Source organism: Carya illinoinensis, chromosome 8 (genome assembly GCF_018687715.1).
Source record: "Carya illinoinensis cultivar Pawnee chromosome 8, C.illinoinensisPawnee_v1, whole genome shotgun sequence".
NCBI lineage: Eukaryota > Viridiplantae > Streptophyta > Magnoliopsida > Fagales > Juglandaceae > Carya > Carya illinoinensis.
In genome coordinates, this window is record NC_056759.1 from 7,845,275 (window position 1) to 7,989,453 (window position 144,179).

Sequence of the window (144,179 nt, forward strand, 5' to 3'; positions counted from 1 at the left end):
TCTACTTTAAGTAATTCTCTATATTTATATAGTCACTATTCACCCTCCATTGAATAATTTATATTAATTTCTTTCTCGTTTTGTTGCTACATAATAGTTGCACCACCAATTATTATTTTATATATATATATATAAATTATTTGTACAAGCTCCAAATAGACAAGTCCTTATAAAAAAAAAAAGTAAATTCTACCTAAAAAAAGGTGTTAAAAAACTATTATTTATTAGTGGGATCTATTTTTTTACAAAGAATTTGTATGAAATTTATCTATTTGAAACTTTACCTAGCATTAATTTATATATATATATATATATAGGTGATTGGATTCATACAATTTACAATAGACTTGAATTGTCAAATACGAGAAAAATAGATTAGATAAAAAAAATTATATTAATATATTTTATTATTAGTTTAGCGAATAGATAGATAATCTAATATGACAATCTCTTTTAAATAAAATGGAAAAAAAAAAAAAAGCAAAATATATGATTTTAGTTTTGCCTATACCTAAACCAATAAAAATGATCTTAAAGTGTTGAGTAAATTACGAAAAGACAATTTGAAATTTGGAATTTATAAGTCACCCAGCTTCAAAGAGAAAAATAGGTGAGTGAACAAAGCACATAGATAAGAGAATCTCATCGATTATGGGTGCTATAGCTATTTTGAAAGTTATGAAATGTTGATAAGTAGAACATGACGTGAAGAACCACCAAGGTGGTAGCTCAGTTGGTTTGAGATGGTATTTCATGATTTTGAGGTCAAGATTTCGAGTCATGATATAAGTTAAAACCATTTGTGATAGTAAAGCCTGACGTTTGGGACATAAGATGTACTTTGAACCATCTTGATACTTTGGAGGTGCTGTAGTAATAGTCTCGAACCAGACATTCCATAGCGGGATGAGGCTCATATGATTAAGCCTAGGGATGATTGTTACGTTGGTTACCTCCATCTAAAAAAATAATAATGCGAAGAGGGAAGGGAATCGGTTTCAAATGACAAACAGGCTGGCTGAGGAAGCTTTATGTTCATTGTTCGTTGGAAAAGAAAAATGGTTGCTATGCTGTCCATGCTTATACACTATCTAATTATGCCAAAACTTCATGATATTAACGATGTGAGAAATTTAAAGTGGTCTGTGTAATAAGGGTGGAGGAACTCTGATCATTAATTAGATGCATTATTAAAGGCTTTAACTCATATGCACTAAGTTAATCAGGCTGATTATATGAAAGAGTGGTTTTACATGTATTTAAAATTTCCATTACACTTTTATTTACAATACTTATTTTGTTAGTTTTCTTTTAAATTTTTATGATTTTCAGCATATCAATAATTGACACGTGTAAATATAAATTTTTTTTAACTACATTTAACGTTTTGTTTTATAAAATGACTGTTGCTAGGGTGCCGCCTAGTAGTGACTGCTGGGCATGCCTCTAGACAAAATTCATCTTTTCAATTTTTTTTATTTTTTATTTATAATTTTTTAACACTTTTAAATATTTTTAAAAAATATGAAAAACAAATCAATACACTAATAGTCATTTTCTTAATCAGTAAATAAAAGAAAAAATTATAAAAATTTAAATACATGTGTGATCAAAATAAATGGACAAAATAGAGGGATAAAGTAGTATCATTCTTCTAAAATTATCGGGAAGGTGCAGTCACAGGTGGAAACTATAGAGACATAATTAATATGTAGCTTTTATATAATTATTTATTAAAATAGTATTATATTCAAATTAAAGTTTAAACACAATTAAAATAAAATCTACATAAATATTATTATTTTTATTGAATAGTTGCGTGAACGTTATAAACTAATTATCTGTATCATTTTTCTATGACTCAAACATGTCTTGGCTTTTCGTGTCCGATTTGTAGCAAAATACTGAAAATAGTACCGTTATAGTCATGTTTATGCAGGAAGATCACCTCTCCAATTGTCTTATCTTACTCTTTCAGCCCATAAAAAAATGGTAGTTACAAACATTTTCATTATTATACTAAATCACTCACGTAATTCTCATTATTATAGATAACACTCGCAACGTTATTAAAATAAATTAAAATATAAATATTATTACCAATGGTCGATACGGCATATACTGACCGTATCAAAAAGTTTGAGACACAAACTAATAATAATAATAATAAATAAGAAAACTAAACTAGGGTTTCTGTTTTGGGCCCCTAAACCTGTCCTCTAGACCAATGGTTGATACTTTGATAATGAGCTCTAGCCATGTCCAATAAACCCCACTTTTGATTAAAAATTATATTCATTCTTCTTGCCTTTTTATGGTTGGAAAATTTAAAGAATAATACTTAAAATCCAAATAGATAAATTTCATGTAAGTTATTTATAAAATAATGAATCATATTAAAGATATAAATTTTTTAAATATTTTTTTGAGATAAATTATTTTTAATCAATATTTGTGCAAAACTAATCCTTCTATGCTTTTTTTTTTTTTGGCCAAAAGGAGGGTGGCACCTCGGCACTTTATTAAAATTCCTCACTTATAGCGAAGGGAAACCTTGTATACAAAAACAATAGAACTCAAAATAAATCCAAAAAACTCAACCCCACCAAGAATCCTATACAATTACCAACTACATCTAACATATGCCGTGCCCATCTTATCCAATCTATACAACCCCCTAATTTCCTGAGGAAATTGTAACCAATCTGTGAACAATTTATTCTCTCCCAAAGCACCACCCCTCGATAAAGCATCAACAACTTGATTCCATTCTCTTAAAAAAATGCTTAATAGAGTAATCAAAACCCGCCAAAAGCTCCATTAATTCATCCCAATAGTCCCAAAGATATTAGACTGTGCAATTTCTAGCCAATATCCACGAGACAATCACCAAAGAATCACATTCTATGTCTATGCACATATGTCCCATCTGAGAACAAATTTTTATTCCTTCTATAACTGCTTGAAACTCAGCCTCATTATTAGAAAATAAACCAAAAAATTTTGAAAAGCCAAAAACCAACTTACCTTCACAATCCCGAAGCAGCCCACCACCCCCAGCTGGATCGGGGTTCCCACAGCTACTACCATCCAAATTTAACTTCCAACAATAAGGCTTGGTTTAATCCACCGCACCACCTTCGCCTTCATGGTAGTCTTCGCTATTATCGGTACTATTAATGACGTGTTTCATACACCTTTGGGCAGGACTCTTTGAGAGGTCAGGCCTTCTCTTACCTGTAAACACAAAATCACTCCTAGTTCCAGCAGCCGGGCAGGTCGCCAGGTGGAGCCTCCGATGCTTAAGTCAGTCTTATCACAAGGAAAACGATCAGGAGATTCTTTTTACCTTTTTATGGTGCTCGAGAGGAATACTTATACTAGTCTCAAGGGTAGGGAGCTCCATGCCCTGCCTCCTCAAGCACCCCCCACTAGAGCCTAATTAATGCTGTCTAGCTTGAGGAGGGCGTTAGTTTGTGCTGTCCCATCGAGGTAGCGTGCTGCTTCTCCCATGACGGTGAGGGTGTTGAGTGCCATCTGGATCATGGTTCACCCAGCTTGTCGGGTCGACCCGCGTCCTCTTGGACTAGGGTACCCGCAGTTATGTGGCCTAGAGCCGGATGGGCTTAGCTTTGGCCTTGGACCGGCTTGGGTTGGGCTGAGCTTCTGGAGGAAAATTTTCCCCCTAACAGGTACATTTAAGTTCCTCAGAATACCTTTATAAAAAACAGACAGCCGCTGCACCTTGACCATCCGTGTAGCCATGATTTGCACCCTGTATTTAATTGAGCTCCACACCTCCAAGGCCGACTCAGCCCTCCCTTCCATTCTCATCGTGCACCTTCTACTCCACAAACGCCACACCACTATGCTAGGTAGTAATCCCAACAATATACCCACTTGTGATTACTGAGATGCTTAAACCACACTTGTATCATTTCCTTCCAACTTTGCTGAAGAATAAACGGAATTCCCAATTCTGCTAATGCCTTTTTCCAGACAGCCCTTGAAACTCTCCCTTGCCAAGAACATGCTCCAAAGTCTCAACCTGTCGACTCTAACAACAATTACAGCAAGATGCTAAAGAAATCTCAAGATGCTGAATTTGTTCATTTACACTTAAACAGCTAAAAATTATCTTCCACATACACAAAAATATCTTTTTTGGCAAGAAATTATGCCACGCCCATTTCGCCCAATCAAACTTTCGCCCCTTTACACTAATTACCTCGCACGGCGATTTAGTAGAGAAACATCAATTCTTCTCACGTAACCATAACAAGGTATCCTTTTAATTTTTCAAAGTACCCATCGACTCCACTAGCTCCCACACCTTCTGGCTTCCATTAACTCCTGAATCCGTTGCATGTCCGAGCTATTATTCACAACCAAACCCTAAATTTGTAGAGTGGGTTCCATGCTCCCACTAGTTCCGAGGATCAACAGCTCAGGTTCCAAAAATTTATCATACCACAAAGACAATTTTCTCTCCCCCACCTTCCATTTTGTATTATCCAACAACATTGGTATCACCTTCATAATCTTTTTCCAAAGAATAATTCTTTATCCAATCCCCAACAGGAGATTGCTCGTGCATGCCTAACGTGGAAATATAGAGATCAAATGGTTCGTTTGATTTAAGTTAGAAATTCTCATATATAGAAACGGTGTGTGTTGAATGAAACCATCGTCCCCTTCCTTAGCCTCTTTCTCTCTTGGGTTTGCAGACTATATTCAACACTCCCACAATTTTATCGCTCCTTGTTCTTTCTTATGGTCATCTTCATTGCCATTATTTCCCTTCCCAAATGAATCTTCAAAACAGTGAGAAAGTCAAGTGGCAGTTACTGGTCTTAGTTATTCTTGAACAAATATCAGATAACCAAAAGAAAATTTGCTGAAAAGAAGCTGCTTTCACTCTATTCAGCTCTTTTTTTTTTTAGCTTCGTTATCTACTCAAGGTCAGAACAAGCCGCTTTTAGATAACCAAATCTAAAACCTGCACTTGATATATGCAACTCTTGAAGCACTTTTCTAGTCTTACAAGAGTTTTTTCCACACTCTCCAATGCCAGACAACGTCAATTTCACCTTATCACAAAAAGAATATTACGAATTGGGACAATAATGAAATTTACAAATGCTTTTATTAGGCTCATGAATAGAAAGGTGAACGCTAAGAGTGAGATTAACAAAATGTATTTTGATGGTGCAGGTTGTACAAGCCGACTAAAACAATAACAGCTTTGCATAGGAAACTGCAAAAGCCAACAATGATGGTGGAGTGCCATAGAGGAACTCGACTGGTAGAGGGAGATTTTGGTGGTGTGGGCTGGGTGGCACTTGGTTGCTGCAAAGCTTTGCACAAGAAGCTGCACAAGTCGACAATGGTGGTGGAGGAGGAGCTGCATAGACCGATTGTTATGCAAGAGCTGAGCAAGTTGACGTCGGTGGATGAAAATACATAAGGAACCTAAATGGTAGAGAGCACATTCTGTTTGGGCAGAAAACGAATTGTAAAGATTATCGCTCGTAAGAAGGGGGAAGATGAAGTCAGGGCTATTTTTGATATTTGAACCAAATCATAGGAAAATGATCTATAAACCATTTTCGTGTGCATGCAAGCCTTGAAGGGGACTGTATCATGTAGTACGATTTTTTTCCAAAATAGGGAGCACGAACTACTCTCACCACAAAGCATTATATGCCCATTCTTTACATACTTGGCCCCAAAAAAAGTCACCCAAAGAGAATTTTGAGTCAACAAGTTCCAACCAAATTTAAGAAAGAGAGATTTTGCACATCTTCTAGACCTCTCACACCTATACCTCCATCCTCCACCGGCACACACAACATCTTCCAAACCCTCAACTTCTACCTACTTTTACCATTCAAATTTTACTAAATTTTAAAATTAAAAACAAAAAAATTCAAAATTTTCAATCTTAAAACAAAAATAATATTATAATATTATATTATAACAATGCTTTAATTTTATAATTTTTTTATTAATTTTTTTCTTATTTTTTAAAATCTAATAAATGTTTAATTTAAATTATTTCAGTACTATTCACAAATCACCAAACTTTATTTGATCACATTAATGAAAATATCTCATCTTATATAATTATTATAACTTTTTTAAATTTTAATACAAAATATAATAAATAATTTAAGTTTTTCAAATTTTAAAATAAAAATAATATTAAAAAAATAATATTTTAATAAAATTTTATTTTATCTTTTTATATATATATATAATCAAACGAAATTATTATTAACAAAACCATCCTCTCTTTACATTACACAATTATATGCATATCCGAAGTCTTTTCGTTTATAATTTTATCTTTAAAAAAAAAAATAAATAAGTCTTTTATAATTTTCTTTTATAAAAAAGAAGCGTCAAGGACCAAATCGAATTAAATAAATTTTTTTTTAATGTCGAGAACTTCTTCAAGGTAGGTTCTTTGGACTCGAATTAAATAATTAATGAATAATGATATATCGATAATTTATTTATAACTTATACATAATTTTAAATATAATAATATTTTTATATTATATTTAAACACATTAAATATAAAAAGTCAAAATAATATTTAAAATAATATTATTTTATTACATAATTATATATATAATTATTAATTATTAATTAGAGATAAGTTCATCATTTTCCATTTCGATAGAAGTGGGGTCAGTGGCGTGGCAACAAATTAAGTACGAAATACCACGTGTTCGAATCGGAACACACCACAGGGGCCTTAACAGCTGGCTTTCTCAGATCACGGACTCCAATCAAATTTTTTTTTTTTTTTTAAAGAAAGTGAGCACCTTTCTGCTTTTGCAAACTTCGATACGGAACCTTGTTGGACACGTGGCCATTAAACGCTTAAGCTGCGAGCCTTTTGCGGTGGGCACCAGTTTTGTTGTAATTATTGACGTTTCAAATCAGTCCCAACACTAGGTGGCACTGCCACTTGTCCTCATTTTCTCACCACGTGTCTACTCCCATTTACTTTATCTCTCCGATCTGAATTGGATAAGCTTTATTTTTGACCTTTTTATTTTTTTCATTTTTGTTTGGATTGTTTTAAATTTAAGAAATATTTATCCAAATTTTATATCGTCTTATAAAAGAGTCGGACGTTACGGGGTTAAAAAAAAAAAAAAAAAGTTAATGTGCACGTCAACATTGAATCACTTGGCAGATCAAGTCTGCGACATCATTAAAAATGTAAATTATATATATTTGAATCCAACCCTTCGTTTCTGTGATTTTAGTGAGATTAAATACAGTTACAGACCTCGTACGGTCGTACGCAAAGACCCGATATTTTCCGGGAAAAAAAGAAAGATGGTAAAGAAAAAGAAAGAAAGCGACAGACAGGTGTCCCTCTATCTATCCTCTTTCCCCTTCGTCTGCAGTTAACTTTTTCGGAACATGAAATTCAATGTCTTTTATGAGAATACAGACCTTTGCGGTGCTAGGTTAATTTATCAATCAATAATAGACAGCCAGTTCGGTGGGTCGATTCCGGTGTCCAAGGAAATTACTGCTCGTTGCATCAGCTACCGTTCACGTGGCACGATCTTGTTTATTGGGCTTGAGGGTCAAGCATGCGTGGTCAGTTTAGATTAATTTTAATTTATTTTTATTTTTATATAGTTTAGGAAATCCTGGCACTGTCAATATACACCAACGGATTGATAGGTTGCACTCTTCGTGAACGACACGTGTTGGGTGTATTATGGGGGGAGTGATGAATAGGATGTAATGATGTAGAAAGAATATGGTTCTTAGGAATTTAAGGGTCGGAAGAATGGTGTTGGGGCCGTTTTTTTTTTTCCCATTTTGAGAGAGTAAGAAGAGAGAAGAGAGAAGAGAGATATGAAGGAGGTGAGAGAGATGAACGTCGACGACTTTCAAGCCATGTTAAACGGTGACTCTGATCAGCAGGCCGTCTCAAGTAGCTCCAGAATCTCATCTCTTTTGGCTTCCAAAGATCGTGATTATCTTCTCTCTCCAACCGGAGCTCAGGTTCTCTCTCTCTCTCTCTCTCTCTCCATAGTAATTTGTTTTCAGAGCTAAAATTCTTTTTTTTTTTAATGTTAAATTTATTTTATTGATTGATCTTATTTCTTCTTCAATTACTGTGTAACATAATGGGAGGCCGTCTGATGAAGCATATAAACACTTTTTTGCCTAACTTACTAACAAATCATTGACGTTGGACGGAAAAAACAAGGAAGGGGGAAAGAAAGAAGAAGACTACATACAAGACATGAGCTAGAAAGAGAGAGAAGGAGGCGAGGGAGTAGTCGGGGTGAGAGTAATAACTCTGATAACTTTGATTCTTTTCTTTGCTTTTGTTCTTTTTAATTCCTTGATAATCCTAGTCAAGTTTTCTTAATTTCCTAAACATTTTTTACATATTATTTTGAATTTTATATATAAATATGTCAAAAAATAATAATTAGGTTCTACAAAAAGAACTAATTGTTGATAGTATTTTGTAAGATAATTGAACGTTTCCGAGGCTAAAATAATAATTTTGAATATTTGTTATCTCTTTTTTTTTAATAAATCCCAATTAACTCATATATATATAGAGCAAAAGAGATCAAACTTTAACCGGGTCTATCAGAACTTCCTACGTTTTTCATGGCCATGGACTATTAATTTATGTGTCAATAAGTCCCACATATATATCATTTAAATTGTTATATATATATATATATATATAGAGTTCTGAAATATGGAAATAACAAATATTATAAGAAAATTGATCAGTGGTTAGTTATTTTATGTGAAAATATTATTTTTTGTTAAAATTAGTCTATTTTTATCGAGTTATTTTCGTTGTATATAATCCGTCATAATTCATCCTTTCATGTTTATAGTTGAATATTATGTTTATGGTTAAAGCAAAGATATCCAGATTAGCTTGTTTCGATAATCGTATTTTTCAATGGGGTGAGGGGTTTGAGCTGATCATCAGCCCAAAAGAAGGGGAGAAAGAGAGAAAATTAAGGATAATCCTGAGAGTGTTAGTACTGGAGATCATGCACATTTTCACGAGGAATGTAGGCCAAAATTTTCTGTCCTAATCAAGGAGCGCACCCACCCCCGGCCAGGCAGTGGTTGTCGTGGACAGCCAACCAGAAAGCACAGGTGTCTCATATTAATCTCCTTTAGCCTCACCTCGACGCTGTTGTAACAACACGTGGTCCGTAGTGTTTTAACCTGTACACAGGAAGATCGGTGGGATATCGTTTTCAAATTTTTTGGGTACCGGACCGAACCTTCTTGCCGGGGCAATGAATTCTGTGCTGTCCACTGGAGTTGCCCTTGTACATACGTCAGAGCGTGCTGTTTTAGGAAAATTGGATCTATACTGTATACTATATATGTATATTGTATCGTTGTCTTTCGTAAACGATCCTGTAGTATCCTATCCTTGATCCATGCATTAACGTACATTGAATTGGATAATTAACGCAACTTCTCTCTCTCTCTCTCTCTCTCTCTCTCTCTCTGGGGTTTTGGTTTTCAAGTAAATATAATGCAAATAATTGTACAGTTTCTTCAATTTGTTTACTGGGTGTTTCTCAGGTGAAATTGTTGGATCTTGAGAGCAAGGTCATAGGCCTTTACTTCTCGGCCAACTGGTATCCGCCGTGCTGGAACTTCACCCAAGTTCTGGTTGGAATCTACGAGGAACTTAAGACCTCTGGATCTAATTTCGAAGTTGTGTATGTGTCGTCCGATGAAGACTTGGATGCCTTTAACAACTACCATTCATGCATGCCATGGCTGGCTATTCCATTTTCTGATCTCGAGACGAAGAAAGCATTGAGCCGGAAGTTTGACATCGAGGGTATTCCTTGCCTAGTTGTTTTGCAACCTAACGATCATAAAGACATTGCAACTTTGCATGATGGGGTGGAACTCATTTACCGGTATGGTATTCAAGCCTTTCCATTTACTAAAGAGAGGTTGGACAAACTGCATGAGGAAGAGAGGCAGAAGCATGAGAACCAGACCCTAACGAATTTACTAACAAATCATGACAGAGACTATCTTTTGGGTCATCCGAGAACTGAACAGGTCAGTCACTACGTTACCTAATGATATGCAGTAAGCGGTCTTTATAAGATTAATTAACGATAAATCTATGTATATATAAGAGAATACATAAAAATAAATTTACAAACTATAATAACATGTAATCAATTTGATTATTTGACAATAAAAATATTACGTATTACGTCAAATCATGTATTTTTATAAATTTATTTTTATGTATTCTAGTTATGATTAAATTTATTAGGATCATATTTTAATATATCTATCTTAAATAATATATTTTAACTCGGATCATATTTTCCTATAAAAAAATTTCATTAGGGAAAGCATTTACGTACCATTACATTAATTGATATGAGTATATTCGAAATTGACAAACTCTCGACAAGTCTAGTAGAGGTTTCGTATTTTTTATTCAAATTAAATTAAAAAAAAAAAAAAAAAAAGATAGATATTTATATATAATTTATATACAATTTATCTATTCACAATTTATATATAATTTTAAATATAATAATACTTTTTTTTATATTTAAACACATCAAATCAAATAAAATTTAAAATAATATAATTAATTGTAAACAAGTTGACAAGTAGTGAATTTATTGTTATACGAATTCTATGATTTCTCTTGATTTAATGCCCACCCACGGCCTTGTCCCTTGGCACAGTAGCAGTACTGTAGTCCCCAACCGCATGGCACAGATGCTTTGAAGTGGTGCACTATTAAAATAAAAAGCAATCATATACAAGCAATACCGGCTTATGGATGTTTCCCACTTGCGCAGGTGCCTGTTGCTTCACTGATTGGGAAAACAGTAGGACTATATTTCTCTGCCCAGTGGTGCATTCCATGTGTTAAATTTGCTCCCAAATTAGCCTCCATCTACCACAAGATCAAGCAAACGCCGATAGAAAAGGGAGATGATTTTGAGGAAGACTTTGAAATAGTGTTTGTGTCAAACGATCGTGACCAAGAGGCATTTGACTCCTACTTCGATACCATGCCTTGGCTAGCCTTGCCTTTTGGAGACCCAGCTGTGAAGGAACTTGCTAAGCATTTTGACGTGCGTGATATCCCTTGTTTGGTAATCTTAGGCCCTGATGGTAAGACTGTTACCAAACAAGGAAGGAACTTGATAAACTTGTACAAAGAAAATGCCTACCCTTTCACTGAGGCCAGAGTGGAGTTGCTGGAAAAACAGATGGATGAAGAGGCTAAGAGCCTTCCTCGAACGGTTGTCCATCCTGGGCATCGCCACGAGCTCACTTTGGTCTCCGAAGGCAACGGCGGAGGACCTTTTATTTGTTGCGGCTGTGATGAGCAAGGTTCTGGTTGGGCTTACCAGTGTCTGGAATGTGGGTACGAGGTGCACCCCAAGTGTGTCATCACTTCTGCAAATCCTGCCTCTACAGGCAATAAGGATGGTTGATTCATGTCGGTGCTGCTCGTGCTGATGCTAATAACTCGGATGCTACTTGTTTGGGCCTTGGAATTTGGATTACGTCTTTCTGTTTGCTGATTTAGAATTGGGATAATCTGCTTCTAATATGAGTTTCAAAATGTGTCTTTTATTGTTGTTTGCTGCTATGAACAAAACTGTAAACTGTATTTATTACCGGAAGAAATGCGCTAAAACTAGCAAAAGTTCTTCCCAGTTTCCCAAATCTTTTGTTATCATATAATATGTTGTAAAATCCAAAAGGATTCCATTAAATAGGTACCAATTACCACGCTCCAAGGACCAAAACACAACAAAAGTCCGCTTAGGATGACCCACAAAAGGGGCTCAAGAAAAAACAAAAATCTTAATGGAATTTGATGGATCAACCAGACTGTAAGCATCACAGCAGCCAGTGAAATTAGTAGCTCAAAGCAAATGATTGAGTTCTGATCTTTCTTCTCTCTCTCTCTCTCTGAAACTTGGACTGCAAATTTACAATGTAGTGAGAAACATAATCTCAAGTTTAGGGAAGCTAGGTAGTATGGTAACCTTGAATATTCTCGTGAGATATAAAAGACTCTTTAGACGATGGGGGTGGCTCTGACTCTGAGTGCTTCTTGTGCCTAATTAAACTTACAAAAGCTTCTATAATGTAATAGAGTCGAGGTGTTAATGCGAACATTTCACTTCATTTGCTATACAGATAAATCATTTAGAATTTTTTTTCTGCCCCAAAACTCATATGTGGGTTTGAATTTGCAGCGTATAGACCGTCTCCGGTCTTGCGGGGCGGCCACTAGTCATTCTTAAGGTGATTTTTCTTTTAGGCTTTGCTAACTATCGCAAAACTTTCAGGGCCCCAAAATACAAGGACATTGTCTGGAAGAATCAGACTTCACGGAATTCTAGAAGTTGATGGAGAGAGCTTTTGTGCAGGTTCTTCTGTTGGAACTCTTATGTGCCTGGGGAGGCCGTTTAGTGATAGGGATTAGAATTTTGAATTTGAGATAAGAGTTTAAAATATTATTTTTAGTATTATTATTGTTTTGAGATTTGAAAAATTGAATTGTTTATTATATTTTATGTGAAAATTTAAAAAAATTGTTATAATGAGATAAAAATTTTAAATTTGAAATCAGAGATGAGAGTTTGAGTTTGTGTAAGGAATCAACAGTTCTGTGATTCTCATAGCATAGGGCATGGAGTTTATATTCAATGAATCTCTGATGAGAGTGGTCTTTCACTACCTTAAACAAACAGAAATAAAATACATTGGAAGAAAAGATGACCGTAGGTTATCCTTTCATTTCATTATTTTTATTATAACGGCTGTTCAACAACGTGCCGACTAATCCCGAGCTTATACTTGCATTTCTTAACCACAGCTCTTGGTGTGAGGCTGTGAGCAGATGGCCATTATATATAAACGTCCTACAAAGGCATGGGATCAACATGGGTCTTGAGTATATATCGGCCAGAAATCATTTTTCAAGACATCATTTGGAATATGATAAAAATAGAATGAAGAAATATTTCTGAAAGCAAAATTCATGGAAACAAATGGCCTGACTACTAGTCAGTGACTAGGCATTTGGTTTCACATTACTCTAAAAACTCCGCCGCCTCTGTTGTAAAACAAACCTATGAGAGCTTTTGGAAGACCATTAACATAGACTTGGAGACTTTCCCAACTCAAAACCATTGACTCCTTTCGTCCAGAAGCTCTAATACATCATGTAGAATTGATATGCACAATCTATCATGCAAATGTCCCAATTCTACATTGGTCCAGCAACGAATTCAAAACACAACAGACATTTCGATTGTAAATCAACATCGGAATCAAAATTACCCCCGAATCATCAGTCACCCCGTCGATCTCCACCGCCGCGTTCTTTCTCAATTTGCTGCTTCTGTTTCTCCACGAGCTGATCGAGAGCCGATTGCACGGCATCATGACCACCAATAAGCAACCGGGTTACGACTTCCGGGTCGGTCTCGAATCGGGCCTCCTCGAACTCCTTACGGGCGTTCTCCCTGAGAACATCACGCCAGAGGACGCCCCGTGAGTCTGGCCACATGAAGAACCGGGTTGCGCGGAGGATGTCTCGGTAAAGACTCAGCGCCTCTCGCCTAGCGCTAGTGAGTCGGCGCCGAGTTTCCAACTCGGCCAGGTCGTCGTCGAGAGGTTTCTCTTTCTTGACCAAGTGACGGTCCAAGAGTTCTTCCACGGTGTCGGGGCCGTTATGTAAGATACGGCGGAAGCAAAAGATGTCGTGACGCGTCATGAGCTTCAGAGGAATCCCCCATTTTTGCATCCTTGTGGTCATCTCTCTCTCTCTGTTACTTCGGCCGGGTGGGGACTTTGGATGAACGAAGAGGGCCTGTAGAAAAATGGTGGTTTTTGGGTTTTCGGGGCTACCTCAGCGATGTAAACCGTGCGAGGTAGTCACTGGTTCATGACCCACTAAAAACAACTATGGGCCAGACCCAAAAGGAAAATGAGCAGACAAGTTCACCTCTATTTCAGCCCTCCAAGAGAACCAAATTTTCCTTATTAACTCTAACCCAATCAGCATTAGAAAGAACATGCCCACCCGCGGGGGGGTGGGGTGGTTGACAGGCTGTATAAATTTATAATTTATTAATTTTAAGCAACTGAACTGGGATTTTATTAAAAAAATAATTTCAACTTAGTCCACCAACCCCCCCCCCCCCCGGGTTGAGAATTTTGTCTGAAGGACCCAAGATATCCTTAAGAGTATCAAAATTTAGTTTCGAAGACCTAGAGTGAAAACGAAAATAAGGAAAATCCTATGTTTACCGCTGGTTATACCGCTGGAGTCTACCGTCGTGTTTATTATTATTATTATTATTTTACTTAATGATTAAGTAAGTGTTGTTTAATAATATTGTGAATTTTTTTTATTTTTTAAAAAATATTTAAATGTATTAACAAATACATGAAAAAAAATACAAAAAAAAAAAAAAATTCTCAAATGCACAAGCGGGAGCTCCAGCGGTGGGATTGTCGCCCAAATGAAATAAATATATGAAATAGAACTTAGGACATTTAGGCTCCCTTTGGATTAAGAAATTTCTTTAATTTATCTTATTTATTCATTACAACTTTATTAAATTTTCACATATCTCAATTTATTTCGTCTTTAACTTATTATCCAAACCTTCGTTTAATATTTACGGAGTAAAGTTTTGAACAGTACAAGTGCAGTTTTGTTGCATACGTCATATATACGTAGTAGTGCGTATACCCTCCTCTTGACTAAGTAAATTGAAAATATTAAATTCCATATCTTCATGTTGCTTCTGAAATGCCGCTAATTAACCAAGTGGTCGTTTAATTAGCAGTTAGCACCTCCTACATCCAAACAAAAAGATAGGGTTTGAAGAAAACTTTCTACTTCATTATTTTCTTCCCGAATATTCGATCTTAGCTAGGGAGGGGAATTAAGTTTTGAGATCAGGACTATTTCCACACTATCATAAGGTTTGAGAGTGCTTTCAAATTACGTGATTATTAAATGCACTTGTCACGTTGTAAGATAAATATAAATAATTAAATCTATTTTTTTTATCAAATTTTTTGAATAAATAGTAGTATCATGACCATTTGAATTATTTTGATTTTTTTTTTTAAATTCTATACACTATACTACCATCTTAATTTCATCCCATTAAGTATGATATAGCACATTTATCATTATCAAATGATCATTTATTACATGCTTCTTTATCATCTAATAGTAATAAATGAGTCATATTTTATTTAATAAGATAAAAATAAGATAAAAATGTGGTATATAAGATTACTAGACTCTTAAGAATTTTGCTCTGTTTTTCTTTTTTGCCCTTTCATGGTAGTTTCTCTGCTGGCTGCATATCTACTACTGATCATAGCACAATTTTCATGCCGGATTTAAACCGCTTATATATATATAATATATAGAGATGTGCCTCATGTGGTATGCCTGACTCGTTTGACTTCATCGAAAATCAAATTTGAGCAGTCCAAAACGTATTCAGTAAGAGAAATACAGCTAGCTAGCCGTATGATGATTCATATTACATATCAACAAGTCCAAAACATTGACCGTTTATAATTTCCAAGGCTGTATATGAACACAGATTCCGACAATTAATGGTGAGAACGAGATGATGATGAATACTATTGGTCCAAAAACTCATGTCAAGAGATATACACGGTGGACTTATTGATTATTATCTTAATTAGCTGGGAAAGGAATTCATGCGGTTGGTGTGATCATGAATGGCGATCTTAATTATGACAAGTCAAAAAAACAAACTAGCAGCTGTACTAATATATTAATTATATATATGCATGGAAGAATGATAATTACAGTCCATTTTGAATGAAAAATAAATAAAATATTTTTAATGATAATTTTTTTTTAAATGATTATATGATATTTACACATTTATTGACTATACATAACATTATTCGCATGCATGCTTCCGAGTCTTTCATATGATATATATGATCACCTATATATCCTCTTTATGTCACAATGGCATCCAGTATTAGTAAGGCGGTAATTACTCTGTAATTTCTTTATGTTTATCAATTTGTGTAGAAAAAAGATGGGTCACCAAGAAACATTGACACATCAGCGTGCATTTGGATAAATTAGAACTCAACTTCCAACCTGCAGGTTTATGAAGCTTTATTTACGCGTCATTTCATTTAAAGTCAGCATAGAGAAAATCCTTCACATGATTCCTTTATCTTAAAAAGTGAACTTTAATAGATAAGAAGAAGAGAGAAATTTAATTGCTAAAAAAATTAATTATGAGGTTTTTAATTAATATCTCATATTTTCTTCAACAAATAATTAAAGGTCTTCATTGAATGGCCAGGTCTGAGCCTATTGGCATATTAAAAAAGGATAGCAATATACCATTTTAAAACGATATGTATTAATATATATACCTCGCAAAAAGGAAAAAGGTGAAAGAAATTAAGGAAGGTTTCTACAGCCAGTCGATATTCCTTAGCCTGTGGGTTAAAACACTGGATGCGGACAGAATTGAATTTGGTCGTGTGCAAGAAGCGTACGTATATTATACATGCATGCATCAACATGAGCGAGCTGTGTTATTTAATACTGGTGGGCGGAGAAAGTTTGCTCAGTCAGCCACATCTTATTTGACGCCTGCATCTCTCTTCTCCTCTCTTTCTGATCATCTTATTGACAACGTCAACATAGAACGTCCTCAAATCACCCTTATTGCATATATAAATTAGAACTTATCATTGAGGAAGAAATTGATCAAGTTCTACCATGGAGAAACAGGCTAAACCAAAGAACAAGATCTTGAAGTTTCTACCGAGAGCAGCTTCGGCAGTAGTAGTCTCCTTCCAAAACCCTCCATTCAGCCCAAATACAGATAAGAGATTGGAGATATATACAAGCAAGCTTAAAGCTCATCATCATGCCGGCAGAGGATTCTCGGGTCCTATCATATCAATAATTCCTCATGAAGCTCGAAGGAAGCCCAAGAATGGAGAAACGTCGACGTTCGAAACACAAGAACCCACTTCCCCGAAAGTCTCGTGCATGGGCCAAATCAAGCACAAGAAAACCATCAAGAAAGCTAAGCCAATTGCCACCTCGCACCCTCGAGATCATCAACTGAAGGCGGCCGTGTCGTCGTCTTCTCCTCGTGACCTAAAGAAACATCCCTCGGTGATTCGGAGGATCTTTACCGGTGCAAAAACCGGTAGAAACTCAGATGCTTCTGCTGCAGATCATGAGAAGCCTGCTCACGATAGAGCGCCTTCTCTGAGTCAAATGAAGAGGTTCTCGAGTAGACGTGATTCGTTACCTGATTTTGAATGGACGGCTCAGATTATGCCGATAGACAAGGACCATCGGGATTATTACTCGGATGAAGAAAGAGATCAAGAAGAAGAAGAGGAGGAAGAAGAAGGGATCATAATTCCTTTCTCTGCACCTATAATGATGGTAGGTGGAGGAGTGCCTTTGCAGCCGAGAAAAGAAATCAACCTGTGGAAGAGAAGAACAATGGCTCCACCTATACCTCTTGAATTAAACTTGGTCAGGGCAAATTGATGTAATTTTCTCCGGTTTATTTTTTTCTTGTTTTTACATAGATTCATGGTAATTCAAATATGTGACTGAGATTTGTAGAAAACAGTCGTTGCTTGGGGAGAAGAAAATGTCATGAAATCTGAAGGAAACTGTAATGGGCTTGATGTGCATCTACAATTCATGCGCATGTATAGACGAATGTTCAAACAAATTTACTTTTAATTTGTCCTCCGCTGGCCGTTATTCTTTACTTTTTGCTTCTGGGACTTGCTTTGATAAAAGTAAAAAAAATGAAAAAAAGAGAGAGAAGAAGCTAACCATGATTAAGCCACTAAAAGAAAAATTGATATTTATGATCACTTATTTACCCCAAAAACAGTTATTTATGACGAGAATATACATCTTTTATGTGTTACACGTAGGTGTATATCTTGATCTAACAATAAAACTTCGTATTATATAATATACTTTGAACATTTTACAGAGGGAAACTAGAGAAAATATGATCAGTCTAACCTCCGTAGTGAGCCGTTGCATATATAATTTTCAATTATAGGGATGATTTTTAATTGGTGGTCTTCTTCTCCATTTTTCCTTTTGACAGCATCTATGATCCAGATCATGTGGTGTAAATTATAGTTTTAGACTTTTAGTTTTACACTTTCGAACAAATTGAAATTTGACTCATCAATCTCATTATATATTTTTACTTAGAATATATTTTAAATGCTAAAAAATAAAGAAAAATAATTGAAAAATTATATAGTCACTAACATAGAGTGGTGATCAGAACCACTCCTAAAGGTGGCCGGTCACACCACAGAATGACCGGGATGGTCGATCGGGCACCCTTGGAGGTTTTGCAGTACTGGTCGGGCTACCTCTGCAACTACTCCTCTATGGGATGCTGCTGGACCATTCAACGGCAGGTCTGGGAGGCATCCTTTACGGTGTTTTCTCTGTTTAGATTTTTTAATTCTTTTTTATTTTTCATATTTTTGATAAAAAATGTTAAATGTATTTATGAAAAAATATATAAAAAATATTTTATTTTTCTACATATCAATTATTAATATGTTAAAAATTATGATATTTAAAAATTAATAAAATAAATATCATAAATAAAATTATAAGTACGTAATACTACTTATTTTATTTATTATTCTATATAATTTATGTATCAGTTTCTTTATTAAAGAATAAAAAACTCCTGATGTCTACTTCGACAAAGGTTCTTTTTTTATAATTTCCTCGGATCTTTTTGTGAAGTCCCAGGTATTTGCTTTTGCACAGGGAACTTAATTGCCAGCAAACGGGACAACACTCTTGAATCTGTCTACGATGCCAGTTAGAAGACAAATTGGATAAAAAAACAAAAAAGAAATAAAGAAATGTTTATTGAAAGCTAATGCTTGAAAAGGTTTTGTGCAGCGGCAATGCCAATGTTGAGTAATTACAACTTCAATACAATAGAGTATACTAAAATAATGAAAACTAACACTGGCCGTTGGATTATGGGAATTGAAATTGATATGAAAGGCTTTTGGATACATTGCGTGAGAATCTAATTTGTTTTGCTCAAATACATGCCCACAATTGATTTATTCTTTTCATGTTTGTATAAATCGATAATCTTATTCCCAATCGTGACATTAACAATTCCCCCCAATCTTAAACTACTATCCGATAAGGACTGAAAAATGATTCATGATCATTTGCATTAATTAAGATTAAAACCAAGGGATTAAGCATGGAGACCACTCGAAATAATTAAAAAGAAATAAAAACGTGGGACAAAACAAATTGCTATTTCTCTTTTCTCCTTCGAATGCTCTAAGAAATTGGCAATTTGGCATAAGACTTCGTTCGATTATTCTTAATGGAGAAGTCTTATAATTATAAAGAGATTATATAAAAATAAACTTAAATTGACAAAATTTTATATAATAAATTAGATCTACTTTATCAATAAAAATAACTTTGTAATCTGACGAACCACATTAATCCACATCAGTGTTTAAATTTACTTAATTAAATTTTTTTATGGTTAAAACATTTCTATTCCCAATATTTTTAAAACCATTCCAAATGCTCTAACATTTGAACTCCAGAATTAAACTAAATTCTCATTATATCTCAATATATGTGAATTGTAGTAAATAGTTTGAATTAAAATATTTTATTGAATTTCAAAAAATGAGAGAGAAAGTTGAATAAAAATATTATAAAGTTAAAATATTATTTGAATATAATTTTTTAATATAAATTTTTATTTGAAATTTTAAAAAATAGTATTATTTTTTGTGTTTTATTTTAGAGTTTGAAAAGCCTGTAATAATTAGGTAATAATTAGATAAAAAAAATAAAAGATTTGAAATTGCAAATATTTTATACTTGAGTGAAATTTAAAAATAAAATATCTAAGACTACTTGAAAACAAGTATATTGCCAAACGGACCTTAACAAGGAAAAATCTTCTTGTCATTCTTGCACTTCACATACCACATTTATATTAATTTTTTTTTTCATTTTTTCTATAATAAATATGTAATATGTGGATGATAAATAGAATAATTTAATTAGTTTAATAAGAGTAAAAAAATAAAAAATAAAAAATAATATTTTAATATATAAAATGTGTGATGTAGAATGATGTATAACATCCCACCATTGACAAAATCGGTTGAACCACAAGCGTGAATTTTGTAACCTAGATAGTCTGGCCTACTTTTTGCAAACCAAGTTTAAAACTATACACCACAAAGTGGCCTTAATACTCAAGAGTTGTAGTGTAGCTAAATTCTTCTATTAGCTCGCTCTGAGGAGAGCATAAAGTGGGATTCTCGACTTGCTGGTAGAGTAAGGGTGGGGGAGTCATTCTTAGTCCGATTGCAGGACTGGGGATGGTAGAGATGGAGGACCTGGAGGAAAGGTGAGATCAATTAAGCCTTACAAAGGAGGAGAATGCTCCAATTGAACTGGGTGTAGAGCATATGAAGAAAGTGAAAGCAGAGGACAGAACTTTAGTAGGGAAACTATTTTCTAACCGCAAAATTAGTAAGGAAGTAACCAGATCGACCTTGGCTAAAGATATGGAGGTTGGAGGGATCATTTGTTTTTCATGTAATAATTCCAAATCTATTTGTGGGAACTTTTGATAATCAGAAGGATAAACGGAAAGTAATGGGGGAAAGCCTTGATGGCGTGTATGACTCGAGAAACTGGGATTCGGATTGTTGCAACCATCAGGACTGTTATAGAAGTGGATGTTCGTGAGGATGGAATCGGATGGGGAAGTTTTTTTTTAGAGCTAAAATTGAAATAGACTTGAGGAAGATGATAGCAAGAGGTAGAACTGTCGATCTACTGGGAAACAGAATTTGGGTTCCTCTAAGCTATGAGAAGCTTCCAAAGCTATGCTTCAGATGTGGAAGAATAATCCATGGTACAGGGGGTTGTGACAGTCTGCAGGGAAATGATGGCAGATCCCAGTATGGAACATGGTTTCATGCTCAATACAACTCTCGCGGAAGAAATATGGAGAAACAATGGAGTTCTTACAGGGAGCAAATGGAAGGAAATGAAAGGGAGAGTAGTAAGGAAAATGTGGAGAAGGAGGATCAAACTCTAATTCCCCACCAACACATACTGATGTAGAGGAGGAGGGGGCGAGGGTCTTGGCTGAGGTGAAGGGAAGACCAGAGAGCGGGGTGGATGGAATTGTGAATAAGGTATTTGATAAAAAAATGTGAACGAGGGGGTGAAGGCAGATAACCTGTTGAAGTACTCTAACAAAAAGATGGAAGAGAAGGGCACGAGCTGCCGGCAGAACTAGTGAATCTGGGCTATCATCTTGGAGTACTGACAGAGGAGCGGTAAAATGGGAAAAGCCTACTGAGTTGGTAATGAAAGGAAACTGGGATGCAGCCGTGGATGTTCAACATAAAAGGGTGGGTATCGGGGTGGTCATTAGAGATTCAGAGGGGGAGATGTTGACATGTCTGTGCCCAACAGTTGATTACATACAGAAACCGATTGTCGCTGAAGCATTGGTTTTGAGAAAAGCAACTATTCTGTGCAAAGTTGGCCCTCACGGATGTCGTATTGGAGTGAGATTCTCAACTAGTAGTGAAAGCTCTCAATTGTAGGGAAGAGATATGGGCAGAACATGGAAACATTATTGAAGATGTAGGATGGTATTGGCTGATAGATTAAATTGGGAGGTAAGGTTTGTGTATAGGGAAGCAAACAATATAGCACACAAGTCAGCAAAACTAGCTTTTTCTTTCTCTGACGAGAGGGTGTGGATGGATGATGACCCTATAGAGATTACAAATGACTTACTAAAGGAGATATACTGTAATGACTTATTTGTATTGAAATTTCAATTAAGATATTACATTTGAACTTCAAAAAAAAGGTTTAAAACTATACAAATTACTTACTAAAATGAAAAACAAAAGCTATATATATGCATACCATTATATCGTTATACACATATCTTTCATGAGTTTTTCATTTTAATCTTAGTCATATCCAATTTCATTTATAAAGTAATACAATCATGAAAATTTACACAACCAAATCCAGTTTGCCTCACTTGGTTTTAAGTGATTATAGATATATATCCTAAAGAAAAAAGAGTAGGAAGAGATAACTTCGCTATTCATCGTGACAGGATTAATTGATTCTATGTTACACGAACTCCTTGGTATCGAAGGATCTCACCAATAAGCTCCCCCTTACCCGAACCCACGTACCTTCCACAAATCTCACCGTCTCTGATGAACAAAAATGTGGGCACCTGCACCACGTCCATCTTCCTCAAGAACTGCATGCAGCTCTCGTTTTCATCGCCATTCATGCGTGCAAAAACCACCGTTTCCGACATTTGCCTCGACAGCTTAACCACCGTCGGATACACCTTCACGCATGGCCCGCAATGCTTCAACCCCACGTCAAGCACTATCAGCTTGTGATCAAGCTTGTGATCTTCAATCAATTTCTCCACATCCTCCCTGCTGTGCAGTTGCTCCACTGCAGAATGGTTATCTCCATAGTATAACACATCTCCCATGAGCACATCTGGGCGAATACCGTCCTCCTCGTGGATTTTCACCATGTTCTTGTAAAAGCTAAAGTGCGGAACTTTTTCAATTTTTTCTCTCTTGCAAAGTTCCCTAGTTTCCCCCGATTCATCACCCATTACCAGAAGGAATTCAACGTCGCTGCATGTCCGGCTGAGGTCCACCATGAATGGGTAGATTTTACTGTCGCGGTAACTGTCGCTGCCCTCGTACTCTACCACTACGAGCTTGTTTTTGGCCATTCTGAGGGCTTCATCGAATTCTTCTATGCTGTGTACTTGCTTTACTCTATCTTTAGCTTTAACCTGTTCAGTACCAGATGCGGCTGCTGCCTTCGTGACAAAGTGAGTTCGGCTTGTTAAAAGTTTTCTTGGCAGAGGCTTGGGACCAGAGACCAAGGGCAGAAAGGAACTATGGAAGCAGAGAGAGTTAATTTTAGGGATAGTGGCTAACGAAGAGAGCGGTTTGAATAAGAAGCTTGTAATTGCAGCCATGAAAAACAGAGAGGTGCTAGAGGAAGGTCTGTTTGGAGATTGGATTTCAGAGATTGCGAGTGATCAAAAGGGAATGTGTGTTGGGAGATGGTACTGATGATCCAGAGGTTGAGATGCAGAGCGAGAGGGTGGAAAAGGGACATGGATTTGGCACGGAGTCTCGTTGAGCAAAAACCATATCCACCTGATCGGTTTGTGTGGTTCATGGTAGTCCACGTGTACGAGTCCACTGGGGACATTAGTAGATATTATCAGGTCACTGGGGTCTACAATAAGAAGAGAGCGTGTTCTGTTTCATTTCCTAGAGGTGAAAACCGATCAATCGGTTTTGGTTTTGGACCAAAATTAAAATCGAACTAATATCATTAAAAGATGATAAATTTTGACCGAAATTGACCGTTTAAAGAGGAGAAAACCGTTTACATCAGTCTTAGCGTCACTCCAGTCGATTCGTCGGCATCTTCGGTAGCGACGAAGTCTATTTTCAGGCGATAACGCCGCAATGACTGTCGACTAGCTAAGACCGTGAGAGACGAGAGCCGAGAGGTGCGACACTGCGATTTGAGAGAGAGAGAGAGAGAGAGAGAGAGAGAGAGAGAGAGAGAGAGAGAGAGAGAGAGAGGGGGGGCGGTGGCGTCTAATGAAGAGAGAAGAAAATCGATGAAGAAGAAGAGTACCTGAGGGACTTTAAACCCTAGAATGAAACAGCACTGTTTGGCTAAATGGCACCGTTTCATTAAGTTTTTTTTTTTAAACTTCAGATATTAAACGACGCCGTTTCACTTATTTAAGTGAAACGGCGTCGTTTAAATAAGGTATAAATCACAAATTATATACCTTATTAAGTCGGCCGGTTCAACGGTTTGAACCAGGGTCAAACCGCTGCCGAACTGACGTCGATCGGTTTTTAGGAAATCTATCGTCAGCCGACCAGTTCACAGGCGGTTCCGGCCAGTTCCTGACACGGCCGGTCAGTTCCGGTCAAAGGCGGCTGGTGGCGTCGTTTTCTGTACACCCCTTATTTCCTATAGCATATCCCTCTCCGTCCAAAAACATCATATTTAATGGCGTTACAAAAGGCCTGTTACCTGTAGATTTTGTTCAACAATTAAAGCCCAGGAAACTACCTATCACGTTCACGGAACTGAAACAACACATTCATAATACTTACCATATTCTTTTATTTCTTAGGGGAGCCCTTCTATCTTGGGTTGCATGTTCAAATGTTTTGCGGAGGGAGCCCAATAAGGCAAGACCGAAAAGATCAAATCAATAAGGTAAAAATAATTCTGAAGGCCCACCAATTCCTCCAATTTCACCAACGGACCCTTTGTTAATGTCCATAGAACATTGGGTTCTGGTGGAAGCTCAAGCTGTGCATTTCCTCAATGACCAAAAAGGGAAAAATAACTAATAAAAAGGCAATTAAGAAGTTTCCAGCAAAATTTTAGTTGGAGAAAAGCAAAGGACAGAGAACACCAAACACAAAAGATTCCAAGAAAGATTTAGGAATAACAGCTCTTTTAAACCAAAGCATTACTTTCTTTTTTCTTGTTACCCATGAGCTCTATGGGGAATGTTGTTTTACGGTTCATATTCATGTGTTCAAAAGGCAGTTGTACTTGTCCTGATTCTACTTGCCAAACATCGTCAAGATACAAAGCAAAGTTTTTAAAACAGATCCACGATTGACATTTATCGTGCCGGAACAATAACAATACTGGACACCTTGATATTAAATTTTAGGTTAAATTTCGGCCGATTCCGGCCTATTTTGGGGTGTTTTGGCTGATTTCCGGTATTTGCGGCCGAAATAGACCCGGTATACTTAGTAAATGGCAGATACTGTATTGGTTTTTTTTTTTTTTCAAAACAAGCACATGCATCTGGATAAATTATCGTACATGGTTAAAAATCCCTTCTTTCTCTTTTTCTAATTTCACGGACATCTTCACAGCTCTGGCCACACTTCCAGCTTCCTTATCGCTGCACGTCTCGGTCAAATCAAGGTAAAAGCGAACCAGAGGCTTAACTACCGAAGATAAGAACTGGAACGGAATCAAAGCCACGTGTAGCTTTATTCCTGCTATTACACCTCTTTGTCTCTTTCCGTGTCTCTGAATCTCTCTCTTTGTTAACTCTGCTGCTACCTACAGCTGTAATGGTATGTAGTCCTAGTAATGATTCCTAAAAGGCCAGCCTGCTTTCATTTCCTTAGCATCTAACGGTGGCTAATGATGGATCTATGAACTCACCGTCCTGGCTGCGAAGGACATGCCACTACCGAGCGTGACCAGTTAATTGCAAGTCGTACATGGATTGTAAATTATGTTTATTTAATGATTAATTTTTTATAAGTATAATATATATAATGTAAAGTTGTATAATCTCGAAACTATTTCTGAAAGAGAATTCAAAATTTTTGTTACCCAATACATATAAAACGATTTTTACAACCAGGGATTCAGATGAAGAATGAGTTTGTCCATTCAAACTCGTGTTAACTAATTGGAAGAACAAAGACAGCAAAAGTTTGGAAGGAAACATTGCCCCCCATATGTCCTCTACTTTCTGGTTCTTCCGTAGTAGCTAAAAAGATCGAAACAAGACAGAAAAGTGAAGCAGAACTGGTCCGGATTCTGACAATTAATAATACAAAACAGAACAGCCAAAAGAGGTGCAAGAGTCAAGCCCATTGCAGGACACCAAAAACATTACTCAAAACGCAAATGACAAGTGTCTCCTATCTCTATCCATGTGCGCTCCACGCCACTCCCCGACACTACATTATCTGAGGAAAGTCCGCCTCCTCTCACGCAGTCACGCACATTGGCATTTGGCAACATGAATTTCATTAATGAATGACTCTGAAAGCATAAAGTCCTCCTTGACAGACGCTCTTTTTACTCCATATTATTATTATTAATTAACCAGCAAAAGCAAACAAGAAAAGGAAAATATATATATATATCTCCTATATATAAAAAGTGTGTATGAAACGGAAAATCTTGTTTTAACAGTTTTTCTTATTTTTCCGTTAAAGTTAACACCATTTGTTTTAACTGTTTGGCACATAAAATGAAGACATAAATATTGAGAGAGATAGCATTCAATGTTGTTATATGATTTATTAATCTCAATAATTATAATACTTAATAGTTTATATAATAATAAGTAATTAAAGATTAATTATTATATTTTTCTCTTTCTCCTTAACATATACACGTGTATTAGGTGCATAAGACGTGAATCTCTAAGTATAATATACATGTATTATACGTTTCATTAACTCAGATTATTGAGTATTCTAAATTTAAAAATCTCATATAATATATAATATAAGTGTGTTTAATCAAAGTGTTTTTTTTTTCCCATGGTAGTAGGACGTAGCTTCCGCTAAGTCATATTCCATACGTGAGCTTGCTATGATAGGCACGTGACAAAGGCCACGATCCTTGAGCTAATCAAGAAAGAGTAAATTCGCCAAACAATTTCAAAATATATTTTATGATTTATATATATGCTATATATAGAAAATATTATATCACAAATTTTATAAAAAGATTATATTTTAACTTTATGTTATCCCTGATCGACTCAACCAACAGCAAAATAAGAATTTCAATATTCTCTCTATTGATTGTCTACAGGATGACATAAATTGATGAATTATAATACAAACATCAAATGACACATATTTTGAACTACCTTTTGTGTTAGACTTTTATTAAATTTTTCGTATACATCTTTGCTAAAATTATAGATGTTATAAACATGTATTGGATTATATGATACTTTGAACTAATTTTTTTATTTTCTCCAATATGCCTTAAATTATTAAGTGACATCAATAATTTTTATAAAATATATATTATTTTTTACAAATAATCATTTTATAAAATTAGACAAACGTGCTTTGTACGTTACTCCCACCTAATATATATATATATATCCTAAAGATACTTGTGATTTCCATATAACGTGGCGGACAATCCGAGGAAGAGATTCCTCACACTTTTGAGTAGAAAAATGCTAGTTGAATCGTGACTATTTTTACATTTTACTATCATCGGTTCACCTCTTATATCTATTCATGTAGCACTGTCCTTTGAGTGGAAAGATAATCAGGGGCGTCCATTTTACACTTTCATAGGCTAAAACCTAAACTCTTCGGAAAAAGCTACGGCCACCTATAAAAAGTCCCGAGACTCCATCCCGACTGGCATGGGCTATGTGGCATATTTTAATATTAAAAAATAAGTCTGCTCAAATTAAAAAAATAAAAATAAAAAGAAATTTATGTTAAAAAAATAAAAAGACCCCCTCCCAAATCGAGAATACCCTGACTAGGTGATAATGAGAAGGATGAAGCCAGTGACCAATACGAGAAATGCTTGTTCTAAAAGCATGGTGTAAACGTTATGGAACAGGCACATGACCTTCTCCTCATAACTATTTTCGCTCTCTCTCACTATTAGAAGAAAAGCAAAGAGGTGTGGGTTTGAATTTCACAGTCCGGAGACCCAAACACTCAAATCGGTATTACAAATCTCTTTAGCTCTTCTCTAACACAAGAGGCGAGATAGCCTTTCGGGACTCCATTAATGGTGGAGGCTTCTCGAGTAGAACTGTTATCTGACAAAGAAAGTGTTCTTTTGAGAAACTTTATGCTCTTGCTTTTGACGTGTTGCGAAGCTTTCTCCACTTCTTGAGGATCTGCCGAAGCTTAACAATCTCTCTGATTTAGTTAGGCTTGGATAAAAAAAGATATATAAATAAATATATATATGTTGTAAAATAACATTGTAAAATTGTATGACCACCTTGAGCTAGAAGTCAAATGCACAGTGCATAGTGCCAGTATAGTACTGCATAGTAACTGGCATAATAAATGACCGACATCGCACAGTGTGCATAGTGCCAGCATAGTACTGCATAGTAACTGGCATAGTAAATGGCTGACATCGCACAGTGCGCATAGTGCCAACATAGTACTGCATAGTAACTGGCATAGTAAATGGCCGACATTGCACAGTGCATAGTGCCAGCATAGTACTGCATAGTAACTGGCATAGTACATATGCATAGTACTGCATAGTAACTGGCATAGTTCCCTTTGTACGCCTATATATATCGTTGAATTTTTTAAGAAATTCATAAGTTTCATAACTTCTCTGAGTTCTATCTCACTCTCTCTCTCTCTCTCTCTCTCTCTCTCTCTCCTTTCGATAATTTTATAACACGTTATCAGCACGATAGTTCTGACAATCTTGAAGCTAATAGTCCTCTACTTCAAGTAAGTTTTTCAATATATTTTTATATTCTTGATTTATATATGTAAAAAATGTCAAATCTTACAAAATTAGAATTCGTTGCTCTTGACATTTCTGGAAAAAATTATTTATCTTGGATCCTTGATGCTGAGATCCATCTGGATGCGATGAACCTGGGAGATACAATTAAAGAAGGAAATCAAGGGTCCCTGCAGGATCGTGCTAAGGCAATAATTTTCCTTCGGCACCATCTTCATGAAGAATTAAAAACTGAGTATTTAACGGTGAAAGATCCACTTATTTTGTGGAATGATTTAAGGGAGAGATATGAACACCAGAAAACTGTAATCCTCCCAAAAGCTCGTCATGATTGGATGCACCTGAGGTTGCAAGACTTCAAGAGTGTTAGTGAGTATAACTCTGCACTTTTTAAAATTAGCTCGCTATTGAAATTATGTGGTGAAAAAGTCACTGATGATGACTTGTTAGAGAAGACATATACTACTTTTAATGCCTCGAATGTGCTCCTGCAGCAGCCGTATCGAGAGCGAAAGTTCAAGAAATATTCTGAACTTATATCTTGTCTTCTATTAGCTGAGCAAAATAATGAGCTTTTATTAAGAAATCACCAGTCACGTCCTACTGGTTCTATATCATTTCCTGAAGTGAATGGTATTAGATTTACATCATTCCCAGAAGCAAATGGTGCATCTTTTCAAAGAAAAGGAGGACGTGGACGTGGTAAGAAAAACTATAGAAGTGGAGGTCCTAAAAGTGACCACACTAAAAGGGATAATAATAGATATACACCGTACCACCAGAAGTGGTTCAACTCAGAGAAGGGCAAAGGTCCTCAAAACAAATTTTTAAAGAAAGATGAAGATGGATGCCATAGATGTGGTATGAATGGACATTGGGCTCGTACCTGTCGTACAGCCAAGCACTTGGTTGACTTATACCAATCTTCTATAAAAGAAAAAACAAAGAAATTTGAAACAAATTTTGTTGAACCATCATATGCTTTAAATTCTATAAATGGAGAAGATATTACAAGTCTTGATATTTCTGATTTCTTTGAGGATTCTAGTGGTAGAGTTGATCATGAAAGTGTTCCTTTTTAATTAATGTATTTCCTTTATCTTATTATAAAATATTTTTATATTCTGCAATGTTTTGTAGTAATGAAAGTTTTATTTATTCTTTTATACTTGTTATAAATTATTGATGATATGATTTATCTGAGAATGGAAATGGAGCATCCCTGAAGGATCGCCCTAAATCAATAATTTTATTGAGTATCTCATATGAGTGATACTTGTACCAAAAACTCATTATGATTTATGCACCTGAAGTTGCATAATTGAAATTGTGGAAAGAATATATATTTGAATGAACATCTCGAATGTGCTCCTGAAGTAGCAATATCGAGTATGCTCCTGAAGTAGTAATATGAAATGCAAATGTTCACAATATATTCTAAATTTGTGTCAGGTATTTCAGTGACTGAGCAAAATAATGAGTTTTTGATAAGAATCATTAATCACGTCTTACTAGATCTATATCATTCTCTGAAGTGAATGATAATGAATTTATATCATTCTATTCCCTGAAGTAAAAAGAATGATGCGTTTCATTCAAAGAAACTAAGAGATTGGACGTGATAATGAATATCTTTTTGGGCCAGAAGCTCGTATTGGAAAAGCTGTAAGCTTTCTCTTTGAGATGATATTATACAAATTATTGAATCAAATATTATGATGCATCAAAAGATGATATGATTCAAAATATTTGTATCTGTTCATGGTTATCTTGATCATCCAAAATCAATTATGATAAGTCGAATGATTTTCATATGGACGTCCATAAAAGAACCAGAAGATTCTTTTACTATAAAGTCTTACCACCAGAAGTGAAAAGAAAAATTTGCTTGAAGCAAATAAGATGAAATTATTCAACGTTATCTTGATTATCATATGTGAACCAGAAGTTCAGATGATAATTAAATTTTGGATGCAATAAGATAAAAATGTCTCATATTCTAACTGCTAAAATCCCAGCGAGGATTGAAATCCCTGTAGGACAATTAAGAAATTCAGCAGTCTAAAAACATGTATAAAGGCATGTGAGACTTATCGATACAAAAGATAGAGTATCTCAAAAGAGAAAGGCACAAATAATTTGGTGCTCCTGAAGAGGCCATACCCACAAAACAAGCAATAAAGTCCATCCAAATTCTTTGTATAAAATTCTCCTATATAAACTCTTGAAGAGTGCCTCCTGAAGAGGTTTTTCATGAAAACGTCTTCCCTTGAAGAGGGACAGGTACCTGAAAATAACGAGATCTCGAATAATGGAGAAATTATGGATAGAAATAAAATCGTTGTCGACAACGTATTTCCATATGAGATGGCAATTGACATTACCAGAAATAATGGAGAAAGCGAATCAAGAACCGTCGAAGAAGACCGACGTAAAATATTGGCCAATATTTGAAAGAAACAATTCCTGCAGAATTGATTCACTAGTAAAATATGATGCATCGGGACTTATAGTCCAAACACCTAAAGAGGTGATGCTTATTGAATGTCAGTGGGTATTTATGGAAAGGAAATAAAAATGTGATATATAAATCACGAGTCAGTTTCTCAATTCCTGCAGAATTGATATCACTAAGTAAAATGTGATAAATATGGACTTGAAGTCCAAACACAAATGAAACAATAATAATATGATTTTAAAGTGGTTAAATCATATTAAGATTTTTATTAGCTTGAAAGTTATCGAAAGTTTGGATATGCATGATTAACTGCATATTTATATGGATCATTGGATCATGATATATATATGAAAATCCCTGAAGGATAGGAAATGTCTGAAGCTTCTAATATGAATACATCTGGAAATATGTATTTTATCAAGTTTCAAAGATCCTTATATAATCTAAAGCAATCCAAACGCAAATGAAAACAAGCTATTATTGCAGTTTATATATATGATTTAAATGTCATTGAGGCTCCATAAGAGCTCATAAAAACTGCACATATTTGAAATATAAATCTGAAACCCTTGCGGCTTCAAGGGGAAAATCGATGATGTTATTAGTCATGAAATACCATCTTTTAATACAATTAGTATTTCAGATTCATATTATGGGTTTGATATGAAATGTGCATTATTAAAGAAGAAATAAAGCACACAGAACATTTACCAAAAGATAGAAACACAAATATGAATATTTGTGAAATATTATTTTATTATCTTGAAACAAGAATTACAGAAATTTAAGGCACTTTGCCTCATTCTTCAAATGCTCTTGTTCTTCAAGAATCTGCATGGCATCCCTATCTAAAGCGGTGGGCAATCGAAAAGAAGACTTAAGCAAGGATTTTAAATTCCTATTCTCTTGCTTTATTGATTCTATCTTCATGTTGGACTCCAGAAGAAGTCGCTGAAGTATAGCAATATTCTCATGGAGATCGTCAACTCCACAAGTTCTGGATTGCAGTCGCTGAGAAAATACGACAATGGATGATGAGTATCGGGTACCGAGACTCACAAGCTCATAGATAGCTTCATTATCTGCCCTACGAGTCAGATCATTATATTACATGATAGCACCTGTGGTAGAGGCAGGAACAGCTGATGAACGAGGTGCAGAGTACCTCATATATTGGCTATGAGAAGATCGCTGAGCCATTGCAGAGTAAAAATGCAGAAAGAGATTGCAGAGTAAAATTGCAGTATGATTACAGAAAAGTGAAGAAGATGAGATGTGAATGAAAATGAGCTGAATATCTCTTTTATAGAAAAAATTATGATACAACATCTCTCGTGAAGCAAGAGAAAAGAGACGAAATATAGCTTCATAGCTCTGCGGCGCTTGACAGCACGTCTGACAGCTGCGATGCCTGACAGCACGCCTGACACCTACAGAGGAGTTGAAAATCCGCGGTGCTTGTCTGATCTTAAAAGGCTAGCCACCGTTTTTATTAAAAAATGAGGTTAGCGGTTTAATGTTGATGAATTCTCCACTAACTGTGTTATTTACAAGAACTCCAGAAGAGTACAACTCCAGAAGAGTAGTGATGAGCAGAAAGATCCAATTGTGATTATTTTATCAACATGGATCAAGTCCACAGTTAGTTGGATGTACAGATGCGAGTTATCTTTCAGATACACACAAGAAGATCATTGCAATTCATGAGAAGAAAGTTGAAATTGATATCAAGAAGGTACGGTCAAGTGATAATCTGGCAGATTTATTCACAAAAGCATTACCAACTGCAACATTTAAGAAGATTGTACAGAACATTGGAATGCGGAGACTTGAAGACCTTTTATCATGCACTTTTCAGGGGGAGTAACGTCTTGAAGACTTATGCTGATTGTACTCTTTTTCCTTCGCTAAGGTTTTATCCCACTGGGTTTTCCTTCGCAAGGTTTTAATGAGGCAATCTTAAAGCATTTTACGGTACACATGAATATTGTACTCTTTTTCCTTCGCCATTGGTTTTTTCCCACAGGGTTTTTCCTTGGCAAGATTTTAACGAGGCATATTCATTATATGTGGTCATCCAAAGGGGGAGTGTTGTAAAATAACATTGTAAAATTGTATGACCACCTTGAGTTAGAAGTCAAATGCACAGTGCATAGTGCCAGCATAGTACTGCATAGTAACTGGCATAATAAATGGCCGACATCACACAGTGTGCATAGTGCTAGCATAGTACTGCATAGTAACTGGCATAGTAAATGGCTGACATCGCACAGTGCGCATAGTGCCAGCATAGTACTGCATAGTAACTGGCATAGTAAATGGCCGACATTGCACAGTGCATAGTGCCAGCATAGTACTGCATAGTAACTGGCATAGTACATATGCATAGTACTGCATAGTAACTGGCATAGTTCCCTTTGTACGCCTATATATATCGTTGAATTCTTTAAGAAATTCATAAGTTTCATAACTTCTCTGAGTTCTATCTCACTCTCTCTCTCTCTCTCTCTCTCTCTCTCTCTCTCTCCTTTCGATAATTTTATAACAATATATATATATATTTATATAAAACTGTTATAAAATCAATGAAAAATGAGAGAGTTTAGGCTTTTAGACAGAGAGAAAACGGGAAAATGAGAGTATTTCAAAAAATTGAGAGAGAGCGGGAGAAGAGATTCTCTTATTGATCTGTATCTCAAACTTATATATTTCTTAAAGAATTCAACGATATATATAGGCGTACAAAAGGGACTATGCTAGCTCACTATACTAGCACTATGCACTATGCATTTGACGACTAGATAAATATGGTCATACAATTTAAGATAATTTATAACAGGTCATACAATTTAAGATAGTTTATAACACTTTCCCTTTGGATGACCATATTTAAAGAATATGCCTCGTTAAAACCTTGCCAAGGAAAAACCCTGTGGGAAAAAACCAATGGCGAAGGAAAAAGAATACAGTATTCATATGTATCGCCGAGTATTTTAGGATTGTCTCATTAAAACCTTGCAAAGGAAAACCCAGTGGGATAAAACCTTAGCAAAGGAAAAAGAGTACAATCAGCACAAGTCTTCAAGACATTACTTCCCCTGAAAAGTGCATGATAACAGGTCTTCAAACCTCCACATTCCAATGTTCTGCATAATCTTCTTAAATGTTGCAGTTGGTAATGCTTTAGTGAATAAATCTGCCAGATTTTTACTTGATCGTACCTTCTTGATATCAATTTCAACTTTCTTCTCATGAATTGCAATGATCTTCTTGTGTGTATCTGAAAGATAACTCGCATTTGTACATCCAACTAACTGTGGACTTGATCCATGTTGATAAAATAATCACAACTGGATCTTTCTGCTGATCACTACTCTTCTGGAGTTGTACTCTTCTGGAATTCTTGTAAATAACACAGTTAGTGGAGAATTCATCAACATTAAACTGCTAACCTCATTTTTAATAAAAACGATGGCCAGCCTTTTAAGATCAGACAAGCACCACAGATTTTCAACTCCTCTGTAGGTGTTAGGCGTGCTGTCAAGTGCTGCAGCTGTCAGGCGTGCTGTTAGGTGCTGCAGCTGTTAGGCGTGCTGTCAGGCGCCTCAGCTGTCAGGCGCCGCAGAGCTATGAAGCTATATTTCGTCTCTTTTCTCTTGCTTCACGAGAGATGTTGTATCATAATTTTCTCTATAAAAGAGATATTCAGCTCATCTTCATTCACATCTCATCTTCTTCACTTTTCTGTAATCATACTTCATTTTTACTCTGCAATCTCTTTCTGAATTTTTACTCTGCAATGGCTCAGCGATCTTCTCATGGCCAATATATGAGGTACTCTGCACCTCGTTCATCAGCTGTTCCTATTTCTACCACAGGTGCTATCATGCAATGTAATGATCTGACTCATAGGTCAGATAATGAAGCTATCTATGAGCTTGTGAGTCTCGGTACCCGATACTCATCATCCATTGTCGCATTTTCTCAGTGACTGCAATCCAGAACTTGTGGAGTTGACAATCTCCACGAGAATATTGCTATACTTCAGCGACTTCTTCACTACAACATAACCAGTCTTTTGCTGCGGTTTTCTTTCCTGCGGCTATTTTTCGTGGCAAAATTTCATTCACTTTATTAACATCTGTTGAGTTAACTACGATTATATCTACCGCTGGAAAGAAATATTATTTTTGGCATTTTCTATGTGCAGCAAATCTAATCGCCGAAGTGAGAGAGCGTTTAAGTGACTTTTTGGCGTTTGAGAATGGGTTTACTACTGGAGAATTAAACTGTCGCCGTAAATTTATTCAACATGGAGCTATTACCGCGATACCGGGTCGCTGCAATAAAGTTTGGCCAGGGGCATCTGCACTTAGCGCTGCAATAAGGGTCTGGGATGGCTATTACGGCGAAATCTCTAGCGCCGCAACAAACAGGGGTATTTAAATTGCTTGATGCGGCGATCACCCTAGTTGCAGCAGATTTTCCCCAAATTTCTCCCCTGCTACGCCGACGATTCCATCTCCACGAGTAGCCGCGCCGCCGCTCGTCGGGACGTCGCCTTTGCTGCCGGAGTCGTCTCCGATACCTGGTAATGCAATATTCTAAACCTTAATTTCTTCTGTCCAACTGTTCGTCTTCTCTCTCTCTCTCTCTCTCTCTCTAGGTTGCCCCAGTACCTTGATTCGACATGCTCCCCACCGTGTCGCCATAGCAGCCCATCCTATTTTTAGCCAAGGCACCTCCTGATCATCTGGTAATTACCTCTAGGCTTAGAGATCATGAGTATATAAGGTCTGCTGGTTTATGATTTTATAGCTAGCCAAGAGAATGTGATTCCTTTGAGAAGTAGCTTCCACATTCGTGCATATACTGAAACACCAAATTTCTTAGGTAATCCCAACGTTTATATAGGATGTTGGATCAATTTGCCATTTTATGGTATAGATTATGGGTGGGGAAAGCCAATATACGTCGGTCTCGGATTGTTAAATGATGATGGCAAAGCATTCATCATGTCAAGTCCAGCTGCTGATGGATCTCTCGTCATAGCACTCCATTTGCAAACAGAATACATGGATTCTTTTAAGAAGTTCTTCTATGAGGACATATGTTCTCGACGTAATGGGATGTAAAACATCTAGTAACTTATTATCACTCTTTATATATATATATATATAGAATATTCTATATATATATCTGCATATTTATTGCTAGGGTTGGCACTAGATCAAGTTGGTATTATTTGATTAAAATCGTGTTATTTGTAGGATAAATGTGGGAAGCTGCTGTTGGCAGTTATGTTGGTTTTATGTTTGTTTTCATGAATAGCTTGTTATTGAGAATAAGAGAGATCTAAGTGATTGGATATCAACTAGCTAATAGTTTTGAATATATCATGCATGCATGGTTGTAATCTTCTTATTTTTTAGGACTTCATCAGATCTTAATCAGGTGAAATGGGCAAGTTAAAAGAATAAAAGAACTGGTATATTTTTTCCTGTTTCAGATCATGATGTTAGTTGCTCATGAAAATTATGATCCAAGGTTTATAAAGCGTCGAGAATACAGCAGTTACATTGATCTCCCCACGGAATAAGTTTATATATATATATATATATATATTGTGCCTTAACTTCCAAATAAAAACAGAAATTTTATTTGGAAAAAAACAGGGGTCCATTGAAATGAGATCTTCTTGCCTCATACTGCTTAATGGTGGTACTTGACTTATTTTTGTAAGTGTCATAACCCTCCATTTTTGTCTTCAATTACATGGATCATGTGTGGATTTGTTCATCCCACTTATCTATACTTAATGGCACCAATCGATCGTTTGATCTCATGTCAACTCAATTTGTAAGCAGGTAATTTTAATAAAACATCTAGTATAACTGCTTTTAATTTCTTTATTTTTAAAGCAAAACATTTATTATTTGTGAACTCCATATAGAGATGGTTAATTTGTTAAATCTGTTAATTTAAAATCGTGGATGTGAATGATAGCTTCAATGGATTGGTGCAACTTTCTTGCTTGACTCATTCAATGTCTAATTTGTTCAAGGAAAATGCACAAAGAAACAAACAACAAACTGTAGAATTACTGCTCTATTCTAAAAGCTTATGTGCCCTGTTTTTTATTTTAAATGTTAACTGGTTTGTCAATTATCATTTCTTGTAATTAGCATTTGAAGCTTGCTTAAATTACAAGGTAATATAGGAATTATAGAAGATCTCTTGAGTGGGTCTTTGATGCAAGTGGTCATATCTGACTTTTTATTTTGGATTTGTAGATCAATTTGGACGTTCAAATATCTTAATTTTTGAATTAAATTGATATATTTAGTTTTGATGAAAGTGTATTGGTCTTTAGATACTGATCACTGTTTTGATGTAGAAATAGCTTTAGGTATTTAGGTATTTCGGGAATTCCCAAAGCTTTTTGAAAATTTCAAGAACAATACTAAATTATCATATATAGTTATAATAAAAAAGAGACAAATTTAGCACTAGAAAATGAAAAAGTACTAATCAAAACTAGATAGATTGCAAAGAAGGAAACATGTTATCTATGACCCCAACAAATACCCCAAACAAGTTAATAGAGAGTAATAATCTCAGGACCAAACAACTATAAAAAACCAACTCCGCATTTCTAGGCCAACATATATTTGCTGTAAGTTTAAGCATACTGTACGATCTTGTCTAGTTCAACGTAAATACTATTTGAATAATGTAAGATTACTGGCTAGCTTGGACATAACCAGCAAGCTAGCTAGCTTTGGACATAACCAGCAAAATATTGGACAGCAAAATCTAATGCCCGGTTGTGGTGCCTAAATTATCAGTACTTTTGTTTGCTGTCCAATATTGGACAGCAAGCTTGCTAGCTAACTAGACTAACTAGCAAAAGCTTACTGATACATAGACTAACTAGCAAGCTAGCTAGGTTGCTGTCCAATTTCTTCTCGCATGATTCAATTTCGACTAGGACAATCTTCTTTCAGCAATTTTTATTTCCAGCTATTGACTCAATATTGACAGATAATCCAGGCAATGTTTATACTATCTTTTGTGGACTATTTTTGTTGTATCATAGCTCTATATTCTTAGAATGGTCTGATTATATAAATGCTGTGTATATATCCTATATGAACCAGTGACCTAGGATGAGGCATGTAAAGACTTGAGTTATGTGAATGGACCGGTGAATATGAGTGTGAAGTATGTGATTAAAAGAATTACAATCATATTGAGATGAGGATCACTATCTCATATTTGTGTGTTGATGATAGACTTAAATGAAGTCCCAAATATTATTATTTTCATATTGGTCATTTCTTTTGGTCATGGTATATTATAGAAGACTATACCCGCGTAGCGTAAAATGTTAGAGAAAGCGCTGGTCATGATTTTAACATGTGACATATATATCTGATAGAAGGACTTCTCTATTGGAATGTTCTATAGACAGATCTGTCCAGCGTAACAATCCTCTGTCGTGGCATGTCTTATGTGATGTACATATAACTTATGCCTGAATTATCTGCTAAAAATATGTTTTTGGCATGTTTGATTTGAGGCAAAATTGGAATTAGTGACGTGTAAATAGACTTAAATGATGAGTGTTTGAAACCATTAATTTATTTGTTCTTATATTGTTTAATTAATCACTTTTACCTACCTAGCTTAATTATTTCATTGATTTACTTAAGGTTTCATTCATAACCCGTAATCGATTGACACAGAAAAATGGACAAGAATTGGATGCACGTGCCAAATAGGTTTACCTCACGTGAATACGGTGAAGGGATTAACACTCTCCTCACCATGGCAAAGACCCATGCACCTGGACAAACTACCATAAGGTGTCCATGTCGGAGATGCCGTAATAACCTATTCCTACCATTCAATGAAGTTGAAGATCATCTATTCACGATAGGTATTGATCCTACTTATACACATTGGATATTCCATGGGGAGTGTGATAGTTGGAGTGTCCATGAGTCAGACAGTGATGACGATAGTGCTAATGAATCTCATAATTTTATTGATGATATGGATGAGATGATAGAGGACACCCGGGCTGCAACATTCTTTGACCATGCGTATGGTGAACATGCTAGTACTTCAGAGCCCACCATGGGGGAATCACAATCGAAAACTTTTGACCAATTGTTTGATGATGCGAGACGTCCACTTTATCCAAGTTGCAAGAAGTTCTCTAAGCTTTCATTTATAGTCAAGTTGCTCCATATCAAAACTGTTGGTGGGTGGACTATCAAGTCATTTAACATGGTTTTACAATTGTTAAAGGCTGCTTTTCCAGATATTCATATACCTAACTCATACCATGAGGCTCGACACTTAGAACGTGGTTTGGGTTTTAGTTATGTGAAGATAGACGCTTGCCCGAATGACTGCATGCTATTTTGGAAACACGATGCAGATAAAGAAGTTTGCTCTAAATGTGAGGAGCCAAGGTGGGTGTCAACGACAAGGAAAAAAGGGAAGATTCCTCAAAAGGTATTGCGATACTTTCCTCTGAAACCGAGGTTACAAAAATTGTTTATGTCAAAGAATATAGCAAAGTCCATGAAATGGCATAGAGAAGAACGACTTGATGACCATAGTACTTTAAGGCATCCTGCTGATTCAAAGATGTGGAGACAATTTGATAAAGACCACACTTGGTTCGCCCAAGATGCTCGCAATGTCAGACTAGGGCTAGCCAGTGATGGGTTTAATCCGTTCAATAATATGAGCAAACCTTATAGCATATGGCCAGTCATACTCGTGCCATACAACTTGCCCCCTTGGTTATGCATGAAAGAACCGTACTTAATGTTAACCTTGCTCATTCCTGGCCCCAAAGGACCAGGAAACGACATCGATGTTTATCTACAACCATTAGTGAATGAACTAAAAGAGCTATGGGAGGATGGTGTAGATAGCTATGATGCATCAAAGTCTGAACACTTTCGCTTACATGCTGCACTACTGTGGACTATTAATGATTTCCCTGCATATGCCAACCTTTCTGGGTGGAGCACGAAGGGAAAATTGGCTTGCCCATTATGCAATGAGGACACAGATTCCATGTGGTTGAAACACGGTAGGAAACACTGCTACATGGGTCATCGTCGCTTCTTGCCGTCTGCTCACCCTTGGAGAAAGAAAAAGGCTGCATTCAATGGAAAGGATGATCATCGCTTGCCTCCTCCAGAGCTCACTGCTTCTTTTGTCCTTCAGCAACTATTGCAGCTTAGTAATGTGGAATTTGGCAAAACAAGTAATCGAAAGCGAAAACGTACACCTGCTGAACTAAATTGGACTAAAAAAAGTATATTCTTCGAACTGCCTTATTGGTCAACGTTGCCTTTACGACACAATCTCGACGTCATGCACATTGAAAAAAACATTTGCGACAATGTGTTAGGAACGTTGATGGATATTCAAGGTAAAAATAAAGACACTGTTAATGCACGTAAGGACTTGGAAGAACTTGGGTTAAGAAAGGAATTACATCTACAACCTACAACTAGTGGGTACTCCATGGTGCTTGGCTCATACACCCTGGATTTAGATCAGAGGAGACATTTCTGTGCATGGCTCGCAGCTGTTAAATTTCCAGATGGTTTTGCCTCGAACATTTCTAAATGTGTTTCAGTTGGTGATGGAAAGATTTCAGGCATGAAAAGTCATGACTGTCACGTCTTTATGCAAAGACTACTTCCAGTTGCAATTGGTGGGTTTCTCCAACCTAATATACGACTTGCATTGACTGAGTTAAGTTCCTTCTTCAAGGCATTGTGCGCACGAACGTTGACATTGGAAGTATTGAAGCAACTACAATACGACATTGCAATCATCCTCTGCAAGCTTGAGATGATTTTCCCTCCAGGCTTCTTTGATATAATGGTGCACCTCGCTATCCATTTACCCCGTGAGGCTTTTCTTGCGGGACCAGTTCAATATAGGTGGATGTATCCTTTTGAGCGATATTTGGGAAAATTCAAGCGTTATGTTAGAAATAAGGCTCGTCCGGAAGGCTCAATTGCTGAAGCTTATGTTCATGTTGAATGCTTGACCTTCTGCTCCTTGTATATCCATGATGTCGAGACCATATATAATCGGGAGGAACGAAACAGGGATATAGATAAAGATACTGAAGGTGGAAATGACTTCTCTATTTTCTCACAAAAGATACGTCCTCTGGGCTCCCCTACCTCTAATCGATTGGATGAGGCTCTACTCGCAAAGGCAAGGTGGTACGTGCTCAATAATTGTGCAGAGATTAGTCAGTATATCGAGTAAGTACTGGGTTTTTTATTTAAAATACATCTACTTGATAATATAATTGAACTTGATTATGGTCGGACCAACCTAATATTTGTGTTTTGGTTTCCTAGTGAGCACTATACGAAGATCAAAGATGCTTCTCTAGCTAATGTAGAGCGTAGACATCAAAACGAATTCTCAAATTGGTTTCGCACCCGTGTAGGTTTCTTTGAATAATTAAGGTTGTGTTAGTACTTTGAATTAAATTTGTAATTCTTATGAGTACCTTTTATGGCTAACTGGACAGATTCAAGACCTCCGTTCAGCAAATCGTGAAAACGTGTCTGATGACATATATGCACTTGCTTGTGGACCAGACCCATGGGTTGCTTCATTTTCTGCTTGCATCATGAATGGGACCAGATTTCACACACTGCGTCGTGGAGAATATCGCCGAACCCAGAATAGTGGAGTGGTTGTTAAAGGGGAACATAACTCAAAGCCCATTGATTTCTACGGTGTTTTGAATGATATATTGCAATTACGCTATATGGGTTGGCGTCATGTATATCTGTTTAGATGTGAATGGTTTGATGTAGGTGATATGAGAAGAGGAATAGTAGTTGGGGAGCACATAACTAGTGTCAACACTTCTCGAAAATGGTATAGGGATGAGCCATTCGCCCTTGCCTGCCAAGTATGCCAAGTGTTTTACCTTAAAGACAATAGTAAACGTGGTAATTGGTCCGTTGTACAAAGGGTAAACAATAGGAATATGTATGATGTTCCAACTATACCATTGGAAAATGATGATGATGAGAATGATGATCAGAATCTGGATATTGCTGCTTTCCAAGAGAACGAACCCTCATATGTTGAAGTAGAACCTGAATATGATGATAATGGGATGACCGCTCCCTTGCATAGGTCTGACATACAACCAGTCCATGTTGCTTCTGATATAACATTGAATGATCCATTGTCCCTTCCCGATCATGAAGACTTTATTGATGACGGTATAGAGAGAAGCGATGATGACGACACTAGTAGCAGTGAAGCTCTTGAATCTAATTTTGGGACCTCATCTGAGGATGGTATGGATTCATTTTGCCATCAGTTTAAGTCGGCCCCCTCTCATTACCATTTAATTCATTTTGTCTAAAATAGGACCCAAGGAGTTAAACTTGGACCTATATATTCTACTTCCTTTAACCTTCCATTGTTTTTTTCCAATTAATAGGTGACTGAGCATAGCTCATGTGCTGTTCGAGTAGTTACATATTTCCAAAGGCATGGTATCTCTCTTCGCTCCTAATTGCCGATTATATACATCATGGTTCCAATTGTTGTATTCATGCTTGTTGAGAACTTACCTGTGGATATGTATATAGCTAATGTTGTCCTGTTGAATATTACTGCATGTGTAGCCAGAATGTTGTTTGGAATTGCAAAGAACAAATGTGATAGAAATTGTTTAATATGAGTTAATAATTTGTTTAGTAAAAAATAGAGTACCCAACATTGGAATGCCAAAGAAATTGCTTTACTTTCACTCTTGTTCCTGATTTATTGAAGGAATAAATTACAATTAACACTTACGGGCTGGGGGTGTTGCTTTTCTTGATAAATACTTGTGGGCCCAGGGTCGAGTACTCATGAATGATGTGTTGTTGTTTTATTGGTTTTACAGTTTTCAGACTCTGTAAAGATGATATATATTGTGCTGATTCTTTCTACTCTATAAATAGAAAATGTAAAAGGTTTGCTATTTATGTAAAATAGCAAGGTGAGTAACATCATGCTGTTTTTACAGGTGTTATCCTTCATGTGGCCTAAGTGGGAAATGGTATGAATCGATTGCTGAAACTCGCTTCCAGCAAGGTCAACCACAAATTTGTAGTTACATATTTTCACTTCTTGTAGTTGGCTTCACAGTAATGACGTGAGAGCTCAAGGAACTATTGTTGTACTGGGGAGGCTTTATTGTGTTTCCTAGTGTTGTAAACTGCTTGTACGATGAATAAAGGGGTTAATATTAATGTTGAATGCTTCAAATTAGTTAAATATATTGTACTCATGTAGGCAATGGTCTGATTCGAGTACTAGCCAGGATTTTGAACTTCCTTATGGTTCATGAATTATGTATATATGGATTATGCAGGGATGTATTATTACTAAACAGTTTTTATCTCATTTGTATGTGTATATGGAAGTCATGTTATGTTTCTGGATTTAAGGTGAGATGGTGGCAGAGGTTGATCATGTAATTATCATCTGGGTCCGTAATTTAAAGGCCATGACAAATACATGTACCCACAATACAGTACACCTACAGAAAAATGCAACGATTTTTGGCATGATAATTACTACTGGTGATCAAAGATGACAGTAATGACGTGATCTGCTATGTGTGATCACTACTCAGTTGATACAATATTCCTTCAACTACTGTGTGAGATAGTATTAAGTGGGATAGTCTTTGAAATATAACTGTAACATACATGAGTAGTTGAAGAATTGACTATATATGTTAATTAATTAGTTGCAGCCATATATGGTATGTAATTGATGTCCAGATTATGTCTATAAATAGAGGCATTTTAATAATCAATTAAGTGGTGTTTTGAAGAAGAGAATAGTCATATATATCACCATGGCATATTTGAGGAAATATTGAAAGTGTTTTTCTATTATTTTCATGGGTATAATCATTCTTTGAGGTGCACAACAAGTGACCTATAATCCACACCATCCAACATGCCTTTCGTGATCAACTACCATTTTGGTATGTCCTATATATTCTTCTAGAATTTATATTAATACTAATGATTTATCTGCATTTGTAATTTAATTATATAATATATATAAGTGGTCGGATGTTGAGAAACTTTTAGTCGCTGCTCGTATATAGAATAATGATATATTTAGAAATTTGCAGATATTGATAGTTCTTTAGAGCATCCTTCAATGGATTATCTTAAGCTAAAAGACACTTGATAAATGTAACATGAATTTTAAACGTTGACTATTCCATTCACATAAGTTCCTATATTGAATATCTATCAACCACAAAATATTTACTTGTAAAATAATATACGATAAATTCCACTTTGATTATATCATTCAAATCCTTATTTTGGATTATCTATTTATTCATTATATAGTAATAAAACAGTTACACTTTATAATATGCATAAATTTATAGAATGATAAATATCCTAAAAAAATTATTTATGACAACCTGACGGAGATATATGTACTACCTACGCCTAAAAAGTATTATATAATTTTAATAATACTAATGATTATCATGATTGTCCAGCCAATACAACATCAAAGCTCTATTGTTAGAAAATTGTTAGCAAATACACGTGTGATGATATAGATTATCCAATAGATTATTTTAATATAAAGTATGTACATTTATTATATGGAGATACTGAATAATAAATTTTCTTATATTCATACTATCTGATATATTTTACATACATCTCATATTGTGCATGTTATCATTCAGACATGTCTTCCCCACATAACTTGTAAATACAGAGGCTCAACATCACTGCTACTTAGTACAGAAGCTGCTGGCCAGCAAATCATGGCTAACTGCGATTGATGGATGTCGATTTATCTCACCTACTACTGGTACTGGGTCTACTAACTAGAGCCAGGTCGAAGCGCGGGAGATGAGTACAACAACAAGCGGGAAAGCAAATTTTCATTAGCTATACGAGGATCAGTATAGCTATCAAACCAGAGCATATTGGGTATATTTCCTCAAGTTTCTGCTGGGTGCTCCATTTCAATATAGGTGGAGCATAAAGTTGGGTTGCAAAATTCTGCAAGCTTGTACCCTCCATTAATTCTACTTGCATATCTAAGGAGGTACATCACCATTCTGTCCAGCCTCCGTGCTTCATTATCCAGACTCTCTTGCTTTCCATCTTAGGAGTTGTTCTATTTAAGTTGCTTACAGCTTTATCAGGCTGTAGTTGAACGTTTACTTTGTGCATTTCGAGTTGCAATTGCTTCAATCCTTTGGGTCTTTTTACTGTCAACTACAAAACTGTTAGCTGGAGTAGTATACAGTTTACTCATTATATATGCTTACTTGCTTCTCTTTTCTTGACTTCTCATGAGTACCATATATAGTGCCTCCGCAATGAGTCACACGCATAGAGGGAGAGGAGTGTTGCAGCCCATTGGACGAAACCCACATCCAGAACCAGCAGGTTGGACTTTGAGAGACGAAGCTGAAGTGGACTCTGATGATTCCACTCAACCCCCAGATGAGTTACATCCATCATTTTTGCATCCATCTACTACTCCTGCAGAGGTGAATACAGAAGTGAATACAACAGGCAATGGTAAGTATATTGGACATATATTTATTAAGGGATTAATAAATAATACACAACAGAGAAGTATAATATTAACTGATTTATTTTTAACTGCTAACTGTATGTGTTGCTGGTATAGTACCAAACACTAGTAAACGTGGAAGAGGTGTAGCCAAAGGTACAGAGTTTGAGAGGATGCGAAAGTATGGCAAGATACCACTTGAAATCAAAGATGGGAAGACAGGTCCATCATGTAACAATAGGACAGTATACACAACTCGAGTGACATGGATCATTAAGCACTATGCAGAAATGAGGCATGTTAGCTGGAGTGTTGTCGATGCAAAGGAGAAAGAGGAGCTGTTTGAACGTGTTCGAGTATGGCTCTGATATACTTTTTACTGTCATATGCTCTGTTTTTAGTAATACCTTTAGATAATTAGAATTTTCCCATGAAACGGAAGAGAGGCAAAATTGCCAAAATGCTATATGTCTGGGTGAATCTGTCCTCCTCCAGAGTTTTCCTGCTTATTATAACTTATATATCTATAATCTAAACTTTAAAAAGAGGAATTGAAAATAAATGAAGCTTGACTCATTATTGATAGGTTGTCAATAATGAAGCTTGGTGTATGAGTTAAAAAAGTGAATGGGTTATTTGAGTTTTTGGAAGATACTTAGAGAAAATATTGGTCTGCTGGTTTATGATTTATTCAGACAATTGTGCAAATAGTCTCCCAAAAAGTAATATTAATGGGTTATTAATTCAATGACATTAATAGGCTGATTTTGTCCTCGATTGGACAAAAAAAAATCATCAGCGGACTGTCACAAGTCAGCTATCCCGTGCATATAATGCATTTCATTACAAGCTACACCGGAAATACTTGAGTTATGCAACACATGCAGAGGCACTAGCTAATGGAGGTGGGTTGGTAGAGCAGCCAGTCTGGGAGTGGTTATGCAATCGATGGGGGAGTGATTCATTCAAGGTAAGACACCATATATTCATCAAGAAATTCATGTCATTGGGTTCAATATATGTGGCAAGTTGCGAAAATAACGTGTTCGAGTAGGCATTTCATTAAATGAAAAGCTACACTAAAGTACTTTGTGGCATGTACTTACAAATCATGTTTCATTGTAAGACAAAATATCCAAGCTATGATAATGAAAATGATGTATATATATCCTTTTTTTTTTATTTCCTCGATTGTAGGGACGTGGATAATGGTAAATATATCACTGCTACATGTTTGTTTACTTGGATTTTGGTTCAAGGATATGAAAGACTTATCATCCTCATGTGCAAGATAACTTCATAAATTTAAGAAAAATGATTCCTTCATGCTAAGCAAGTAATAAGAACTGTATTGAACTCCTATGGACAGGCCCCTTCGTTGGTTTCTTATGGGAAAGATGGAAGCTAACATAGACTAGTGAGTTGTATGCAAGCTGTGCACAATACATCAGATTCTATTGTTCATGTTTGGCATGTGATCAATTCTGTTTCTAGAAATGTTATAAGTTACTTTATTGTGTTTCCCAAAACAACATAACTATCTTAAATTCAACCTTTTTCCTATTGGCATGCATTCATAACAACTCAAGCAAAGAGGAAATTTATGTATTGTTGCAGAAAATGTCCAGTCAAAACAAAGAAAATAGGAGTAAACAAATGGTCAACCACACAAGCGGAAGGACATCATTTGTTGTACTAATGGAGAGGAAGGTATTGCAATAATTTTAATATCCTATATGTTGTGGCTCAAAGATGTGGGTCAATATTTTGAATACTATACTAATTCCAGGGTGTTTTTATGTTCAAGTAGAAAGACAAGAATTTGATTGATTTCTACAAAGATGTGCATTGGTCAAGCAAAAAAGGCAGATTTATCACACCAACTACAGAAGACAATTATGTGAGCATATATCATATATTTAAGCAACTACCTGCACTAGTATTATCACACCAACTGCACAACAGAATATATTTGCACATAAGCACTTGTGTAACCTTATAAGTTAAGTTGTTAGTGAAATGATGGTAATGGTGGATCTGATTCAATTAACAGAATCAAATGGTTGAAAAGATGAATGCGAAAGAACCCGATGCTCGCACGGATGACACTGCAGCAACCATATTTAGGGAGGTTTTGGGACATAGACCAGGATATTCCAGAGGGCTGGGCCATTCTGTGATGCCAGAATCTCCTAAAGTACCTGGAATACCCAATGAGGAGTATGAACGGCTTGCCAAGGAAAATGAACAAAATAGAAAAAATTCAGAGTATTACCAAAATCGCCTGAAAGAGATTGAAACTGGTCTAATGGCTATGCAGGAGAATATGCGAGAATATGAAACACGTGTAAACATGAGAATGACAGATATGGAGACAGAATTAGAGTCTCAAAGAGAGACTCATGCTGCAGCTCCTTAGGCATCTGCTGCCAGCTAGCAGTACCTACTAATTTTTTTTTTTTTTTTGTCACACTTTTGCTAACCTATTTTGATGAAGTTGTGGTAGGGAGATATTGGTATAGTAGCATTACTTTTGTCTACCATTCTACTCTAGGGAATGTTGTTGGAGAGGATGAAGGAAGTTCATGGAGGTAATGTGGGAACTTGCACAGTTAGAATTTTTTTTTTTCAATATGTTTTCCTGGTTACTTGGCTTTGTGAGTAGTTCATCCCAAAAGTAGTACGTATTTTAAATGTAGTTAGTAAAAGGGAGGGGAACAAGGGTATTTCATTAAATGAATGAAGTAGGAATAGTAAGAATAGGGATATAATTATTTTAGTAAAGGTTTGACAGCTCATTTATACCTTATTCACTGATGATATATATCTCAATATAATCAAAGTGAGCATATATGTTGTTTTAAGTTTCCAATTATTTCATAGAATAAGCATTGTGAGGATAACATGTTATATAATCTCACTTTTATATAGAGAAGCAGCCCCGGAATATTGACTGCATGCGGATAAATTACACTAGTAGGTAGGTAAATTGGCTAGCTTTAAAAGTATACCCTATTGGATACAGATATTTAGTTTAAGTATTTTATGCTTTCATTTACAGCTATGCTTTAATGCAATATTGTCTAGACAAGTGTAACTAAATAATGCCCTTATGTGTGTGCTCTATTAAAATAGTTTGATATATTTAGCTTGAGCAGATTGTGTAAATTAAACCACACTTTAACTAAAATTACTGTGATTATACACAAGATTTTTTGTATAGGCAAGGCATGGAGACAGTTGGAATTTCAGTGAAGGTGGTAGAAAAGAGGTTGGTCATGGCCCTACCAACATCAGGTAAATATGAACTCATGATTATCAAATTATCTCATCATCGCAGCCCCTAATATGGATTAGGAAAAGGCCATTAATTAGCTAGCTTGTATATAAATGACATGCAGACCCTTCATTAACTTATACTCAACATAACTGAACCACAAATAAATCCCAGCTATTGACCAATTTCATCTATTCAATGAGCTAACTTTAGTTTAGACTGTGTTGGGCTGAAGGAATAAAAATTACATTTTTTATGATGTTTGGCCATTGCAAGAAAGGATGATGCATGGTATGAGGATGACCGTAACTTATTCTAGGTTGCTGGTTATATGGAATTGGATACATGCATGATTATATGGTCTTTTTTGTTTTATAGATTTTAAATTTTTTTTTAATGCCTGCAGGATTAGATGGTCTGATTCCATGACATTGATGTGTTTTGTAACAGGTCAATTCACCTTCCAAGGGCAAAGATGATTTTTGGGATATGCTAGCCAATACCCCAAACGACTTCTAAGTGTAGTAATTAGCATGTGGAGTATATGTACATGTAGATGTAGAGTTAGTAGGACTGCTGGCATGTTGACATAGCAACTATGGATGCATTGTTTTAGTACTGCTAAAGTAAGTTATGAAATGTAAACCTTTGAAAGAGTATTTTCTAGCTGATAAGATGATCATCTCATCAGGTAGAAACTGCCCTCCAGTTTCTTTTATATATATATATAACATACTCATGTCTACTGGCTAATTTCTTTTATAGCATGCTGGTATGTTCAATGTGCTAGTTGGACATATTGATGATCAGGGTTAATTTGCCATGTTTTAAAATCAGATGCAGCTTTTGGAAATCATTATTTCAATATATCCTTGCATCTGGTTCAATGAACAGGGTAAAATTGATCAGCTAGGATGTATCATATAGTGACAAGCATTGAAAATCTGAGAATATAATATATGTCTGTGTCATGATCATTATGAATGTTCAAGTAGTTACCATATCATCTCAGACCCAATATTAATTGGAGATAAAAAATAAAGAACAACATGCTCAAATTACCGTACCTTGAATGTTTATGGTGCCAAGAAAAGAAAAAGTAATCCATCCAGCTAGAAATAATGCTCAAACTGTCAAACACCAATACCTTGAATGTCATATGCAAAACAGAACGCAAGATTGGGAGCTCTTTGTACCATTTTTTCCACATTTTGTCATCATGTAATTTGGGGATTTTTATAAAATTTATGAAATTTACTGAATTTTCAAACCCAAATTTGTAGAATTCATGCAAGCAATTAATGGCTATGGGACGTAATACTATTACCTGGTAAAATCATAGTAAAAACCCCATTAATACAGAAAACTGTAGTAAAAGATCATACCTGGGAGCCATTAGAATCGGCGTTTGGGTCAAATGCCATAAATTTGGTTTGTGTCCTTCCCAGCGTTTCTTCGGCAGCCAATTACATCGCAGTTAAATTTCCCGACAGTTTTGTGAAGTGCCGAGATGAAGGTTCTCCAAAACGACGAACTGCAGATCGCAGGATGCATTCTCTCTTCGCGGCGAGGTGCAGATCGCAGAAGTTCTTCTCTCTTTGCGGCGAGAAGACCAGGTTGATGGAGAGTAATAACGGCGTCCAAGTTTATGGCTTTCTCGGCGTGTGAATCGCCGGAGATTCAAGGCACATGCGGCAGTTCCCTTTTCGGCGAAAACTAGAGCACATGTCAGGGTAAAATCGCGGGGGTCTGTCTGCGATGGAAAAAACGTGGATAAAGGGTATTTTCGACAATTTGCTCATCTATTACGGCAGTTTTATGGCGCGGTAAAAACCATACCCGGTTGTAGTGCTTCTGGAGTCCAACATGAAGATAGAATCAATAAAGCAAGAGAATAGGAATTTAAAATTCTTACTTAAATATTCTTTTCGATTGCCCACCGCTTTAGATAGTGATGCCATGCAGATTCTTGAAAAACAAGAGCATTTGAAGAATGAGGCAAAGTGCCTTAAATTTCTGTAATTCTTGTTTCAAGATAATAAAATAATATTTCACAAATATTCATATTTGTGTTTCTATCTTTTGGTAGATATTCTGTGTGCTCCCTTTTATTTCTTCTTTAATAATGCACACTTCATATCAAACCCATAATATGAATCTGAAATACTAATTGTATTAAAAGATGGTATTTTGTGACTAATAACATCATCCATCTTCCCCTTGAAGCTGCAAGGGTTTCATATTTATATTTCAAATATGTGCAGTTTTCATGAGCTCTTCTGGAGCCTCAATGACATTTAAATCATATATATAAACTGTAATAATAGCTTGTTTTCAGGTCCATATTTATCACATTTTACTTAGTGATATCAATTCTGCAGGAATTGAGAAACTGACTCGTGATTTATATATCACATTTTATTTCCTTTCTATAAATACCCACTGACGTTCAACAAGCATCACCTCTTTAGGTGTTTGGACTATAAGTCCCGATGCATCATATTTTACTAGTGAATCAATTCTGCAGGAATTGTTTATTTCAAATTTGGCCAATATTTTACGTCGTATTCTTCGACGATTCTTGATTCACTTTCATCATTACTTCTGGTAATGTCAATTGCTATCTCATATGGAAATACATTGTCGACAACGATTTTATTTCTATCTATAATTTCTCCATTATTCATGAAATGTAACGAGATCTCGTTATTTTCAGGTACCTGTCCCTCTTCAAGGGAAGACATTTTCATGAAAAACCTCTTCAGGAGACACTCTTCAAGAGTTTATATAGGAGAATTTTATACAGAGAATTTGGATGTACTTTATTGCTTGTTTTGTGGGTATGGCCTCTTCAGGAGCACCAAATTATTTGTGTCTTTCTCCTTTGAGATACTCTATCTTTTGTATCGATAAGTCTCACATGTCTTTATACATGTCTTTAAACTGCTGAATTTCTTAATTGTCCTACAGGGACTTCAATCCTCGCTGGGATTTTAGCAGGTAGAATATGAGACATTTTTATCTTATTGTATCCAAAATTTAATTATCATCTGAACTTCTGGTTCACATATGATAATCAAAATAACGTCGAATAATTTCATCTTATTTGCTTCAAGCAAATTTTTCTTTCCACTTCTGGTGGTAAGACTTTATAGTAAAAGAATCTTCCGGTTCTTTTATGGACGTCCATATGAAAATCATTCGACTTATCGTGATTCATTTTGGATGATCAAGATAACTATAAAAAGATACAAATATTTTGAATCATATCACCTTTTTGATGCATCATAATATTTGATTCAATAATTTGTATAATATCATCTCAAAGATAAAACTTACAACTTCTCCAATACGAGCTTCTGGCCCGAAAAGATATTCATTATCACGTTCAATCTCTTAGTTTTTTTTAAATGAAACGCATCATTCTTTTCACTTCAAGGAATATAATGATATAAATTCATTATCATTCACTTCAGGAAATGATATAGATCTAGTAAGACGTGACTAATGATTTTTATCAAAAGCTCATTATTTTGCTCAGTCACTGAAAGACCAGATATAAATTTAGAATATATTGCGAACGTTTGCATTTCATATTGCTACTTCAGGAGCATACTCGATATTGCTACTCCAGGAGCACATTCGAGACGTTCATTCAAATATATATTCTTTCCACAATTTCAATTATGCAACTTCAGGTGCATAAATCATAATGAGCTTTTAGGGCGATCCTTCAGGGATGCTCCATTTCCATTCCAAGATGAATCTTATCATCAATAATTCATGATAAGTATAAATAAATAAAACTTGTATATAAACTATGTGAATAAACATAAAATTTATCAAGTAATAATAATGAATATAATCATTAATATTCACCTCAGCAATTGTAAATACTATATTAAAAACTTACTTGAAGTTGACGATTACTAACTTCATAATTTGTTTTCAACAGAATCTCTTGCAACTGTCTCTAAAAGACTTTATCATGTGAAAGCTTTTTGCGTGTGTTATCAACTCCACCTTTTACTCAAAAGCTTTCACGAAAAGTCTAACTTATTCAGTGCCTCAATAATCATATCTTGAAATAGAAGGCTATTAATGTGATAAAAAAATCACGATAGATTCTGTCAGAAAACAAAAATAAGTAAGTTTCATGTAATGGTGTATAAAGTAAAGCTTCTTTTTCAAACTTTCACGTTTTCTTTAGTGACTTTGTCGCATAAAGCCAAAATGATAAAGGTCCACTCTTGAAAATTGCATGATCTATTGCCAGTAAAGTCAGCCAGTCAAATCTTTGTCTCTTTGTCCCATTGTCACCTTTTGATCATATTTCCTTCTATTGATTAAAGCATGTGCGTCCCTATCCAGCTAGCAAAGTCAAAGTTAGCTGCTGAAATTTGAACAATCAAATAAAAAAAACTTGAAAAGAAAACAAGAAAAACAAGGGCCTGATACAACCAAGAGGAAAACCACTTTTATAGTCTCAAACAGCGATTTTCCTGCAATAAGTTAACTCCAACGCAGAACTATCTTCAAGCCATTCTGTTCCAGATCCGAAGCTGCCGAGAAGACCCATGAAAGAGGAAGCCATGCATCACTTCTCGAGAGCCATCCTGATTGTGGGTCATGGATCTTTAGTAATAATGAAAGAAAATATTTTTCTATATTCTGAAACTAAAGTGGTGTTTGACTGGCAAAAGGGATAATATATATTAAAGAAAAAGGGAAGATCGAAGAGAGCCAGAAGTGGTTTCTGCAAATTGAAGAGGGCTAGAAGTAGTTTTTGCAACTCCAACTCCAGTAAGGACACGGCCTTGCCTCCCGTCTCAGCGATTCCACTCCTTGTGGCTATGCTTCCTCTTGCTTACCAGCTCAGACAGGTCCTTCAACCTGGCTGACATCTGGTCCCTGACTGATTCTGAGTACCAGGCTTTCCTTAAAAGGAAGCTCGATCTTGCTTGCGCTGATCGGCAGCGCTCGGGATGGCGCTGCTCTGGTCCCTAACGTCGATGCCGAAGGTTGAACCCACAATAACCTCCATTTTAATTTCCGGATGGTCCCGATTGAGAATTTCCTGGAGAACTCAGCATGTTGTTGAGGAACATCAAGGAACTGCAGTGGGTGTCTCCACGTTCCAGTCATGGGTCAGAGGCTTAAATGAAAGATATTTACGTGAGCTTGAGGAAGACAGCCGTGAGCTTGGACTAGTTGGTTCTTAGCAGTCTTTAGCGGCGTGAAAAGCTGAACATGGTCTTGAGAGAGATATTTGAGAGAGAGGAAATATGGGCGAGCCCAGAGAACCCTTCTACCGGGTTTCAATCATGAGAGGCCGAGCCATTCACGGCTTAAAACCCAGACCTTGAGCCGCCCGGACGAGGATTTGAACACCTCGCAAAGTGAAAAACGGCAACGCAGCAAAACGGTTCGAACGAGACCAACATGGTGAGAGAAAGATTTGAGGGTAGTGATCTCCGGAAGGAGCTAGAGGTGGAAGAATTTTTTTTTTTTTCTTTTGCATCGTGTTGATAACGTGTTATAAAATCAATAAAAAATGAGAGAGTTTAGGCTTTTAGACAGAGAGAAAACGGGAGAATGAGAGTGTTTCAAGAAATTGAGAGAGAGCGGGAGAGGAGATTCTCTTATTGATCTGTATCTTAAACTTATATATTTCTTAAAGAATTCAACGATATATATAGGCGTACAAAAGGGACTATGCTAGTTCACTATATTAGCACTATGCACTTGACGACTAGATAAATATGATCATACAATTTAAGATAGTTTATAACAGGTCATACAATTTAAGATAGTTTATAACAAAAACATATTTTTTTTCCTTTTGAGCGTTTTTCCTTAAACAAAGCTGAAGAGAGAGGATAAGATTGGGAATTTCACAGTCCCAGCCACCTGTACCACAAACCACTATTTCTTTTGAATTTCACAGTCTCTACCACCTCCCCCACACCCATTTATCTATTTCTTTACTTCTTCTTTTTCTACCTTGGCTGAAAATTAAAAGGGAGAATGACAGATTTACTTCCATCATCAAGAAGGTCAAGTGGGGAAATTAGGTGGATTGTTGTTCGAAAAAGAGGTTTAGGACCAAGTTCACATAGGAGCAAAATGACAAGATGCTGGGGTTGGCCGAGAGTATGTGGTGGAGGATTTAGAAGCATGATAAGGCTGTGGTGCAGCAGTTTTGTAACGAGAATGGGGTCAAGCCAAGGAATTTTGTAGCTAAGCCAATGATTTTTACAAAGAAGCTAAGGATTCATGTCACACGCTTGATAACAAGCCAACAAGAATCGAGGAATAAAAAATCTCTTTTGGACGACATCGAGAGATTCTCTTTTGGACGACATCGAGAGATTCTCCATGAGAACGAGCTCGTGATGAGAGCAAGCATTGAAAAAGGAAGGCTCTTTCTTTCTTAAGACATTATTTTCATGATTTAAATCTTGATCCAAGGGTAAAAATGATTTTTTTTTTCCCTTTCTTAGATAGTTTTGTGAATGATGTTGAAACTTCATTCAAACTTCCTCTAAAGTCTTACAGTAGTAATCCTACAATTCAACCATTTGTAAAATTCTCATGAATTAAATCCAAGGATAGATATGTCCTGTTTGATTCGAATGTTTGTGCAAAGTGAAATTGCTCCCCATCCCACGAAAACGATGATAAAAATCAAAACTGTGTTGTTTTATTTTTTTTAAAAATATATCGACTAACGTGGCATGATATAATGATGTGCGATTATTGGCGGTTCCCCACCGCTGATTGTATGTAAAACTACTGTTTCACCTTAGGTGTCTTGGTCCACAGGTGCTAGACCGCTTAGCAGTTAGCAGTGCATTGGGATTCTCAAGTACCCGTCTAAAATTTGTAGATCAAAACCCTATTCGAATAACAGGAAAAGAAATTTACTGCTCAGATTAGAGGCCGGATGGAGGGGAGTCGGAGGACAGTGCCGGAAATGGATTTTCCTGCCGCACAGACTGGATACCGGTGCAGGACGGAGGTTTGACGGAGGAGCTCAGGTGGGTGGGCGTCGGAATGGTTGGGTGTTTGGCGTCGGTGGGGGATAGTTCAGAGCTTCACAGCCTTCACTTCCATCTAATTGTGTTTTTTGTTTTTTAAATAAATAAATAAAATTACGTGGCATGTCACGTCAATCAGGATCTAGCATCGGGACATTCCCTCCGTGACTGTAGACCTACTCGAACTTTCTACTGAAAAGACACTGATAATGATCAAAGATGCCCAAATATTATAAAAAGTTCAGAACTTCAAACCAAGGAACTATCAGAGAGAAAGAAACCAGAATTCAACCACGAGATTAAACAAAACAAAATTCGGGAAAAAAAAAAATGCAAAGATCGAAAATAATTGAAATCGGGTAAAAAAACTAAAGACGAAGCCGGTAATGGAACTGAGGAATATGAGGTGGTTACATCGTCGACGGTTGACTAAGACGATGAAGGTGACTCGGGCTTTCTGCAGAGAATCATGTGCATCGGAGAAAAAATTCCGGAATCACCCCCTCGGGTCAAATAGTCGGCAGTCACGAACAGCATCTCGTGCACATCGACCGTGCCTTTGGGCGCTATCCCCAAGGCCGAGAGTACAGTGACCAGAATGTGGTTCCTCCAGTAGGCGATCCTTCCCATCTTCAATCTCGTCCACCACGGTTGGGCTGGCGGCTTAGACAGATCACGCTCCTTCACGATCTCAAACCCTACCTTTCTCGCCGTCTCGGCTATGTCCGAGTAGCTTCTGAGCCCCGGCAAGGCGTCCCCTCTCTCAATCCCCTGGACGATCGCCACGTGCTCCGGGTTTTCGGCCCTGAACTTGTCCGTCGTTACCCACTCGTACGACACGTAGAGTGATCCAGGCTTCAAAACCCTAAATATCTCGGTGTACACCTCCTCCAGCTTCGGCGCGTGGCAAGTCGCTTCAATCGAGTACGCACCGTCGAAGCTGTTGTCCGGGAATTGCATCTTAAGAAAGTTACCGCACACGACTTCGCAGAGCGAATCCAAGCCTGCCTTCTTGTTATGCAAACGAGCGCGATTCACTTGGTAATCGTTGATCGTTATACCCACAACCTTGGCCCGGGAGTGGGCGGCGATTGCACGCATGGGCCCGCCGACGCCACAGCCGACGTCCAGAATTCGATCTCCTGGCTTGACATCGATGAGATCGACTGCCATCTCCTCGTGAAGGCGAGTCGCATCGCGGTGGGACTTCCCAGGGATTGAAGGGGAAAAGTGGAAAGACTGACCCCAACCCCACTCGTATATGTCGGTGACCAGGTTGTAGAAAGTGTCGACGAAGTCGGGGACTTTCTCGGTGGTTTCAATCTCTTTGGGCCGGCGGAAGAATGACCAATATTGATTGTAGTTATCTTGCACATTTTCGGCAGAGATGGAACCGCCCGATAGATCGACTGCTCGTTTTCCCTTCTGTTCGGCGGGACCCAGAATGCAAACGAACCAGATGAGGCCACCGGCAAGCAGAGCCCCGGTACAGAAGAGAGCGAGAGAGTCCATTGAATTGAGTTCAGAGATGGGAGCTTCAGGTTTTGATCGCTTTTATTTGAGTTCGAAGCGCGTGGATCAAGCGTCTGAGTTGAACACGTGGTCACGCAATAGATTTGGGCAATGCTATCATTTCTCTTGGGCAAATATCGGATCTTGGCCCTTCTGTTTTGGGTTTTTGCTTTTTCATCGGCTACATTTTTCTTGAGATCAGGGGTGGGAATTGGCTCGGGACAGATACAGTTGGCACCGAGAAACAGGTTTAATTAGTTTCAGGGATTAAAAAAAAAAAAAAAAAAAAAAGGAAAGAGATCAAAGACATATTATTAAATTTACAGTACGAGTTATATTACATGCAATTCATTTTACATATTTTTTTTATATACTTTACTTATATGATTTATTAAAATAATTATTTTATATTAAAAAAAACAACCAATTATATAATTAAAATGTATAAAAAATATAAAAAAATAACTATACATAAAATTTTTATTTATTAAATTGTAAAATATTTGAATCAATAAGTTGTAAAGGGTTTTAGCCCTCGTTTGGAGATTTATTTTAGAATATTTGTGAATAATAATTAAATAGTTTGAATTAGTATATTTTAAAGTTTATAGAAATGAGAGAGAAAAAAAGTTGAATAAAAATATTATAAAATTAAAGAGTTGTTTAAATATTATTTTTGTTTTAAAATTTGAAAAAATTTTATTATTTTTTGTGGTTTGATTAGAAGTTTAGAAAATTGTAATGATTAGTTAATAATTAAATTAAAAATTAAAAATTTGAAATTAAAAAATATTTTTTATTTAAGTGATATTTGGAAAAAGAAATATCTGAAAATATATTGTTACACAAACAATGCATTTTCACAAGAGTCACGTTAGAATCATTATATAGAGCAAAAACTTTTCAATTTTAAGCAATGTACGTATAATCTTATATACCACATATCCTTATCAGTTAACATGGTGTATCACAAAGTGGGCATTACATCTCTATTCTATATTCTTAAATTCATTGAATTTGATAAAATTAACACTGTAATCTTAAGATTTGTATCTCAACTCTACTAACTTTAGAATGCCTTGTGATACGTTCGTAAGTTGTGGAGTTCAGCCTTGCATATTCTTTCGGAGGAGGAAATTTTTCCCTCAAATATAAAAGCTTCCCTAATTGTTAGTCTTTGCATTGTTTTCTAAGAATTAAAATATGTGATATTTGGTTGGCGAGCACGTTGATCATGTGTACATGTATGTTATGGTTTTATATATTTACTTTCCTCATGTGCTCAAACATTTTAATCTCCGGCTTTTGTGGCCTTTTTTTAACTTATCATTGTCTCCCTCTGTTTTTTTATTTTTTTTATTTTTTTTTTCAATTTCTTTTTCGAAGTGCCTCACTTTAGTTGGCAACACATTTAGAGAATGAATAATTACAAAAAACATATATATGCTTTTGTCAGTTAACTATTGCGAGAACTTCAAACGTTATATTGATCTCATGTACTTGTACGTTAATGTTGGTTAGTTTCATGAATGTGTCGGAGACAGCACGCACTCAATTGTTTTGTACAAGGTTCGGACTCAACATTGCGTGATCATTTGATCCAAAGGCCGAAACTTACTCGAGGAACAGAAGTCCAGTATGAACATTGATTATTATTAGAAATTCTATATTAGAGTACCAACTGATCAAGTCATGAAGTTATTTTGAGTGGTAAATCCTGAATCGGTTGTTCCTTCCAAAGTTGTTGTTTGTCCGATTGAGTTCATCATCGTTATTGATGGAGCGTGTCACGTGATAAAAGACAATATTTAAAATTTTTCAACTTCTAAATATTAGGACTAATGAGAACCAACACATTTGAAAAAGATTCTATTTGTGTCAAAGTTTATATGATTAGTATTCAACTCTATGAGGGGAGGGGCTATTTATATGGAAAATTATATACTCTATACTATCATTTTACTTTCATTCTACTAAGTAAGATGTGACACATTTATCACCATTGAATGATCTTATTTAGTAGGATAAAAGTAGAATGAGAGTGTGGTGTATAACATTACTCTATTTATAAAGCCCTTTTACAATGTAACTCTCAGCTAGCATTCAAGACAAGCTATCAAGGCCTATGAACTAACTGTTAAGTGACTTCATAACACTTGATCGAGAGAAGAAAAATGAGTGCCCACTATGAACAAGTTGAGATCAACCCTTTCTTACATTAATTGTCTTCATTCATGCTGCACGATAAGAGTTCAACTCCAAGTAAGTCTATCTTTACCACCTAATTATGATGAAGTTACGCATGTGCAGAAATTGCTTATGCAGATCGTCAATACAACCTGACCCATCTGATAAAAGCGGGTTGAACTAACTTGCAATTCAAACTTGCTAACAATCAGTTTCAATCCGACTAAAGCTCTCTAAATCTCAAACCTTATGCCATCCCTCCCCAAATCTCAAACCCTAGCCACCATCCCTCCCCATTTCTCTCCGTCATCGCCATCAACTCTGTTTATCATCACCATTAACTCCATTTGTTGACTTCATTCGTCATCCCCGTCAACTCCAACAAGCAACAAGCACAGCCTGAAACCTCTAGAAAGAGAGGTAGGCCTCGAAAGATTGTCAATAAGAATAAAGAAAAATCCATTTGCCTCCATGTAAGGAATAAAGAATGAAGAAAAAATGGAGGTGCCAAGTGAAAGCAAACCCACATTTTTCAAGGTCTAGTTTTGCATAGACATTGAGTTCGTGGTTAGGACTAGAAGAGGACGTTGCCCTTTGACATTGGCTTTCTAAATCTTAGAAAAAAGAAGAATCTGTAGAAAGAAAAAGCATGAAGATCTGCTTGTTAATGGTTCTTCTGGTGCTTTTCAACTTCCTTGGAAGAATCTCATCGCTCTCGATAACTGTACACGACGTTGCATGCGTCTATCAATAAATCCTGTACGAGGGCGACAACGTCTTTGGAGTCTTTGTGGTGGTTGATCATGACATCTTCTGAAGCTCTGATCATCCTGAGATAGATTTTACAGTGAACTTTGATAATTTTCTGGAGTCTAGTATTTATCTTCTTTGCTTATTTGTTGATTGATTATTTCATTGTGGTTTATTTCTTAATTGTTTGTTTGAACAAAATATATGCCAATTATTTTATTTATTTTTTGATGGAAATATGCTTCATTGCATTCATTCATAAACAAAATTACAACTGTGACTTATCAATACAGGAGAACCAGACTATAAGTCAACTAACACCACTGTTCAGGAGCTTCCCCGTCAACAAATTTCTTTGTGACGGATATTGTCTAAACTTCTACACCTTCTCTCCTGACAACAGTCAAAAGAGAAAGCACTCTGTCAAAACAGAGGTAAAACAATATGTTGCCCAGATGACTAACACAAGAGGGAGGGTGAATTGAGTTGTATTAAAAAAAATAACAATTATAAATCAAATATATAATATAAAATATAAACAAAATATGAAATAACAATAAATATAAAGAGTAAGGGTAAGAGAGAAGCAAACTCAGTATGTTAACGAGGTTCGGCCCCACTGCCTACGTCCTCGCCTCAAGCTACCCCTTGAGAATTCCCAAATTTACTATTCAGCCTCCTTTAGGTGGAGATAGAAACCTATTACACATTTGAACAATACCGCTACAAAGGATCCATGTAGAACACCCTCTACACTTGCAATCACCTTACACTTGGTGATTCAACTATTTCCCGTGTAGAATACTTTCTACACACACAAGGGTTATACACACTATTTTTCTGATACAAGAGCTGATAGTGGGTAGGTTATCAGAAAACACTCATCAATGAGTAAAATAAGAACAATATAGCGCAAACTATATCTCTTAAAATGAATAAGGATTAAGGCTCAATGCTTAGAGAAGAGAGAATGAAAGTTTTGAATGAATGTTGTATGCTCTTGGTGTTGTGAATGTGAAGCTATCAAATGATCTACTTATAGGCATATGAGACTTCATATTCAAATTTAAAAAGATTCACATGTCAAAGACAACATCATTCACTTTTTCAAAAAAAATCAAACCTAATATTTTACTTTTGACATATGACAAAAGGAGCACACTTTCCTTTTCAAAAAATTCAAACCTAATCTTTTACTCTTTGTATATGACAAAAGGAGCACACTTTACTTTTCAAATTTTTTAAACAAAATCATCTACCTTTTGTATAAGTCTAAAAAAGCATCAATCACTTTTGAAAATATTCAAATAGAACATGCACATGTGAAAAATGACAATCAATCATCTTTAATATTTTCAAAGTTCAACCATTTAATCAAGGCATGCACATGCAAAAGATGACAATCAATCATCTTTCAAAATTTTCAAATTTAATTTTCAAAAATATTCATGCACATGTGGAAAATGTATTTTAATGCTTTATGATAAAATATTAATTTTGAGTATTAATCCTAATTTCGAATTTTAAGAGATTTACAACATTACTCTATTACTTTAATGTGAACTTATTTCCTTCTTGCTCATGCTTGGTTCTTTGATGTACTTGATTCCATTGTGTGAATAACTTGAACTTGAAACTCCTTTATTCTTTGAATTCATTTGTCATCATCAAAATCCATGTGTAAATTTATAATCACATGAAACTTGAAACCTTGGATTCAACAATCTTCTCCTTTTTGATGATGACAAATACTTGCTAGAACTTGAAACATGTATTAATACTTAAACTCCATTGAAAATATGCGTTAGTTTTTCAAGCAAAAATATAAATATAATTCCAAACATATATAACAAGTTTAGCAATTTAAACAATGTTAATGTTTTAGTCTAAAACTTCTCTCCTTTTTGGCATCATTAAAAAGGATCGGCAGCAAGTAAATGGACTGAAGAAAATGATGCGTTTAATAGTCACTGTAGATAGTTGAAAAAGGATCCATCCATGACCCGACAAATGCTGCAAAGTCTCGAGGCCTAACTCTATGAATTTAGTGCGGCTGGAGATTTAAACAATCGTCTGATGTTGTTGACAAACGTGATTGAAGGCTCTGAGTTGTTATAAAAAAATGATCATTTTCATCTATCGGATGTCAAAAAAATAATCGCTTCTTGACCTGAGTTCTGTTTTTCCACAACGATAGAATGGCTGAGCAATTCTCTTCCACTAATGTTCCAGACTTGAATCAGGAACCCTCGACGCATCAATCATCAATCTTCTCTCCTGAGGCCGTCAATACCATGATAGGAACAGTGAACCGTTTTTCTAGTAAGGCTGATTTTGAGATTATTGCAAAATCAAGAATGCTCAGTAGTCAATATGCTGCCTCTGTTACGATCATGTCTCGGAGGTTAATGGGGAGGGTGAGTGAGATTGATCATCTTAACATGCAAATATTTGAGTTACGACAGAAGCTTGCTAATAAGGATAGTGAGAATAAAAGGCTAAAGCAAGAAAATTAAGAGTTGAAAAAATTTACAGATTGGTATGCTCATGATCTGCAACCACGAATAGAGGAGCTGGAATGAGAAAGGGTTCAGATACAAAGTCAACATCGACAGATAACAGCAGAGGTTCATCGTTTACTAGAAAAATAGGGACAATCTACTGTTAATATTGCTGGCTTAGTAAGAAAACTTTTGACAATGTGTGTCCAACATATCTTATATTTCTTTTGACTAAATAAGATTTGAAGAGACAATAGTTTGTCTTATTCTTTATGCTATCTCTATAAAATCAGTCCTGAAGTTCATCCAATCCGCATCAAGTTTTCATCTCATCTCTATAACTCATCTGCATTCCTTCAACATTCTCGTTTTAAGCCTTCTATTCTTTTCTCAATGGCTCATTCTTATAACATTTCTCTAGATCCATCCATGAGGCATTCTGCATCTCAACCTTCTGTCCTTTCTGCAACTGCCATTGGTGCCATATTGCAACAAGAAAATAATAATCTGACTAATAAGTCAGATTCTGATGCTATTTATGACTTGGTGAGTCTTGGGACTCACTACTCTTCCTCTATTGTTACTTTTTCTCAGCGGCCACAAGCCAAAAATCACGAAGTTGAAAAGCTCAAAGAACAAATTGTTGTACTTCAACGAATTGTTCAAGAGTCTCACACAAGGGAAGTAATCATTCGGCAGAAGAATAAACAGTTGAAATCTTTATTAGATTCTTCATTTCGCTTGCCGGTTCCCATGGATAAGAATGACATGATATTGTATGAAGAGAATGAGCGTCTCAAACATGAGGTTAAGAATCTCAAGTTTATGTAAAAGTATTTAAAAAATCTATCTCTATTTTTATTGACTCTGGTCTATCTTTTAAGAGATATTCATAGCATGCATCATACCTATTTCTCTTCTGATCATACATAATCTATCTTCTGGTAAAGGTTTTGTGAAAATATCTGTTGTTGTGAACTCTAATATTATATCGTCTTTCTGCACATGATCTCTAAGAAAATAATTCCTTATTTCAATATGCTTAGTTCTAGAATGTTGTATTGAGTTCTTTGAAAAATTTATAGTACTTGTATTATCACATTTGATTGGAATGTGATTATACATGAGTTTAAAATCTTCAAGTTGTTGCTTCATGTAGAGAACTTGAGCACAACAACTACCCGCAGCAACATATTCTACCTCAGCAGTAGATAGTGCAACAGAATTTTGTTTTTTACTAAACCAGGAAACTAGTGCATGACCTAAGAAATGACATGCTCCACTAGTGCTTTTTCGATCTATTTTACAGCCAACATAATCTGCATCTGTGTAGCTGATTAAATCGAAAGATGTGTACTTAGGGTATTATAACCCTAAGTTAATTGTACCATTAAGATATCTAAGAATGCGCTTAACTGTAATTAAATGTGATTCTTTTAGAGATGATTGAAAGCGTGCACATAAGTATACACTAAACATAATATCTGGTCTACTGGCTGTTAAATATAATAAGCTACAATCATATCTCGATATATTTTCGAGTCAACTAGCTTACCGGATTCATCTTTATCAAGTTTAGTTTATGAGCCTCATTGGTGTTCTAATTTCCTTAGCATTTTCCATCCCAAACTTCTTCAGTAATTCCTTAATATATTTTGATTGATTGATGAATGTCCCACTTTTTGCTTGCTTAATTTGCAATCCGAGAAAGAATGTAAGTTCTCCCATCATGCTCATCTCAAATTCTTCCTGCATAGTCTTCGCAAAAACTTGACACATATTTTCATTAATAGCACCGAATATTATATCATCAACATAAATCTGAATCAAAAGAATATCATCATTTTCATATTTAATGAAAAGAGTTGTGTCGATTTTTCCTCTTGAAAAACTTTTTTCAATCAAGAAACCACTAAGTCTTTCGTACCAAGCTCTAGGAGCTTGTTTAAGTCCATATAGTGCTTTTGTGAGTTTGAAAACATGATTTGGGGAAATATGATTTTCAAAACCTGGAGGTTGCTCAACATATACCTCTTCATTTATAAAACCATTTAAGAAAGCACTTTTAACATCCATTTGAAAAATTTTGAAATCTTTATAACAAGAATATGCAAGTAGCATTCGAATAGCTTCTAATCTTGCGACAGGTGCATATGTCTCATCATAATCGATTCCTTCTTCTTGATTAAAACCTTGGGCAACAAGTCGAGCCTTATTTCTAGTAATGACTCCGGATTCATCTTTCTTGTTTCTAAAAACCCATTTTGTTCTAATAATAGTATGATTTTTAGGTCTAGGAACAAGTATCCAAACATCATTTCTTTCAAATTGATTCAACTCTTCTTGCATAGCTAGAATCCAGATGACTAACACAAGAGGGGGGGTGAATTGAGTTGTATTAAAAAAATAACAATTATAAATCAAATATATAATATAAAATATAAATAAAATATGAAATAACAATAAATATAAAGAGTAAGGGTAAGAGAGAAGCAAACTCAGTATGTTAACGAGGTTCGGCCCCACTGCCTACGTCCTCGCCTCAAGCTACCCATTGAGGATTCCCAAATTCACTATTCAACCTCCTTCAGGTGGAGATAGAAACCTATTACACTTTTGAACAACACCGCTACAAAGGATCCGTGCAGAACACCCTCTACACTTGCAATCACCTTACACATGGTGATTCAACTATTTCTCGTGTAGAATACTTTCTACACGCACAAGGGTTATACACACTATTTTTCTGATACAAAAGCTGATAGTGGGTAGGTTATCAGAAAACACTCCTCAATGAGTAAAATAAGAACAATACAGCACAAACTATATCTCTCAAAATGAACAAGAATTAATGCTCAATGCTTAGAGAAGAAAGAATGAAAGCTTTGAATGAATGTTGTATGCTCTTGGTGTTGTGAATGTGAAGCTCTCAAATGATCTATTTATAGGCATATGAGACTTCATATTCAAATTTAAAAAGATTTACATGTCAAATACAACATCATTCACTTTTTCAAAAAATTCAAATAAAAGGTTCTTCTTTTTCAATTGTCAAAGACAACATCATTCACTTTTTCAAAAAAATCAAACCTAATTTTTTGCTTTTGGCATAAGACAAAATGAGCACACTTTCATTTTCAAAAAATTCAAACCTAATCTTTTACTTTTTGCATATGACAAAATGAGCACACTTTACTTTTCAAAATTTTCAAACAAAATCATCTACCTTTTGTATAAGTCTAGAAAAGCATCAATCACTTTTGAAAATATTCAAATAAAACATGCACATGTGAAAGATGACAATCAATCATCTTTAATATTTTCAAAGTTCAACCCTTTAATCAAGGCATGCACATGCAAAAGATGACAATCAATCATCTTTCAAAAATTTCAAATTTAATTTTCAAAAATATTCATGCACATGTGGAAAATGTATTTTAATGCTTTATGATAAAATATTAATTTTGAGCATTAATCCTAATTTTGAATTTTAAGAGATTTACAACATTACTCTATGACTTTAATGTGAACTTGTTTCCTTCTTGCTCATGCTTGGTTCTTTGATATGCTTGATTCGATTGTGTGAACAACTTGACCTTGAAACTCCTTTATTCTTTGAATTCATTTGTTATCATCAAAATCCATGTGTAAATTTATAATCACATGAAACTTGAAACCTTGGATTCAACAATCTCCCACTTTTTGATGATGACAAATACTTGATAGAACTTGAAACCTGTATTAATACTTAAGCTCCCATTGAAAATATGCGTTAGTTTTTCAAGCAAAAGTATAAATATAATTCCAAGCATATATAACAAGTTTAGCAATTTAAACAACGTTAATGTTCTAGTCTAAAACTTCTCCCCCTTTTGGCATCATTAAAAAGGATCGACAGCAAGTAAATAAACCTGAAGAAAACGGTGCGTTAGTAGACACTGTAGATAGTTAAATAAATAAATAAATAAATAAATTTCATCCGTCCGTGACCCGACAAGTGCGGCTGGAGATTTGAAAAAAAATTACCTGATGTTGTTGACAAACGAGATTGAAGGCTCCGAGTTTCTAAAAATGTCATTTTCACCAATCAGGAAAAAAAATATATTGTACTTTGACTTGGATGATAGCTTATCTTATTCTTTATGCTATCTCTATAAAATCAGTCCTGAAGTTCATCCAATCCGCATCAAGTTTTCTTCTCATCTCTATAACTCATCTGCATTCCTTCAACATTCTCGTTTTAAGCCTTCTATTATTTTCTCAATGGCTCATTCTTCTAACATTTCTCTAGATCCATCCATGAGGCATTTTGCATCTCAACCTCCTGTTCTTTCTGCAGCTTCCATTGGTGCCATGTTGCAGCAAGAAAATAATAATCTGACTAATAAGTCAGATTCTGATGCTATTTATGACTTGGTGAGTCTTGGGACTCACTACTCTTCCTCTATTGTGGCTTTTTCTCAGCGGCTACAAACCAAAAATCACGAAGTTGAAAAGATCAAAGAACAAATTGTTGTACTTCAATGAATTGTTCAAGAGTCTCACACAAGGGAAGTAATCATTCGACAGAAGAATAAACAGTTGAAATTTTTATTAGATTCTTCATTCCGCTTGCCGGTTCCCATGAATAAGAATGACATGATATTGTATGAAGAGAATGAGCGTTTCAAACATGAGGCTAAAAATCTCAAGTTTATGTAAAAGTATTTAAAAAATCTATCTCTATTTTTATTGACTCTGGTCTATCTTTTAAGAGATATTCATAGCATGCATCATACCTATTTCTCTTCTGGTAAAGGTTTTGTGAAAATATCTGCTAACTGATCGTGTGTGTTTGTGAACTCTAATATTATATCCCCTTTTTGCACATGATCTCGAAGAAAATGATACCTTATTTCAATATGCTTAGTTCTAGAATGTTGTATTGGTTTCTTTGAAAGATTTATAACACTTGTATTATCACATTTGATTGAAATGTGATTATACATAAGTTTAAAATCTTCAAGTTGTTGCTTCATGTAGAGAATTTGAGCACAACAACTACCCGCAGCAACATATTCTGCCTCAGCAGTAGATAGTGCAATAGAATTTTATTTTTTACTAAACCAGGAAACTAGTGCATGACCTAAGAAATGACATGTTCCACTAGTGCTTTTTCGATCAATTTTACAGCCAGCATAATCTGCATCTGTGTAACTGATTAGATCGAAGATGTGTGCTTAGGATACCATAACCCTAGGTTAATTGTACCACTAAGATATCTAAAAATGCGCTTAACTGCAATTAAATGTGATTCTTTTGGAGATGATTGAAAGCGTGCACATAAGCACACACTAAACATAATATCTGGTCTACTGGCTGTTAAATATAATAAACTACCAATCATACCTCGATATATTTTCGAATCAACTGGCTTACCAGATTCATCTTTATCAAGTTTAGTTGATGGGCTCATTGGTGTTCCAATTTCCTTAGCATTTTCCATCCCAAACTTCTTCAGTAATTCCTTAATATATTTTGATTGATTGATGAATGTCTCACTTTTTGCTTGCTTAATTTGTAATCCGAGAAAGAATGTAAGTTCTCCCATCATGCTCATATCAAATTCTTCCTGCATAGTCTTAGCAAAAACTTGACACATATTTTCACTAGTAGCACCGAATATTATATCATCAACATAAATCTGAATCAAAAGAATATTATCATTTTGTTGAGAAGTTCGAGGGGCAGAAAAATTATGTACAAAACCGTTTTCATCACAAAATGTTTCAATATTTTTATTAACAAACTCTTTTCCCCTATCATTTCGGATACTTGAAATAGTATAGCCCTTTTCATTTTGAATTCTCTTGCATAACTTGGTAAAGGTATTATGTGCCTCATCTTTATGAGCAAGAAAGATGACCCAAGTATATCTAGAGAAATCATCAACAATAACAAATGCATAATATTTTCCTCCTAGACTTGCAACTCTATTTGGTCCAAAAAGATTCATGTGTATCAGTTGCAATGGTCTAGTAGTGAAAATATGTTTCTTAGTTTTAAAAGAAGTTTTTGTTTGTTTACCAAATTGACATGCATTACAAATTTTGTTTTTAAGAAAATTTATTTTTGGTAAACCTCTCACAAGATCATTTTTTGAAAGTTTGGAAATAAGTTCCATATTGGCATGACCTAATCTTCTATGCCATAGCCAACTAGTTTTATTTTGAGCTGAAAAGTAAATAGCATCTTGTGAGGTAATTTCTTCAAAATCGATTGTATAAACATGATTGTTTCTAAAAGCAATAAAACAAATATTACAATCATGATTATTCAAAATAATGCATTTATCCATTTTGAAAGTAACTGTAAATCCTTTATCACATAATTGACTTATGCTCAAAAGATTATGTTTTAAACCTTCAACAAGTAGAACATCTTCAATTATGAGAGAAGATTCATTACCAATTTTGCCTATTCCCACGATCTTCCCTTTCGAGTTGTCTCCAAATGTCACGTGTCTTTCTTCTTTAGATCTAAAATCAAAAAACTTAGTCTTGTCTCCCGTCATGTGGCTTGAATATCCACTATCTAAAAACCACTTATTTTTGCTTGTGGATGACTTCATGCATACCTATAAAAACAATTAAAATGATTTTTCTTGGTACCCAAGTTCTTTGGATCCTTTATTTATTAGTATTAGAAGAAACAAGATTTTTAGATACCCATATGGCCCTAATAGTCATTATATGATTTCTTCTAATAGGACAAGTATGATAATGATGACCATTTCTATTACAAAAATTACAAATAGCATGTGACATATATGAAAAACTTGAATGATTATAATAATATCATTTTTTGACAAAATTATTTTTATGAAAAGAATTTTGAATATTAGTCTTTGATGTAGAATGATTATCAAAGAAATTTTTATAAGATTTGTATTTTTGTTTTGGCATATATCCCAATCTTGCCTTGTCAAAAACACATCTTTGACTACCAAGAAATTTTTCAAAATTTCTTTTTCCATTCGTAAAGTTTTCAACAATATTTTCTAAATTGGTTTTCTTTTTATTCAATTCAAAATATTCATCTTTCAAAATGATACTTTCTTTTCTTAAAATTTCAATTTCGTTTGTTAAAGAATAATTTTTCTTTTTCAAAGCAGTATACTTGATACCGAATTTTTCAAATTCCTCATAAATCTCTTCTAAAACATTTTGCAATTCTTCATATGAAGGATTTTCAATATTATCAAGATTTGTTACCTCAATGTCATCTTTAGCCGTAAGACAAAGATTTGCTGATTCTTCATTGCTTGCTTCACTATCTGAGCTACTTGAATCATCATCCCATGTAGCTTTCATTGCTTTCTTGCCCTTGTTCCGATCTTTCTTTAGCAGAGGACAATCTGGCTTGATATGACCAGTTAAATTTAAAGTATAAAGTCTATCGTCTTCACGATCAAACTCTTCTTCTTCCTTTTTGACCTTTACTCCATCAACCACTTTTGTTGGAATATAAGGTCCATTTACAATACATTTCCAGATTTCTCTACCTTGAACTTGAAGAAATATTCTCATTCTAACTTTCCAGAATGAGTAATTATCTCCACAAAAGAGTGGAGGCCGACTGCTAGATTGACCTTCACCAAATGAATCTGCAATGTTAGCCATAAGATCTTAACTCAAAAGATAGTTAATTTTATAATAGAGTTTTTAGCTCTAATACCAATTGTTGCCCAGATGACTAACACAAGAGGGGGGGTGAATTGAGTTGTATTAAAAAAATAACAATTATAAATCAAATATATAATATAAAATATAAATAAAATATGAAATAACAATAAATATAAAGAGTAAGAGTAAGAGAGAAGCAAACTCAGTATGTTAACGAGATTCGGCCCCACTACCTACGTCCTCGCCTCAAGCTACCCCTTGAGGATTCCCAAATTCACTATTCAACCTCCTTCAGGTGGAGATAGAAACCTATTACACCTTTGAACAACACCGCTACAAAGGATCCGTGTAGAACACCCTCGACACTTGCAATCACCTTACACGTGGTGATTCAACTATTCCTCGTGTAGAATACTTTCTACACGCACAAGGGTTATACACACCATTTTTCTGATACAAAAGCTGATAGTGGGTAGGTTATCAGAAAACACCCCTCAATGAGTGAAATAAGAACAATACAGCACAAACTATATCTCTCAAAATGAACAAGAATTAATGCTCAATGCTTAGAGAAAAAAGAATGAAAGCTTTGAATGAATGTTGTATGCTCTTAGTGTTGTGAATGTGAAGCTCTCAAATGATCTATTTATAGGCATATGAGACTTCATATTCAAATTTAAAAAGATTTACATGTCAAAGACAACATTATTCACTTTTTCAAAAAATTCAAATAAAAGGTTCTTCTTTTTCAATTGTCAAAGACAACATCATTCACTTTTTCAAAAAAATCAAACCTAATTTTTTACTTTTGGCATATGACAAAATGAGCACACTTTCCTCTTCAAAAAATTCAAACCTAATCTTTTATTTTTTGCATATGACAAAATGAGCACACTTTACTTTTCAAATTTTTCAAACAAAATCATCTACGTTTTGTATAAGTCTAAAAAAGCATCAATCACTTTTGAAAATATTCAAATAAAACATGCACATGTGAAAGATGACAATCAATCATTTTTAATATTTTCAAAGTTCAACCCTTTAATCAAGGCATGCACATGCAAAAGATGACAATCAATCATCTTTCAAAAATTTCAAATTTAATTTTCAAAAATATTCATGCACATGTGGAAAATGTATTTTAATGCTTTATGATAAAATATTAATTTTGAACATTAATCCTAATTTCAAATTTTAAGAGATTTACAACATTACTCTATGACCTTAATGTGAATTTGTTTCCTTCTTGCTCATGCTTGGTTCTTTGATGTGCTTGATTCCATTGTGTGAACAACTTGACCTTGAAACTCCTTTATTCTTTGAATTCATTTGTTATCATCAAAATCCATGTGTAGATTTATAATCACATGAAACTTGAAACCTTTGATTCAACACTTTCTACACGCACAAGGGTTATACACACCCTTTTTCTGATACAAGAGCTAATAGTGGGTAAGTTATCAGAAAACACTCATCAATGAGTAAAATAAGAACAATACAGCGCAAACTATATCTCTCAAAATGAATAAGGATTAAGGCTCAATGCTTAGAGAAGAGATAATAAAAGTTTTGAATAAATGTTGTATGCTCTTAGTGTTGTGAATGTGAAGCTCTCAAATAATCTATTTATAGGCATATGAGACTTCATATTCAAATTTAAAAAGATTCACATGTCAAAAACAACATTATTCACTTTTTTAAAAAAAATCAAACCTAATATTTTACTTTTGATATATGACAAAAGGAGCACACTTTCCTTTTCAAAAAATTCAAACCTAATCTTTTACTTTTTGTATATGCCAAAAGGAGTACACTTTACTTTTCAAATTTTTCAAACAAAATTATCTACCTTTTGTATAAGTCTAAAAAAGCATCAATCACTTTTGAACATATTCAAATAAGACATGTAGGCGTGCTACCCGCACCATATGGTGCGAGGTAGACCCCCCCCCCCGGCGCCCGCATGGGGCAGATGGGTTAAATCTCCCCCGTCCCCCAGGGGCGGGGTACCCCGTCCCGCATGACGGGGCACGGGGTGGGGGGGCAATCCGTCCGGCCCCCGCACCCCCTTCTGGGTCTTGGGCCCAGGAGCATTTTCTGGGCCTTGGGTCCAGGAGCATTTTCTGGGCCGAAAATGGCCCAGAAGCAATTTTTGCTCCTCGAACTCCTCAACAAAAAAAGAGGAAATAAGTTTCATGTTGGCATGACCTAATCTTCTATGTCATAGCCAACTAATTTCATTTTGAGCTGAAAATGGCCTACATGTATTTTTTGGGCAAAAAATACATACTTGTGGGTTAATAATAAAACCCACTAACTGAAACGGCGCCGTTTTGTCCACCACAAAACGGCGCCGTTTCTTTTAGATATCCGGTTATATATATAATATATAATATATTATATATTATATATAAATATATATACGGTGCGGGGCGGGGGAAAAACGGACTGGGGGGGTCCGTTTCCGTCCCCCGCCTCTGCTGGGGGTTGCCATACGGGCCGGGGGCCCCCGCCCCAGCCCTAAAGGTGCTGGGCGCCCCTCCCAGCCCTATGCGGGGGCGGGGCAGCGGGTTCCGGGGCCCCGCTGCCCACCCCTAAAAACATGCACATGTGAAAAATGACAATCAATCATCTTTAATATTTTCAAAGTTCAACCCTTTAATCAAGGCATGCACATGCAAAAGATGACAATCAATCATCTTTCAAAATTTTCAAATTTAATTTTCAAAAATATTCATGCACATGTGGAAAATGTATTTTAATGCTTTATGATAAAATATTAATTTTGAGCATTAATCCTAATTTCAAATTTTAAGAGATTTACAACATTACTCTATGACTTTAATATGAACTTATTTCCTTCTTGCTCATGCTTGATTCTTTAATGTGATTGATTCCATTGTGTGAACAACTTGAGTTTGAAACTCCTTTATTCTTTGAATTCATTTGTCATCATCAAAATCTATGTGTAGATTTATAATTATATGAAACTTGAAATCTTGGATTGAACATAATATTTTTTTCAAATATATGCCAATTATTTAACCCAGTTGTCAGCTATTATTTATTATTATTAATTTAAAAGGGAGGGGGGAGGGGGGGGGGGGACCAGATTAATCGGATTGCAGGCTTCGATGAACTACCAGGTAATGATAAAGCTTCAGCACCAAACCAGTTCAAACAACAACAGAGTTGTTCTTGTAATCTAGGATATATCAATCTGTGATATGTAGTTTTCACATTATACATAAAGAGATTATAAACAAACTACAAACACACACGTTTGGTGTGGTGCAAATTCATGAGAACTTTTGATATTTGGTGGTGATATTTTAATGGGATGATCGTAATCATAATTTTCTTGAGAGTAACGTTAAATATAATCGTAGAGTGCGTAAATTTGTGTAATTTGTTTTTAAAAAAAATGAACTTTATTATTAAAAAAATAATTTTTTTATATAAATCTCATATTTAGTCATATTTTTTAAAAAATTATATAACACATATTCAATCTAAGATTGTAAATATTATTTCTTATTTAATTTCATTTCATTTCATGGCAGTATGTATGGCTCGATGTCTTCAATCTGTTGAATTGAAAAAGAATTAGAGAGTAGACATTCAGGTCTCATTTAATTATACAGTTCAAATGAAATAAGATGAGATATTTTATTAAAAGTTAAATAAAATATTATTATAGTATAATTTTTTAATATTAGTTTATTTTGAGATTTGAAAAAATTAAATTATTTATTTTATTTTATGCAAGAATTTATGAATCAGGTCTATTTGATTACACAGTTTAGATGAAATGAGATAAGATGTTTTGTTAAAAATTAAATAAAATATTGTTATAATATAATTTTTTTAATACTAGTTTATTTTGAAATTAAAAAAAATTAAATTATTTCTTATATTTTATATAATAAAATATGAAAATTATAATAACTATATAATATAAGATGAGATGAGATAATTTGAATTTAAATATCCAAATCAATCCTCAATATATAAAAAACAGCTTTGCTAGGTACAAATGGGGATGTGCAACCGGCAGACAATCGGTTTGTACGTGAGACTTATGTGGAATAAAAAAATGTAAAAAGGATGAAAGCTAATAACCTCTCTCATTCTCTTTCTTCCCTTTTCGTCTTTTATTTTATTTTCCTTGTTTGTTTTCAGTACACCCATTTCTTTCATTTTTCTACACTCATTCTCTTCATCTTTCAAATTTCAGAACACCTATAGCTAGAGCAAACATTTCTGTACACCAATCTTTAGATGGCGAATCATTGGTAGCAAATATTTTGCTAAACAAGACATTCGAGAATCGGTACTCAATTATTTTTACCATTCTTTTGGTCTTTCCTATAATTGCAGGAGCCATTCTCAGAAAAATGTCTTTGATTTAGGAGTTTTTGCTGGAGACTTGACCATCGAGGAGGTCTATTTTGTTGAGAAGAATTGAGCAGCATCAAGATGTTTTTAAAACTTCTAGATATGTAACAATATTGGGAATCGCATGGCCATGAGTTCAACCTTGATGTCAAGGGTGCATATGGAAAAATAACTCTATTGTTTCGTTTGCTTTAGTTAAATTGAAAAACTAAGAGAGAGCTCTAGACTGAGAGATGGGAGAAGACCTAGAAAAATAGGAGAGATGAAAAAAATGCTTTGAAAATATAGAAAAATCTAGTTGCAAGCACAATTGTGTACTAATATGTGTACTAATTTATTATGATTAGTCAAAAAGTAGATTTTATTGAAAATAATGTTAATTTAAATTTAAAGTGTGAAGTAATCAGTATTAATACGTAAACTAGTACGCGATTTTACTTGTATATAGCAAAACTCCAAAAACATATGCTCTTTCTTTACTGTGTTTATTACTTGTATCACATGTTTGTTTTTAAAAAATAAAAATAAAAAGCTGACAATATCGACATATAAAATGGTACAATTTTCATCCATATGTTAAGCATTTAATTCGCGACATTTACACCTTACGCTTGCAACAAGCGTTTTTTCTATAAAAAAAAAATCCCGTCACTTTTTTGTCGAATAAAATAAGAAATATCTGGAATACGTGATCTCCAAATCATCAAGATGCGCGGATGAGCGGACGTCGAATACCATGTTCCACTTCCACCTATAAGCATCGTGGAATACATTCACACTCACGACGTTACACTTTGCACTCTCGAATTAAAATGAAGCGACATATTGAATCATCAAAGTACAACAAACAGATATTTTGCACCCTTCATCAAGATTAATTATTAAAATTATGCCACGTCATTTATTTTTCCTCTTCTTCTCGACAATTATAACTGGATTGGAGTGTAGAGCGTTAGTTATGATAATTTGAGATTGCAATATACATATCAATTTTGATATATTACAGCACAGAGTGTAAAATCCTTAATAGTTGAACTTTGAGAGTGTAAAGTACAACAATTTATGGATAATTTCATATTGACACAAGAAAATACAAATGTAACCAAGATATAGTATATAGAGTTTTTGCCATAAATATTACTAATTATATTGAGATATCGTTTGGTTTTACATGATCTCAATCAATTTTATCATATCTCATCACATTTCATCTCATTTTCATATATAAAATATCATTTAAATAGAAATATTTTTTAATTTTTAATTTTTTTCATCTAATCACTATAATTTTTCTAAACTTTTAAATAAAACAAGTAATTCTACATACAATCGTGAATTGTACAACTGTTATATATTTATTTGAAAAAAAAGATCTATTAAAAAAATTAATTTTTTTATATAAATCTAATATTTTATTTATTTTTTAAAATAATTACGCAACAGCAATTATATAATTTACAACTACAAATATGGTTTTCATTAGTCATTACTGAACGTTGTTTTTGTTCACGCTCAGCTGGATGTGTTTTTCCGTGATCTGGAGCTGGCGTGCTTGCCACGTAGCCCAATACACTGCCCATGAGAATTATTTTTGGGCCCATATTAAAGCCTAGGTCCACAGGCACAATTCACTTGCATTTTAAGCAGGTTTATATTGCTAATATTTTTACAAATTTTTGTTGGGAAGAACGGAAAGTAATTGAAAGTGGGAACGATAAGTCAAAGATCCAAAGAGCCAATTAATGCCCAAAAGAAAAAGAGGTCAAAAGTCTAGCCCAATTTCCCATTAAAGAGAGGGGAAAAACAAAGGTAAAAAGCCTATTCATTATATTTACGAGTATAAACCCAATTTGGAGTTACTGGGCCCAGGCAAAGTATTCCTTCCTTCCTTCCTTCGAGTGCTGCTAAACCTACAAAAGTGATCGTAGATCAAACTTGCACGCGTCGAAGCGTAATTTCATCCTCCACTCCTTGAAAATGGGCCCAAATTTTAACTGAGGCTTTATAGCCTTGCATGAAATAGCAGCTACGCATCTTTCGCCTTCGCGCACTCTACACTTTTAGCCTGAAATTCAGTGCGGCTATAGTACACTTCCTGTAACAAAGATTTTATTGTTAAGCAATACTTAGTAAAATATCTATACGCATATAGATTTTAAAATTTAAATCTCATCAATTAAATTTTACAATTTAAGTTATGTGGACGGTATATTCTATACACTGACTCGATAATTCAATATCTAATGAAAATACATAGGCACTAAATTTTACATGAGCCTGGGGGCTAAAAGCCCCATTGTGAGACTAGACACTCTATGCCTACAGTCTGAGATTATATTTGAATGTTAAGATCATCTTAATCTATCTTAAATCAATTATTAATATGATGACTCTATTTTTTAAACTTCTTACAAAAAGTTAAATTTATCTTAATCTATTTCTTACATTCAAACATATATTTCAATGTAATTACATTAACACATTTCAATATATAGAAATTACAAAATACTATTATTCGTATATCAATTCAAATTATCTAATATGACCTCATAATTCAAACGCACCCTGAATCAACTCTCTAGTGTGACCGTGCTGCCCCAACATACGGGAGGTTAACACATGCAGTTCATGATGCGACATAAAGTAACAGCGAGAGCAACAAATCAAGAAAGTATATATACAACCGCGCTATCTTTTAGATCGAAGCTCCGGTCCTTAGCATGCTTTTAGCGTTTCCTGCAGCTAAATTGTGAAGGGAGATCACTTTTCCTTTAGCTGCTTAATCCCATCTGCCTTTAGGCTTTAGCTGTGGTAGTTCACAGAGAGAGAGAGAGAGAGAGAGAGAGAGAGAGAGAGAGAGAGAGATGGAAAAGTTGTCAGGGCTGAGCCACCTCTTCATGACAATATTTCTGCACAACTTCTCAACTTTCATGGTGAGCCCAGCCATCACAGATGTTACAATGTCTGCACTTTGTCCCGGAAGAGACGAATGCTCACTCGCCATCTACCTGACGGGATTTCAACAAGCAGTAAGTTCTTTCATCTCCCAAATTAGCTTTCTAGTTTATTACTTATATTGATCACCTTTCTTTTTTCATTCCCAGTTTTCCATTAATTCTCTGTTTTCCGGCCAGTTGCTGAAAAAATGTTTCCTTACATTATATATCAAAGTTAGACTGCATGCATTCTCTGTTTCTCCAATATTGGATGCAAGATATGCAACCCAATCCAATCACATTCTTTTTTTTTACCGATCGGTCGGACGGGTGCTTATAAATTTTTCTTTCTTCTTCTTCTTCTTTTTGTTGTATGCTTTTTATTTGATGGTTTAGGTAGACAATTGGACATTAATCAGTGTTTTGATTTTATAATTATTATAAGCTGCCTATTGGACGTTAATTCTTTCTATTAATTACAAATTATCTAAATAAATAAAAGAAATGTTTTAGCCATAAAAAAAAAATTTACCAAAATATATTTACAAATTAAGGTAACTTGATGTGTTTATATGACTGAATAATTGTAGCTAGGATCTTGCTACTTGGACTGAGAGACTCGACTGAGGAAGTCGACCGACAAGTGCATTTGCCCTTTTTTATTTTTTATTTTTCATTTTCTTTCTATCATTTTTATACATCTTTAAACATTTTTAAAAAAATAAAAAAAATCAATTCACTAATAATTACTCTTAATTATTAAGTAAAAAAAATTAAAAATTGAATGGATTATTTTTATCGGTTCAACTATAATTTTCCTTGTAGCTAATCTCTCCTGCAATTTAAATCTCTCTCTCTCTCTCTCTCTCTCTCTCTCTCTCTCTCTCTCTCTCTCTCTCTCTCTCTCCGGTTTAACGAAATTTCCATTCACTTTCACGAGGCTTCCTAGCTTTTTGGCACCTTCGGTTTTTATGCATTTCCACGAACTTCTTCGTGTGACCCACGTTCCCTATTTAATTTACGACAAATCAGCTGTAACAATGTAAAATGCATTTTGTGCAGTGCACCCATATATTGTTTTTCCCACAAAAATCCAGTGTTTCTTTTCTTTCATCGTACACTTTGTCCGCTCATAATAGGAAAATCATACCACTCTTTCTTTCTGGCCCAATGTGGCTCCCATCTACAGTTCCCATCACTGGTCTGTGATCCAATGATTTCAAACAGAAAATATTGTCTATTATTGCTTAGCATTTAATTACAAAACAAGTTATTCCTTGAAACCTAAAGTTATAGAATATTCAAAACGTAAGTATTTCCCTTTATTACCAATTGATGTGATCACTTGGTTTCAATCGTTTTGGATTGGCACAGTCTACAGATTCGTAAATAGGAGTTTGTTTCAAGTAAAATCACAGGCCCACTCGACAATATTGCAGGCCGGGGAAGAAGCAATGCAGTGACGTTTCCCCTTTCTGGGAAGTAACGAACTTTTTTCTTTGTTTTGGTACGCTGACACAAGCACTCGAAGACAGTTCTAACTTCAATTTAATCGACTTCTGATTAACTGATCCCATGTAATTGGAATATTTAATTCAAAATTGAGACAGACAGAATCCTTCAACCTCACGATTCTGAGTATTTATCAAATTGTTAACAAGAACAGTGAAAGATATGCAGATCAACCATTGAAAACTGCTAACTAATGAAAGAACAGAGCTTACTTACTATGTACGACTAAGCTATCTGTCTCCCTCAACTAATGGGAAAGCATGCACACAGTCTTTCTTTTCCTAATTAAGTATACGGGAGACCAGAGCATATTCACCTTAACTTTGTTCTGTCATTCTACCCATTTCACAGCTATACCCCAACGTTTTAAACTGGATACATTTTTCTCTTCTGGGAGGGGGGACTTTATATATATATATATATAATATGTATGTATGTATGTTACTTTTTCTAAAGGTTGTGTTTTATAAATCATCCACAGAACATTTAACTGCTTTAGTGGAATAAATTATATTTTAAGTCCGTCGTTGCTTCTGATGATCATGGCTGGCTAGCTATCGTTCGGCTGCACCCCAACCCTTTTTTGTTTCATTTGATTTCGTTCAAAAGCTTTCGAGGGACAGAGGTGATCATGAAAGAGCTATTAGGGTTGAGCCACCTCTTCATAACAGTGTTTCTCAGTGACATCTCCACGTTTATGGTGGTTCCGGTTATCACAGATGTTACTATGTCGGCGCTTTGTCCTGGAAAAGACAAGTGCTCATTGGCCATTTATCTCAGTGGATTTCAACAGGGGGTATTTTCTTCAATACCCAGGCTTTGCTAATTTACTTCCCAGTTACCTTCATCATCATCTTTGTTTCCCACTACAGAGTTAGAGAGAGAGAGAGAGAGAGAGAGAGAGAGAGAGAGAGAGAGAGAGAGAGAGAGAGAGATAATGTTCTTGTTCCTTACAAATCCCGGTTTGAAGACTTTTTGAGCATTATTCAGGATATGATTTGATTGCTTATTCGGTCTGTATGCTAGTAATTTCAGATACATCAATTTGAAAGTTAAGGCTGTGCATGTAACAGGTGTTTTCGATTTGCCTGAAAGCAAAACTTTCAGCCTTGCAGCATAGAAATCTCTCTCTCTCTCTCTCTCTCTCTCTCTCTCTCTCTCTCTCTCTCGTATTCATAAGGATATATATATATAAACTCATTTATGCAGATTATAGGGCTGGGAACACTGGTGATGATGCCTCTGGTGGGAAATCTCTCTGACAAGTATGGGCGGAAAACTTTGCTTACAGTCCCAATGATTCTCACCATTCTTCCCCTTGGTATGCAATTCCTTTTTTCTTTCAGCTGAAACTCAATATTAATTCATCACTCATTGTCTCATCCTTTTCACTTTCCCTTCACCATTTGTGGTTGAAAAAGAACAAGGAACCAATTTACAAATAAAAAAGTCACTAAAATCCTCCTTGTCAATGCATGATGATGTTAACAAATAATAATTCTCTATTAAATATGAGTGTTGAGTACACCTTAGCACATGATTATTTTCAAAAGGATAAGACTATTAATATTTATAGTTAGGGTAATTACCCATAACACTCTAATGACATCAATTAACAATTGCCCATTGCCCCCTCATTCATTATTTAATAAAAAAAATATACTTTAGCTATAAATAAATTATACAAAAATAAATTTACAAACTGATATCACTTGATATTGTATATCTGATTATAAAGTTATTTTTATTATAAAATAGAACTAACAAATTTAATAAAATCACGTCAATTTATGAGTTTATTTTATATAATCCTCTAGTCTGTAGCAATTCTCATATAAAAAAAAAAAAAAAAAAAAATTGGTTGACGTCACTCCATGCCATGTTAGTTAAGTGATGTTATGTGGAGTAGAGATTTCCAATATTTATACAACTAATTTATATTATTTGAAAATTATATTTCTAACACCACCAATTGGAATATTGCCGAATCAACCAAGACAAATAAGTCTAAAAACAGAAAAAAAGAAGCACTTTACTTTTTTGAAAAATAAGAAGAGAAAAAAGAATATCAGAATAAAGGCTAAAGTACTCTTTATCTTTAATATTATTATTTTTCCACAATCGGAGATATAACGGACTGGGGTCACACTTAACATATGCTGTAATTGCAGGTCCATGTTTATCTATAACAGTACGTGTCGATTGTCCAATTGACATAAAGTTGTCTCCACACACATATGCTAACTTCTAATTTCTAAAGCCATATTCCTGGAGGATGGCCCATATGATTGAAGAAAAAATCACATTTATTTTCTTATTATTTTAAATTAGACACCCACTAGTGTGACCAAAAAATATTATTCGTGATCATCATGATCTTATTTTATTAAATTTTCAATAAAATAATGAACAAGATCCTTTTTATTTGATTCTTTTATGTAAATCAATAAAATAATATTAAAAAATGGATTTTTATTTTATTTTATATATATATATAATTTTTTATGTAATTGATTAAGATTTGTGTAATTTTTTATGATGAAGATTATCGTATCTGAAGCCACCTCTATTAGTGAGTTCCAGGTCACCCAACTCGTACGCCAAGCCGACAACAATGCCACTTCCCAAGCTGAATTGTTGATTTATTGCTATTTGATATTTGATTATTTAAATCCAAAAACAAAAAAAAAAGAAACACGTTGGATTAAAATGACGACAGCATTTGGTGACAATTTTACAGGAGTAATAGCGTACAGCAGAGAGAGGAATTTCTTCTACCTGTACTACGTATTCAAGACCCTCACTGCCATGGTTTGTGAAGGCAGCGTTCACTGCCTTGCCCTTGCTTATGTGGTGATTCTCTCTCCCTCTCTAGACATATGTAGTTTTAAGATATGCAAATTTTCAATAGTAAAAAGTAGATACTTTCAGATGAGTTGTAGGTATGCTCCACTTCATTTAAAATGACAAGGTAATTACATATTAAAATTACTATTCATCATTTCAATTCGTATTATTCTTTCATTATTTTATTATTTTATGATATGTCATTAAATAATTAAAAATTATTTATTATATTTTATTTTTAAACTTCATATTATAATATGACGAGAGGACAATAAAAAAATAGATAATAAATAAATTTTTTCATTAAAATTATACAAATAATTTTTTCTTGCTGTTTTACTGTTAACGCATCTTTTGGGCTTTGGAATGGCCCATTAGGTATGTTATGGGCTTTGGATGGGCTTCAACCATTCACTTCCCATCGGGCTCGATGAGTCGTAGCTTAATATTTTTTTATTATATAATAAGTAGCTTAATCAAGTAGCTTGATGTTAAAACGTTATTTATATAACTTTTACGTGAGTATCGTGTGGTAATGCATTTTGATATTTAAAATTTTAGTACGATCAATTTCATATATTTTTTCAAACAAGTGAATAAATTTAAAATTAATATAAAAATATTATTTTAATAATAAACTCAACTTTTTTATTTTATTTTTTATTTTTTCAAGAAAATAGGCGATACACAATACGCATCACCCGTATACAGCATTACTTCTTTCATTTGCAAAAGGTCCTGTCAAGAAGTACCAAAACCCGGGAATTCATAACCTTTTTCTTTTTCAGGCAGACAATGTTGCGGAGGGCCGGCGAGCGTCGGCGTTCGGGGTTCTATCGGGGATTGGATCCTCTGCATTCGTCTGTGGAACACTTTCCGCTCGTTTTCTGTCCACTTCTTCTACTTTCCAGGTTCTTTTTCTCTCTCTGAATTAATGAACAAGTTTCATTTGAGTTCCCGGTGGTCCTTATCCACTAAACAACATGTCATTAGGTTGCGACCTCCGTGGCAGTCGTAGCAGCGGTGTACATGAGAGTATTCCTCCCTGATTCCGTCGTAGGAGGCGGTCTTACGGCTCCATTTATCTCAAATGAAAAGCCGGAACTTACTAAACCGGATGGAGAATCGACTAGGAATGGTATGCAGCTTTTCAAAAGTATGCCTTCTTTGGAGGACATGGTCTCCTTGCTGAAGACTAGGTCCGTATGTTTTATTTTTGCCTTTCGTCTTTGGTTCTTTGAATGAAAATTTGTAGTCCATTCTCCTCTAAACAGGTTCTTAACGTTTCTTGTTGGGAATAATTATATTTACTCGATTTGCAGCTCGACGTTTTCCCAAGCTGCAATTGTTGCGTTTTTTAGCAACCTTGCAGATTTTGGCCTTCATGGTTCGATGATGGTACTTCTCTATTTCGATGAATTACACATATTTTGTTTTATGAACTTACGTAATTATAGTGGCTCTATACTCACTGTTCCAAAAACTTAAAGCTGTCATAAAGAGTGTAATTTAGGACCGGTTTGAATGCTTAGAATATCTCAATGTATCTGTTAGTAGTAATGAAATGGTTTGAATTATAATGTTTTATTGGGTTTTGGGAGATAAGAGATAAAAAGTTGAATAAAAATATTTTAAAGTTCAAATTTTTTAGTATTATTTTTGTGTCGAAATTTGGAAAAGACTATTGTTTTTTGTGTTTTGTTTGGGAGTTTGGGAAAGTTGTAATAGTTAGGTAATGATTAGATGAAAAAGTTGAAGATTTGAAATTGAAAAATATTTTGTGTTTGATTGATTTATGAGTATAAAATATCTGAGAATACTTGAGAATAGTTGTGTTGCCAAATGGACCTTAATCATCTAATTCAACAATCCCCTAGTGCGTGGCCACACCCTTCTTCTTAATGTAAGTCACTGCACATTTGTTTTGGAAAAATAACTGACACAAGAAATGGTTGCCTGAATATGAGCTGCTGTCTATGCCTCTTATGCTGACAAAAACAGAATGATTTCAATTTTCTTCATGTTTGGTTGAAATGAACTAATTTCTGGTTGCTCTAAAGAACTAGCCCTAAAATCTTCAAATTTAGACATTGTATTTTTAAAAGGTTTTAATTAATGGGTAACTTAAAAGTCATGAATTGGCATTATGCAGGTGGTTTATATACCGAAATATTATGTTATGCAAGTGGACCCTATAATTTTACATAAGGCATTATGGTGTTGAAGTTTGTTATTTCCTTTGCAGTATTATCTAAAGGCCAGGTTTCACTTTAACAAGGACCAGTTCGCTGACTTAATGATCATTTCTGGGATCGCAGGGACCATATCACAGGTATGTTAAGACATTTTTTTTGGGTGCAAGTCACTTGCATTCCCCTTGCGTAGTCACTTTCAATATAGCCATGGTTCCTTTTATTCCATGTTGAAGTCAATGTCAAAAATAAAAATAAAAATTAAAGCAATCATGCAGCTCTTCCTCATGCCTGCATTGGTTCCTGCTCTAGGAGAGGAGAAGCTGCTTTCAGTAGGACTCCTTTTTAGCTGTGCACATGTAAGCACCTCGTCTCTCTGTAATATTTCCCTTAGATGCCACAACAGCTTGAGCATAAGAACTTCTGTCAAGGTTGATTGTCACCTTTTCAAAGCAAAAGTTATATAGCATGTAGATCATGTTCTCATTTAATAACTTATGGCTTGAATGCAGATGTTTCTTTACAGCATTGCGTGGTCTGTCTGGGTACTTCTTTGCAACTTTACTTCAAATCCAAGTTTCTTCCTTTTAATTTTATTCAATTGGTTTGCTCCATTATATTTATTAAGACTACTTTTATTCTTTTTTTAGACTAAATTAGGTATATGCTTTAGCTAACTTCAATTATGTTACAGTCTGACTAACAGTTTGAATGCTGACAGGTTCCTTACATCGCTGCTATGTTCTCCATATTGTTTTATCTCTCACATCCATGTGTGAGTCTTCTTCATTTTGTAGTTTCAATCTTGGCGCATTTACTTTGTTATAGTCTGTTAAATAAATTACTATAAAATGTGCAGATGAGGAGCATTGTTTCTAAACAAGTTGGGTCCTGTGAACAGGTAAGTTTCTTAAAGAGTCCCTTCAATGGCATAATTCTGTTGACAGCTGCTTTTATCCCATTAAATAATATACATGGATTGTTTTTCTTTTAGTGAAGTGAAATTAAATAAAGGAAAAAAAGAGAGATGAAGTTGCAGAAAAATAGTCCTGCAGTCTGTATGGCCTCAAATATGTCCCAATTAGAGCAGATAGTTCGCCCTCCCCCCCCCCCCCCCCCCCCCCCCCCCCCCCCCCTCTCGCCAGCACAGGTTCTCCTTTTTACATCTAAAAATCCCTATTCTTTTGTTTTTGGTTTCTGTTCCCGTCTCTTACAGGGAATGGCTCAAGGGTGCATTTCAGGCATATGTTCCTTTGCTAACGTTGTTTCTCCCTTAGCTTTCTCTCCTCTAACAGGTGATTGGGAATTTAGTTCAGTCTCATATTAAGCTCAAAGCCAATTGATCTTAACAATGTTAAATTGTTCTTTCAGCTTTATTCCTGTCTGATCAGGCACCTTTCAATTTCCCTGGATTCAGTATTATGTGCATTGGATTTGCTTCGGTAAGAGAGTTTATGTTATGTTGAAGATGTGCATTAGAGTCATTATCAACGACAGCACTTGCCTTCTGATAGCAAAACTAAACTCCTCCTTTTTACATTTAGATGGTCTAATTAGTTAAGATTCATGATTGTACACTGCTGCATAGAGTGGCATATCTCTGTTATATATGTTGGTTCAATAGATAAATCCATATGTGATTTATACCACCATGTAGACTGCCATATGTTTATTAGATGTGGCTACCTATCAGTCTAAACCAGGACTTGGTCATTTTGTGGGACAAGAGAATAAAATAAGACAATGTTTAAGGTGGTATATTGTAACAACCCGGCTTAATATTTTTAAGGAAAATTTACTGGGCCGAAATTATGTTTGATGGGCCATATTGAAAAGCCCAATTGCAATTTATTGGATAACCAAGCGAGCCCGCATTTTATGACTGTCTTTTCCCGTTTAGTTGGTTTGGGAAACTATGATTATGTTTTAGCCATGGTTTATTTGATTAACTCTTTCACGAGGGAAACAATTTTTTTATTTAATTGTGCGAGTCTCTTGCCTGGCTTAATTTACACAAGTACGTGACATCCCTAGCCTATGGGAAGGGAGTGTTGCATATATGGTTTATGATTCAAATGACTCCTATATCATTTGGCATTGAATAATTAGATCAATGAACTTGCGTCCAAGGGCATGAAATCCTCCTAGATTCTGGCTAGCAAAGCCTAAATTTCAGAGTCCCAATCATTGTAATCCCAATTCAGACTAGCTTCCCTATGCCTTTTATCTTAAAAAAAAATTCTTGTTCATTTTGAAGTCTTTAGCTTTGTATTTTGCTTTTTATCTAAATGTTTCAATATATAATTACAATTCTTAGTTTCCCTTTTCTACTTTCTGGTTATAGAGACGAATTCTAAGAAAGTTTGTATGTGTAGATGATAGCCTTCATTCAGAGTATGACGATAAGAGCAGCTCCTTCCATGTTATTTCAGAGAGGCAGCGATTGCGACAATGCAGAGGTATAGTTTTTAACAATATGAATGCTCCCAACTGGAAGCATTCTCCCTACTATTCTGAAACCTTTAGTTATTAGATATACGCATGTTGTCAAGGAATATAACTCTCAAGTTGCAACAACCATCTTACTACAGTAATCTTGAGCAGGTGTAAATCACTCCAAACCATTTGCTCACAGTCATATCGGGAGTCTGTTTGACGTCATGGCAACATATTCTGCTATTTATAAAGGTTGCCTTAAAAGTCGATTTGGTGAGGAAACAGCACATTTGAGCCTATTTTTGAAAAGCACTTCAACGGTAAAAATCTCTGTATGTTCAAATTTTCAGAAAATGATACATGCCTTTAACACTTCTTATTATCACAAGTTGGACTTGAATGAATTGTGTAGAAGAGAAAAGGGCATACTCCTTGAGTCATTGATGACTTACCAGCTATATGATAGTGAAAGTCTTATGCCCTATCTGTTCATTGCCACCTTTTGTGTGATTTTACAGTCGACACATGAGTTGCGCAAATAGAGTAATGTTATTTGTAAAACCACGAGCAGAACAACTACCCAACATTACTGATGTGGCAGTCATAAAAAGTCTGAAATTCAAAAAGAACCGCAATGTCCATAACATGCATGCCACTTAAGTGATGTTATGCGGGTGTAACACTAGCAGCATTCCTCGTACAAATAATATAAAGTATATTTAATATATTATATCAATTTATTAGTGTATATATATTTAATATATTATATCAATTTATTAGTGTATATACCTTTGTAAACCTAACACTTATATTTAGATATACGCTTTGATATAAAGAAGGATGAAATGATAGCTTACACATCTTTTTCTTGTTGGTCCTTACAATTTTCGGACTATAATTGGCCTTTATCCTCAGTCCTTTTGATAAGGAAAGTCGTGCCAATGTCCACCGTCGTCAAGGTATAGGTCTCGTGAAAATTTAAATGTGGGATAGATAATTAATGTTGTGACCAGATCCTTTTGAAGGATGCAATTGGATGTGAGTTCTTAAATAAGGCTTCATTCAGTTTCACAAACTTTTAAAACTATCTCACCTTATATCATCTTATCTCATATTATCTCAACATCTAAATATTATTCAAACATAAATATTTTTTAATTTCAAATTCTTAACTTTTTCATATAATCATTACTTGATCTTTACAATTTTTCTAAATTTTCTAACAAAATATAAAAAGTAATTTAACTTTTTTCAATTCCAAATAAAATTAATATTAAAAAAGTATATTCTAACTATCTTTTAACTTTATAATTTTTTATTCAACTTTTTCTCTCGTTTTTCTAAATCTCATAAAAATCTTAATTCAATTCATTTCACTACTGGTCATAATTTTTCATGTCATTTCATTTCATCTATGTAACCAAACGAGACTTAAATCCTCTCAGACCCACCTAATGTGAAGTCTAATTAGCACTATAAGCAGAAGGAGAAGTACTAAAAATGGGAGGATTAGATGAAGGTCGTAAGAATTGTTGTGGGAGAAGTCTAATTTTTAAAGGTTGTAAGACTCTTGAAGTGAGACAGAGATGTAAAATCTACAAACTACAAGTCTTGCATCTTGGGTTTGAAACCAATTGGCTTAAGAATTAATATCCCCTATTATCATTCACATCATACACTTCGTATCACCATTTTTTTGGGCATAATTTAAATCTACTTTGCCTTCTAACTTGACGAAAATCAAAACAAAAGCACCCAAAATGTTCAATTAAGAAGTGCACCAGAAATCTACAAAACTCAAATGGAAGAGAATGATAGATCGTTCACCACATACATTGATTATTAAGCTCTACTACCTTTACAAAAAAAGTAAAAGGGATGGAAACATGATCGTGATATCCTTAGCAGAGCTAGCTTTCAAACTAACTTAATTAACGGTCACTTTTCCCACCATGCCTGCTCCCTGGTGAGGAGAACAGTAGAAGGAGTAACTTCCCTTTTCTGTCAAGGTCACAGCGTACGTCTCTCCTGGGGCATTGAGGAGGTCTTCCTCGCTCATGGAGATCTTCCCGGCGTCGACACCGCTGGGAATTTCGTCTTCATCGAATACAACGTTGTGGGGGAAACCTGCATTGTTCTTGAACACTATCTTCTCTCCGGGGCTGACGCTGAAGCTGTTGGGAATGAAAGCCAAGCCCCCATCATCACCGCCGAGCAAGACCTCTATGGCCATGGCATTGCTTGCAAGCAGTGCACTTGCGGCGGTGGCCGCAACAGCAACGCCCACATCCTTGAGTGAAGCCTTGATGCTGAGCCTTGGGACTGCAGAGGCTGAGACTTTAGCGGTGGCGTTAACTTTGGCTGCACCGGCTGCTTTTAGGCCGGTGAATGATGGGATGGCAACAGCTGCAGAGGTGACAGTGGCCATGGATAAGGATTTTTCCTTTTTCTTTGTGGACTTGTTTTGTGTTGCTAGTTGGAGGGGATCGAAAGGACCAGAGAGGGGGGTTGGATTTTAATAGGGTGAGGCTGATTTTGTGTGGTATGGATTGGAGGAGAGATCTGTGTTAGATAACGAATGGGTGTGGCGTACAACGCATGAGTGGATGAAGGGGTTATCTGCTGGGGATAGTTGCCATTGGCTGCGTTGGATACTATCCAATGACGTGGCTTGGACTTTCCCAACTTAAGGAGGAAATGTTAGAACTAAGAAGTAAACCAAATTAGTGGAGGACGACAGCCACTGAATAAGATTTTGCATCTTTGTTAAGAATTCTTTGATCTTCTAATCATATGGGAAGATATTGCATTTATATGATTCTCATCTCCTTGGGAGCATTCGACAGATGGTAAATGCTATATACTACAAACTCCATCCCACTTCTGGTTGGACGTGGACGCAATATTATCGGTCGATTCTTAAATTTATTACTGTAACAAACAAGAGCTAAATATACCATACTCGCATCTTACTGCTATATTTCTTTATTGGTGTAACTTTATCTATCTATTTTTGAATTTGAATTTGTTATTTTAAAAGAAAGATCGGATCTAATGTGTATGTTGAGGCAATAAACCAGTCACGGAAGTTCTGGTTCTTTCTACACTTTGTAACAAAATATCACAAAGATAATAATTTGTTACGCTGCTTTGAACATGTGTGTCCCTGTCATTTTGAGGACCCATTAGGTACTGGTAAAATCTTGGAAGCATCTTTCCATTCCAACCTTGGAAATATGTGGCCAATGTAACATTCCCGTGCGAGATTTTTTAGGCATGACAAATCCATTTGCAGCTTTGCTTACTCAACCCATCCCATCAAAGTGCTCAAATTCTCAAATTCTGAGATGTGGACTTGCAATTTCCTATTCTTCTTTGCCAGGCATAATTTGTTAGTAGCGTTACATCCCCGAGCGAGAACCCACCGAATAAGGTAAATAAAAATAAATAAATAAATAATCATTCCTATTTTTAAATATTTTTAAAAAAATAAAAAAAATTCACATCACTTAAAAAAACACAGAATAATTAATATATAGATCCTATTGTTAGGAAAGATGAAGAGCATTGTTTCTGAATACAGAATAATTACTTCGAAAATAAGGCTTTGAAAAACTATTCAATATGCTACTAAGGAGAAGGACAATAAACATGATTTCTAACACAACTTCATATGATCATCTAGTAAGTATAGGGACATTTCACCGCATTAGAGCTGTATAATTTTTATTTTTATTTTTTTTTTAATTTTTATAGGTGAGCTGTATAATTACTATTTTGATAACAAACAAACAAAGGTTTACTTGAAGCCTTGCATGGTGTTGCAAAAGCCACAATGGTTTAAAACCTACGTGACAACAGCTTTAAACATGATCCTTGAGCAAAACGGCAAGTCTTATGAAGTTATTCAACAAAATGATTCTTCCAAAGAATGAATTCAAAGACTTGTGACATGAATCCTCCATGCACATTAAGAGCAATTATCTAGTAACGCATACTCTCTAAAGTTATTGCATAGCAACTCTCATACTCAAAGATTCCAATTAGATACAAAGGTCTATTACTTTTAATTAAGTTGACTAGTCAATGTGACAAATGTAACACGAATCACTATAAAACCCAGTTTCACCAAATAAGGTACCAACAACCTGGGACTTTACACTGCACCTCTATCATACTTCTACCCAATGTGGAACTTGGTGAGTGGGGTTAACCACAATTCTCCTATAGTCAAACGTCCAGGCCTCAGGGTATCCACAGTGACTATCACTATACAACTTCCCACCCTATCGTGCATGCATTAACCAAATCAGCGATTAGCATCTCCCATGCAACTCGTACAAATAGAATGGCCAACCTACACTTCCAAAGAAACAATTGGAATATGAACAGTCAATGCAGACTGCTGTTAGACTTCTTTTTCAGCTAGATGGTTTCACAATTGAAGAATACTTCACAGAGAACAAATAAATCTTTTCAAGGAAACCATTTAGACTTTCCTGACTGCTAACATTTGAAATGACCTCATTATTGTTGAGTTGGATTTGCAACAAAATTTGAATCTTCAAATCTATCTAGAGATTGCGTTCTTCCAAAAGTCCTAAAAACAACATATCTAGAGATTGAGTCAATACTTATCGTTTCAATGCTTAACATTCTACCAAATTTCATTGATGAATCCAACTTAGAATCCAGTTACCAATATGAAAAGAATAATAAAAATAACAGAAACATTTACAAACGGGACAGAAAAAGTTGCCAAGAACAAGGAAAGGAATGTACACCACTTATACAATTGATCTTCACCTCATTATATGGGAAATCCATCATTTCTATCATCCTCTGTATCAAGGTACTTGAAGCCAACCTCATCCCATTTCGGGTCTTGATAATTGAAGCTCGGGTTCACATAGCACTTCATCTCGTGAAACAGGTTCAAATTATCCACCAGCTTATGAAATATATGACATCCACAGCACTGGCAACAAGTTTTATTTCTTTCAATCAGTTTATAAAATAAATTTAAACAACAAAAAAAAATTTAAAACTGGTTTAAAAAAAAACCATTCAACAGAGCCTACTTCAACCTTGAAAATAAATTCAAGGTAAAATTCTAAATGGGAAAGAAGCTATATATTTGATTTTCTTTTACTTTCTAGGCAACCAGACAGATTTTAAAAGAGAGAATTAATTACCTGCACAAACACGGTGCCATCAGTGTAAGCATGGGGATTGATAGCACGAGTGGTTCTCTGGCCGCAAACATTGCAGGTGAAGGCAACACGCATACGCCTACGTGGTGACCTGGTGAAGAGGGACCATGGGAAGGTCGAGATCCTTTCTGTACCGGATCCATCCTTGGCTCCGGCGGGGATGGACGGACCCTCCATACCTGATCCGGTCGTCCAACCTCTCACAGAAACCGCGCTCAAGACCAATCCCATCGCCGCATCCTATTCATTTCCCAAAAACAATACGCCAATTTTTACCAAATTCCCATCAAATATAAAAAAGTGAAAAAATCCAATAAATTTAAAGTAATTACTTTGGAAAGAGTGTGATTGCCGAAAAGGGGGACGATACTGGAGTCTTTGGGGTCTGATGGGATATCGAAATCGTTTCCTTCCTCTGAACCGATACGAAACGTTCCAATCAGAAAAAACGAGAGAAACAGAAATTAGCATAATATGGGAAAAGGATGAAGGAAAATCTTACTTTTGGAAGACAAGGGGAACCGTACGAGTCTTGGCGAGTCAGGCCTCATTGGGGAGAAGATAGAAGGTGGAGAAGGCGAGGAGGAGAGGATGGTTGCAAAGGAGCTTAGAGCTTCCATGGCGATCGCTGAAAGTATAGAGGGTTTTGGGTGCTTCGAGGCTTTTTTTGACGAGAACCAACGTGCCATCGATCACAGATGGCTAAGCAACGACTTTTAAACGAAAATTACAAAACTCCCTCGAAACTTACATATAATTTATAATAACCCCTAAACTTTTTCTTTTAACAACATTCTCCCAAACTATCGACCGGGCACCAGCTCCATGGTGATTAGAAGGGAGGTAAATTCTCAAAGTAATTATTAAGGCTGTTTGAAAGTATTTTATGTTATCTTATTTTACTGTTATAATTTTGTTAAATTTATATATAAATTATAATAAAGAATTTATTTTTTTTAAATCTTAATTCAATTTTTAAAATTTTAAAATAATAATATTATTAAAAAATAATATTCTAATAATATTTTATTTAATTTTTATATTTTATCTAAAATCTTTTTATCTCATCTCTGAATTCAAACCCACCCTAAATATAATTTTAGAGCACATAAATTTTGTATAAAAAAATTATAATCTTTTATTAAAAGAATAATTTTTTATATAAATTTTAGAGTTATTTGCTATTTTTTAAAAATATATATAATTTATATATTTTAAAACTAAAAATATCATTTTTCAAATTACTATTAAACATCAATAAACTCAGGATGAGAGTAACAAGGGCAAGAAGTGAGGGGGATATTGAATTTGGAGACCCCATCACAATTGGGAAAACGAAGAGCCACGTCTGTGCACTATGCCTAGAGAGAGAGAGAGAGAGAGAGAGAGAGAGCGAGATAATCATATTTGTTTAGCCACCCACTTTACAGCTTTGCACTTTAAAATCTTCTTTAAATATTTCCTGCCGGTTGGTCCCAAATTTACTCACTCAAGCAAAGGATAAAGTCTTCATTGGATATATGGTCCACATCAAAATACAACTATGAGTACACACAGCAGAGTGGGAGCAAGAAAGCAAGCAAAAACCTAGAACCCGAAGCTCTTTCCAACCAATGGCGACCCCAGTAAAAGTGCACGGACCACCCATGTCCACGGCTGTGTCCAGGGTCTTAGCTTGTCTCCTTGAGAAAAATGTCGACTTTCAGCTCATCTCCGTCAACATGGCCAAGGGCGAGCACAAGAAGCCCGAATTCCTCAAGATCCAGGTACTTCGACATACTCATCTCTCTCTCTCTCTCTCTCGCGCTCTCTCTTTCTCATGTGGTTCTTTTAATGAGACAGCCCTTTGGCCAAGTACCAGCGTTTGAGGACGGGGGCGTCTCCCTCTTCGGTAAATTTAGCCAGACTTCGTCATTTCCATTCATTCTTTTTGGTCATTCGACATAACTCCATTGATTTGTATTTTTTGCTTCTGTTTGTTTGTGTTCGAGTAATTCAGAGTCTCGAGCGATATGCCGGTACATTTGTGAGAAGTACGCGGACAAAGGAAACAAAGGACTGTATGGAACGAACCCGCTGGCAAAAGCATCCATAGAACAGTGGCTAGAGGCGGAAGGGCAGAGCTTCAGCCCTCCAAGCTCCGTTTTGGTGTTTCAGCTCGCGTTCGCGCCGCGAATGAAGATCAAGCAAGACCAAGTGGTGATCAAGCAGAACGAAGAAAAGCTGTCCAGGGTGCTCGACATCTACGATAAAAGGCTTGGGGAGACCCGGTTCTTGGCCGGCGATGAATTTACTCTGGCTGATCTTTCACACTTGCCCAACACCCAGTACTTGGTGGGTGTCTCTGGTAAAGGGGAGCTCTTCACTTCGAGAAAGAACGTGGGAAGATGGTGGAACGAGATATCCAGCCGAGACTCCTGGAAAAAGGTGGTTGATATGCAGAAGAGCAGTGCTTGAAAACTAGGCTGGTGATTTGGATCTCTGTTTCTGAGTTTATATTGATGGCAATTGTTGAATAAATTGCTTCAATCGAACACTAATGCCTTTTTAACTTTGGTTATGCCGAGTCCAGAAGATATCTTTCAGTACGGTCAAATTCAGTTGAATTGTTCGTTTGATTTGAGTTCACGAAGGATTCTTCTGTATGTCTCGATTATCGTATTTTGTTATGAGAATACTATTATTCTCAATTTGCAATATTTTTGTCGAAAACATCAAACACAAGTGTTCCTTCGTTGAAAACCAGGGAAAAATACAGTAGATAATTATTGAAATCCAGGCCTCGAGAATTCCATGTAGCAAGGTCTTGTTTTAATAAAAACATCAACCCTCGATTTCCAGAAAAGCTTTTCATTTTATCAAGCAGAGAAAGAAATTGTACAGATTGCCGCGAAAAGCATTCTCTGCATCCCCTTATCTCAGCCTGCCATTTTATCAAACAGGTAAGGGAAACTAAAAATGTACAGAAATTTAACCACAAAATATTCAGTTAACGGAATGAAGTAGGCTTTATAAGAGAATCGTGGGAAAACTTTTGGGGCTGAAATTTGTAGGGCTTAACCCCAGAGGGGAGCCCTTCCAGAAATTCTCGAAGGCCAGGGGCAAACCCAGGCCTAAGAGGGGGTTTGGAAATAGTTTTCAACCAGCAATAGACGCGCCTCGGTTAGAACCTCACTAGCTGCGTCATTGCCCCAAGCGCAAAGATACCTTCTTACTGCTTAACCCGCCCCTTCTTATAACCATCATTTGCCCCCGCTATTCTGTACGTTTTCGATGCGGGACTATAACAAGTCTCAAAGAAGTTGTTTCTATCGGTCAAAGCTTTATTAGTTAGAAAATGTTAGTTGAAAGCAATTGCATACTAATATATATATATATTAATTTAATATAATTGGTCAAAAAGTATATTTTATTAAAAATATTATTAATTTTAATTTTAAATATGAAATAATCAATATTTATACGCAAATTATATTGAAAATAAGTAATGTTTATTAGTAATGTTTATATTGAAAATGAGATTTTATAAAAATAAATTTATAAATTAAAATAACTTTATGCAATATGTTATTATTTATTTTATAATAAAAATAATTTTATAATTTAATTTATCACATCAAAATATATCAATTCGTGAGTTTAATTTTATAAGAACTCATTTATATAATTAGAACATTTTTCAAATGATAATGGAAACAAGTCTGTCTTTGATTGGTATGGTAATGGACAGATGACTCATAGTGGATGGATTCAATGACTGACTTTCCCAAATAGACCGTTGGATGAACTCTGAGTCTGGACCAAAATCTTGATTAATTTTGGGGTACACTTTGTTAATGAGTTCAAAAATTTTATATGCAGTTATGTTTATGTATTCTTCTGTATAATTTAGTGATATGATTGATTGGATATTAAAAAAATTAATCCAACCAATCATATTAATGAAGTGTGTAGAAAATATGTAAAAATAACTATATGTAGTATTACTCATATTTATGCAAGTGACTTGTCTTTTACATATTCAAATTAGAGAAATTTCTCATTCATGAAGAGATTTTACAAAATAACATTCATGTAACTTATTATGATATATCATATTGTCAAACTCTTTTTTCTATATATATAAAAGAAAAAGAAAAATCTAACTTGGCATTTAACCATGTTGTGAATTTATTTTTTATTTTTTTTAATGAACCCCTCTAGCTAATTTTTTGGACACGTTGAAGTATTTTCTGGGCCATTGCTTAGACTATTGAGTTAAAGAGCTTCGTTTTCAGTCCATTTTCGGCTTCACAGTTCCAAGATTTTCTCAATCTGTGAGACATTTTTTCCGAATTTTGTTAGATACAAGCAAGTAAGTATACTAATTCGTATACCGATAAATTTTTTTATTTAAAAAAAATATAAAAAATTTTTGATAAAAAAAGAAAATATCATATCTTATTAAAATTATTTCTATCTTTAATTCACCTCATTTTATTAAACATAAACCTTACATATTAATATCGGTATGAAAATTGGTAAACAAACTCTACTTACAATAAGATTTTTTCCTTTTTCTCATAGGCTTTAATGAGATTTAAATATTCCCCAACAATATCTATTCCATCTAAGATTCGTGCACAAATCGAAGTTTACTTTGTAAAATTGTATTGAATAGTTCTGTCTTACATAGGTTTTCCAACATAAAAATTAAAAAAAATTAAAAAAAATAATTCCACCTAAGATTCTAATGTTGAGAGTGAAATCCAAAGATCAAAATTCCATCTCTTTTGCTTTGCAATAATACACCAACCCAAAGGCCCCTATTTCACAAGTTTCTGTTTTGAGAGTTTTGTTATATACAAATAAAATCGTGTATTAATTTGCATATCAATACTGATTCTTTCAAACTTAAAATTTAAATTAGTACTATTTTTAATAAAATATATTTTTTGATCAATCATAATAAATTAATATACATATTAATATATAATTATATTTACAACTAAATTTTTTCCTGTTTTGAAACAGGTTGTGACATGTGAATGTTCTCTTTTTTCTTCTTTTTGCCCATTTTTCTTTAGAATCTGGGATTTCTTTTCCCATTCTTACTGGAGAACCCACAAATTCTTACGTGTTTGGCAGGTTCGTCAAAGTGAAGTTGAAACAACCATTCCTTAACAGTAAACCACAACTTTTCTTAGAAAAATTACAACACCAAAAGCTATGAGATCATCATGATTTGGAGACTAAATGTTGTTTCTTCCCACCATCCTATCCATTATTTTAAAATTTTCTTACAAATCAAATCATCTTAAGTCAATATTAATATTTTAATTTTTTTAAATAAACTCCTCTCATATGGTTTAAAATTATATAATTATACAAGCTGTGTCCATATGTAAGGATTATAAAGAACGGACAATAGATAATCCAAGCAACGTGGGACTAATGAACCAAGGGTCATGCTACGGAGACCAGAGGTCTACCGATAGTTGACCATGTTTTTAATTTTTTTTTTTTTTCCAAAACATTAAGAAATATTTTTTAATATTAAAAAAAAAATTAATTCAATACATTTTTTAGTATTTAAAAAAAAAAAAATGCACCTATCATTGCAAATGCTAGGTAAGACCATCTACCTAGCATTTTCCACGAATGTGTATGGAATAACGTCCTCTCCATTTTATCTTTGAAATGTGCAGATCTCAACTATCAAGTCGTAGGTGATATGAATGCTTCTTAATAAAAGAGATAAAAGACCACGAGATACGTCGTACACAATAAGGAATCTCAATTGATCGAATCCACCCAAGACTAGGATTCATCGGGATAAGTCCGGCCGAGATATAAGCATTAGAAGGACGCTACCAATGGCAAAATCGTGCTCCTGAAGGAATTATACCAAACCAAGCACTTAAAATTGTACTCCCAAAAGGACCATGCCATATAGAACACCCCAACCCTTCTACTACTCGGTACGTTTCAGGGCAAACGATTCATTTTTTGGATTGAGAGAAGCTAACATCTCTCTAACTTAACGGAGGCATACCCGCGGGGTTCTCCCCAAGGCTCTCTTTGGTTGCAGGTTGGCTGATAGTGTTACAGACATGGCTGGAAATTGCATCAGCATACCGGTTTGTGTGAGAAGATAATTAGAGAGAAAAAATTTTCTTAGAAAGATATTCGTGATCAACATTGGGCACTCGTACCTTGAATTAAAAGAGAGTAAAAACAAAGATCTTAATATTAAAGCTTTGCTGTGAATACAGAGTCATAATTCATCGTACTCTTCATTTATTCAGTTGCTATTGTGAGGTTTGATTTGTAGTTAGTATTATTGTTTTTACAAAATGAAATAGATAATATCAGAAAACCCAAAGCCATCAACGACATAAATCATTCCCTGCTTGGTCTGTTGTGGTCAGTCCGACATTTTAACAAGCATCTCTTGTGCGGGCAAAGGCACCCAACGGAACTCAAGATTTGTCTGTGTCCACTTCTAACTCAAGTCAAGCTTTTAAACCCTTCTTTACTTTCACAAACATTTAATTTCATCTCATTTTACTTAATTTTTATAAATTTTTAAAATTTTCATACAAAATAAAACAAACAATTCAACTTTTTGAAATTCCAATACAAAAATAATATAATATAATAATATTTTATTTAATTTTTAATTTTAATTTTTATTCATCTCATTTCATCTTATCTTTAAAAATAAAAAAGGCAAGTCGTGCCTTGTTAGAAATCCATTGATATTTACAAATCCAACAAAGCTCTAGGATCATATATCATAAATAAAAATTATATATGTAGTCATTTTTACATATTTTTTTGTGTATTCTACTGATATAATTGAATATGCATTAAAAAAAATTGATGCAATCAATTATATTAATAAAATGTACAGATAATATGCAAATTTGACCGTGCCTAATGTTACTCTATGATAAATGATCAGAGGACCTAACTATCTAAAATAATTGAAAAAAAACTTAATTGTACTTCTTCTTTTTTATAAATATTTTCTAAACATCTTTAAATATTTTTTAAAAATATAAAAAAATATTAGTTACTTACTTAATTATTAAGATTAAAAAAATACATAAACCGTCGATTTACGAGAATAAATTTAGAAGGTCTAATATTACTTTCCAATAAAAAAAATTCTAAAATCCCCGATAGAAATTGCTCATCAGACTCGTAGTTCTTCCGAAGCCTTAACTGAAAAAACTTAAAAATCTGCTTCAAGCATAAAACACAAAAGTCAAAAGTGTTATGTGACAGCATTTGCTACAGACTCCTCATGCAACATATGATATGTCGTTTTTACGTCACCAAAAACACAAAGAAATCTACCCGTAACATTCAAGACGAAACATCAGCAAGGATTCGGTGTTACCCAAATTGGAGGCCCGTGTACCTGAGAGTGCGGATTTCGCTGATAACAGGGTAAAGGTTCGATGCTTCCATCACATATCTTGAAGATGCCCAAATCATACTCACCAAAATCACTATCAAGATTGAATTCACAATCATCGTCGGTGAAATATATACAGTTCCCTAAACATCCCGGAAAATCAGAAGCCGGCAACGAGAAGGATGAATTTTGTCCGATAAACAACATCCGGTCACCCAAGCTTGTAACCTTCTCCCACTGTGGCCCGCTCCAAACCATTCTGAATACCTCAAACCGCACCGTTTTGTAGAACGCGTTCAGCGAGTATGGGGAGATGTCATCGTAATGAAGTTCTACGTACCGCGTTACCATCAACAATTCGTCCTCCGAGTTCACCAAATATCTCATGTCGCTGCGGGATTCGATTGGCATTCTGGTAATTGAGACGCTCGGCGACCCGCTGTGTAAATCGCACACCGCGATAGCGCCTTGCTTGTCCACCGCGTAGAATAAGTCCTTATGATATATAACGTCCTCACAGAAAAACGTCGCGCTGTGTAACAGTGTCCAGGATTGGTCGCCGTTCTTGCAGTACGCTAAAATATCTGGTTGAAGGAGAATTGCCAGCGCGATGTAGTTTTTATTATTGTTGTTATCACTCTGCGGGCTTGAGGAGAGAACCACTTTCTTGATAAAAGAGTCGCGCATTTCCCTCAAACCAAGCCGGTGGATTGCCCCGAAGGTGCCTCGAAGCTCGTATTCTTTACCGACTTCGGAGTAATTGAAGCTCAGGACGTAGGGGAAGGTGGAGAGCGGAGGAAGGTGAATCTTGGATCGAGTGAGAGGGTTGAGGAGAAGGACTTCTGGGGTTTCGCCGAGGATCACGAGCCAACCGTGGGAGGATCCACAGCGGCGCTTGCGGTGAGAGGCGGCTTCAGGAAGCTCGAGGAGGTGGAGTGACTGGGCAGAGAAGTCAAAAAACGCGAGGTGGGATTGGAGAGATTGGGTGTAGGGAAGCATGAGCCAAGGCAGCTGAGGAGGTAGGTGGCGCGGGATGTTTGAGACGGAGGATCTCCAGCTGTGACAGACGGCTCGGAATCGGAGGTAATCGGCGTAAATGGTGAGGCACTTTGAGATTGACTCGAAGAGTTCTTGCGGGAGTTGAGTCCAGTCGACGGCCATTTCTACGATTTTCCAAATTAAATGGAGGAATTCAAATTCTCGTGGGTTAGAAACACAGCTAGACTTTGGGAACGGGCGGAACTTAGGAGCGTCTCGTTCGATGCTTACCATGGCAGTCTTCGTCGGACTCCCAAGTCCTCCTTTATAGTTTATAAGGCTAACATACGGCACGGATTGCGTATCTCAAATGGCAACTTTTTTTTATTTATTTTTATATGAATTTTGCTATATATACACAAAGTTACGTACTAATTTATATATTAATATTGATTTATTTATACTTAAAATTTAAATTAATACTATTTTTAATAAAATTTACTTTTTAACCAATCACATCACATTAGTGTATAAATTAATACACAACTATACTTATAACTATATTTTTCTATTTTTTATTATTTTTTTCGCATTATGTTCCTTATATGTTTCTACTTTACGTAGTGGATGAATGACACTCGCAATTGACAACTCGATGGAAATGACAGGTTTTGTTCCTTCCCTGTCCCAATTAAGGACTGGTTTTGCCTTAAGAATAATAATGGTCAGAACTGCTACATACCCAAGAATAATAATAGTCAGAACTGCTACATACCCAAGAATAATAATGGTCAGAACTGCTACACACCCGGAGAATAATCCCGCTGCGGCCCCGATGCTGATGTGGTAATTAAAATATTAATAAAAAAATAATAATTAAAAAAAAATCAGAAATTTTTTAATTTCTCACTGCCTCTATCTCTCCAGCCATACAATTTCTATGCTCCTCATCTCCTCAAGCGATTTTCGGGCATATGACAAAAGAGATCACTCATATTCATTTATTCGCCTAAATATACAGCGAAAAAAAAGGTTCTGAGGTTTATAAATATGGATAAAAATTCCAGAGGTTGATGCTCCCTTTTTTGATTCAAACAAGCACCCACTCTTCCTCTTCCAACTACCGTTCAAAACCCATAATCGAAGTAATTAATTTTTCAAGATAATGGTTTTCATTATTATTGTCCTTTATGGCTTTGGAGAAAGAACAAGCAAAGCCTTCATAGGACTCCAAGCCTTTGGCTGAAACGCAGATGGCGCAGGCAACTCCTACCAATGCTCCCAACCCTTCATGGTTCATGCCAAAAAGGTACTCTTTTGTTTTTTTTCCCCTTTTCTCCGGGGTGCCTATTTGGTCCGTGAGAAAATTGGGAGAAGAAAATAAATAAAATTTAGAACGTTTCGTTTGCCCCAAAACCGAAACCAACCAACTGCAACGACCAACCAAGTAATCGGTACAACCTTCGAAGCTACAGAAGCAAAATCAGGAACATATTTTGGATTCTCAGAGGCAACACAAACAGAACCGAAACCATGTTACCAAAAATTTTTTAAAACAAAATTTGAAGAAATGTGTAAAGAATGTCAAACTAGGAGAACAACAGGAAGGGAAAAAAAAAAAGGCACTCCTTGAAAAACCGAATCACAGTGGACCTCTCATGGTGACCGTAGACCTCTTTCTTACCAACGACAACAACCGCGACTCAGATATCTACTAGCCATAGATGCGCAGGCTGAAGCGACCGTCTGGCAGGGGCACGGCCCCGACGGCTTGGAGGTTTGGGAGAGAGGGAGAACGACAAGGATGGAGTTTCGCGAGTTTCATGGAGAAGAGAGAAGAAGACGGGCTTCGCAGATTTGAGGGATGAGAGGAATGATGAGAAAGGAGAGATTAGAGGGAGATGAGAGGGTTAGGGTTCGGTTCGTGTGAGATGAGAGGGTTGAGAGAAGAGAGAGATGAGAGGGACGAGAGAGAAGAGAGAGATGAGAGAAAACACATCCAAGAAGGGAAAGCCAAAGTTCGACCGATGGGATTCTAAAATGTAAACGACATCGTTTACATTATCAAGCCACGTAGGCAACGGGGACGCACCCCGGGGATGTTTAGACTTTTCCAATAACGATAGCGTCTTGGCATAAAGGACTGAGGTTAATTGGTAAGGCCTAATTCGCTCAACTTTATACTCCAAATGGGTTTCGACTTTAAAACAATATTACATACAGTCGTAGAATATATAAATACCACATAATTATTTTAAAAAAAAGTGAGATTTATAATTAAATTTTTTTTTTATGTAAGTCTCATATTAATTTATTTTTTTCAAAAAGACTGCACAGCACTTAGACAACCACGACTACAAATATCATTTTTTTTAACAAACAGTGAAAATTCAAACAAAGTTTTAAATTTTATTTTTCAAGCATATATCGGCTCCCTTTAAGGAATATATACATGTATATATAATTCATTATTTTATGAGCATAATTATAAAATATTATAAAAATATTGTTATTTTATATAAGTATAATTGATTAGAGTTGTATGTGATCAGCCAAATAGTCGTACAGTCTTCTGGACATTTAATTCTATTTTGTAAAATATTGTTACTGCAATTAAAAATATATTTATATATATTTATCTAACTGTACAATTGCCAGTAAAATATTATAATATATTATTTTATTTTTCCTTATTTTTATTTATTAAACACTTTTTATAAAAATGATAAACTAGTCCCTTCTAATGCTAGCTACATTTAATTTTTAATCGGTCTCTTGTTGAGTTTAAACATGAAAATATCTTATTCAAGTTGAGCTTGAACATCTAAAAAAACTTTATTTGATTTCAAGTTGAGTTTGAATTTGAATTTTTAATAATCGAGTCAAGTTTGGTTAGGCACTACTCAACTCGAACTTGATTTGATTACAATATTATTTATTATTCTTAGAAATTTGAGACAGTAGTACAAACTTGAGATATTGTTAATGAAATTTATAATTTAATTTCTCCTTTAAAAGGAATGATCATAACCTTATATTTAAAATGAAAATTCGTGTTAGTATATAATTTTAATAATTGGAAATATCATGTCAAATTCTTAAAATATTATAAAAAAAATTCTTAAAATATCAATATTTTTATAATATTTTTACAATTATGCTCATAAAATAGTGAGTTATATATATACACACACATATTCCTTCTTTGGAGTAATCTTGCCGGTGGGATTTTTGCGATTTATTTGTAATCTGCCATAGATATTTTGTTCAGCTTGTTTGTCAAAACAAAAGTTATGGCAGATGCTTTAAAAATAGAGTTTTAAAACCCATGAATTTGTAATGAATTATATATATACATGTATATATTCCTTAAGGGAGCCTATGCTTGAAAAATAAAATTTAAAATTGAATTTGAATCTCCACCGTTCGTTGAAGAAGAATATGTGTGTCAATGTTGAGTTATTAGAATAGGAGATTTCCTATTAATGATAAGCTGGAGGTAAGCCAAATCCCTCGAAATGTGCGTTGTACGATGCCCAAAACATTTTTGACATAAAACTTTTGAGCCTCGTTTGTTTTTATAAAATTCTTATCTGATTTTGTTGAACTCAAGGTTTTAAGTTTCATGTGATTATAAATCTACACATGGATTTTGATGATAACAAATGAATTCAAAGAATAAAGAAGTCTCAAGCTCAAGTTGTCTACACAATGGAGTCAAGCACATCAAGGAAACAAGCATGAGCAAGAAGGGAACAAATTCACATTAAAATTCTAGAGTAATGTTGTAAATCTCTTCAAAATTCGAAATTAGGATTAATGCTCAAAATTAATATTTTATCATAAAGCATTAAAATACATTTTCCACATGTGCATGAATATTTTTGAAAATTAAATTTGAAAATTTTGAAAGATGATTGATTGTTATCTTTTGCATGTGCATGCCTTGATTAAATGGTTGAACTTTGAAAATATTAAAGATGATTGATTGTCATCTTTCACATGTGCATGTTTTATTTGAATATTTTCAAAAGTGATTGATGCTTTTTTAGACTTATACAAAAAGTAAAAGATTAGGTTTGAATTTTTTGAAAATGAAAGTGTGCTCATTTTGTCATATGCCAAAAGTAAAAGATTAGGTTTGATTTTTTTAAAAAGTGAATGATGTTGTCTTTGACAATTGAAAAAGAAGAACCTTTTATTTGAATTCTTTGAAAAAGTGAATGATGTTGTCTTTGACAATTGAAAAAGAAGAACCTTTTATTTGAATTTTTTGAAAAAGTGAATGATGTTGTCTTTGACATGTGAATCTTTTTAAATTTGAATATGAAGTCTCATATGCCTATAAATAGATCATTTGAGAGCTTCACATTTACAACACTAAGAGCATACAACATTCATTCAAAGCTTTCATTCTCTCTTCTTTAAGCATTGAGCCTTAATCCTTGTTCATTTTGAGAGATATAGTTTGCGCTGTATTGTTCTTATTTCACTCATTGAGGAGTGTTTTCTGATAACCTACCCACTATCAGCTCTTGTATCAGAAAAAGGGTGTGTATAATCCTTGTGTGTGTAGAAAGTATTCTACACGGGGAATAGTTGAATCACCACGTGTAAGGTGATTGCAAGTGTAGAGGGTGTTCTACACGGATCCTTTGTAGCGGTATTGTTCAAAGGTGTAATAAGTTTCTATCTCCACCTGAAGGAGGTTGCATAGTGAATTTGGGAATCCTCAAGGGGTAGCTTGAGGCGAGGACGTAGGCAGTGGGGCCGAACCTCGTTAACATACTGAGTTTGCTTCTCTTTTACCCTTACTCTTTATATTTATTGTTATTTTATATTTTGTTTATATTTTATATTATATATTTGATTTATAATTGTTATTTTTTTTATACAACTCAATTCACCCCCCCTCTTGTGTTAGTCATCTGGGCAACAATTGGTATCAGAGCTAAGAGCTCTATTATAAGATTAACTATCTTTTGAGTTAAAATCTTATGGCTAACATTGCAGCTTCATTTGGTGAAGATCAATCTAGCAGTCGGCCTCCACTCTTTTGTGGAGATAATTACTCATTCTGGAAAGTTAGAATGAGAATATTTCTTCAAGCTCAAGGTAGAGAAATCTGGAAATGTATTGTAAATGGACCTTATATTCCAACAAAAGTGGTTGATGGAGTAAAGGTCAAAAAGGAAGAAGAAGAGTTTGATCGTGAAGACGATAGACTTTATACTTTAAATTTAACTGCTATGAATTTATTATATAATGCTCTTAATGGAAATGAATTTAATAGAATAATGAATTGCGCTACGGCAAAGGAAATTTGGGATAACTTGGAAGTAACTTATGAAGGAACTTCGCAAATAAAGGAATCAAAAATTTATATTCTTACTCATGAATATGAAATGTTTAAGATGAATGATGATGAATCTATTTCTAGTATGCACACTCGTTTTACTAACATCATAAACAGCTTGACAGCTCTTGGCAAAGTTTATTCCAAGGTGGAGATAGTAAGAAAAATTCTCAACTCTTTACCAAAACGTTGGGAATCAAAAGTTACAGCGATTCTTGAAGCTAGAGACCTCAAGAAGATCGAAGTCAATGAACTCATCGGGTCACTTATCACCCATGAGTACACATTGAAAAGAGGAGAAGAAGAAGGAAAGCCAAAGAAGAGCTTAGCACTTAAAGCTGTTCCTCATGAAAGTGAAAGTGATGAAGATGAGGAAAATGATGATAAAGATGACGAAGTTGCGATGATAACAAGAAGAATTCAGAGGTTCTTGAAGAAAAATAGAACTCCTCCGAGGAAATCTTTCAAAAAGTTTTCCAAGAAAGATTCAGGTAAAAATGATACTTTAATTTGTTATAAATGCAATAAACCTGGTCATATCAAGTCAGATTGTCCTCTGCTAAAGAAAGATCGAAACAAGGGCAAGAAAGCAATGAAAGCTACATGGGATGATGATTCAAGTAGCTCAGATAGTGAAGCAAGCAATGAAGAATCAGCAAATCTTTGTCTTATGGCTAAAGATGACATTGAGGTAACAAATCTTGATAATATTGAAAATCCTTCATATGAAGAATTGCAAAATATTTTAGAAGAGATTTATGAGGAATTTGAAAAATTGGGTATCAAGTATACTGCTTTGAAAAAGAAAAATTCTTCTTTAACAAACGAAATTGAAATTTTAAGAAAAGAAAGTATCATTTTGAAAGATGAAAATCTTGAATTGAATAAGAAGAAAACTGATTTAGAAAATATTGTTGAAAACTTTACGAATGGAAAAAGAAATTTTGAAAAACTTCTTGGTAGTCAAAGATGTGTTTTTGACAAGGCAGGTTTGGGATATATGCCAAAACAAAAATACAAACCTTATAAAAATTTCTTTGATAATCATTCTACCTCAAAGACTAATATTCAAAATTCTTTTCATAAAAATAATTTTGTCAAAAAAGGATATTATTATAATCATTCAAGTTTTTCATATATGTCACATGCTATTTGTAATTTTTGTAATAGAAATGGTCATAATTATCATACTTGTACTATTAGAAGAAATCATACAATGATTATTAGGGCCATATGGGTACCTAAAAATCTTGTTTCTTCTAATACTAATAAATAAAGGACCCAAAGAACTTGGGTACCAAGAAAAATCATTTTAATTGTTTTTATAGGTATGCATGAAGTCATCCACAAGTAAAAATAAGTGGTTTTTAGATAGTGGATGTTCAAGACACATGACGGAAGACAAGACTAAGTTCTTTGATCTTAGATCTAAAGAAGAAGGACACGTGACATTTGGAGACAACTCGAAAGGGAAGATCGTGGGAATAGGTAAAATTGGTAATGAATCTTCTCTCATAATTGAAGATGTTCTACTTGTTGAAGGTTTAAAACATAATCTTTTGAGCATAAGTCAATTATGTGATAAAGGATTTACAGTTACTTTTAAAATGGATAAATGCATTATTTTAAATGATCATGATTGTAATATTTGTTTTATTGCTTTTAGAAACAATAATGTTTATACAATTGATTTTGAAGAAATTACCTCACAAGATGCTATTTGCTTGTCAGCTCAAAATGAAACTAGTTGGTTATGGCATAGAAGATTAGCTCATGCCAACATGGAACTTATTTCCAAACTTTCAAAAAATGATCTTGTGAGAGGTTTACCAAAAACATATTTTCTTAAAGACAAAATTTGTGATGCATGTCAATTTGGTAAACAAACAAAAACTTCTTTTAAAACTAAGAAACATATTTCCACTACAAGACCATTGCAACTGATACACATGGATCTTTTTGGACCAAATAGAGTTGCAAGTTTAGGAGGAAAATATTATGCATTTGTTATTGTTGATGATTTCTCTAGATATACTTGGGTCATCTTTCTTGCTCATAAAGATGAGGCACATAATGCCTTTACCAAGTTATGCAAGAGAATTCAAAATGAAAAGGGCTATACTATTTCAAGTATCCGAAGTGATAGGGGAAAAGAGTTTGTTAATAAAAATATTGAAACATTTTGTGATGAAAACGGTTTTATTCATAATTTTTCTGCTCCTCGAACTCCTCAACAAAATGGGGTAGTAGAGAGGAAAAATAGATCTCTTCAAGAGATGGCAAGAACAATGCTCAATGAGAACAACTTGCCTAGTTATTTTTGGGCCGAAGCGGTAAGTACTGCATGTTATGTTATAAATAGAGTTATGTTAAGGTCTAAATTAGATAAAACCCCCTATGAGCTTTGGAATGAGAAAAAGCCCAACATTGGTTACTTTCATGTATTTGGATGCAAATGTTTTATTTTGAATGACAGGGATAATTTAGGCAAGTTTGATGCAAAATCTGATGAAAGTATCTTTCTCGGGTATTCTACTAATAGTAAAGCTTATAGAGTATTCAATAAAAAGACTTTGACTGTACAAGAATCTATGCATGTAGTATTTGATGAATCTAATTCTCCACTCTTCAAGAAATCTATTGATGAAGAAACAGAAGGTATAAATAACACAGAAAGTCTCAATCTCAACAAAGAGAAAATAATAGAGGAAGTTCAACATGGAGCCATCAGGAAAGATCATCAAAATTTAATACAAGATGCAACCAAACAGTGGAAATTTGTGAAAGATCATCCAGTGGAACAAATTTTGGGAGAACCTTCACAAGGTGTGAGTACTCGATCATCTCTTAGAAATATTTGCAATCATACTGCTTTTCTATCTCAAATTGAACCCAAAAATATTGATGACGCACTTCTTGATGAATCTTGGATTCTAGCTATGCAAGAAGAGTTGAATCAATTTGAAAGAAATGATGTTTGGACACTTGTTCCTAGACCCAAAAATCATACTATTATTGGAACAAAATGGGTTTTTAAAAATAAGAAAGATGAGTCCGGAGTCATAACTAGAAATAAGGCTCGACTTGTAGCCCAAGGTTTTAATCAAGAAGAAGGAATCGATTATGATGAGACATATGCACCTGTCGCAAGATTAGAAGCTATTCGAATGCTACTTGCATATGCTTGTTATAAAGATTTCAAACTTTTTCAAATGGATGTTAAAAGTGCTTTCTTAAATGGTTTTATAAATGAAGAGGTATATGTTGAGCAACCTCCAGGTTTTGAAAATCATATTTCCCCAAATCATGTTTTCAAACTCACAAAAGCACTATATGGACTTAAACAAGCTCCTAGAGCTTGGTACGAGAGACTCAGTGGTTTCTTGATTGAAAAAGGTTTTTCAAGAGGAAAAATCGACACAACTCTTTTTATTAAATATGAAAATAATGATATTCTTTTGATTCAGATTTATGTTGATGATATAATATTCGGTGCTACTAATGAAAATATGTGTCAAGTTTTTGCTAAGACTATGCAGGAAGAATTTGAGATGAGCATGATGGGTGAACTTGCATTCTTTCTCGGATTGCAAATTAAGCAAGCAAAAAGTGGGACATTCATCAATCAATCAAAATATATTAAGGAATTACTGAAGAAGTTTGGGATGGAAAATGCTAAGGAAATTGGAACACCAATGAGCCCATCAACTAAACTTGATAAAGATGAATCCGGTAAGCCAGTTGACTCGAAGATATATCGAGGTATGATTGGTAGCTTATTATATTTAACAGCCAGTAGACCAGATATTATGTTTAGTGTGTGCTTATGTGCACGTTTTCAATCATCTCCAAAAGAATCACATTTAATTGCAGTTAAGCGCATTTTTAGATATCTTAGTGGTACAATTAACCTAGGGTTATGGTACCCTAAGCACACATCTTTCGATCTAATCAGCTACACAGATGCAGATTATGCTGGCTGTAAAATAGATCGAAAAAGCACTAGTGGAGCATGTCATTTCTTAGGTCATGCATTAGTTTCCTGGTTTAGTAAAAAATAAAATTCTGTTGCACTATCTACTGCTGAGGCAGAATATGTTGCTGCGGGTAGTTGTTGTGCTCAAGTTCTCTACATGAAGCAACAACTTGAAGATTTTAAACTCATGTATAATCACATTCCAATCAAATGTGATAATACAAGTGCTATAAATCTTTCAAAGAACCCAATACAACATTCTAGAACTAAGCATATTGAAATAAGGTATCATTTTCTTCGAGATCATGTGCAAAAAGGTGATATAATGTTAGAGTTCACAAACACACACGATCAGTTAGCAGATATTTTCACAAAACCTTTACCAGAAGATAGATTATGTATGATCAGAAGAGAAATAGGTATGATGCATGCTATGAATATCTCTTAAAAGATAGACCAGAGTCAATAAAAATAGAGATAGATTTTTTTTAATACTTTTACATAAATTTGAGATTCTTAGCCTCATGTTTGAGACGCTCATTCTCTTCATACAATATCATGTCATTCTTATTCATGGGAACCGGCAAGCGGAATGAAGAATCTAATAAAGATTTCAACTGTTTATTCTTCTGCCAAATGATTCATTCCCTTGTGTGAGACTCTTGAACAATTTGTTGAAATACAACAATTTGTTCTTTGAGCTTTTCAACTTCGTGATTTTTGGCTTGTAGCCGCTGAGAAAAAGCTACAATAGAGGAAGAGTAGCGAGTCCCAAGACTCACCAAGTCATAAATAGCATCAGAATCTGACTTATTAGTCAGATTATTATTTTCTTGCTGCAACATGACACCAATGGTAGCTGCAGAAAGAACAGGAGGTTAAGATGCAGAATGCCTCATGGATGGATCTAGAGAAATGTTAGAAGAATGAACCATTGAGAAAAGAATAGAAGGCTTAAAACGAGAATGCTGAAGGAATGCAGATGAGTTATAGAGATGAGATGAAAACTTGATGCGGATTGGATGAACTTCAGGACTGATTTTATAGAGATAGCATAAAGAATAAGACAAACTATTTTCTCTTCAAATCTTATTTAGTCAAAAGAAATACAAGATATGCTGGACACACATTGTCAAAAGTTTTCTTACTAAGCCAGCGAGATTAACAGTAGATTGTCCCTATTTTTCTAGTAAACGATGAACCTCTGCTGTTATCTGCCGATGTTGACCTTGTATCTGAACCCTTTCTCGTTCCAGCTCCTCTATTCGTGGTTGCAGATCATGAGCATACCAATCTGCAAATTTTTTCAACTCTTGGTTTTCTTGCTTTAGCCTTTTATTCTCACTATCCTTATTAGCAAGCTTCTGTCGTAACTCAGATATTTGCATGTTAAGATGATCAATCTCACTCACCCTCGCCATTAACCTTCGAGACATGATCGTAACAGAGGCAGCATATTGATTACTGAGCATTCTTGATTCTGCAATAATCTCAGAATCAGCCTTACTAGAAAAACGGTTCACTGCTCCTATCATGGTATTGACGGCCTCAGGAGAGAAGATTGATGATTGATGCGTCAAGGGTTCCTGATTCAAGTCTGGAACATTAGTGGAAGAGAATTGCTCAGCCATTCTATCGTTGTGGAAAAACAGAACTCAGGTCAAGAAGCGATTATTTTTTTGGCATCCGATAGATGAAAATGATCATTTTTTTATAGAAACTCGGAGCCTTCAATCCCGTTTGTCAACAACATCAGGCGATTGTTTAAATCTTCAGTCGTATTAAATTCATAGAGTTAGGCCTCGAGGCTTTGCAGCACTTGTCGGGTCACGGACGGCTCCATTTTTTAACTATCTATAGTGACTATTAAACGCATCGTTTTCTTTGGTCCATTTATTTGCTGCCGATCCTTTTTAATGATGCCAAAAGGGGGAGAAGTTTTAGACTAGAACATTAACATTATTTAAATTGCTAAACTTGTTATATATGCTTGGAATTATATTTATACTTTTGCTTGAAAAGCTAACGCATATTTTCAGGGGGAGCTTAAGTATTAATACAGGTTTCAAGTTCTATCAAATATTTGTCATCATCAAAAAGGGGGAGATTGTTGAACTCAAGGTTTCAAGTTTCATGTGATTATAAATCTACACATGGATTTTGATGATAACAAATGAATTCAAAGAATAAAGAAGTCTCAAGCTCAAGTTGTCTACACAATGGAGTCAAGCACATCAAGGAAACAAGCATGAGCAAGAAGGGAACAAATTCACATTAAAATTCTAGAGTAATGTTGTAAATCTCTTCAAAATTCGAAATTAGGATTAATGCTCAAAATTAATATTTTATCATAAAGCATTAAAATACATTTTCCACATGTGCATGAATATTTTTGAAAATTAAATTTGAAAATTTTGAAAGATGATTGATTGTCATCTTTTGCATGTGCATGCCTTGATTAAAGGGTTGAACTTTGAAAATATTAAAGATGATTGATTGTCATCTTTCACATGTGCATGTTTTATTTGAATATTTTCAAAAGTGATTGATGCTTTTTTAGACTTATACAAAAAGTAAAAGATTAGGTTTGAATTTTTTGAAAATGAAAGTGTGCTCATTTTGTCATATGCCAAAAGTAAAAGATTAGGTTTGATTTTTTAAAAAAGTGAATGATGTTGTCTTTGACAATTGAAAAAGAAGAACCTTTTATTTGAATTCTTTGAAAAAGTGAATGATGTTGTCTTTGACAATTGAAAAAGAAGAACCTTTTATTTGAATTTTTTGAAAAAGTGAATGATGTTGTCTTTGACATGTGAATCTTTTTAAATTTGAATATGAAGTCTCATATGCCTATAAATAGATCATTTGAGAGCTTCACATTTACAACACTAAGAGCATACAACATTCATTCAAAGCTTTCATTCTCTCTTCTTTAAGCATTGAGCCTTAATCCTTGTTCATTTTGAGAGATATAGTTTGCGCTGTATTGTTCTTATTTCACTCATTGAGGAGTATTTTCTGATAACCTACCCACTATCAGCTCTTGTATCAGAAAAAGGGTGTGTATAACCCTTGTGTGTGTAGAAAGTATTATACACGGGGAATAGTTGAATCACCACGTGTAAGGTGATTGCAAGTGTAGAGGGTGTTCTACACGGATCCTTTGTAGCGGTATTGTTTAAAGGTGTAATAAGTTTCTATCTCCACCTGAAGGAGGTTGCATAGTGAATTTGAGAATCCTCAAGGGGTAGCTTGAGGCGAGGACGTAGGCAGTGGGGCCGAACCTCGTTAACATACTGAGTTTGCTTCTCTCTTACCCTTACTCTTTATATTTATTGTTATTTTATATTTTGTTTATATTTTATATTATATATTTGATTTATAATTGTTATTTTTTTTATACAACTCAATTCACCCCCCCTCTTGTGTTAGTCATCTGGGCAACAGATTTTATTTTATTTCATCTTAATTATTTTAAGTTTTTTAAATTTTCATATAAAATAAACAACTCAACTTTTCTAAATCTCAATACAAAATTAATATATTCTAATAATATTTTATTCAATTTATCTCAACTTATTTCGTCTCTAAAAACAAACGAAGCCAGCCTTCCGTTCGGTTACTCGTATGAGTTTTGCTATTCATAAGCTTCATGCACTATACATTATATAATTTTTTATTTTTAAATTTTTTTAATTTTTTTAAGTTTTATTGTTCTTAAAATAATTAAATTCTTTTACAAATCATCCATATACCATACATTTGATAAAAATAAATTAAAAAATAATAAAAAAAGTGATATGTAGTGTATGAAACTTATTAATAAAATTTTTCTCCTCATATAAGTCGATAAAAATAGATATTTTGAATAAGAATATAATTTTTGAATTAAAAAGGGTTGAGATAGTTTATAAAAAAAAATATGTATTTAAATAATGAAATCAAATGAGATGATTTAATTTTTTGAATATTTAATAAAATGATATGTCCCACTAATTCTTGAAAAATATTTTTAATTATTGAATGAAAAATATTATGAATATATTAAAAGTAAGTAATATCTATTATTAAATTAAAAACTCATAAATATTTTAACTTTTCTAAGTTATATTTTTATATTATTATATTATAACCTATTTATTATACTATATTTTATGAAATTCGAAATATATTTTTCTAATTATATATTAAATAAAATAAAAATTTCTCATAGATAATTATATATATTAAAAATGCGGTAGCTAGTGTTACTGTAGCAGTATCATAGAGGTAGATAAAACTTTGTAGTAGATCAACTATAGCATTACTGTAGCAATAGTTAAAAAATTAGAGATGAGATAAAATTTTGTTTTCTACCGTTTCGATAGACAGATAATTTGTATCTCATATGGACATCTAAACCGGGCATAAGAATTTTAATAGCAATATTCTATCAAATGCTAATTTATTTATTTATAAATCGGTTTCTTCAACCAATGAATCGATCACGTATTCTGTTCACTTTCTCCTAGTTTTATTTTTATAACTTTGGTTATCATCCTCCCACTCATCCACACTAAATTATTTGAGAAGACAAAACTTATTTTCTCTATAGAAAATGCCATTTCACTTTTAATAAACAACTCCGTTAAATGCTCGAATGACGAATTCTTGGTGTATTGCACTCAAAAAGGCATGGGCCTGCATGGCATTAGACCTTGTTCGAATGGTCTGAGACTCCCAATTAAAATTACGCTAATATGGGTAGCCAAGACGGGGGAAACGCAGAGACAGCGAAAGGAACCAAAACAAAGGGTTGATTTGGATGGTCACTGTTATTTATTATTTTATTATTATTTTTTATATTTTTATTATTATTTTGTACTACTATTCGCTACTATACAATACTTTTTCATTATTTTTTAATTACTATTTATAGAATATCTGAAATCATTTTACTATTCAAATGAAGCTAATTGGAGAATGTATTAGAGAGATCTTAGACTTGAAAGAAGGTAAGTAACTGGTTCATAAGACAAGGGAAATTTTGTACACCACTATCATTTTATTTTCATCTCACTATGTAAGATGTGACACATTCATCAAATAATCTTGTATTAAATGATTTTTTTATCATCTATTAATAATAAGCGTGCCACATCTTATATAGTAAAATAAAAATGTAATATATAACATTACTCTCTCAAGAGTGATGGTTCTTCGGAGTGATAGTTGTAACAGCCCGTTAGAAATTCAATTGTGAAATTTCTATTAACTTTAGGAACCTCGTGAAAACCCCATAAGTTTTCACGAATCCATTAATCGTATAGGTTTTTGTCTAACTACATAGTTAGTGTTATTATTTACTATGGTATCAGAAGTGTGTTTTTTATTATTGGAGATAGTTAGAAGTGTCAAAATGTATTATGGTTTGTGCCATTAGACTCGGAGGGTTATTTAAAGTCTTATGGCGCAATAACATTTTTTCATATTTTCGGACAAAACGTCTATTCAAAACTGTAAATATTATTGGATAAAAAGAAATATCTTGAGGTAATTTTCGTGAATATTATTGGGTAAAAATATTTTGAGTTGATTTTTATAGATATTATTAGATAAAAATATCTTAAGTTGATTTTTTGTAGATATTATTGGATAGAATATTATGAGATAATCTTTTATAGATATTTTGGGTAGGAGAAAACTACACTCAAATCTCAACTCCAGCCTTATCATCTTCCTTATCTCGTCCATAAGTAGCTCCAGCCATCACCTACAAACTTATCTTCATTTACACGTTCCTTTAAAAGAATATCAAATACTTTCTCTCGGACAGCTTTTAGGAGTTCTTTTGCACGCCCATTTCGAAGCTTTTGTAAGTGTTTTATCATAAAGTCTCCTTCATATAAGTTGTTCCTTTTTTAGTCTAGTTTACATGGATATCTTATTTGCCCCATTTGAAAATCATTTGGTCAGTTAAATATTATATAAACTATAGAAAGGTCATTCTGGAAGATAAACTGGAGAATATGTTATAGTTTGGAGTTTTTGACCAAGCTAATGGATAGATATTGGTCTGAAATTTTTATGAAGTATTGTTAACATGTATATATGACTATTGGTTGAGGATTTTTGCATGATTAAAGGTTTTGATGAAATATTTTCTTAAATTTAGAAACTTAGAAACTGGAAGAAGAAAAAAACAGTTTCTGTTTTGAGAAAGTTTAACTCTTTGGTGGTTTAAACCTATTCTAATGACTTTGATAATTTTATTGGAAGATCCTAAGCATCTTATATACATGTTATATTATTATTTTGAAAATATTTGATATTAGTTTCAAAGATATGAAATTTTATACAAAGAGATATTCAGATAAGCCAAAGTGTGGATGTTCTTGGTTAAATTTATGTTTTGGTTAATTTCTAACCATGTGATCTTGAATTAGAAGCTTATATATGTTTTAGGACATCTTTTTAAACCATGTGATGGTTTGTTTTGAAGATCACATATTTATAAGTCATAGATCAAAAGGTTGATCAAAACAAGTTAGAAAACAAAAATCAATGGAAATAACATATGAGAATTTTGGCCCTATGGAATTTTAATAGTTGTGATTAGTTTTAAATTTTTCTAAATTGATATTTGAATTGAGGATAAAATTTACATGAGGTATGTAAATTTTGGTGACATCTGGAGTTAGTATGCAAAATCCTTAAGTTATGGATAAAACGGTCATTTTCCTACATGCAGAAAGTAAAATGAAAATTTTACTCTTTAAGTTAGTATTTTTTATATTTTAATTTATTAGTGATTTAATGCTAACTTTTAGAATCACTAATTACAGTTTCTCTTGATCGAGCTTAAGGTTTTATAAGAAACGCGGAGATCGAGGTAAGTTAACTTTTAACTTACTAGCAGTCTACTGTGTATGTGTGCTAAGTAAAGGAACTACAATGTATGTATGTGTGTTATAATATATGTCATGTCATGCCAAGTCATCACGTAATTGTTTGTTATACAGAATTTATTCTGTCATCAGTTTTTATCTGTTACATAATATATTCTGTCATGTATTACTATACATTACAAGTACATCATGCTAAGTATGACATCTATTACATGTATGTCAAGTCATGTAATATTCATTGTTGCAAGTATGTCATGTTAAATATGTTGTCTATTATATGTTATGCCATGTTACGAAATATTTCTATCTCAAGTTGGTCATGTATTTCAAATTATGTTCAAGTCACGTTATGTTACGTCAGGGCTTCAGTCCTTTCGTATTCCAGTCACGTTTCATCTTGATTACTTATGTATGGGGTCACAGCAATTGTGATGCATACACTACGTGAAACACAGTAATTGTGACACGTAGAATACATGGGGCCACAACAATTGTGGAGTATGTATTTAAGCAGTTAAAGATTAAGTTTCCGTAAAATACATGGGGCCGCAACAACTGTGGAGTATGTATTTACACGTAGAATACATGGGGCCACAACAATTGTGGAGTATGTATTTAAGCAGTTAAAGATTAAGTTTCCGTAAAATACATGGGGCCGCAACAACTGTGGAGTATGTATTTACACGTAGAATACATGGGGCCACAACAACTGTGGAGTATGTATTTTTCATGTTAAGTCAAATTTGTGTAGAATACATGGGGCCACAACAACTGTGGAGTATGTATTTTTTATGTTAATTCAAGTTTCAAAGCAAATTCATGCTAAGTCAAGTTTCAGATCAAGTTCATGTCAAGTCAAGTTCAGTTCATGTTTCAATTTAAGTTATGTCAATTATGCTATGTTGTACGCCAAGTTATGCTTTAATTACTTATGAATTTGATTATGCATTTATGCTTTTACTGTCATCCATGCATCATTAGTTTGTGTGGAAGTTTTTTGTTAACTTACTGAGATTTGTAATCAAATCTCACTTTGGTAGTCCCAACTACCATTCCCCCCGAATGGTAGATCTTGTTACAGGACCTGAAAGAGAATCAGGAGCTGATCAACTAGACACAGTTGACTAAGCGACGGTGCGACATCAATGTTAATATAGTAATTAACGTAAATTACTACTTGTACGATTGAGTTACATCTCTAGTACTTTTTAGATCATAACCATTTTGTACTAGTGTTGTGATCTTAGTTGTTCAATGAATTTTTATGTATGAAGTATGTTTTAAACATTTGAGATATTTTCAATTTGGTGCATAGTATTGCTAAAGAAAAAATTTATCCGCTGCGAATATTGCATATTGTTAGATGCATGTTAAGAATATTGCATCTTATATGTCATGAACGGGGACATGTAACCTTGTGTTGCATGTCTCGACGTTTCAAATGTCCGTTCAATCCCAAACGAAATTTGGAGACGTCACAATAATAATGGTTGTTTCTCGCTTTCACATCAAAACAACAAAGGGATTGTAAGATCGAATAAGGATCCCATCAATAAAGAAACCCAACAAAACTCCTCAATCAAATTTGGTTAAAGAACCAGAACTTCATTAATGAATTCTTAAAATAAAAACCATACTCCCTCAGGCTTGTGGTTCCTCTGAAGCATCGATCCAAAATGCTTCATCTATTCACTTCATACAAAATCAATTTGGTAAAAGCTATCTGACTTTTTGAATTCACTATCGGTATTGTTTTTCCATCGGAAAATGACATTTGACATCATTTGGGAAAGACTGGAGCAGAATCCCCTTTTGTTTTTCATTTTTCTAGCGTGTTTGTCAAGTCTGCTAATATTGAGGCACCTCACTCAGCAGCCCACTCCTCTGCAGCAGCACAAGGCTCTCCCATTCACTTGACGGCACATTCCACAATGGCAGAGCAGGGCAACGAGGCTGATATGCACAGCACACAAAAGGCATTGCAAAAGGAATATTCTAGAATTCAGGCTGTAACAGAACGTACTAAAATGTACTAAGCAATAGGACACCTGTCACAATATGAGTGGAGAAAGAATCAAATCTGTCATGAACATTGTCTATAAATAGCACACTAATACATTAAAAAATGTAATGAAAAATATGAGTATTCCGAAGGCACAGTCTGTGTATTCGTTTAGACTTCTCATCAAGCACCTAGTGCTCCTTTTATTTTTCAGTATTTTAGCATGGTATGAAGAGCCAGAGACTAACGTCTTCTTGATTTTTCCATGGCTGCCACAGTCAAACCTTATAATCCACCCAATACTCCTTCCATCATCTATTCCTCCACAAATTCCATTTAACATCAAACTCACCATCGACAATTTTTTGCTCTGGAAAGCCCAGCTCGTACCCTTCTTAAAGGGCCATCAAATTTTCGTCATGAACATTGTCTATAAATAGCACACTGTAATAAATTCAAAAATGTAATGAAAAAGACGAGTACTCTGAAAGCACTCTTGAGTCTGTGTATTAGTATAGACTTCTCATCAAGCACCTAGTGCTCCTTTATTTTTCAGTATTTTACCAACTAACAAGTAAATTAACCATGCCAGGGCTAAAGGAAAAGGCTCTTCTATAACATCTCAGCATGCATTTGAGTGCCTCTCATCTGAATAATTCACCATAATTCACAAATCCAATATATAAAGAGAGAAGCTCCCAACCGGATGGGTGTAGTATCTTGTTTTACACCTACAAATAAAGAGTTGACATGTATAGACTATAACAAATTAAACAATAAACTCACACGTAGAGAATCTATTCCTATTTACGGGGATACTATGAAACAAGCCATGAATACGCGCTCTCTCTCCTTCAAACATCCATCTCTCTCTCTCTCTCTCTCTCTCTCTCTCTCTCTCTCTCTCTCTCTCTCTCTCTCTCTCTCTCTCTCTCTTCATTGGACCAAAAGAAGTTCTTCTTTGCCATGCTCTGCTCTCTCTCCCCTTCAGAAGAACTCTATGTAGAGAATCTCTTTCCATCAGCAAGTGTAACTCACATGTAAAATATCATGTTTCACACCCAACCCGATCTCTCTCTCTCTCTCTCCCCCCCCCTAAAATACGCTCCTCTCTCCCCTTCGAAGCCCCCTCCTTTGCGGTAAAGTTTTCAAGGTTTATGAAAACCATGTTCTCTCCCACCTGTTCCCAGACTAAAAAAAATACAACCCAGTGCCCAAAAAAAAAAAAAACACTAATTTTGCAGCAAAAAATTTTTGCCATTGCAACCAAAAAAAAAAAAAGGAAGCTAGCAAAAAAATTAAATATAGTTTGCAGCGAGCTATGCTATGATCAAGTGTTTTGCTGCAAAAATAATTCTGCCATTGCAAAAATCCAGCGCCAAAAAAATACATACTCTTATATTACCCATTGCTTAAGGTGTGGTTCATCAATCCCCTTACAAATCAACATATATAGCCATATTACAAAAGATATTCAAAAATTAAACAAGAGAGCTGCAGGGTAGAGAAGAGAGAAAGGGAAAATGAGAGAGGAAAAAGAGGAGATGGCGCTGGAGAGAGAGGAGAAATGGAAAAGGAGAAAGAATAGAGTGTGCGGGGGAGAGAAGAGAGAAAGAGGAGAGGTGGAATTCAATAAGCTCATAGACACCAAAAGAAACATGAGTCTCATATGTATTGAAAATCTATTGGGTGGTGTAAAGTAAAATATAACACACCTACCTGTTTGAAGGTTTTCTCATATATAAATCGAGGTTTGCTACGGATAAGCCACTGTTCACAGCTGATCCGTAGCACACCTTACGTGTAAATTTGTTTCTTTTTTTTTTTTTTTTTTAAACAAGACCGACGTGCATCCCCTCCCCCCTACCCAATTCCCTCTCTCAACTCACCCAGCTCCGCCGTGCGCCACCTGCAGTCACCGGCCACCACCATCAGCTCCCCCTCACGCCGGCCAACATCAAACCTCCACGGTAGCCCCCAACCGGATACTCCTCCCTCCCAACCACCACCATCGAGCCCAGCCAAGCAATCCGCATCGCGTTCAGCCTCTGTCCGCCACTGTCGGCCACCCAGCAGCGCCACCGACCACCTCACCGGCTCTCCCTCACACCGGCGACCCTCTAGTCACCTTCGAGCGTCCACGGCAGCCCCCTCGCGCAGCCCCCCTCTCCTCTCCCGAAATGGGTCTTACATGAACTTAGCCACAATGCCACCGCTGTCATATGCCAGCCCAGCCACCACCACCGAGCCCCACGACCTCCCAGCAACCCCCACTGTCAAACCCAATTCACGACAACCCTCTCCTCCCTCTCCATCGCATCTCACAACCCGAAATGGGTCTCTCTATCGCATCTCTCATTTGGCCTAGATGGACGCCGGGTGGGGGTGGGGGAGAGGATGCCGATGCCGAATGGGGGTGGGGGAGAGGATGCCAACGCCGGGTGGTGGGGGTAGAGGAGGGGCGGGGGCGGGGGGGCTTGGGCGACACACGGGATAGAGAGAGGGAGAGGTTTTGTTGTGGGGTGTTTTTGGTCATTTTACTCTATGACACCTAAGGTGTGCAGGGGCTGATCCCAAACAGGGACTGATGCCAATACTTTTTCATATAAATCTCATCCAATTAGGAAAGGATGCTAAATTCACCACTTCGTGAGATTTCATACGCAATACAACAAAGGAGTAATTCACACACAAGATACATGGAAAAAGTAATTCTATAAACGACAAATGAGTCCTTGGAAGTACTTACGATCAAAACGCATTATTATCATGGATTTGGCGTTACCCAAATTGGAGGCCCGTGTATCTGAGAGTGCGAACTTCGCCGATAACAGGGTAAAGGTTCAATGCTTCCATCACATAACTTGAAGATGCCTAAATCATAATCTCCAAAGGCGAATTCCTCATTGAATTCGCAATAATCATCGGTGAAATAGATACAGTTCCCTGAACATGCCGGAAAATCAGACGTCGACAAGGACAATGATGAATTTCCCCCCACAAACAACGTCCGGTCACCTAAGCTGGTGACCCTCTCCCACAACGGCCCGTTCCAATTGATTCTGAAAACCTCAAATTTGACCGTTTTGAAGAATAGGTCAACGTATACGAGATCCAGATACCGGGTGACCAGTAACAACTCATCGTCGTCCTCTGAATTCACCAGATACTGTATGTCCCCCCCGAATTGACTCGGCGTTTCGATGATCGAAACCCTCGGCGACGCGCCGCTGACATCGCAAACCGCTATGGCGCCGTTCTTGTCCACAGCGTAGAATAGCTCTTTGTGATATATAACGTCCTCGGAGAAATACTTCGCGTCATGAATGAAAGTCCAGGATTGGTCGCCGTTCTTACAGAATGCTAAGTCCCCCGTGAGGTTGAGTATCGCCAGTGCAATAAAGTTGTTATCACCCGCCGGGCTCACGGAGAGAATGACTTTCTTGATAAAAGAGTCGCGCATTTCCCTCAAACTACACCTGTAGATGTCACCGGACGGGGTTGTGAGCGCGTACTCTTTACCGATTTCAGAGTAATTGAAGCCGAGGACGATCGGGAAGGTGGAGAGCGGGGGGAGTTGAACCTTGGCTCTGGTGAGAGGGTTTATGAGAAGGATGGCTGGGGTTTCGTCCATGATCACGAGCCAACCATGGGAGGAGCCACAACAACGCTTTCGGTGGGAGGACTCTGGATACTTGAGGAGGCGGGTTTTTTGGGCGGAGACGTCAAAGAAGGCGCGATGGGATTGAGATTGGGATCGGTTATGAGGAAGCATGAGCCAGGGGAGTTGGGGAGGGAGGTGGCGTGGGGTCTTTGGGACGGAGGATCGCCAACAGTGACAAACGGATCGAAATCGAAGGTAATCGGCATAAATGGTGAGGTTGTTGGAGATTGATTCCAGGAGTTCTCCGGGAAGTTGGGTCCAGTCGACGGCCATTTTCTATGGATTTACTGTTTTTCAGGAACCATAGGTTCATAGCCCTTCGATCCCCCCTGGTGACCTCTCTGTCGCATTTGAGATTGAGGGCCACACTTCTGTCAAGTAAATGTGTTAAAAAAATGAATAAATAAATAATTAGAGAATGATATCCATCATTTCACGTGATAATATTTAATATTTTATTTTTATTAAATTATTTTATTTATCACTCATACATCACATATTTATTATTAAAAAATAAAACAAATTAAAGAAATAGAACATGTGAAATTAATAAATAAAATTATTCTATATAAAAAGACATGTTAACTGCACAAATATATTATGAAAATAAATTTATAAATTAATATTTTTATTATAAAATAGATTTAAAATATTATATAAAGAGATTTTATAATTAAGTTTATAAATTAAATTATATTAATATAATTTGATATATTTTCAAAAGGTATCATAAAAATAACGTCAATACAATAAATCTGTTTACAGATATGTATTTGATTTGTGAGTTTCATATTTTTTTCAAGATTTACTCTTGCGTCTTAAATTTCTTGCTTAAATGTAAAATTGGTATTCATTTCAATAACTTATGTCTAAATTTTTAATTTCCGTAAAATTAATATCTGCTATTAATTTTTGGTCAAAAATTATGAGAAAATTGCGAGCTATTAGAACGTTAGATTAGGAATAGTTGGAATTGGTAAAGTATTTTATCTCATTTTATTCTATTATTATAAATTTTTATATAAAATATAATAAAAAATTAATTTTTTAAAATTTTAATTTAATTTTTTTAAATCTCAAAATAATAATAATATTAAAAATTAATATTATAATATTATACTTTTTATTTTTTATTTAAAATTATCTCATCTGTTGCCCAGATGACTAACACAAGAGGGGGGGTGAATTGAGTTGTATTAAAAAAAATTAACAATTATAAATCAAATATATAATATAAAATATAAACAAAATATGAAATAACAATAAATATAAGGAGTAAGGGTAAGAGAGAAGCAAACTCAGTATGTTAACGAGGTTCGGCCCCACTGCCTACGTCCTCGCCTCAAGCTACCCCTTGAGGATTCCCAAATTCACTATTCAACCTCCTTCAGGTGGAGATAGAAACCTATTACACCTTTGAACAACACCGCTACAAAGGATCCGTGTAGAACACCCTCTACACTTGCAATCACCTTACACGTGGTGATTCAACTATTCCCTGTGTAGAATACTTTCTACACACACAAGGGTTATACACACCCTTTTTCTGATACAAAAGCTGATAGTGGGTAGGTTATCAGAAAACACTCCTCAACGAGTGAAATAAAAACAATACAGCTCAAGCTATATCTCTCAAAATGAACAAGGATTAAGGCTCAATGTTTAGAGAAGAGAGAATGAAAGCTTTGAATGAATGTTGTATGCTCTTGGTGTTGTGAATGTGAAGCTCTCAAATGATCTATTTATAGGCATATGAGACTTCATATTCAAATTTAAAAAGATTCACATGTCAAAGACAACATCATTCACTTTTTCAAAAAATTCAAATAAAAGGTTCTTCTTTTTCAATTGTCAAAGACAACATCATTCACTTTTTCAAAGAATTCAAATAAAAGGTTCTTCTTTCTCAATTGTCAAAGACAACATCATTCACTTTTTCAAAAAAATCAAACCTAATCTTTTACTTTTGGCATATGACAAAATGAGCACACTTTCATTTTCAAAAAATTCAAACCTAATCTTTTACTTTTTGTATAAGTCTAAAAAAGCATCAATCACTTTTGAAAATATTCAAATAAAACATGCACATGTGAAAGATGACAATCAATCATCTTTAATATTTTCAAAGTTCAACCCTTTAATCAAGGCATGCACATGCAAAAGATGACAATCAATCATCTTTCAAAATTTTCAAATTTAATTTTCAAAAATATTCATGCACATGTGGAAAATGTATTTTAATGCTTTATGATAAAATATTAATTTTGAGCATTAATCCTAATTTCGAATTTTGAAGAGATTTACAACATTACTCTATAATTTTAATGTGAACTTGTTCCCTTCTTGCTCATGCTTGTTTCCTTGATGTGCTTGACTCCATTGTGTAGACAACTTGAGCTTGAGACTTCTTTATTCTTTGAATTCATTTGTTATCATCAAAATCCATGTGTAGATTTATAATCACATGAAACTTGAAATCTTGAGTTCAACAATCTCCCCCTTTTTGATGATGACAAATATTTGATAGAACTTGAAACCTATATTAATACTTAAGCTCCCCCTGAAAATATGCGTTAGTTTTTCAAGCAAAAGTATAAATATAATTCCAAGCATATATAACAAGTTTAGCAATTTAAACAATGTTAATGTTCTAGTCTAACACTTCTCCCCCTTTTGGCATCATTAAAAAGGATCCGCAACAAGAAAATGGACTGAAGAAAACGATGCGTTTAATAGTCACTGTAGATAGTTGAAAAATGGAGCCGTCCGTGACCCGACAAGTGCTGCAAAGCCTCGAGGCCTAACTCTATGAATTTAATACGGCTGAAGATTTAAACAATCGCCTGATGTTGTTGACAAACGGGATTGAAGGCTCCGAGTTTCTATAAAAAAATGATCATTTTCATCTATCGGATGCCAAAAAAATAATCACTTCTTGACCTGAGTTCTGTTTTTCCACAACGATAGAATGGCTGAGCAATTCTCTTCCACTAATGTTCCAGACTTGAATCAGGAACCCTTGACGCATCAATCATCAATCTTCTCTCCTGAGGCCGTCAATACCATGATAGGAGCAGTGAACCGTTTTTCTAGTAAGGCTGATTCTGAGATTATTGCAGAATCAAGAATGCTCAGTAATCAATATGCTGCCTCTGTTACGATCATGTCTCGAAGGTTAATGGCGAGGGTGAGTGAGATTGATCATCTTAACATGCAAATATCTGAGTTACGACAGAAGCTTGCTAATAAGGATAGTGAGAATAAAAGGCTAAAGCAAGAAAACCAAGAGTTGAAAAAATTTGCAGATTGGTATGCTCATGATCTGCAACCACGAATAGAAGAGCTGGAACGAGAAAGGGTTCAGATACAAGGTCAACATCGGCAGATAACAGCAGAGGTTCATCGTTTACTAGAAAAATAGGGACAATCTACTGTTAATCTCGCTGGCTTAGTAAGAAAACTTTTGACAATGTGTGTCCAGCATATCTTGTATTTCTTTTGACTAAATAAGATTTGAAGAGAAAATAGTTTGTCTTATTCTTTATGCTATCTCTATAAAATCAGTCCTGAAGTTCATCTAATCCGCATCAAGTTTTCATCTCATCTCTATAACTCATCTGCATTCCTTCAGCATTCTCGTTTTAAGCCTTCTATTCTTTTCTCAATGGCTCATTCTTCTAACATTTCTCTAGATCCATCCATGAGGCATTCTGCATCTCAACCTCCTGTTCTTTCTGCAGCTACCATTGGTGCCATGTTGCAGCAAGAAAATAATAATCTGACTAATAAGTCAGATTCCGATGCTATTTATGACTTGGTGAGTCTTGGGACTCGCTACTCTTCCTCTATTGTGGCTTTTTCTCAGCGGCTACAAGCCAAAAATCACGAAGTTGAAAAGCTCAAAGAACAAATTGTTGTACTTCAACAAATTGTTCAAGAGTCTCACACAAGGGAAGGAATCATTCGGCAGAAGAATAAACAGTTGAAATCTTTATTAGATTCTTCATTCCGCTTGCCGGTTCCCATGAATAAGAATGACATGATATTGTATGAAGAGAATGAGCGTCTCAAACATGAGGCTAAGAATCTCAAATTTATGTAAAAGTATTAAAAAAAATCTATCTCTATTTTTATTGACTCAGGTCTATCTTTTAAGAGATATTCATAGCATGCATCATACCTATTTCTCTTCTGATCATACATAATCTATCTTCTGGTAAAGGTTTTGTGAAAATATCTGCTAACTGATCGTGTGTGTTTGTGAACTCTAACATTATATCACCTTTTTGCACATGATCTCGAAGAAAATGATACCTTATTTCAATATGCTTAGTTCTAGAATGTTGTATTGGGTTCTTTGAAAGATTTATAGCACTTGTATTATCACATTTGATTGGAATGTGATTATACATGAGTTTAAAATCTTCAAGTTGTTGCTTCATGTAGAGAACTTGAGCACAACAACTACCCGCAGCAACATATTCTGCCTCAGCAGTAGATAGTGCAACAGAATTTTGTTTTTTACTAAACCAGGAAACTAATGCATGACCTAAGAAATGGCATGCTCCACTAGTGCTTTTTCGATCTATTTTACAGCCAGCATAATCTGCATCTGTGTAGCTGATTAAATCGAAAGATGTGTGCTTAGGGTACCATAACCCTAGGTTAATTGTACCACTAAGATATCTAAGAATGCGCTTAACTGCAATTAAATGTGATTCTTTTGGAGATGATTGAAAACGTGCACATAAGCACACACTAAACATAATATCTGGTCTACTGGCTGTTAAATATAATAAGCTACCAATCATACCTCGATATATCTTCGAGTCAACTGGCTTACCGGATTCATCTTTATCAAGTTTAGTTGATGGGCTCATTGGTGTTCCAATTTCCTTAGCATTTTCCATCCCAAACTTCTTCAGTAATTCCTTAATATATTTTGATTGATTGATGAATGTCCCACTTTTTGCTTGCTTAATTTGCAATCCGAGAAAGAATGTAAGTTCACCCATCATGCTCATCTCAAATTCTTCCTGCATAGTCTTAGCAAAAACTTGACACATATTTTCATTAGTAGCACCGAATATTATATCATCAACATAAATCTGAATCAAAAGAATATCATCATTTTCATATTTAATGAAAAGAGTTGTGTCGATTTTTCCTCTTGAAAAACCTTTTTCAATCAAGAAACCACTGAGTCTCTCGTACCAAGCTCTAGGAGCTTGTTTAAGTCCATATAGTGCTTTTGTGAGTTTGAAAACATGATTTGGGGAAATATGATTTTCAAAACCTGGAGGTTGCTCAACATATACCTCTTCATTTATAAAACCATTTAAGAAAGCACTTTTAACATCCATTTGAAAAAGTTTGAAATCTTTATAACAAGCATATGCAAGTAGCATTCGAATAGCTTCTAATCTTGCGACAGGTGCATATGTCTCATCATAATCGATTCCTTCTTCTTGATTAAAACCTTGGGCTACAAGTCGAGCCTTATTTCTAGTAATGACTCCAGACTCATCTTTCTTGTTTCTAAAAACCCATTTTGTTCCAATAATAGTATAATTTTTGGGTCTAGGAACAAGTGTCCAAACATCATTTCTTTCAAATTGATTCAACTCTTCTTGCATAGCTAGAATCCAAGATTCATCAAGAAGTGCGTCATCAATATTTTTGGGTTCAATTTGAGATAGAAAAGCAGTATGATTACAAATATTTCTAAGAGATGATCGAGTACTTACACCTTGTGAAGGTTCTCCCAAAATTTGTTCCACTGGATGATCTTTCACAAATTTCCACTGTTTGGTTGCATCTTGTATTAAATTTTGATGATCTTTCCTGATGGCTCCATGTTGAACTTCCTCTATTGCTTTCTCTTTGTTGAGATTGAGACTTTCTGTGTTATTTATACCTTCTATTTCTTCATCAATAGATTTCTTGGAGAGTGGAGAATTAGATTCATCAAATACTACATGCATAGATTCTTGTACAGTTAAAGTCTTTTTGTTGAATACTCTATAAGCTTTACTATTAGTAGAATACCCGAGAAAAATACCTTCATCAGATTTTGCATCAAACTTGCCTAAATTATCTCTGTCATTCAAAATAAAACATTTGCATCCAAATACATGAAAGTAACCAATGTTGGGCTTTTTCTCATTCCAAAGCTCATAGGGGGTTTTATCTAATTTAGACCTTAACATAACTCTATTTATAACATAACATGCAGTACTTACCGCTTCGGCCCAAAAATAACTAGGCAAGTTGTTCTCATTGAGCATTGTTCTTGCCATCTCTTGAAGAGATCTATTTTTCCTCTCTACTACCCCATTTTGTTGAGGAGTTCGAGGAGCAGAAAAATTATGAATAAAACCGTTTTCATCACAAAATGTTTCAATATTTTTATTAACAAATTCTTTTCCCCTATCACTTCGGATACTTGAAATAGTATAGCCATTTTCATTTTGAATTCTCTTGCATAACTTGGTAAAGGCATTATGTGCCTCATCTTTATGAGCAAGAAAGATGACCCAAGTATATCTAGAGAAATCATCAACAATAACAAATGCATAATATTTTCCTCCTAGACTTGCAACTCTATTTGGTCCAAAAAGATCCATGTGTATCAGTTGCAATGGTCTAGTAGTGGAAATATGTTTCTTAGTTTTAAAAGAAGTTTTTGTTTGTTTACCAAATTGACATGCATCACAAATTTTGTCTTTAAGAAAATATGTTTTTGGTAAACCTCTCACAAGATCATTTTTTGAAAGTTTGGAAATAAGTTCCATGTTGGCATGACCTAATCTTCTATGCCATAACCAACTAGTTTCATTTTGAGCTGACAAGCAAATAGCATCTTGTGAGGTAATTTCTTCAAAATCAATTGTATAAACATTATTGTTTCTAAAAGCAATAAAACAAATATTACAATCATGATCATTCAAAATAATGCATTTATCCATTTTAAAAGTAACTGTAAATCCTTTATCACATAATTGACTTATGCTCAAAAGATTATGTTTTAAACCTTCAACAAGTAGAACATCTTCAATTATGAGAGAAGATTCATTACCAATTTTACCTATTCCCACGATCTTCCCTTTCGAGTTGTCTCCAAATGTCACGTGTCCTTCTTCTTTAGATCTAAGATCAAAGAACTTAGTCTTGTCTCCCGTCATGTGTCTTGAACATCCACTATCTAAAAACCACTTATTTTTGCTTGTGGATGACTTCATGCATACCTATAAAAACAATTAAAATGATTTTTCTTGGTACCCAAGTTCTTTGGGTCCTTTATTTATTAGTATTAGAAGAAACAAGATTTTTAGGTACCCATATGGCCCTAATAGTCATTGTATGATTTCTTCTAATAGGACAAGTATGATAATTATGACCATTTCTATTACAAAAATTACAAATAGCATGTGACATATATGAAAAACTTGAATGATTATAATAATATCCTTTTTTGACAAAATTATTTTTATGAAAAGAATTTTGAATATTAGTCTTTGAGGTAGAATGATTATCAAAGAAATTTTTATAAGGTTTGTATTTTTGTTTTGGCATATATCCCAAACCTGCCTTGTCAAAAACACATCTTTGACTACCAAGAAGTTTTTCAAAATTTCTTTTTCCATTCGTAAAGTTTTCAACAATATTTTCTAAATCGGTTTTCTTCTTATTCAATTCAAGATTTTCATCTTTCAAAATGATACTTTCTTTTCTTAAAATTTCAATTTCGTTTGTTAAAGAAGAATTTTTCTTTTTCAAAGCAGTATACTTGATACCCAATTTTTCAAATTCCTCATAAATCTCTTCTAAAACATTTTGCAATTCTTCATATGAAGGATTTTCAATATTATCAAGATTTGTTACCTCAATGTCATCTTTAGCCATAAGACAAAGATTTGCTGATTCTTCATTGCTTGCTTCACTATCTGAGCTACTTGAATCATCATCCCATGTAGCTTTCATTGCTTTCTTGCCCTTGTTTCGATCTTTCTTTAGCAGAGGACAATCTGGCTTGATATGACCAGGTTTATTGCATTTATAACAAATTAAAGTGTCGTTTTTACCTGAATCTTTCTTGGAAAACTTTTTGAAAGATTTCCTCGGAGGAGTTCTATTTTTCTTCAAGAACCTCTGAATTCTTCTTGTTATCATCGCAACTTCTTCATCTTTATCGTCATTTTCCTCATCTTCATCACTTTCACTTTCATGAGGAACAGCTTTAAGTGCTAAACTCTTCTTTGGCTTTCCTTCTTCTTCTCCTCGTTTCAATGTGTACTCATGGGTGATAAGTGACCCGATGAGTTCATTGACTTCGAGCTTCTTGAGGTCTCTAGCTTCAAGAATCGCTGTAACTTTTGATTCCCAACGTTTTGGTAAAGAGTTGAGAATTTTTCTTACTATCTCTACCTTGGAATAAACTTTGCCAAGAGCTGTCAAGCTGTTTATGATGTTAGTAAAACGAGTGTGCATACTAGAAATAGATTCATCATCATTCATCTTAAACATTTCATATTCATGAGTAAGAATATAAATTTTTGATTCCTTGACTTGCGAAGTTCCTTCATAAGTTACTTCCAAGTTATCCCAAATTTCCTTTGCCGTAGCGCAATTCATTATTCTATTAAACTCATTTCCATTAAGAGCATTATATAATAAATTCATAGCAGTTAAATTTAAAGTATAAAGTCTATCGTCTTCACGATCAAACTCTTCTTCTTCCTTTTTGACCTTTACTCCACCAACCACTTTTGTTGGAATATAAGGTCCATTTACAATACATTTCCATATTTCTCTACCTTGAGCTTGAAGAAATATTCTCATTCTAACTTTCCAGAATGAGTAATTATCTCCACAAAAGAGTGGAGGCCGACTACTAGATTGACCTTCACCAAATGAAGCTGCAATGTTAGCCATAAGATCTTAACTCAAAAGATAGTTAATCTTATAATAGAGCTCTTAGCTCTGATACCAATTGTTGCCCAGATGACTAACACAAGAGGGGGGGTGAATTGAGTTGTATTAAAAAAAAATTAACAATTATAAATCAAATATATAATATAAAATATAAACAAAATATGAAATAACAATAAATATAAGGAGTAAGGGTAAGAGAGAAGCAAACTCAGTATGTTAACGAGGTTCGGCCCCACTGCCTACGTCCTCGCCTCAAGCTACCCCTTGAGGATTCCCAAATTCACTATTCAACCTCCTTCAGGTGGAGATAGAAACCTATTACACCTTTGAACAACACCGCTACAAAGGATCCGTGTAGAACACCCTCTACACTTGCAATCACCTTACACGTGGTGATTCAACTATTCCCTGTGTAGAATACTTTCTACACACACAAGGGTTATACACACCCTTTTTCTGATACAAAAGCTGATAGTGGGTAGGTTATCAGAAAACACTCCTCAACGAGTGAAATAAAAACAATACAGCTCAAGCTATATCTCTCAAAATGAACAAGGATTAAGGCTCAATGTTTAGAGAAGAGAGAATGAAAGCTTTGAATGAATGTTGTATGCTCTTGGTGTTGTGAATGTGAAGCTCTCAAATGATCTATTTATAGGCATATGAGACTTCATATTCAAATTTAAAAAGATTCACATGTCAAAGACAACATCATTCACTTTTTCAAAAAATTCAAATAAAAGATTCTTCTTTTTCAATTGTCAAAGACAACATCATTCACTTTTTCAAAGAATTCAAATAAAAGGTTCTTCTTTCTCAATTGTCAAAGACAACATCATTCACTTTTTCAAAAAAATCAAACCTAATCTTTTACTTTTGGCATATGACAAAATGAGCACACTTTCATTTTCAAAAAATTCAAACCTAATCTTTTACTTTTTGTATAAGTCTAAAAAAGCATCAATCACTTTTGAAAATATTCAAATAAAACATGCACATGTGAAAGATGACAATCAATCATCTTTAATATTTTCAAAGTTCAACCCTTTAATCAAGGCATGCACATGCAAAAGATGACAATCAATCATCTTTCAAAATTTTCAAATTTAATTTTCAAAAATATTCATGCACATGTGGAAAATGTATTTTAATGCTTTATGATAAAATATTAATTTTGAGCATTAATCCTAATTTCGAATTTTGAAGAGATTTACAACATTACTCTATAATTTTAATGTGAACTTGTTCCCTTCTTGCTCATGCTTGTTTCCTTGATGTGCTTGACTCCATTGTGTAGACAACTTGAGCTTGAGACTTCTTTATTCTTTGAATTCATTTGTTATCATCAAAATCCATGTGTAGATTTATAATCACATGAAACTTGAAATCTTGAGTTCAACATCATCTCATCTCATTTCTGAATCCAAACAAATTCTTATATGCAAAGTTTAGATACAAAAATGTTTTCAACTCATCTCAATTTATCTCCTCTCATAATTATAATTTTTAAAACTTTTCACTTAAAATATAATAAATAATTCAAATTTTTAAATTTTTAAATAATATTAATATTAAAAAATAATATTTTACCGACATTTTAACTTTCCTCCAAAATATCTCATCCACTATTTATCAAAAAAAAAAATCTCATCTTCGTGTCTCGCCCTCAAACAACCTCATGTTAAATCAGTTTGACGATGCAGTTAGCTTAATGCTTAATAACTGGGCCCACAGCGTGCACAAGGCTACATGTTCCTACACCAGCTCTACGCCGCGAGCCGTATATGGTGAAAGATGAATCAGATGATCACGATGGGATTAACATCGACATTAGTAAGCCAGATCGACGGCAAGAGTTACTGGACCGCATGGAACGCCTTGTGACTTTCGAGTCAGCGAATCCAGCCTCGCACAACTACTGACTACTGTTGAATGTGAACATTCCCTCCATCCACCGCGTAAACAATCTGCTGAAGAGACACAGCTACAGATTCCCCAACCCAATTCAAAAAAGCCGATTCCCTTTTCCTTTCATTCCAGTAGAGAACATTCGGAACCAGCTCCTTTAGTTGCGTAAAAGGCGAAAAGCGAGTCGTTTATCGAGTAACTTCGAGATTCTCTGATTGCTTGTTTTGTTTTTTTCGTCTTATGGATTGTATTGCGTGATTCCAATTTGGTTGTCTCGGTCGAATCTTCAACTTTTTGTTAATTTGTTCTATTTATTGGTCCGAAGCACAAGCACATAGCCCACGCTTCGATCGCAACCTCGAGCTTTGTGTCTGTGGCTTCCATTATATACTCAAACACAAGGTTTTCTATTCTTTCTCGTTGATTTTTCTTTGTTACAATGCCTGCTAGATCTTACTGCATGGCTAACCTATTTGAGTTTCAGTTTGTAACTGTTGCATAAGCGTTGGTTCTTATATGATTAGGAAACATGTAAAGAATTACGCTTCTTTAGCCATGTCCCTGGGTAACTCTTCATGTGACATGTCTCTTAGAAAAATTGTCAGTTTATTATTTGTTGCAGCAGCTACAAGTCAATTATGCTTTAAGTTTTTTTTTTTTTTTTTAATTCCCGCTGTCGGATTCCTGCTATTCTATCTGTTTTGAGGAAAGTAGTACCAGGGTAAGGAAAGGGAAGTGTCAACATTGATTAGATGTGTTGCGCATAGCATCGTTTCTCCTCTCTCATTTGAATATCAAAGGGGTCTCTAATGTTTCTCTCGATGCCTATGTATAAGTCAAACAGTAGCATTAAGTTGTGAGTTTGATGTGGATGCAGGAGATCTGTTGGTGCTTTATATTGTGGGATCCGGCATCAGCGTTTGGAAGACTGCCACCTGATTATTATGAGTTACCTGAGCAACGTATGAATCCTGCTTTACATCTGGTTCTTTTACTTGGTTAATAAAGATTGACGATTTTTTTAAACAAATTGTTTCTTCATACATGAATTCTTTTCAATGAAGATTTTTAACCTGCCTTTTACTTTTCTTAATCTAACCTTATCGTTGGTTAATTGCAGGATTTTGATGAAAGTAATCAGCAGAATGATCTGGGTATGCCTCTTTTCCCTTTGGAAATGCATTTCGTTCTTTGGTATCTTACTAATGTGAAAGTTGGTGGAATTAAAATGGCTGTAAGTCTTGAATTGAAACAAAATATGCTTTATCCCATTAAGGATGGAATCTAGTATCTTAATATATCAATGCCTGCAACCTGTACCTCTGAAGTGACATGGTTCAGCCTTGTCAATTGTTTTGTGTTTCGCTTGCATGGTTATGGTTAGATATAGAATGATATGGACATAATAATTTAGGGTAAGGTAAATTAAATATTAATTAGATGATGAGAGGCAGAGCCATACATTCTGCTATTTTTGTGTGACGATACACATACTCATATAAATGGAAAGCAAAGAATATAAATAAATTAAAGTGGATTATTGTTTCAGGAAATGACAACTAAAATGTTTGAATCATGAACGAAATGGGAGATAGAAAATATAAAGTTGACTTTCAATGGCCACATCAATTGCCACACAAGAAATTAACAGGATAATTATGAACTTTATAAAATCAAGCTCAGAAAAAGGACTTGACTGCAATTTTCAAAATTTTTAACTTGATTGCATCTTTTTTAACACCAGGGACCAAATTAGAGCCTCAAATATTTTTTCCGGATTAAAAGAGGCAAGCCCAATTTTTTATTAATGAAACAAACATAAGCCATAATCTGTGAGATTAACTGTTATTTTTGAAAATAGGGTTTGTAAAGGAAAAGACATGGACATTTCTAATGATTCTAAATCATGGTTTTGGATTCATTTGCAGGTGCAGTCATACGCAATGGAAGGGAAATTCTTTTTCAGGTAAATTTGACAAGGATGTTGTCTCTTAGGCTTCATTTGGATACTTAGAATATCTCAATATATCTGTGAATAGTAGTTAAATGGTTTTAATAGTAGTGAAATGATTTGAGTTAAGATGTTTATTGGGTTTTGGGAAATGAGAGGGAAAAGGTTGAATAAAAATATTATAAAGTTAAAATATTGTTTGAATATTATTTTTTAATTTTTTTTTTTAAATTTGAAAAAGTTGTATTTTTTTTTTTTTGTGTGTTTTGTTTGAAGGTTTGGGAAAGTTGTAATGATTAGATGAAAGAGTTGAAGATTTGAAATTGAAATGTGTTTTGTGTTTGAGTGATGTTTGGAAATGAAATGTTTGAGAAAATTTGAGAATACCTGAGAGTACTCTTGTACACAAACGGGGCCTTAATGTAACCATAGAACTAAAAGACATAGCAGGGACCATTATTGCCACTCTATATTCTACACATAAAATCTGTTATCTGTATGAAACAGAACAAATTAGGATTAATTCCTTTTCCCTCCACAAACTACCACACACATCATTAACAAGTATCATTTTACGTGCAAGTGGCAATAAGGTGGTAGTTCATGAGGGAAGAAGAGAATTAAGCCAACAATTTAATTTATCCAAATAGGAATTTTCATGTGTCTAATACTGAAGCTTTTGTAGCTTTATTCTGAAACGGATCTAAGTATTTGAATGCTTGAACCTGCTATGACCATTGAAGCACATAGATGATGACATGATTAAAAATGCTCTACAGGCATTTAACTGGGAGTCTCATAAACATGATTGGTGGAGAAAGTTGGAAAGCAAAGTTCCTGATATGGCAAAATCTGGATTTACTTCAGCATGGTTGCCACCAGCAAGTCATTCCCTTTCACCTGAAGGTTGGAGGCCTCAATACATTAAACATCCAAAAAGCACATGTTGTCTTTTAGCAGATACTTGACTAGTTTACTATTTTTGTTGTCATTTTCCTGTCAATTACAGGTTACCTTCCACAGAACCTTTATTCCCTCAATTCTTCATATGGTTCGGAGCACCTTTTGAAAACTTTACTTCAAAAAATGAAGCAATACAAAGTTAGAGCAATGGCTGACATTGTAATCAATCATCGCGTTGGTACTACCCAAGGGCATGGGGGAAAGTATAACCGCTATGATGGAATTCCTTTAGCATGGGACGAACATGCTGTCACGTCTTGTACTGGTGGATTGGTAATGATACTTATTGTAGCTAAATCTTTCCTATTAAACAAAACTTATTGTAGCTAAATCTTTACAATTGGCATGATGGGACTATTTTTGTAATGTATCTATACTGTCATGTTCCAGGGTAATCGAAGCACCGGAGACAATTTCCCTGGAGTTCCAAATATCGATCATAGCCAAGAATTTGTTCGAAAAGATATTACTGCATGGCTCCAGTGGCTACGCAGGAGTGTTGGCTTTCAGGATTTTCGTTTTGATTTTGCAAGAGGGTAATGTTCCTACATTCCAAAAACAATTTTGCTTAATTGGATTTACTCGGCTCATTCTTCATGTCTCCGTAATGCTTTGATTTAGCTATTCAGCAAAATATGTGAAAGAATATATTGAAGGAGCTAAGCCAATATTTTCTGTTGGGGAGTACTGGGATTCTTGCAACTACAATGATCATGGCTTGGACTATAACCAAGGTATTCTACTTCATTTATGTCTTTCAGGGACCAGAGATTGGTTTTTAAAGTTGTGGAATGAAAATCAGAAAAATAGAAAATAATAAAGCAACTCTTGATGTTGACTGCATAACCAAGATGTTTCTTGTAGTATTTTATATATGTTTTGTAGGATAGACGTACTAGTTATTTTTGGCTTTGGAGTCTGATAACTTGTAGACATGAAGTTATCTTGATTTGCACTATTTTATCATATTGGATATCATATTCTCTTGATGCTCTTCTTTAAACATAGATTTTCTTATGTATGTCTGAAGCACTTCAGGTAAAGTTACACATTCCTCACATAATTGGTCATTTGAGCATTGTTGCTTCTTATGAAGTTTTCGTTTATTTCCTGTTATAATGCCATCCCTGTTGGGCAAGGATGGAGGATGGTTATTCCCAGTCCTTTTAAGTTTTGTTCTCGAGTTTTGTCTGGGTACAGGAGCTTATTTGCTAGAGTAGTGAGTTAGCTTTTTAAGAGATGTGTGGAATACTGGATGGTATCATGCAAGAAATGCAGTGTTAGAGAATGCCATGCTATATCGCACCCTTCTAGAAGACGGGGTTGATGAGGTGTCCCTACCGGATCCTTTTCCAGAACATTTTTTTGTCTTATTATAAATGTTTCTCCTACGTATATGGAATGGATAGAATGAGGGCCGAATATAGAAATCAGCTCCTTCTTTCACTATTTCTTTCTCCATAACAATTGTGTGGTATTGGAGCAAGGACAATAGTCCCTTCCTTGTTCTGGTAGCCTTCTTCACGTCTTATTCCTTTTTCTCAATCTTTTCTTTTTCTTCTATTTCGCCATTCCCTATTTCTTTGCTTCTGGTTGCTGTTTTTAGTGGTAGCTTCCAACATTAGGATGTTGTGGATAGGTGTATGCAGACAGCTTGGTTTGTTGTCATCTTTCATCACCATCATATCATTGTTTAAACTCTGGTAGAGGAGCAACAGACAAGTAAATGGCTGACATTGTTACTGATTCCAGGACATGAGAGGTTACCCAGGGTGTTGAGTTTTTGGTTGGTTGGAGCTTTCTGTGGCTGTATGCTGGTTGGTTTTCTGATGGTACAGTCTTCTGTTGCTGTTGCTCTATTGGATATTGTTAGCCTTTAGTGTCTGCTGAAGAGGTCATCCTCAATGTTATCTGGGAAGTTTTCGGCCAGTTCATGGTGGTTTGCGGTGGCCTCCAATGAAGAGTGTTGCCTCACTAGTTGCTCGTTGGGTGTATCTGACGGTGTCTTCATTGCTGATGGTATTTGTTGGTGTCAGGCATTGGAGTTGTCGATCATTTTTTTAGCATTGCTGGTGAAGCCTCTTGCCAGAGCTGACAGGGAAGACCCCTGTTGGAATATCAGTGATTCGGTTCAGTAGTTGTTGCCTGTTGGTTGAATGACTATTTCTCAATCGGTTTGGGCACAGATTTTATTAATCACTTTGGCAAGGCTTGCTTCTTTCAGTGTCATGGCCCAGATTTGTTCAGATCCAGCTCAGTTCATTAGGTCCCGAATCTCCAGATGCAACTTGATCACGATCTAGATTGGTTTGGATCCAGCCTAGTTCATTTGGTGGTCCAGCTTGATTCTCAACCCATGCCATTTATCTAAATCCGAACGTTATTCGGATCCTATATTTGAAATTAGATCCACCCCAGGTATTTTACCTTTTTGGGAGGCAACCTAGTATCAAAAGTAAGAAGGAAAGTGTAGGTGCTCCATTGAGTGTAGAAGCAGGCACAGATCGATGGCTTATACTGCTAGTGAGTTGACTTTATTGCAGCACTTTCTTCAATAGCTAAGCTTCTGAAACCTACTTCTATTCAACTCTGTTGTGGTAACAAATCGGCTATACATATTGCTTCCAATCCTGTGTTCCACGAGAAGGCCAAACTTATTGAAGTAGACTACCATTTTGTACGAGGCAGGATACTATAGTGTAGACATAGCTACACCATTAATGTTTGCAGACCAACTTGTAGACTTTTCAAAGTCATTATGTAGGAGTAAGTTTGAATCTTTCCATTCCAGGCTTATATGACATAAATGCTGCAGCTTTAGGGGGAGTGTTAGAGAATGCTATACTTTATAGTACCCTTTTAGAAGATATGGTTGATGAATATTCCTTTGTTTCACTGTTAATGTTTCTCCTACATATATGTAATTAATAGAATGAGATCTGAATATAGAAATCAGCTCCTCCATTCACTATTCTTTCTCCATAACAACTAACACAGGTTTGAAAGTTCAATATTAATTTACAAATACTAGCTTGTCTGTATGGAAAGTGTGAACTTGGCTTCATTTTGCCGGCCACGTTGATATTGTAATTACATCGGTCAATATCATATGCTGTCTTATATTAAACTTTGTCTTCTACAATGTCAAACCCCCAAACCAACCCCCCCCCCCCCCCCCCCCCCCCCCCCCAAACAAAAAACACCAAAAAAAAAAAAAAGTGTATCTCCCTTTTTTAAATGATGAAAATTTTTTGGTCCTGTGCTTGGGACACTTCTGATTTTTCTATTAATATGTAAACTCTTCTGCAGATAGCCATAGACAGCGGATAGTCAACTGGATCAATGGCACAGGACAGCTTTCAACTGCATTTGACTTCACAACAAAGGGAATTCTTCAGGTATTCCAAATTGTTATGTATCAGAAATTATGCTGTCATAGGATTAGGGTAGGGGGGTTTTTAAATTTATCCATTCAATATGTTAGTTAAGTTGATTAGTTAAGTTACGTCAAGAACTTCAATTTCCATTGAGGCCTTATATATTTCCATTATAAACGATTTTATTTATGTATTTCTTTGTAGGAAGCTGTTAAGGGACAATTCTGGCGACTCCGTGATGCTCAAGGGAAACCACCGGGTGTTATGGGATTTTGGCCTTCAAGAGCTGTCACATTCTTAGATAACCATGATACAGGCTCAACCCAGGTACTTGATGTTCTTTGCTATTGTTGCAAGAGGGCTGAGATTGTTCTCAGATCATTGTAGGAGGTTATTGCACTTGCTTCTTGTGCTCGGTGCTCAGTGCACACATGGAGACTATTTTTTTATTGCATGAAATTGTGGCAAGTAGGCATCTCCTGCTGTGTGTTGTGCGTCTTTCTGATGACGTCATATCTTTCATTCTTTTGCTTTTTGTCAAATTATTCTATAGTAAACAAAATTTGACACATGCCACCAATCCCTGGATTTAAAGTTTAGTTGGCCTTCTGTGCTAAAGGTTGGTATGAGTAACTTGAATCCAGAGTGTACACTGGACTGGTTCTGTTTGGCCCATAGAATAGCTTACCCACATAATGTCGTGATTAAAATTTTATTAGGTTGACAATGCCCCTCTCCTTTGTGGGCTCGTTCCAACTCCGACATTACCGGCCTAATGTATGGATTTCCCATCTGTCATGTTTATTGTATCAGTTTTAGCAGTTTTAGAAAGTAATCTTGTGTTTCACTAATAGAGACTATGAATACACTCAACATGATCATTTCATTCTTGCAGGCTCATTGGCCTTTCCTTCAAGTCACATTATGGAGGTAAGTGAACTGGTTTTATCCACGTAATATATCTGCTTAAGTTCAATTCTTGGGGTCCCAGGGTTTGTTTGTATAAATTTTGATCCTAACAAGAAAAGAAGTTATTAATTTAATCATCCAAATTTTAACTCATCTAATAGAGCAAGGTAATAACTATTGATCATCCATGTCACCAGTTTCCCATTTTCTCTGTCTATCGATACCAATATTTGCTTAGGTGCATAAATATTCCTATTAGAGAATATTTTAGCCACAAAGAGATTTCACAAAATTAAATCCACAAACTGATATGACTTGATGTGGTATGTTAAATTGTAAAGCTACTTTTATTGTAAAGTAAATCTAATGTAGTATATAAAATCATATCAATTTATAGATTTAATTTTGTGAAATCTATTTGTAATTATAGCACTTCTATTCCTGTTAATTGTTTACCCTTTCAGGAAATTCAACAATTAGGGAACTTGTGGATACATTCAAAGTAGTTACATTAACAACTGTGTCCGAGTCTAAACTTTTATGACATTATTTTCTGCAGGGCTATGCATACATTCTCACGCATCCAGGGATACCAACAGTGTTTTATGACCACTTTTACGATTGGGGTGATTCGACTCATGACCAAATCACGAAACTGGTACGCTACCAACTATTTTCACTTGTCGAGTTGTTCTGTTTGAGCAAAAATCCTCCGTAGTTAAGCTTCTCGAATATGATGTCTCCAGATGGACGTTCGAAAGCATCAGGACATTCACAGCCGTTCATCTATTACAATTCTGGAGGCACAGCCAAATCTCTACTCTGCAATCATTGGGGAGAAAGTAAGCATGAAGATTGGTGATGGATCCTGGTGTCCAGCTGGCAGGGAATGGACACTGACAACTTGTGGCCATAGATATGCAGTATGGCAGAAGTAAGGTTCTTCGGCTATTTTAGTCCCTAGGCAGGTGCATATCTATTTGTGGGCTGGAGGCCGCCTGAGGCTGAGCGTTGGTTTTTCCCAGCAGCCATAGTGTATTAATAAAGCCTCCAATCTCCAAGTTTGATATGGGAACCGAACCGTTGAACAGTTTTTCATTTACCTTCTCAAGTGCATACTAATACATGTGTGTATACTTATATATATATATACTGGAAATGCCACGCTAGCAATGAAAGGGAATTAGGATTTTTAAAAAAATTACTTTTTTTTTAATTGTGGGTCTTTTTTTTTTTTTTTTACCAAAATACTTCAAGAAGGAGAAATTTACACTGAACTTGTATACAACATTAGCTACAGCATGGATAATTACTGAGACATATTCCTAGTCCGGAGTAAAAGGAGACGTTGCTTGCTTTATGGAATAGATCTCTGGAATGTCTCTCTTCCTTTGGGTCTGACAAGAAAGATTGGACAATTTGATTCCAGTTTGATACGTCCTCATGCTGTCAACACAATTTGTTTTGTGATGCCTGAGTAGTTTGAGGGGAAAAGAAAAGGAAAAGAAAAAGGTCCATTTTTTCTAATTTTTGTTTAGGCTTTTCAATAATAATAATAATAATAATAAAAGCAGCTGCCCCATCAAACTATTGTTTGAAAGAGTCTATGATGGACTCGAAAAGTCCCGTATCCATGCAAAACGTAAAGGAATCCAAAACAGGTTTTGGAAATTACAATCTCTCATCACGAGATGCAGCCAGGTTTCTTTCTCTGTCATGAGATTATAACTAAAGCTGGAAAGATGGTATTAGAGTCACGACATTAAACCGTGTCTATTGTACCGTATTAAGAACGAAAAAGCTGGATAGGGTCGCGCGGGAAGCAGGGGAGTGGGGGGCTTTGATACAGCTCATAGTCTTGAATCTTGAGAGACAGAAAGAATCACGTGGAAGTAGAGCTGGAAAGAGACTCGCCCGCATCAACATCATCACCATCGTCATCACCCTCATCATTCTTCTTTTGAATTTGAAAACTCCTCCTCCTCCCTACTCCCTTCCTACTTCCCTATCTTCCTACTTCCCTAACATTCAACCCAATTGAATTGAGCCATCTCTCTCTCTCTCTCTCTCTCTCCAGATATTGTACTGTAGCAGGGTCTATTATTCCCTGTTACTTTCTTTGTATTGTTTTTTGTTATATATATATATATCATATAATATATATATATTTTACTTTCTTTGAGTGTCTTTTCTAACAAGATAAATTAGCAACTAAGGGTAACATAGGGGAGAAATGTAAATTGTAAACTATTAAATATTAAGACCAATATTTTTTAGGAAAAAAACATATATAATTATGCAACAATATAAACTCGAACAGAAAATTAAAATGGAGTTGATCAAACCATAATAACGAGTTCAAAGAGTCTCCATTTCCAAGTGCATGAAAGGGTCATATATATATATATTAATATATAACCGCAGTACGCATGCATGAATACTATGTCTAGAGCCATCATCATGAATGCATGGCAGCACATAAATATATGTTGTGTGTGTGTGGGTCTTGGTGAAATAATTAGCATTTTAATATTAGTTTGACATTGTGTATATATGAAGGACCTACATATATGTACTACGTCTAGACTCTAGAGCCATCATGAATGCATGGCAGCATATATGTGTGGGTCTCAGTGAAATAACCAATTAGCATTTTAATGTATAAGTTCGACATTTATCATTTATGGGCAAAGCATGCATGCATGCCCCATATTGGCTCGAATTCCTTAGCTAGGTAGCGATGTTAACACCTCAGCTTCACACTTTCTTTTACGAGTCAAAGCAGTTGCATGCCAACTAGCCAGCTGGTACGAGTAATTGCATATACAATCCAGACAAGGAAAAATGCAACAATGGAGGAGGAAATAAAATATAATAAAATATAAATTATATAAGTAGAGTGTGTAAAGAGTATGTAAAAGTGAGTGTTTATAGAACTTTTATTTTATACAAATAGAAAACACTAATGGTCCCCAATCCCTGCCGTGGCACCTAACTCTAAAAGCCTTTTTCGAGAAAGGAAACAAATAAAAGAGAAAAGGATGGTAAAAGTTTACACTAACACTGCACAGAGCGCAGGGGATCGACAAAGTGCATGAACTTTTTTGAAAGCTTAGATTTAAGCATATATGCTTAAAACTATAAAGAAACGAAAAGCAACCAAGAGCAGCTGCTCTTCATTTTGCTTGTTTCATCTCATGATTTCCAATTAAAGAAAAATGTAAGAAATGAAAGGTAAATGCCACGATCCTTTGTGTTTATCTAGAGTAAAGCTACAGCTGAAAAAAGTCACCGAATGCAGCACCCTTTTTTTTTCATTCATATTTTTTATATTCTTAAATATTTAAAAAAAAATCATAAAATCACTTAAAAAAATTACTTAATTACTAAGTAAAAAAAATAAAAATAAAATGAATTCGGTGAAAAAAAAAAAAAAAAAAGGCTCCCGAATTCGGGAGCTTTAGCATTTATCGTTTATCTAAGGTGCAGGGCAGCAGCAGAACCCCATATCGAACTTGCTTGGCGTTGGTGAATTTTTCACACTTATATTATTATTCTAGTTACTGATGAAACGTTAATTATTCTTCTTAATGTCTCATTTCCCAATGATTCAATCATGCCTTAGATCACAGAAACACAGCTAGCGCTCATGCATGCCGCAGAATATTAACAGGTCTGTACCTCAGAGACTATAAGGGAGGTGTAAACAGCTAGGATGGCCACAAAGTCAGCAACTATCCACCTATAAATTCTTAATTCTCCGTGGGATTGATCCATTTTATTA

General features: G+C 34.9%; 12 protein-coding genes, 1 non-coding gene and 1 pseudogene across 19 annotated transcripts; 6 read left to right on the top strand and 8 right to left on the bottom strand.

Annotated features, from left to right (window-relative positions):
• The first annotated feature begins 7,783 nt into the window (after positions 1–7,783).
• LOC122318588 (probable nucleoredoxin 2) lies at positions 7,784–11,747 on the top strand. Its single transcript, XM_043136091.1, has 3 exons — positions 7,784–8,040; positions 9,616–10,110; positions 10,878–11,747. The coding sequence occupies exons 1-3, from the start codon at positions 7,891–7,893 to the stop codon at positions 11,520–11,522; spliced, it is 1,290 nt and encodes a 429-aa protein (XP_042992025.1). The 5' UTR covers positions 7,784–7,890; the 3' UTR covers positions 11,523–11,747.
• A 1,295-nt stretch (positions 11,748–13,042) lies between these two features.
• Positions 13,043–14,031, bottom strand: LOC122318589. The gene has a single exon (XM_043136092.1). It carries the CDS (start codon positions 13,862–13,864, stop codon positions 13,397–13,399), a length of 468 nt encoding a protein of 155 aa, XP_042992026.1. The 5' UTR covers positions 13,865–14,031; the 3' UTR covers positions 13,043–13,396.
• Positions 14,032–16,557: 2,526 nt separating this feature from the next.
• Positions 16,558–17,857, top strand: LOC122318225 (uncharacterized protein At1g76070-like). The gene has a single exon (XM_043135429.1). It carries the CDS (start codon positions 16,856–16,858, stop codon positions 17,645–17,647), a length of 792 nt encoding a protein of 263 aa, XP_042991363.1. The 5' UTR covers positions 16,558–16,855; the 3' UTR covers positions 17,648–17,857.
• A 4,258-nt stretch (positions 17,858–22,115) lies between these two features.
• On the bottom strand, positions 22,116–23,356 carry LOC122274292 (thioredoxin-like protein CDSP32, chloroplastic). The gene has a single exon (XM_043083332.1). The coding sequence runs from the start codon at positions 23,205–23,207 to the stop codon at positions 22,317–22,319; it is 891 nt and encodes a 296-aa protein (XP_042939266.1). The 5' UTR covers positions 23,208–23,356; the 3' UTR covers positions 22,116–22,316.
• Positions 23,357–38,729: 15,373 nt separating this feature from the next.
• LOC122274358 lies at positions 38,730–43,395 on the top strand. Its single transcript, XM_043083404.1, has 6 exons — positions 38,730–41,290; positions 41,390–41,477; positions 41,566–42,352; positions 42,949–43,018; positions 43,072–43,200; positions 43,341–43,395. Exons 1-6 carry the CDS (start codon positions 38,730–38,732, stop codon positions 43,393–43,395), a joined length of 3,690 nt encoding a protein of 1,229 aa, XP_042939338.1.
• A 12,752-nt stretch (positions 43,396–56,147) lies between these two features.
• Positions 56,148–57,637, bottom strand: LOC122319313 (24-methylenesterol C-methyltransferase 2-like). The gene has a single exon (XM_043137326.1). It carries the CDS (start codon positions 57,447–57,449, stop codon positions 56,367–56,369), a length of 1,083 nt encoding a protein of 360 aa, XP_042993260.1. The 5' UTR covers positions 57,450–57,637; the 3' UTR covers positions 56,148–56,366.
• Positions 57,638–77,645: 20,008 nt separating this feature from the next.
• On the top strand, positions 77,646–87,356 carry LOC122317882 (hippocampus abundant transcript-like protein 1). Of its 2 annotated transcripts, none has more exons than XM_043134931.1 (15): positions 77,646–77,978; positions 80,607–80,718; positions 82,138–82,250; positions 83,033–83,155; positions 83,238–83,443; positions 83,567–83,642; positions 84,490–84,576; positions 84,715–84,795; positions 84,949–84,981; positions 85,158–85,211; positions 85,296–85,337; positions 85,653–85,731; positions 85,808–85,878; positions 86,812–86,895; positions 87,041–87,356. In XM_043134931.1, the coding sequence occupies exons 1-15, from the start codon at positions 77,814–77,816 to the stop codon at positions 87,044–87,046; spliced, it is 1,332 nt and encodes a 443-aa protein (XP_042990865.1). In that variant the 5' UTR covers positions 77,646–77,813; the 3' UTR covers positions 87,047–87,356. The 2 variants fall into 2 exon arrangements, with proteins under 2 accessions (XP_042990865.1, XP_042990866.1); XM_043134932.1 differs by lacking the exon at positions 77,646–77,978 and adding an exon at positions 79,811–80,193.
• A 1,256-nt stretch (positions 87,357–88,612) lies between these two features.
• Positions 88,613–89,344, bottom strand: LOC122318606 (plastocyanin-like). Its single transcript, XM_043136127.1, has one exon. It carries the CDS (start codon positions 89,298–89,300, stop codon positions 88,800–88,802), a length of 501 nt encoding a protein of 166 aa, XP_042992061.1. The 5' UTR covers positions 89,301–89,344; the 3' UTR covers positions 88,613–88,799.
• A 536-nt stretch (positions 89,345–89,880) lies between these two features.
• LOC122318604 lies at positions 89,881–93,430 on the bottom strand. Of its 6 annotated transcripts, none has more exons than XM_043136124.1 (5): positions 92,588–92,744; positions 92,418–92,500; positions 92,068–92,325; positions 91,679–91,850; positions 89,881–90,237 (listed from the first exon to the last, which is right to left on the bottom strand). In XM_043136124.1, the coding sequence occupies exons 1-4, from the start codon at positions 92,703–92,705 to the stop codon at positions 91,683–91,685; spliced, it is 627 nt and encodes a 208-aa protein (XP_042992058.1). In that variant the 5' UTR covers positions 92,706–92,744; the 3' UTR covers positions 89,881–90,237; positions 91,679–91,682. The 6 variants fall into 6 exon arrangements, with proteins under 6 accessions (XP_042992058.1, XP_042992056.1, XP_042992057.1 ...); XM_043136122.1 differs by having other exon boundaries at positions 89,881–90,242; XM_043136123.1 differs by having other exon boundaries at positions 89,881–90,245.
• Positions 93,431–93,556: 126 nt separating this feature from the next.
• LOC122318605 (glutathione S-transferase-like) lies at positions 93,557–94,782 on the top strand. The gene is made up of 3 exons (XM_043136126.1): positions 93,557–93,851; positions 93,928–93,976; positions 94,085–94,782. The coding sequence occupies exons 1-3, from the start codon at positions 93,699–93,701 to the stop codon at positions 94,540–94,542; spliced, it is 660 nt and encodes a 219-aa protein (XP_042992060.1). The 5' UTR covers positions 93,557–93,698; the 3' UTR covers positions 94,543–94,782.
• A 356-nt stretch (positions 94,783–95,138) lies between these two features.
• On the bottom strand, positions 95,139–95,290 carry LOC122274874. Its single transcript, XR_006228413.1, has one exon. It is a non-coding gene; the product is annotated as a U4 spliceosomal RNA (small nuclear RNA).
• Positions 95,291–99,277: 3,987 nt separating this feature from the next.
• On the bottom strand, positions 99,278–100,800 carry LOC122319092 (F-box protein SKIP23-like). Its single transcript, XM_043136984.1, has one exon. The coding sequence runs from the start codon at positions 100,760–100,762 to the stop codon at positions 99,452–99,454; it is 1,311 nt and encodes a 436-aa protein (XP_042992918.1). The 5' UTR covers positions 100,763–100,800; the 3' UTR covers positions 99,278–99,451.
• Positions 100,801–118,262: 17,462 nt separating this feature from the next.
• On the bottom strand, positions 118,263–122,736 carry LOC122318621 (F-box protein SKIP23-like). The gene is made up of 2 exons (XM_043136152.1): positions 121,439–122,736; positions 118,263–118,735 (listed from the first exon to the last, which is right to left on the bottom strand). Exon 1 carries the CDS (start codon positions 122,624–122,626, stop codon positions 121,457–121,459), a length of 1,170 nt encoding a protein of 389 aa, XP_042992086.1. The 5' UTR covers positions 122,627–122,736; the 3' UTR covers positions 118,263–118,735; positions 121,439–121,456.
• A 10,310-nt stretch (positions 122,737–133,046) lies between these two features.
• On the top strand, positions 133,047–141,760 carry LOC122318369 (annotated as a pseudogene).
• The last annotated feature ends 2,419 nt before the right edge of the window (positions 141,761–144,179 follow it).

Coding starts and splice junctions, on each gene's coding strand:
- LOC122318588 (XM_043136091.1), top strand. CDS start 7,891: ATGAAGGAGGTGAGAGAGATGAACGTCGACGACTTTCAAGCCATGTTA. Junction 8,041..9,615: donor TCTCTCCAACCGGAGCTCAG/GTTCTCTCTCTC, acceptor GGTGTTTCTCAG/GTGAAATTGTTGGATCTTGA. Junction 10,111..10,877: donor GTCATCCGAGAACTGAACAG/GTCAGTCACTAC, acceptor CCACTTGCGCAG/GTGCCTGTTGCTTCACTGAT.
- LOC122318589 (XM_043136092.1), bottom strand. CDS start 13,864: ATGACCACAAGGATGCAAAAATGGGGGATTCCTCTGAAGCTCATGACG.
- LOC122318225 (XM_043135429.1), top strand. CDS start 16,856: ATGGAGAAACAGGCTAAACCAAAGAACAAGATCTTGAAGTTTCTACCG.
- LOC122274292 (XM_043083332.1), bottom strand. CDS start 23,207: ATGGCTGCAATTACAAGCTTCTTATTCAAACCGCTCTCTTCGTTAGCC.
- LOC122274358 (XM_043083404.1), top strand. CDS start 38,730: ATGGACAAGAATTGGATGCACGTGCCAAATAGGTTTACCTCACGTGAA. Junction 42,353..42,948: donor TGGGACCTCATCTGAGGATG/GTATGGATTCAT, acceptor TTGGTTTTACAG/TTTTCAGACTCTGTAAAGAT. Junction 43,201..43,340: donor GTTGGCTTCACAGTAATGAC/GTGAGAGCTCAA, acceptor GTACTCATGTAG/GCAATGGTCTGATTCGAGTA.
- LOC122319313 (XM_043137326.1), bottom strand. CDS start 57,449: ATGGACTCTCTCGCTCTCTTCTGTACCGGGGCTCTGCTTGCCGGTGGC.
- LOC122317882 (XM_043134931.1), top strand. CDS start 77,814: ATGGAAAAGTTGTCAGGGCTGAGCCACCTCTTCATGACAATATTTCTG. Junction 82,251..83,032: donor GCCTTGCCCTTGCTTATGTG/GTGATTCTCTCT, acceptor TTTCTTTTTCAG/GCAGACAATGTTGCGGAGGG. Junction 85,732..85,807: donor AGCTTTCTCTCCTCTAACAG/GTGATTGGGAAT, acceptor TTGTTCTTTCAG/CTTTATTCCTGTCTGATCAG.
- LOC122318606 (XM_043136127.1), bottom strand. CDS start 89,300: ATGGCCACTGTCACCTCTGCAGCTGTTGCCATCCCATCATTCACCGGC.
- LOC122318604 (XM_043136124.1), bottom strand. CDS start 92,705: ATGGAAGCTCTAAGCTCCTTTGCAACCATCCTCTCCTCCTCGCCTTCT. Junction 92,501..92,587: donor GTTCCCCTTGTCTTCCAAAA/GTAAGATTTTCC, acceptor GTATCGGTTCAG/AGGAAGGAAACGATTTCGAT. Junction 91,851..92,067: donor ATGGCACCGTGTTTGTGCAG/GTAATTAATTCT, acceptor ACTTGTTGCCAG/TGCTGTGGATGTCATATATT.
- LOC122318605 (XM_043136126.1), top strand. CDS start 93,699: ATGGCGACCCCAGTAAAAGTGCACGGACCACCCATGTCCACGGCTGTG. Junction 93,852..93,927: donor CCGAATTCCTCAAGATCCAG/GTACTTCGACAT, acceptor TTAATGAGACAG/CCCTTTGGCCAAGTACCAGC. Junction 93,977..94,084: donor CGGGGGCGTCTCCCTCTTCG/GTAAATTTAGCC, acceptor CGAGTAATTCAG/AGTCTCGAGCGATATGCCGG.
- LOC122319092 (XM_043136984.1), bottom strand. CDS start 100,762: ATGGTAAGCATCGAACGAGACGCTCCTAAGTTCCGCCCGTTCCCAAAG.
- LOC122318621 (XM_043136152.1), bottom strand. CDS start 122,626: ATGGCCGTCGACTGGACCCAACTTCCCGGAGAACTCCTGGAATCAATC.